Source organism: Pristis pectinata, chromosome 6 (assembly GCF_009764475.1).
Source record: "Pristis pectinata isolate sPriPec2 chromosome 6, sPriPec2.1.pri, whole genome shotgun sequence".
Classification (NCBI taxonomy): Eukaryota; Metazoa; Chordata; class Chondrichthyes; order Rhinopristiformes; family Pristidae; genus Pristis; species Pristis pectinata.
In genome coordinates this window covers 89,112,129-89,256,307 of record NC_067410.1, presented here as the reverse complement: position 1 = coordinate 89,256,307, position 144,179 = coordinate 89,112,129, and the positions used below count along the sequence as shown (strand labels likewise).

Sequence of the window (144,179 nt, the reverse complement as noted above, 5' to 3'; positions counted from 1 at the left end):
AGAACCACATTACATAGCTGAAACAGAGCACATGTGCATTGATGCAGCCTGAAGTCAACTACAAGGGAGAGAGAAAACAGTGAATTACAGACGTTAGCCTGACATCAGCAAGGAACATTAGTGTATATTATAAAAGATGTAATAACAGATCAGTTGGAAAACATTAACAGGTTTGGACAAAGTCAGAATAGGTTTAGGAAAGGGAAATCATGCTTAACAAATCTAATGGAGTCCTTTAAGAATGTAACTAGTAAAACCAGTGGATATGGTGTATGTGGACCTTCAGAAGGTTCACAAGAGATATGTAGAAAATTTTAAAACACATAGCTTAGGGGTAAAATTCTGGCATGGACTGAGAATTTTTGACAGACAAAGAATAGGAATAATTTTTTTTGCCAGGTGGCAGGCAGTGATTGGACCCAGTTATTCACAATATAAATTAATAATTTGGAAGACAGAAGTAAATGTAACATTTCCTAGTTTGCAGATGACACATAACTGGAAGGAATGTGAGCTGTGAAGTAGAAGCAATGTAATTTAGACAGGTTGGGTTCGTGGGTAAATATAGGGCAGATGCAGTTTCATGTGGATAAATGTGAGGTTATCTACTTTGGTTCTAAAAACAGAAAGTCAGATCATTATCTGTATGGTGATTGGTTAGCTAAGAGGAAAATGCAACAAGACCTGGGTGTCCTTGTACATTGTACAGTCATTGAAATCAGGCATTAAGGCACAGAAAGCAATTAGTTAGGAAGGCAAATATTATGTTGGCCTTTGCAAGAGAATTTGAATACAGGAGCAAGGATGTCTTGCTGCAGCTATACCTGCCTTAGTGAGAGTCCATCTGACACTTGGCATGCAGTGTAAGTCTCCTTATCTGAGGAAGGATGCGCTGGACATGGAAGGAATGCTACAAAAGTTTTACTAGACTGATTCCTGGAATGGCAGGATAGATGTACAAGGAGAGATTGGGTTGATAATGTCGATATTCACAGGAGTATAGAAGAATGAGAGAGGATCTCTTAGAAGAAACAGGACTAGGAAGACTAGAGGCAAGGTGAATGCTCCTGATGACTGGATAATTCAGAGACAAAGGTCAAAGCCTCAGGATACGGGGTATGCCATTTAGAACTGCGAACAGGAGAAGTTTCTTCTCTCTGAGGGTGGAGAAACTGTGGAATTCTCTACCACAGAAGGCAGTGGAGGCCAAGTCATTAAGTACATTCAAGAAAGTGGTAGATACATCTTGCAATGCCAAAGGATCAAAGGATATGGGGAGAAAGCGGAAACAGTGTACATAAGTTGATGACAGCCATGATCATATTGAAAGGTGGACAAGACCCAAATGGCTGAATGGCCAACTCTTTCTCCTATTTTCTATGTTTCTATCTATGTAGAGCACCACCCTGCACTCTACCAAAAGGCATTCCCCAGCTAGGTGATAACTCAGCTGATTTTGGTGTAGCCCAAATTTGAAGGACAGATGGATGAAAGGAAGAGGAGTTAGATGGAGTGATAGAAGACTGTGGGAGAAAGTTTCAGATGGGAGTCTCTGTGGGAATACTCTAACCACTAGGCCATGGAGGAATAACAAGATGGAGCCATTGGGAGAATGCAGAAGTCCTGAGAGTCAGGAACTATATGATGAAGATGAGTGAAATGTTCATGTTGATCTATTGGTACATGCATGTGATAACCAAGAAGTGAACATGATGTACTGTATGAGACCGGGAGTAACTTACAGGACAGGTTCTATGATGTAGCTATTTCTGGGCAAGACATGGATTAGGAGGTATTGGAAGTTGAGTGGGTGACGGACAACCCAGAGTAGAATTGAATTGAGACGATCTGCAGGATTGATAAAAACATTCTTGCAGTTGAGGTGCTGTTAGAGGTTATAAAGACTCATAGGTTGACTGAATTAATAGTTGAAAACCATATTTATACATGGATATAGATAACATATATACATTTAACCTGATGTGTATTTATTGAGGGTAAAATGTATGGGCCTTTTTACGTTTGTTTTAAATGGAAAGCAGTGTAGTGTGTGTCATGTATGTGTAATTTTAACAACTGTGTACACACTGTGGTATGACTTTTGATAAATGTTGTACGAGCAGTTGAGTGTTGACTGCCTTTAATAAAGGATGTTTTGTTGGTAGTTCTATCTTTGTTACTTTGTGAACAGCAACTTGAAAGAACCTACAGACACTGGAGTAATCAATTAAATTTGAGGTCCTTGCTAAACTTTAAGAAAGTGTTAGCTTTTTAATGAACGTTAAACAGATTCACTTCATTCCAGGATTGTGAAAAGCAAGCAATATCAGATGATTTGTCCACTTTATGAAGAAGGTCAAAAGTTTAACATTCCTTATAATGAAAGCTGGATATTTAACATTCCTTCATAAATTAAATCATATTAACATTCAAGGTAAAATTGCAATTGTATTGATGGACATTGTTCCAGAGAATTTTTATATTTGTTGCTTTGTGATAAAATTTTTAACAATTGCTTTAATAATTACACAATGATAATCATTAGACAATAATTAAAGAAGAGGTGGAGGAAGTGCTACATTTTATTTGTTGCACTGTTTGCTTTGCCCTTGAATCCCATTCCATATGGAAAACCCTCACTGCTGAGTCCATGGGTATTACAAACTATCACTGGTGAAGTCAATATTCTATGTTATAATTAGCAAGGCTGATAATGAGTTCATTTCTAAAGTGTACAAAAGCAAGGAAGTAATTTAAAAGTTACATTGAATCTTGGTAAGCCCTCATTAGGAACACTGCATGCAGTTTTGGTAACCAGAGTACAAAATATGTATTAAAGTTTTGCAGAAAAGATTTAGTGGGGTGTTATCAGAATTGAGAAAATCCAAAATCAGTGAAGATTGAACAAGATAGGCTCTTTTCTCTGGAATAAAGAGTACCTTTAGGGTATCTGGCCTTCTTTAATATTATGAAAGCATATGACAGAACAGAGAACCCATTTCCATTGGTGGGCGAGTCCAAAGCAAGGAGATGTCAACGCAATAGTTCAAATAAAGAATTTCAAAGTAATTTCTTTATATGGAGACCGGTAAGAATTTGGAACATGTTGGTATATAGAGTACTGAAGAAAGAACTTTACTGTCCTCTAGATAATAGGTGTTCCTTCTGCCTTCATCACTTGCTCTCTTTTATCTATGCACTGTGGCTCAGTTGGTGTAACATTTCCAAGCTTCTTATTTATATCCTCTGGGATTGTGTAATTATGTTTGTGCTTATGAGAGTTATTAGCAAGGATCTAGGGTTAGTTCAGACCCACTGCAGGATTGGTAGCCAATTTTCTCCAGCCTACAACAAAAGAGAAATAGATGTAACAATTTAACAAAAGTCACTTTGACAGTGCTGAAATCACTCTACACTATGTGTGCTGTTTCTGTAGCTGAGTACATACCTGTGTGCCTCTACTATCAGAAAATTAGACATGACGAGAGCAAAATGGTATTAGCCCTGAGGTTGTTTGGAATGGGGATGGGGGGTGGGTAGAGAGGGAGGCATAGTGCAGACCTGAAGGGCCGAGACCAGCCCATCTTTCCTTCTGTTTCTGATTTCCTCCAAGGGAATTGGGTTATTGCAATGTATAGTTCATACTTCGAGTTAGGTTTGTTTCTTTTTATGAAATGTCATGTTGTTCTGCAAGCAATGAGAAATTGCAGGTGTAAGGAGTATATCCTACAATCCATCCTGTGTGTCTAGTTATAAACATGCAAAATGTGACCTGAAGGATATTTACATTCAAACTGAATGTAGCACCATTCCACAGTAAGCACAGATAGAGTGGCCAAAGATGGACTCTGAATGTATGAATGTATAAGTTATTGGAAAGTAAGTGATGTGTTATCAAGGAATAGTTTGCAGCACACACACCTGGTCAAGGTACAAGGTAACTTTACCTTTGTCACTTTCTTTAAACCTCTCTCATTCTTTTATGTTTAAGTTCAGATTCTGAGGGTAGTTCTGGGTAGATTCAATCCCATCAAACTTATCTTTCTAACATACATCTTTCCATTCCACAATGCACAAAAGACCTGTGGAAAGTCATCCAGGCTTGGGAAAAGAAATATTATGCATCTTACTGCCATGATTTTCAGGCCATAACTGATTGCAGTCTCAGAAGTCACCCTGGAAGCAGAAGTATATCTCTGGGGTGTTCTGTCATGCTGGGGTATTTTAAAGAGGCAGTACTCAAAGGGAACTGGTACTAAAAGTAGGGGGATGTGGATTTAGGTCATCTAATGCTACGAGTGACAAGATAGACACAGAATAAGCCACAGTAATTCTTTGACCTGAGGCTGGACATTGTAATGGCAGAGTTGAACACCTGGAGGTTAACCCATCCCAACTAAAAGAAATAGAAGATCTCAGCTGTAGAGTGTTGAGAAATCTGGTCCATTGGTGCATTAGAAGAGAAGAATCCATTGTGGTTTTCCATGTCAGACTCCCCAACAGTACCTCACATAAGGACTGTTCCTTTCTGGAACATCGTAGCTAGCCTTCATCTTCCTATTAAAGCCTGTTTTCCTGGTTGAGGCCCATGCACTTTCTCAGCTGTAAGAGGAAAACCTATTACATCTGGATCACTTCTTCAGCTACAAGGCCAGCTTGGCCTTAATTCCTTCCTCCTTTGGAAAGAGGAAGACCTGGTATGATGTGAATGTTCTCGTGTTACACATGGAGAATGAAATTTGCGCTTTGCCTCAGATCAGCAATGTAAATTTTTGGAGCAATCATCCCATGACTCCTCCAAGTGAGATTTTCCAATTTCTGCCAAATTAGGGACAGTTCTGCCCTGGAGGCCATACTTACTGGGTACTTTATTAAGAAAAAGACCTTTTCTAATTAAATGGAAGAATATGTTAGTGATTATGATGAAACAGATAGAGGAAGGCAGTGGGGTGAGGGAAGGGGGCATATCATGCTGAACAAAGATCAGAAAACAGATCAGACAGCTGAGGAATATCAACACTAAATAATCTCACTGTCAAAGAAGCGGGAAAACAATTGAATACAGAAGGAAATGTCGGTTCTCTCTGATGTCTGCTGTCAATCATTGGGAAATGTTGGCACTTACAATTCTGGAAAGAATCAGTCACAGCTGGACAGAGGAAGATTCTGAAAAAAATTTGCATGTGTAAAATACTGACATCCTGACTGTTCATTCAAAACTCTTCATAGCTTCTCTTTGGAAACTTTACCATTTTCAAGGCTCCCTATTATTTTCAAACAGAACTGAAAAACCTAATTTCCTTTGGTGACCCAGTACAACACTCAACATAATACTAATGCAGGATTAGTAAGGCCCTTCCTAAATTGTGGGATGAAATTCAAAGAATTGCAGAGTTGCAGGCAAGGCAGACAAAACTACAGAAAAGTAATACTTATTTTCTATTAATTGCAGTAATTTGCAAATGTCAGTAGAGAAGGAGTATCAGGACCCCAGGAGCAGGAAAGTCGACGAACTTTCATTGGATTGGATAATCAGGCCCGTTGCAGCAGAGGCCTGATAGTGCAGGATTTGCATGGTAGTATAGCTGTTAGCGTAACACTATTACAGCGCCAGTGACCCGGGTTCAATTCCAACCACTGTCTGTAAGGAGTTTGTACGTTCTCCCCGTGTCTGTGTGGGTTTTCTCTGGGTGCTCCGGTGTCCTCCCACATTCCAAAGACGTACAAGTTAGGAAGTTGTGGGCATGCTATGTTGGCACTGGAAGCGTGGCGACACTTGCGGGCTGCCCCCAGGACACTCTACGCAAAAGGTGCATTTCACTGTGTTTCGATGTACATGTGACTAATAAAGATACTTATCTTATCAATATTACAATTTAAGTAGGGTACTAATGATTAGCGGATGGCAGGTTTGATTGCCAGTCAGTACCAAATTAGCTGATTTTTAGATTTTATGAATGATTATTTCTTTACACAATTTTCTAGGGAAGAAACTGGGGAAATTAGATACTGATCCTAATTTCCAGTAATAATGCACATATAGTGTCAGGCCTCTGTGGGAGCACCCAGACTAAGTTGACCACAATATAATTTCACTCAACTGATAAATCAAATTAACATTGCCAAAAATGTAACACTGTCTCCAGATTTGAAGGAGGCTAAATTGGTTAAAGATGTGAAACTGGCAGGTTTGGCAATCGAACTAGGTTAAGTTACAAAAGAAGGTTACCTGGCCACATGCTGCTAACAGTGAAGCTGGCTCTGACTGAAGAAAACCATCAACAGTGATTACTCTTTCAAATTTACCCTTGCATTGATCACCTCCCCACTCTGTATAATTAATTAGATGTATTCCTGTCCACTAATATAAGTCAAGGCAGCTTTCCTGAAGAAAATAATTATAAACACAGGTTGTAAAACAGCCATGTTCAAACATTAATCATAATACTCTGTCTATAAAACAAAAATAGGTTTTTCACCTCCTCCAACGTAGCACTCCTGATGTGGCCTCCACTACATTGACGAAACTAAGCATAGACTGTTTTGCAGAGTACCTGCACTCTGTCCACATGGCTATCTCTAGCTTCTGTCTCTCCTTGGCCTTTTGCACTGCCAGAGTGAGGCCAAACACAAACTAGAAGAACAGCACCTCACATTCCACTTGGGCAGCCAATAGCCCAATGGTACGAACATTGAATTTTACAATTTCAGGTAACCCATGGCCTCTTTGTTCTTTCCCACTCCCACGTCTACCCTGAGCCTTTCTCCCTTTGTTCACCTTTTCCATCCCTCCCGCAATCATTACCCACCCCCACCTTGTTCAATCTCCCCATCACTCAGTACCCATTTAACTGCGTTTCTTCTCCCTTGCTTCACATTTACTTTCCCCTGCCCCACCTGGTTCCATTTGTCCATCATCTCTCCCTTATCTATTTCCACCCAACACCTACCAACCTCTGTCTCAACATGACCCCTCTCCCACCTGGCTCCATCTGTCCATCATCTCCCTCCCTTCTCATGTGGTTCTACGGATCACCTACCAATCTCTTGTCTACCACCCCTCCCCCCTATCCATCCACCCTCTCACTTCTATATATTGGTTACTTTCTCTCTACACTATCAGTCCTGATGCAGGGTCATGACCCAAAATGTCAACCATCCCTTTGACTCCACAGAATGCTGCTTGAATTCTTCACCAGTTTATTTTTTGCAATAGGACATTTCCTCTGACATTTGTGGCCAAAACCTTTAAACTATTTCTTATCAGTTAGTTTACTTGGTTCTGATGAAGGATCTCTGACCTGAAACATTAACTCTATTTCTCTTCTCACAGATGTGACTTGACCTGCTGAAAATTTCCAACATCTTCTGTTTTTATTTTAGTTTTCCAGCATGTGAAGTTTTCTTGATTTTTCTACTCAGTGTCAACTTGTCAAAAGTACTTTGAAATTCAACATATATAACGTTGACTGGTCTGCCTCAAAAATAGCATCCTTAAAAGATTCCAAGTTGGTGAGGTGTGACTTTATTCTCAGAGACCATTTTGGGTATCTCAAGTAATCCTTGCTCTATCCAGATCATTGTACCTCTGATGGTACCTTCCAGCTACTTCCTGCAGTTGAAACCCCAATAATAAACCTTTAACTTGCTTGTTCCCGTTGTTGTCCATTTTGAGTATTGGTCCTACATGAGGCTTCCCCCGGTCCATTGGAACAAACCCTCAGGATCCCAGAAAAAAATGCTCATTTAACATATCTTCCATCAACTCTTATTCTTTCTGGGATCACACCTGCATTCACATTGACAGTTACAGATTTTATGCTCTGAATAATTCTTTCATTGTCCTGTATAGTATTTTATTGCCAATTCAATCTGTTTGTTTACCTTTGTTGCCCAAATTATCTCAACTTTCTATTCTACCCTAATAATAGATCTACTTTCTTTTAGCCTGCACCATTTCGTCTTATTTGGTCTGATTTCTGTCTACAAATGGCTAGTTAACCACTTTGATTTTGTTTTACATGTACCCTGTCTTTCCATTGCATCAGAATAGTTTATATTTTTCTTTGTAATTTGTCATTTTCATGCTCAACACAGGTTCCTGAAGCAGACACTCTATTCTGAGCTTTGTCATAGGATGACATTACCAGATGAATAGGATTCAATGATGTTCTCAAAGCCTCTTTGCAAAAATGCAATGTTCCCACAATAGGAATTCCTTGCCCATGACTACTTACAATGAAAAAGCAGCATTTGGAACAATATCAAGAACCTCAAGTCCCTATGTTGGTAATACACAGACGCACTACATAAACAAGAAAACAGTTCACTATCTCTCAAATAACCTTCCACCCACCCCATTGGGCACCTCCTGTTCAGATGTCTACCCATCCCTCACAGGCCTCTGGTGACCTCAGAACCTGAAGAAACAGAAAGGAAACAAGTCATCCTCGATCCCAAGGGGCTATCTAAGAAGTAAGAATTTGATGCTGTTCAAAATCCAATAATTCTTCACCTTGAAAGTACTGAATGACTGAACATTTTCTTTGAAGTGAAACAGCACTTTGTGAGAGCATTTGAAATGTTTGAACTGATGTTTGAGCAGTCAAGAACATTGTTTTGTTAAAATATTTCTATTCACTTTTTTTTCTCCTCAGGAATTATCTCCCTAAACTGATCTGAATTGAAAGCTCCCTCTGCCAAATGCCCATCATTTTGCAAGCTTAATTATTGCTTCAATTGGATAATGCATGATAATTATTATAATCCATGAGCGGACACTGTGTGCATTGAACTTATCGTGGAAATTAGGTCACAGGAATTATGAAATTGGATGAAAATCAAAAATATCATTGAATGAGCTTAGACAGTAATTAGAAAATGAACAGTGAACTGTTGATGTGAAGAGATGGTAAACACTGATAAAATTCATATGTTATGCTGGTTTGAAGGAAGTTGTGAGAAAGTTTGTCCATGTGTCATAATCAGCCTGGATAATCTAGCTTTTCATTCCCTCATCCAACACTACCAAAAACAGATGAATTGGTGGCCATCCATCACATTGTTGTTTGAAATAATTGTAACCCAATGATTACCACAGTTGTCCATAGAACTGCAACCAATGTATTCAAAGTAATTTCTTGATTCAAAGCAATTTGAAACATGTGGGGAATGTGATAGGTTACAGCGTAAATTAAAACCTTGTTTTTTCATTGTGGTGCTAAATTAAAATTACATTCCTAAGTAGTCTACTTATGCAATCTGAATTATACGGTCACAAAATCATAATGTGAGTAGAAACATGTCAAGAGATTGTATAATCTATTAACTCATATGTATAGGTCAAACTTCATCTTCTGTTGTATGAGCTAAACAAGTGACTTAGTAAGGTACCCAAACTCTGCTCTGTTGAAGTCAATTTTAGAACTGGAGTTCAATGCACAATTGTCACTACATCATGCATCCAGGACATATAGCAGAGGATAAACTTCAACCCCAGATGTTATAGTAACAACCCACTGAAGGCTCAATAACATGATTGGTAGTAATGTAGCATAATCCACTCACCTGTGGTAGTACTTATTGGCTGTGAAGAATGTGCCGCCTGACTGGTAAGCAGCTGGTTAAAACTGCATTGCCCAGAAGCAGCCACATGTTGGAAGATGTTATAGGAGGTATTTTTGGGGTCCTGTGGTGAGGAGGAATGTGATAGAGGTCCAGGGTAGCATTAGCCATGATTTTCCTTTTGTGTCTTCTTCAGTCTTCAGAGAAGCTTTTGCTGGGTGGAGCAGCCACTTGCATGTGCCTCGTCCACCACCAGCAGAATGGTGCTGGAATCCCTATGGAGCAAAAATGGGCAATTGTCCTCTCTTTTTTTATAACTTCCTTCCATCCCAGGTAGGTAAGAGTTTAAAATTGACCAAACCCACCACCTTACCAGCTTTACAAAAAAAAACTTGGCAAAGATTTTTCCTTATTTACAAGAATGTGATCTAATGACATAAATTGAGTTGAAATGCATCACTGCATGAAGTGTGGACACCATTACGATGATGGTTCTTCTGGCTCTTCTCCATCACAAAACAACAAACAAGACCCTGAACATCATTTTTAACATAGGGCCTGTGCCACTTAAAGCAGTTAAGATTTACTGAGAAATTTACTGAACTATTCCCCAAATCAACTATTTAGAAGTTATTCAATATGTTCATTATATCCTATGCATGGGAAGTTAGAAAATCTCTGAAATTATTGGAGGTATGAGATCTTTGTCCATTAAGCTTTGAAGACTCTTGTAAGTCCATGGTATATAAGATATCTTATATCTATACTTACTCAGAAGCTACAAAACCAGAGAGGAAGCAAGTCAGCCTCAATGCTGCTGAAAAATTCCATGAAAACATTTGAATAGGAATAGAGGAATAGGTATCTTTATCAGTCACATATACATTGAAACACACAGTGAAATGCATCTTTTGCATAGAGTGTTCTGGGGGCACTGATGTAGGATAATATAAGATTCTCAATCTTGCTTTAGCTACCTGTATACAGCAATTGAGGTTAGTTTCAGGTCCATGTTGCATGCTTAAATTAAACTATTTAATCAAAGAAAGGACTAGCAAAGATAAATGCAAGTCCCTTACAGTCAGAAACAAGGGAATTTTAAATGGGAAACAAAGAAGTGGCAGAGCAGTTCAACAAATACCTTGGTTCTGGCTTCCCACAAGATAGGGGAAAAATGAAACAAAATTAGTATAGGAAAAAAATAGTGCTGGGGAAATTAACAGGACTGAAAACTACTAAATCTACAGAATGAGAAAGCCATAAAAATAGTAAATACTCAGTTGTCATCTTCCAAAATGATTGGAGCGTGTCAAGTGCAACCCCACTATTTAAATAAAAGAGGGTAAGAGAGCTCAAGACCACTTAGCCTTTCCTGCAGTTGAGAAATGTTAGTCTTTTATAACGGAAACTTAGAAAATATCAATAGGATTAGACAAAGTCAACATGGATTTATGAATGGAAAATCATGTTTGACAAACTTACTGGCGTATTTTGAGGATGTAACTGGTTGAATACAAAAGGGAGAAGCAGTGGATGTGGTGTATTTAGATTTTCAGGTGGTCTTTTATAAGATTCTCACTTAAGAGGTTGGTGTGCAAAATTGAAGTATATAGGATTGGGAGGTAAAATACCAGTATTTTACCGGTGGGCAAATACACTTTCAGAAGCAGTGTAATGCGGATAAAAATGAAATTGGAACTTTGGTAGAAATTTGGTAGGAAAAACAGAAAAGCAGAGTATTACTTCAATGGCGATTGATTGGAAAATGATGATTTACAAATGGATCGAGTTGTCCTTATACACTAGTCACTGAAAACAAACGTATAGGTACCGCAAGCAGTTAGGAAAGCAAATAGTATCAGAATCAGAATTAGAGTTATTATCACTGACTTATAGATCATGAAATTTGTTGCATTGCAGCAGCAGTACAGTGAAAAGATATAAAGCTACTATAAATTACAAAAATAAATTAATAGTGCAAAAAAAAAACAAGGTGGTGTTCATGGGTTTCATGGATCGTTCAGAAATCTGATGGTGGAGGGGAAGAAGCTGTTCCTGAATCGTGTTGTCCTTATTGCAAAGGTATTGAATACAGGAACAAGGAGCTCTTACTACAGTTACACAAGGCCTTGGTGAGACCACAATTGGAGTATTATGTACAGTTTTCTTCTCCTTGCCTTAGAAAAGGTATACTTGTAATGGAGTGTAGCAAAGGTTCACCAAGCAGTCATACGTCGAGAAATTGAATCAACCAGGCCTGTATTTACCAGGGTTAGGAAGAATGAAAGGAGAACTCATTGAAAGTTCTGACAGGGCTGAGTAAGCTGGATGCAGAGAGTATTCCATCTGATGAGTCTAGAATCAGGAGTCACGGTCAGAAGGTAGTGAATCTGTAGAATGCTCTACCACAGAAGGCCGTAGGGGTCAAGTCACTGAATATATTTAAGAAGGAGCTGGACAAGTTTCCAGATACAAAAAGCATTAAGGAGTATAAGGAGAGAGCAGGAATATAACATTGATGCAGAATATCAGCCATAATTGCATTGAATGGCAGAACAAATTCAAAGGGCTAAATAGCCTTCTCCTGCTTCTATTTTTCTATCTTCTACGTTTCTACATTAACGTGCATTTGACTTGACTAACTCAATTAAAATTACATTTTTAATTAAATTTTAAAACTACAAAATGAATCATGTTTGTGTACTGTAACGATTGCTTTATTATTAAGTCTGAATAATTTTATAATATAATTACCTATAGTTCCCCAGAAATTATCAGACCTATCATGATACAGTGTTGATACTAATATTAATTTTAGCTATTCAATTTCAGGCTGATACTTACTTTCCTTATTCTAAAAACATGTGTTACTAAAGCTGCTATTTAATACCATATGGCGTAAACTAGCCCAGATAAAACTAAGCTCAAGAGTATCAGGACATTGGCCATTATAAGTGCCCTTGGAACTCAATAATGATGGCTGTGGCCTGCATGCACAGCTGTGGTGAATCACAACGGACAAATTCTTGAGGACATTAGTGTGTGTACAGCCGGAATTTGCAGAAAGTATGCAAAGCAGCCAACTCATGATGTTAATCAGCATGCACTTTTGAGGATGTCACGCAATCATTTTAGGGCTGAACACTCCATCTAATACCTTCACACCTACTTGAAGGGGGAACACCCATTCGGCAACAGGAAAGAATCCCCACCACAACTAATTAACAGAATTTGAACACATTATCAACTAATTACAGGTTAGTTACTTATTGATTTCTCCTGGCTGTTACTGCAATAATTGTGTGGTGCCAACTGAAATTAGTTCAGATTGCATAAGTGTGCTGAAGGACTTTGCATTGGCTTCGATATTTCTGATTAAATCAATTGCTTCTTGGTACTGGTGCATTAATAGGCATTTCTCTTTTGAAGCGGCATGACAGGGCGAATGAGCAAAGGACACACAGTGCAGTAAAAGATGCTGGAAGAAGCAGGAGTGGGGAAAGCTCTCTCAGATTGACATGCCTGCCTAGCCTGTTCAACGATTGTCTCTTCCACCTGAACCTCAGTGAGAAACAGTGTATGCGGTGTCAGTATTTCATTGAAGAGTCCCTTGCTAAAATATGTTGCCTTCCTTAGCTACAACTACTTCCTCAGTTCAAGACAAGGATCACAAGGGCTACCAGCTGCTAAGGTCAATAAATTTCTACTTGCCAGCTTCCTCTCAGGCTTCAGCTGAAGATATTTGTAAAATCTTATGGTTTATGTAAAGGAGGTCACTGAGGTACTCCATTCAAAGAGAACTATCTTTTGTTCTCTATTGCCAGAAACCAGCAGGAAGAAAGAGTGTGTGACTTTATCAGAATTGTTGACTTCCCATGGTGAAAGGTTCCATTGATGTTCTGAACATCACTTTGCAGACATCCCATGTTGATTCTGGCCTGTGTTGGAACCAAGGAAGATCCCACTCCCTTAGTATCCTTGTTAAGGGAATGGGATCTTCCCTTGTTCAGGGAATATGGGCAGCAAGTTCTACAGGTCAATGATTGTGATCCTGGCAGCTGTCAAGATGCTTTCTTTTATCACCTCTTGCTGTTCTGGCCATAGCTGAACCACTACAAACAAACAAAAGGTAACTACTGGGCAATGAGGGCTATCTGCAGATCTCCAGTGTTTAACCCATACTCACACATGCAGGAGATATACAACAAGAACCATGCTGCATTGGGACATCTGATCAAACAGAACAATAGATGTGCTGGAATTACACTAACATTGCCTGGACTGCTCTGGAGAAGGCCCTCAGCTCCCAGTAGAACATGAGACAAGGTTCATGTTGTGGTCTGCTGTATATTACACAACCTAGTCACTGTGAGGGACAGCCTACATGGCAGTTTAGGAGCAGAAGCGGGAGGAGAAGCAAAAGGCAGAGGAAGGAGGGAGACAATCTGTGCAGTTTGAAAATAAAAAAACATGCAAATCTGAAATAAAAACAGAAAATGCTGGAAACACTTAGCAGGTCAGGCAGCATCTGTGGAAAGAGGAATAGTTTCTGACAAAGGGCCTTTGACCTGAAATGTTTCCAGCATTTTTTTTTATTAACCGCAGTAGATTTTTCTGACTGGAGTTAATAAAAGAATTCATTGTCTGTGCAGAATTCATTCACATGTAAAGTCCACAACCACAACCATAATTCTGTACTCACCAACAGTCCCATGCTTGACCTTATTTCTGTCAATGACCATCATGGTATCTGTTTGACCACAATGCAAAAATAAAACCCACCACAAAATAGACACTACAAACCAAATTTATGACTGAAATGATGCCACTTTGCATTTAAAATGGACTGATTAACCATGTATATCCTAGCATCAATCAAGTTCTTCTGAGTCATCTGCAGAATTTGTGTGTGAACTCACCAGAGGAGAAGCTGACACCTGCCTGGCCCTTAAATTAGCTGCAGGACACTTATTTAGAACATAGGACACTACAGCACAGTACAGGCCCTTCGGCCCACAATGTTGTGCGAACGTTTTATCCTGCTCTAAGATCTATCTAACCATTCCCTCCCACATAGCCCCCTATTTCTCTATCTAAGAGTCTCTTAAATGTCCCTAATGTATCTGCCCCCACAACCTCTGCCGGCAGTGCATTCCATGCACCCACCACTCTCTGTGTAAAAAACTTACCCCTGATATCCCCCTTATACCTTCCTCCAATCACCTTAAAATTATGTCCCCTTGTGTTAGCCATTGTCACCCTGGGAAAAAGTCTCTGACTGTCCACTCAATCTATGCCTCTTATCATCTTGTACACGTCTATCAAGTCACCTCTCATACTCCTCCTCTCCAAAGAGAAAAGCCCTAGCTCGCTCAACCTATCCTCATAAGACATGTTCTCCAATCCAGGCAACCTCCTGGTAAATCTCCCAGTGTCTTTCCACATGTAGATCTTGTTTCAAATCTATCGTTGAAGTCATCTGAAGGGTATCTGAGCTGATATCTGTTGGTGTGAAATTGTCGGTGTATATTCATTGGCAATGCCTTCCTGCTGTTCCTCCATTGCCTGCAAAGAAAGCAAACATTGGCAACACCCCAAGCACAGTCTTTGGTCCCTGCTACAAACCATGTCCATTGTACTGACTCCATTGATTTATCTGAAAACTGTCTGAGATTGAACCAGACTGTTCACGACTCTGGTAACAGTTCATCCCAAGATGTATTCAGATCAAATCCACAACATCACCAAGACAGGTTACTTCCATTTCTGTAAAGTCACCCAACTCCCTCCCTATCTCAAATACAGTTGTAACTCTCTGTCATGCCTTAGTTACCTCAAGAGTAAATATATCAAATCTCCCCCTCTATAAATGTGAAACTAAATGCTGTCCATATGCCAACTTGCATCATTCATGATTTTGTCTAACCCACATGACCTCACTGTGAAGCAACAACTCAGTTTTAAAATTCTCATTTATACTTTCAAATCCCTTCATAGCTTTGTCCTCTTCCAAGATTTATAATTTCCTTTATCCCTTCCATCCCCTCAGGATAACAGCACTCCTCCAATTTTGGCGTCTTGAACATTCCTCAATTTAATGGCTCTGATCAATTTTTCATCTACTAAGTTCCTCACCTCTGAAATTGCTCCATTTCTTAAACTTCTCCATTTCTGTTTCCTCCTTTAAGGTTCTCCTCAAAATCTATTTTTTGACCAAGGTTTTTCTCATTATCACTAACATCGACTTAATTGGATTGGTATTAAATTGTGCTTGAAAGGTCTCTTGATGTCTCGTTATGGTTTTGATATTTAAGATGTAAAAGCTCTAAGCAAAAAGTTGTGGTGTGGAGAAATATGGGGTGCACCCTTACACCAACTGCTGCTTAGTAATCAGAAGGGTGGGTTGAGTGGGAGATGGGATTTGAGAAGGAGTATTAAGTATTAAGATACAGTATCTTTGATGGATTCAGCTCTGCAACTGCAGTCCCAATTATGCCCAACACCATCTCCTCTGAGGCAATTAGGACAGGTTCCCCTCAAGTAAGCTCCTATTGCCACTAATTATGTGCAACCTTGTCTTACAAGAAAGACAAAAGTGTGCTAGTGATTGTCATGAAATTTGTTTTTGGGGGTGCAGCTGTCATGGTTGAATTGCTGGTAGCTTGTACAAGCTGTGAGATGTGGGTCTGAGACTTTCTTCGATGCTGTGTGAGGGAGCAGTGAAGCATATGCACATTAGGTATGTGTCCTGATTGATAGAAACTGTTTTCTCAGTGTGTAATGAGGATGTTGTGCTTTGTGCTGTGTCTGAGACAAGTGGGACAGTTGACGTGATTTGGCCTTTGAAGAAACACTCGCTGACATTGACAACTCATGACAGATCTTTGAGTCTCTCGCAGCACTGCTCTTTGGAACTTGACTTTTGACTTTAACCACCAAAGCTACCTACTTCCTCTACCTTCTGAGCATATCTTCAACGGCTTCTGTCTTCCTGTGGATAAATTACTTTTCATCACCCCCACTGAGGTTTCTGTACAGTGTCTGAAAACCTTTCCTCCATTTCACACCATTTTTCCTCCCAGATCAGATTTACTTGTTGAGTGACTGATGCACTATGGCCACCATGGACCTTCCCTTTAATAGGCTGATTTTACATAGTGCAGGGAACTTTGCCTGCTGATAACCACACATGACTTTGGACTCTTATTCATGCATCCAGCCAATCAATTGCAGGTTAGATAGTGAAAAAGCAGAGTAAATTCAGAGTGCTGCCTGCTTGGAATCAATGGGTTAATTGGGAATCACAACCCATGTCCACAATTTTTTGCGGACAATCAAATTTACCACCAGTGTGTTGAAAAGGGTTTAATATCCTCATTCTGGAACAAAATATCTGAGTTGAGACAGAATAATCAGTGATATATCAGAACTGGAAGATTAAAGGAGTAGGAGAACAAATTCCTCATTCCCTTATGACTCTGGTGCTTGCTTTCAAATCTGAGCATTTGATTTCAAAACTACAACTCTGTAGGTTATGAACTATTATCCATTTCATATTTCTGGCCAATACACAAGGATTCTGCTTTGCCTTCACTTTAGGCAAAGTCAGGACACTACTAAGTTTCTCTTACCAGTCGGATAGGCGTGTCAGCTACTGCTGATTATTGGTGCCATACCAGGTGCGGCCTCTCTATATACCTTCATCATCTTACATCATTGCAACCTTGAAAATCTGTGCTTGTGACACTTGGTAACCAACCACCATCATTAATGTTATCTTGACTTGCCAACTGTCATGGGGCCCTTCGTGTCGAGGCCTTGTTTCTCCCTGGGCTCTTGTGAACATTTGCATTGTAAGAACTCTTGTTTTTCACGCCCCCTATTGTTTCACCTCTACCTGTTCTGCCAAATCTTTGTAAAAGCTACAATTACAACGGGCTTTCTGATGAACCAGCAAACAGTCCTGATGAAGGGTCTCAGCCCAAAACATCAACTACTTATTTCCCTCCATGGATGCTGCCTGACCTGCAGAGTTCCTCCAGCACTTTTTGTGTATTGTTCCAGATTCCAGCATTTGCAGAATTTTTTGTGTCTCCAGCAAACAGTTGAGTTATTTTTGGTTCCACATAAGCATAACTTTCACTGTTAGAGGGAAAAAAACCTAAAAACCAACAAGAACTAATGAAAATGTAGTTTGAAAACAGAAAATATTTAAAAAGGCTGAAAAGTTTCTTATCTTTTGTGAGTTGCCTTGGCATAAAACTCTGATTGAGGACTCACATGATCTATAGTTGCTAACATTCCTGATCGGGCTTCATCAAGCATTTTAAAAGCCCATCAGCAACCTCTAGTGTTAACAAGCTGTACTGTGGCTCTTAATTATTGTCTGCATTTTCTCAAGGGTTTCTTTTGAAAGATCCTCAGAGTTTTTCGTTGATGACTCGAAGCCTCCTGCTCTCCCACTACCTCCACATGTCCATGTTCTACCTGCTCTGGCATAGTTTGGTAATGTTGAAGCAACTGAATGAGTTGGAAAGTTAGAGTTCAATTGGCCCCAAAACAACCCTCTTTGGATTTTGTTTAATACGTTGATTGTTAAGTCAGCAGTCCGATGCTACTGCTACAAAGCAACAGCTTGTTCAGAATGACAGAGGGAAAGAAGGATGAACAGTTTCTTCCTGTTTTTTTTCCATGGTCTCCTCTCCTTTGTTGTCAATATCTCAGGCACGGCTCTATGGGCACAAAGTGTTTTCCATGTCCTCACCCATGTGTAAAGTTGGATCACTCATGCTGGTAGGGTGCTTGGCCAGTGTGCAGCAGTGGTTCGGTAGGAAGCTGAATGAGAAGATTCTGTGATCACTGTCAGACTCCAGGGACTTGAGCGGGAAGGTCAAGGCTGGCAGTCCGTTCAAACACTGCTGCACTGTTAGAGGTGCCATCTCTCGGAAAAGGTGGAACATTGAAGCCTTCTCTTCTCTTGCAGGTCATTAAAGATTCCTTGGCACCAGTGTGAAATAAAGGAGGAGTTACCCAGTTGTCCTGGCCAATATTTATCATTCAGTCACATGCAGTCCAACCTGCTGCTCACACTCCCCCCTTGGTTCGCTGGGTATCCTGTGATACAGAGTAGGCCAGAGAGTGACAGCCACTGCATCCTGAGGTCCCAGTCTCAGCACTGCTGTAAAGGCTTATTTTACTGTTTTTAAATATCCCTGAGAATCAATTAAAATTGATTGAAATTACTCTAAAAGTAATAATTTTACATAAAAACATAAAATACAATTAATTAACTAAAAGCATTAACGCAGTGAAATAAAGAAAACCAAAGAAAAAACAAGTTGCACTCACCCTTTTAATGAAGGTCACCAAACCCCATACAAATGAATGAGAGATGCTAGGTGTGGCTGGCCTAAACCTGAGCGGCCAGACCTGGTGTATTCAGCTCCTCACTTGGAATAATACGGAACTCCCCTGGAGTCAATGGTGAGTCCAGGGAAAGAGTGGGAGTCAAGCCTGCTGCCATCTGATCACCAGTGCATTCTGCACTTCTGCACTGCGGTGAGCATGTGCAGAAGTCTAGAGCATATGACATGTGCACCGCAGCTCGCCACAGTTCTCTATGCCAGTTGGTAGTCATCACTATTGAACCCAATGTTAGTAAAACTGATGACCTGATCATTATTACCGTGTTGTTTGTGGGACCTTGCTATATGCAAATATGTAGCCATGTTTTTTACATTACAAAAGAGATTGCACTTCAACTCCACTTCATTGGTTGTGAAGTCCTTTGGAAGTTTTGTAAGAGATGTGAAAGATGTTATATAAATACAAGGCTTTCTTTCAGTAAGACAGTGCCAGTTTTCTCGCTGTATGAATATTTTCTAGCCTAAGTACACTGAAAGGAATAAAAAAAGAAACAGAAATTACAAAAGCCTTTTATACCATTTATATACCTTTTATATAAGTTTTCCTTGTCACATTATCACTTCCCTTTTCCCTAATAGTACCATACCTTTTCTCATTTAATCTCTACTGCTTTCCCCCCAGCAAAGATCTTCCCTGTTGTTCTACCTTCTTCCCTGCTTATCACTGTCTCTGTTGTTGCTTTACAAACCGTGACATTTTTCCATTCTGGTCAAGATTACTGCCATGAAACATGAACTCTGTTGCTCCCTCTGCAGGTGCTGCCTGACTTGTTAAGTGTTTCAAGTCTTTTGTGGGTTTTATTTTATAAACTGCCATTTTAAATATCTCCAGTGTGCATTTGCTGTTAAGGTTGTCGTACTGCTACCTTTATTATTTCTTCCAGGTAATATCATTGTTTCCTTGTCTCCCATTGCTTATTAAATCATAGAATTACATAGCACAACAGAGGCCATTTGTTTGATCATAGCTATGCCAGATCTTTGAAAGAGCTACCAAATTAATTGTATTTACCTTGACTTTTTTTCCTGCAGCACTGCAATATTTTATAACTTGAAGTATTTACTCAATTTATTTTAGTAAGTTGAACATGTTTCCACCAGTCTTTCACTAGAACCTTCCAGATCAAAATAACCCCAATTTATAAAAATATTATCCTCAGTTCACCTTTAGTTCCTCTAAATCCATGTCCTTTGGTTACTAGCTCTTATGTTTCTGCAAATCAGTTTCTCTCTAAATACTGTTACTTCCCATCAAGATTTTCAACTCCTTCATTAGATCTCCCCTTAGATTTGCTATAAGATGCACAGCCTCAACTTCTCCAATATCTCCATGATTTGTGTAGTCACAAAAGGATGCAGTAATAAAAGCAAACACTGTACAAAAAATGACAATGGTGTTCATCCTTGGACTATTCTAGTGATTCTCCTCTGGGCTCTCTCTCTAAAACCTTAACACGCTTCCTAGGTATGGTATCCGGCATTGCGCAGAGTACTCCAGTGATCATTGAAAGGTCAGCAAAACCTTTTGGATTTTAATCTCCAAACCTCTGTTTGTTGAACCAAGCATCATTCTCATTTAGCCTCGCAGTTTCAAATGTGCAGTCACTTCTTTGTCCCTGAATCTCCTTTCAGAACTTTTGGTTTACGTTCCTCCCCTCACTCTTCATACCAAAATGATTCACTTTGTACTCCCCTGTGTTAACTTTCATCTGTCATGTATGGGGTCCATTTTACCAGTCAATGTCCTTCTGCAAATGCTTACAACCCTCCTCGGTGATTTTTTTTACATTTCTGTGTTTCATAGCTGGAAACTTTGAAATTAAGCCAAATACCCAAATGCAGAGATCATTCATTTCAAGTAATCCTAAAAAAACAGTCCCTGGGGATAACACTGTAGAATTGCCTACAGGATAAAATAAAACGCCATTCACCATTAACCTCTACTTTTTGTTAGCCACTCTGCCAAAACCTCTTTAATCTCATGTGTTTCAATTTTGCTAACATATTTTTTACATTATACTTTCTATCAAATGATTTTTGAAAGTTGAAAATAAAAAAAACTACACATGCTAGAAATTTAAAATAAAAGCAGAACATGCTGAAAATACTCAGCAGATCAGACAGCATCTGTGGAGAGAGAATCAGAGTTAATGGCAACAGCACCTTCATCAATCCTCTCCCTTACTTTAACAAAGAATGCGATCAAGTTACTCAAGGCCATAAGTGCTCAATGTGCAATGTGGAAGCAGCTTCATGATGTACCTTGCTTCCAAAATAGGCTTTCATTGGAGTCAACAAAATCAAATTTTGGAAGCAAGGCACAATACGTAATGACAACCATTTTGTTCAATTTGCACGCGTGACTGAGAACAAATTTCCACCCTGGGCTCCCTTTATAATCAGTGTTTGACTGTTATTATTTAACCTGTAACTTTTTAAGTTGACTGTGGGCAGACCACTTTTCAACACACTAAAATTAGTCCTCTTCCAGTTAAGAACGTTCATCTTTAATTGTTCCTAAATGTTCTAAACCCAATGTTCGTCTATTTAATTTTAGCCAATTTAACTTTTTAAAATATATTTTCTCTCATATTTGCCATCTGTCACAGAGGATAGCAACTAGTTTTGCTTTGTAATTGCCATTCAATAAAACAGTCATTCCCCCCAGCTGAGCAATAATCATGATGTCTAAAAAGACTGTAAGAGAATATTAAAATCTCTCTTTCCAAGTATATGACAAACCCATTCTTTCATTCTCTGTATGGTTGTTTTTAGAGGTGGTACATTGGGTTCTGTATTAATGGTTCCAAACCTTTCTAAATGAAAGCCTCACCTGTTTACATTTGGTAAAATTCATGAACCACCCGTCTCCCAGATGCTGTGGAAAGGGAAACAGTTTCAGCTGAATGACCTTTAGTCAGAACAACATTGTCAAATTATGTTGTGACATCAAAAACAATTCCCTCATAATCAAACTATATGATTATGAACAATAGCATTAGGACAAAGATTGCCCAGTATCTTTTTCTTTTTACTTTTTTTTGTAAAACTTCTGACTTAAATAATTCAATATTATCAAACCTTACAACCCAACACCTTGTCAACCCTACTAAGGGAGTCAGGCAACTGAGGGGCTTGGACAACTAAATTTGGAAATCACTGGTCTAGATCTTGGAAACTGATGAATGGTTCAGGTCTTGTGTTATCTAAAAGGAGCATCTAGTCAATAAAACAATGTAATATTTTCAGTTTCTTGTTGACTTTATTTTAAATAAATGGGAATCAAACACGTAACAAAAATTGGTTTTGGATTAGATCAGATCAAATAATAAGGGTTGCTTCTGATGACCTATATTAGAACAGTATTGTTGATTTATTGGACCATGCATTCCAGAGCAGACAGTAATGGATCCCCTCCATGAGATCTGAATGGAGGTAAATTGTGTTAATATGCAATGTTTAGGAGGTAAGCGAGGTGGTTATTAGCATTTTTCTGGAACCCGACTGACCACAATGATCAAGACCAACAAACGTTGTAACTACAGCCAACATGTAACAATGCATGGAATCCTGCTCTTACTTCTGCTCATCAGACGTTTTGACATGCAACTCAGAATTTAATAAATATGGATAAAAATAAGGAATTCAATTCTCTTTTGCCCCTAGTAATCCCCTACCAAATTCATATATTCCTGTTTTATATTTCTATGTTTCAATTCGTGACGCTGAAGTAACAAGGTGAATGCTACTTTTAAAATTTCTTTAGGTTGCTGAGGAATCATTCTGTGAGTGATGGAAAGGGGTCAACATTTTTTAACCACTCTTGCCTCTTCTTTCTAATTGAAGTAGGTGTGTTTGACGGGTACTGCAGTGGAATGTTACTATTTTAAATTTAGCAGGTCTGACAAAATGTGAAGAGAAGAATACAAGAATTCCAAAATGATGTTGGTTTCTCCAACATACTTTGATATTCAAAGGATGAAACAACAAGAACCACACCCTGCCCCCATCCCCCATACTGTGTAAAAGGGACCCATAGGTCCTTCAGAAGGGAGAGGCAGCAAAGAAAAAGGGAAGGACAAATACTGCTTTCACCACCCACTTCGCCCAACCTGATCCACAATGACATGCAATTACACTTCACTGAATACCATATACAGGCATAGCTTGAAGGCATTTGTTATGCAAGTCCAACTTGTTGTAACATAAAAACTAAGCAAAGGCTTATGGTGTCAAACTCATTATATCAAATATAATGCTGCAGATATTCTGTATGCAGGTATTAAAACATGTTAGTGTACAATTTTCATGTATTTCCTTTATAGAGGCAATATTATAAATGATATGAAATTATTCAAACCTATTTATTTAGAACACCATCTTATAGCTGCATCCCATATACACATAGCGGACAACAGCAAAGGAGTTTTAAAAGAGGAATGTGCTGAAGAGCATGCACAGCTGGTATATGGTTAAAAAAAAATTATTGGTGCCAGAGGTATCGTGAAAAGTTGAAGTTTGTCTGAGAGAAAGGCTCAATATTCATAGCTAAAGGAGAGTTGAAAATAGTTCCAGGTGCAGCTGAAGAGTAGGCCTCCTCCAGCAATCAGTTCAAATTAATTATTTCATTTACCTGTCAATAGATTTCCTTCAGCTGCTGTTTCATTACAATGATTCCCTTCCTAAATGAGGTGACAAATTTCTCTGAACAAATTTCTCTGTGACAATTACATTGAATTAAATATTTATTCTACCTGCCTATAATATTCCACACTCTACAATTCCTGACCCAAAGCAAGCATGTGCTATCAGTACTATTATCTCTAATTATGTAATAATGATTGAACTCTGCCACCATGGTAACACAGAACTACTCAGTTCTGCTCTGTATAATCAGTGGTGTCAACTGGCTAACATCAGCTGTCCATCTGATAAAATCAAATGCTTGCCTATCTGAGTAACACACAAAATGCTGGAGGAACTCAGCAGGTTAGCCAGCATTTATGGAGGGGAAATGAATAGTCCATGTTTTGGGTCAAGACCCTTCATCAGGACGGGGGGGGCATCACCCCCGTTCTGATGAAGGATCTTGACCTGAAACGTCAACTGTCCATTTCCCTCCATAGATGCTGCTTGACCTGCTGAGTTCCTCCAGCGTTTTGTGGGTTGCTCCAGATTTCCAGCATCTGTAGTCTTTCTTGTGTCTCCAGCTTGCCTATCTGAGATTCTGCGATATCTGAATACATGAAGGGGAACTTTGGGTACATTGAAACTTTACCACCATTTTTTCATCAATAAGCCTAGGTACTTTGGTTGCCTTTTATGGTTCTGCCAACCAAACTTGGTTTCACTGATACTTCCCTCTACTTATATCCATGAATCGCTCAAACAGGCATTTAGAAAATGAGGAACTTCTGTTTCCATAATAAAAACAGTTAATCTGAAGGAAGTACTCAGTAGATCAGGTAGGGCCTGTGGATAGAGAAAAATTTGACATTTCAAGTTGATGAATTTTCATCTCTCCACAGGTTCTACTTAATTTGCTGAGTATTTCCAGCACTTTCTATTTTTATTTCAGATTTTCAGCATATGTAGTTTTCTGCTTTTTGAAATTTTATTTCCAGTTTTTTTCCAATAGACCTGATGCATTTGAAATGCTTCACTTGATAGTTCCAGTTTATCAACTTTAGTAGAGATCCATGCAGGGCAGAAACTTTGCAGTTTGGGTTGTTAATTTTTCTTCTGGCAACAATGTAATTTCAATGGTTACTCAGGTGTACAGAGCCTGCAAGTTCTTTGTGCAATGCTGGTTTACCCCATTGAAATCTCTGACTCCGTGTAAGCAAAAGTAAAGTTATTGAAATAATGAACCAAGATTTTAGACATTCATTGTTGCATGTACTAACATTTTCTAGTTGAAACAGAATGTGATCATCCTGAAGTAAAGTTTAGTCTGACATTTGCATTTAACTCACCAAACAACCTGATTTCTACACATATTGCATTTCTAAAAATACTGCATTGCTTTTCAATGAGGCCACCTTCCAGCTTCATTATAACAGGTTTTGCCAAATCAAGTACAAGAACTGCTTTAATCAATTATATTGACCTGTCCAATTCAGTTCAATATAAATGTGAATAGCTGATTGCTCATACTCTGGTCTTTTTTTAACTCACAAGATCACTCACATATTGGCCACTAATCTCCACTGAATACTTCAGGGCAACACTTGACTGTTTAAACTGACTCACTTGTAGTTGAATATCTCATTCTTTTCCTTTTGTAAATCAGTACAAGGATCACCTTTCCATTTTCCTTCCTTCTTTTATATCAGTTTTTGTGCTATTGCCATGGAATTAGAAGATTGTAATGTCAATTCCACCACAGTGGCCTTGAGCTCATAATTTAGGTGGATATTTCAGTGTACAGCTGAATAATTTCCCATCTTTCAGATGTGGCATTATTTTGTGCTGATGTAAAAGAAGCCATGGCATTGTTTGGAAGAAATTTTCCCAATACTCTGGCTAATATTTAGGCTTTAATTAATATCACTTTAAAAAACTGGTTATTATTTCAGTTTTGGTAATGCAAATTGATGCACAGATTGACTGAAGCATTTCCTACTTCATATCGGTACTCCAGTGGTACTGAGTTCTGATAACCTAAAACATTAACTCTTCCCTCTCTTTCCACAGATGCAACGTGACCTGCTAAATGTTTCCAGCATCTTCTGTTTTAACTTCAAGAGTGCTTATTTAGCTGAAACTGCTTTGATATGTTTTAAAGTTGTGAAACATTCTCAATCATTGCAATTTCTTTCTTTCTACATAATTCAAATTTCTCCCAGTAGCTCGGATGTTGATAGCTTCCAATGCCCACAATAACATTTTGTAAATCACAAGTAGTGATAGATATCAGTTTTGATAAGCTCAACTCAATAAAATATTAGCTATTTATATATTAGGTATTTAGTATATTAGGTATTTAGGTACTATTAAGCTATATTAAAAGTGGTACTATTAAGCATGTACAATGGTGATGGAAAATAGTACCACAGGTACAAATTCATCTTTGATTTCTTGTGCTAGATGCCTGATATGGTAATGTGTTTAAGTTGAACTCCACTTCCCAAATTTGCATGTGGAAAACTATTTCATATGTACAACAAACAATATGCTGTAGGAACTCAGCCGATCGAGCAGCATATGTGGGGGAAAGGAATTGTCAACATTTTTGATTGAAACCCTGAATCAGCGTGGAGAGGGGAGATAGCCACAATAAAGAGGAGAGGGGGAGTGGTGAGACAGGAGGCTGAGGTGAGGGGTGAAGGATGATGGGCAGGTCAAGCTAGGTAGGGAAGAGGAGGAGTTGGGAGACAGAGGCAGGTGGAGGCAAAGAAAAAAAAGGAGAGACAGATGGAGTGAGATGGGGAGAGGGGAAGTGAAGGTGGAGACAACTGCTGGAGGGTGATAAGCAGGAACAAAGGCTACTATTACATGTGTGTATGTAACAGATGTAACCAGGGATGACTTTCTGCCTTGCTGCCGCAATGTGAAGATAAAACCTTAAATAAAAGTAAACTTCTGAATTTTAGTGATGGTGGAAATGGAACAACTAACATAGAAGCAGCTTTATTAATGTAATACTGGTGATAGTTTCTGTTTTGTATTGTGTGTGTTGGAAACATTTAGAAAAATACCCAGCTCAAAGAAAATAGAATCCCCAAAGGGTTAAAATCTCAAAGTGGAGCAGCATTTGAGATGAATAGTTTTCAACTGTTTCTGTGATCTAAAATTTTCCACAGCTGTCTAACAGATCAGCAGTAGAGCATTATAGTAATTGGTTTAACAATACTTTATTGGTAATTATATAGAATACTTCATGGCAATTAATCTTGGGAGTTTACAGATTCATGAAACAACAGTAATACCTTATGCTGGCTTGACATCTCTTTGTTAAAATCATTAGAAAGTTTATGCTTTGAGTCAATATTAATTTCTGTCCTTTTTATGTCAAGTGTCTGTATTTAGGAAAATTACTATAACATGTGCACATGTTGAACTGCCTAAAGTAGAAAAATGGGAAGACATTTGTTTTATTGTAATCCGAAGTGAATGACCAAATTTTATAGTCCCGGCCACTACAGCTTGAAAAGAAGGAATGAAAGGCTAAAATAAATTAAAATATATCAGTTAGGTTTTAAAAGTTTGAAAGCTGTAGAAGAAAGAAAAGAGCATTGTGGGAAGCCAAGCTTCTTGAAGACAGTTTCAACAATGGAAATTCTTTTGGATGCCAAAGAAGAGGCTAAGATGAACAATATCGATGGGTAAAAGAGAATCAAGAGGCGTTAGCAGGAAGAAATGCATTTTTAGTGACCTTCTAAAACAATTCCCCATTGAAGGTCATGGAGGAGATTAAGATGCAATAAAGGCCATATCGCTGTGGAGCTGGTTAGATATGAAGAAATTAATTAGAGATGAGTAATCAGAAACAAGGCGGATAGATTGGATGATGACTGGAGCAGATCATATATGTTAAAAAGGGACAGAGTTGGAGGGAGAAAGTCTCTTAGGAATTCTTGAATTAAGTGGAAAGAATAAGAAGACATTCCATCTGCAATAAGAGTGATAAAGCAATTTGAGAGGAAATTAGATTGCATAAGTGAGCTTTTGTGACACAATGTTACCTTATTTTAAAAAATGTAGTGTAGGATCCCACTGAGCACTTGAGAGGGGGGTCACAGTGATAAACCAAATTAAGTCTGATAGGTTTAAATTAAAAGCAATCAGTCTACTACAATTGCTTTAGTTATTCTATGGTTACCATAGTCTTTCAAAGCAATGGATAATTTAAAATTTAACCATAGTTCCAATAATATTATAGTACTGTAAGAGGAAGAGAGCAGTAATCCAACACACAAAAACAATCCTCATTCATACAAACTGGATAAACACAAATAAATTCCCAAAAAACAAAAGGTGGACCAGGAATGAAATATATGGGGGATCTGATTTTCTGGTGCCCACTGGAAAGAATTGGCATAGAGTTCAAGCGATCATTGACACAGATCTTGCCATTTCTTGTTTTTCTTGTTTCAGTGAAGGCCTTCATCAGGTAATTGTTGGATGCTGGAACCAGAACCTTGATGTTGTCTTCATGTCAAAATTCGTTGTCAAAGTCTCGGGTTAGAACTTACTCAAATGGGACAACTATGTGAAGGACACTGTTTACCTTCTATACAATGTAGTGAGAGTAAGCAACCTAGATTTCCAAACTGAATTAAAATCAATGAATGGCACGGCAATTAATTCTGTCCAACCTTTACTATCCATATAACTTTAAAAATTGCTTCTGACTCCATTTCCCTGTACTAATGAAAGGAACCTGTCATTTCAGGTTTAATATTCCCATGGTTTCCACTATGGTTTCAAGACCCCTCAGTAATTAACTGCTTGCTGAAGAAAAGCAAATTCATTTGAACAGCTGGGGCTTTTGTTTCAATACATGAATCTGGGCATTTTGACAACTATTATGGAAAATTCTAACAATTATGATTACACTTTATAGCAAATGCCAAGAAAATAATTACTTTTCAAATGGTCTTCTGTTCCCTGAGTTCCAAAACTGAAAATGTTCCCTTTCTCAGCTTTTGTTATGTTCATAAAAGAGAATACTGGAAGAACTCAGTGGGTAAAGCAGCATCTGTGGAGGCAAAGGATGAAAGTTGATGTTTTGGGTCAAGACCCTGCATCAGGACTGAGAGGAAGAGGAAAGATTGCCTACATATGGAAGGACAAAGGGGAGGGTGGCTTGGAGTTTGGTAGTTGACAGGTGGAACCAGATGGGGAGGGGATGATAGGCAGATAAAACCAAGTGGGAGAGGGGATAGGAGGGATAAACATAGGGAGAAGAAAACTGGGTGGACTGGTGAGTGTGTGTGGGAGGAGAGCACCAAGGGTGTGGGTAACCTGAAACTGGAAAATTCACTGTTCATCCCATTGGGTTGTAAGCTACCCATGCAGAATATGAGATGTTGTTCTCCCAGTTTGAGTTTGGCCTCCCCACAGTACACAGTTAACTCTCCTTCCGACTCCAACACCGACCTGCCTGTCCTGGGTCTTCTACATTGCTACATTCTTCTACTGCGTGGATTTATGCACCAAATCACCGGGAGACTATCGAGGGTCTTGTGTGGAGGGGTGGGGTGAGATGTAAGGATGTTGTTGGGAGGAGAAAGAGCAGGAGCCATCAGTGTGCTCTTTGGTGTTCAACTTAACACTCTTTCTTCACCTTCTTACTGATCACCTCTGTCTCAAAAGTTACAGGTAAATCTGATTTTTATTTATTTAAAGTAAACTCAGCAAGCAGAATGTAACTATTCAAGCATGTTCCAGCACTTTGATGTGGTTTGTTTACTATTTTACTAACAAGTGTATCATTGTATATTTCTATTAAATAGCAAAATATTGATGGGGAAAAAAGATAACCCAGGAACTTATATTATCTACATTTCACAACATCACCTGTAGCAGAGACCAAGTTCTTATTTACATTAGCACAGCTACACATAGTACAGTGAGGTTGCTCCGCTATTCATGTGTTCGTAATTTACAGCAAATGTTGGCTGGAGGTCCTCAGCCACAGTTCTCCATCCTTCTTTACTTTCACCTACCTCAATTTATTTCATTGTAAATTAAATCTCTCAACAAAAGCATCCTTCCAGAGGTTTACAAATTAGGACCCTATGAGGAATTTAGGAAGAATGCAGCTGGTGCTAGCTGAGGGCATGCATGTAAATCACCTCATACTTAACACTTCAATTATCTGACACTTTCATTCCCCTCCCCACAACCCCCCCCCACCCCCCACCACCCACCACCCACCACCTGGGATCTCACATATGCAAATGATAATCACAGAAGCAGAATCCCATTCACAGCAAGGATAAAAAAGGTCAATTGTAATGGAGATCAGGGCACATGAACCAAGCAGTTTCTCTCATTTGGAATTTCCAAAAGAAACTTAACAACAAATTGCTAAAAGAAAACGAAAGATATCATCTTCATTCATTCAGCTGCATTCTGGGCTTCCTTCTCAGGAAGTCCCTCACTGGATGGAACTCACACACTCATGTGATTTTCTCTGCTATAATCACATGATTGTGGATTTGCACTTCAAGGAGCAGTTAACATATGGACGAGAAGCACAACATCTTGTCAATTTTAAGACAAAGTTATCTAATAATATGAAATAAATCTGCTCCTCATATCAAAGTCCTCTGAATTGTAGCAAGCATTGGTAATAATTATCTGAGTCCCACTGGCAATGAATATTTCATTATTAGCTTATCCATCCAACTTCTGAAAGATCTTCCAACCTGGTTTCATGCAACTGGTAGGAGCCTTTCAGGATTTGATGATCGTTTTTCCACACCAGTCCTGCATACCTCAGGTACCTACTTCAGAATTCAGCATGAAGAACAAGTCACAGTGGCCGATGGTATTCGCAGCTTTGTTTCTCTTTCATTAACACACCGAGTACTGAATCAACTGAGTGTACTTAAATAGTTGAATTTTCATCTGTCTTTCAAATGAAGTTCTCAAAATCTCAACTTGATGAACTGAAGTAGGCATCCCAGCACACTGCACATTCTTACTCTGTTCACTGCACATGTGGAATGCATTAACACAAATTCAGTCAATTAGCTGTTCTTGTCCTTCTGTTGGCTTTTTAATTTCTCTCCATCTTCATCATAATATGAAGTCTCTGCTAAAGATGTGAAAGACAGTTAGTAGATTGAAACAACATTGTTGGAGACAGTGATAAGGTGCCTGGACAGAAAACACTAAGCATACAAGAAGCAGAGTTCATTGTTTGCATTTTTGAGAGGGTTGCTTTCTTGTCCCACATCTCCCCAAGAAAATTCACTCCTGAATTATTTTGATGACAATGCAATATAAGCTGTTCACTGAAGTGATGCAGCCATTTGAAATGTGTATATGACCTTGTCAGTCTGGGAGAGTTTGCTAAACAAAAGCCATGTATTGCACATATTATCAAACTGAGAAATATATTTCTGCAGATGTTCTGAGGCTAACCTCTACACTACAACTAACTTTAGTTCAATTTCTTCCTTTTCCTTTCTTCCTTCCATTTTAAGAGGGAAATTATAGTAAATTCAGCAATTAGTAACATTACAAACTGTACATATTTTTAAAAGTGTACTAATGTAGAAATTCATTTGAGCCATTCATTTATGATACACCATGTACAATGGGTACTCTGTGGTACATTTTTAACACAGCGCTGCTCCCCAGGTATCTCAAGCACATGCCAAAACTTCGTTGAACAATGATTAAAATATTTAAGTAAGAGCCTTAGGTTCACCATGTGTTCCTTTTATTTTATTGCTCTGCCCAGATTTAGCACATAATAAGCTTGCTCAATAACTCAAAAAAGACGCGTCAGTAAATTCAATTTTAAAAGTTAATTCACTACAAACAGGTTAGTCACCAGTTTGTTGTTTTAGACTGCTTGTTAACTCCTAGGGTTATTTGATTCGTATTTTAGTTTGTAATTTAAGTCTTCATGATAAGGGAGAAATTTTACTGCACTGTATTTGTCTCCCATGTGCAGTCGTGGGTGGCCTGATGTGGGTAGCTTTGGGGTAGAGGATCTGGGGGATGCAGCAAGGAAAAGGAGAAGCAGGTACAAGTTGGAGGAGTGGCAGAAACATAGGCTCTGGGTAGAAGGTAATGACCACAACAGAATTTCAGAAGCATTTCCTACATAAACTACACAGGAATAACATTTCAAATATCTTCACTTTACAAAGGAGATGGGGCAAATCAGCCAAGGACAGCACTGCTAAATGGCTGCCATGCATCCTCCAGCCTGCAGGAGGTGCTATCAGTTGCATTTCATAGTTTGCAGTCCACCTTTGCTTCAGAAAAGTCATCAAGGCTCTATCCATACTGAAAAACTCCAACATCATGTTCCCTATGAATTGGGTGATGTAGCAGGATAGCAGGCCATTAGCAATTTGCATGCTTTGCAAGGTTCTCCAGGGTGAACATCACCACATACAGCAATCACATAGCTTTGTATGATTCCTGTCATCAGTACAGCACCTTTCTGAATCATTGGGTATTCTCCACTCTCAATGTCCAGCTTCAGGAATGTTTAACAGAATGCAATTGTCTTTAAATAGATAAAATTTGTCAACAACATTTTAGCCAAGCTACCTTATAGAATCACAGAAAATTTAGGACACAGAGGGGAGCCATTTGGCTCATAATGTCCATACTGGTTAAAATAAAAGCCACCAAGTCAAAATCCACTTTCCAGCACTAGGTCCACAGCCCTGCAGGTCAGGGTTCTTCAAATACGTATCAAAGTCCTGCTTAAATTTTATGATTTCTGCCATTACCACCTTTTCAGGCTGTGAGTTCTGACCCCTGCAGCCTTCTGTGTGAATGTTTTCCCTCATCTCTCCTCTAATCCTTCTACCTGTTACTTTAACTCCATGTCCCCTGATCTTGACCCTCTGCTAAAGGAAACAGATCCTTGCAGAAATCAGGTTTTTAGACCCAGTAGAACCTCACTGGTTAAAGTTTCCAGTCACAACCATCAAGCATTACTGTGTACTTCTTGCCACAAAGTCAGTTTTAGATTTAGTTTGCCATACTCCTTTGAATCCTGTCAACTTTTACTTTTTTTTAAATAAGATATCTTTATTAGTCACATGTACATCGAAACACACAGTGAAATGCATCTTTTGCGTAGAGTGTCCTGGGGGCAGCCCACAAGTGTCGCCATGCCTCTGGCGCCAACATAGCATGCCCACGACTTCCTAACCTGTACATCTTTAGAATGTGGGAGGAAACCGGAGCACTCGGAGGAAACCCACACAGACATGGGGAGAACATATAAACTCCTTACAGATAGTGGCTGGAATTGAACCCAGGTCGCTGGCGCTGTAATAGCGTTATGCTAATTGCTACTCTACCATGCCTGCCACACAGGACTTTGTCAAACGCCTTGCTGAACACCATGTAGTTGTGTCAAATGCACTACCATCATTGGGCCTCCTTGTTAACCTCCCCTCAAAATACCATCAAATTGGTCAGACACAGCTTTCCCTTACTCGAACAATGCAAATAATTTTTAAAGTTTTACCTTCACACTCTGGACAGCACTTATGCTGTCGCTTTACAATTTTCTCACAGGTTAGAACTGGACACTTCTCTCGTTGACACTTTGTGGCTCCTTCCTGAAATTTCAAACACAATTAGTGGATTTTTGTCACAGCATTTCTGGCTCACAACTACATGCAGAATTCCCATTTTTGTTGCTCACTTATTTGGGCTTAGTCTTGGCTCAATGGTAGCACTCTTGCCTCTGATTCAGGAAGTTATGAGCTTAAATCCACTCCAGAGATTTAAACATATAATCCTTTGACACTTCAGAGCAGTAACAATGGAATACTGAGCTGTCAGCATCAAATTAAGATGATAATGCGAGGTCCCTTCTGCTCAGAGAGGATGTAAAAGATGATATAGCTCTACTCAGAGAAGTCCTGGTCAACGTTTATCCTTCAATCATCATCAGTAAAACAGGTTATCTAGTCCTTATCTCATTGTTGTTTGAAGGATTTTACAGTGCTTAAATTGGCTTCCTGAACTTCCCAATATTAGGACAGTGACTTCACTTCAAATGTATTTCATAGTCATAGAGACATACAGCACAGAAACAGGCCCTTTGCTCCACTGAGTCCACACTGTGCAGAGCATATGGGAGGAAAATGAGCACCCAGAATAAACCCTGCAGTCACAGGGAGAATCTGCAAACTCCACACAGACAGCACCTGAGGTCAGAATTGAATCCAGGTCTCTGGTTTTGAGAGGCAGTGGCTCTCATAGCTGTATCACTGTGCCAACCAGTTTATTGACCATTCATATAATTACTATCTTAAATCTATCTCAAATCTGAGGTACAAAGTATTATAATTTGACTATTCGATTAAGTCATACATTTAATAATTAATCTGTTTTGCTTTTTCAATTTGTTTTCTTTTCCTCTACTAACTGAAGGTGAAGCCTGCTAAAACCAAGAGGACTGCTAAAACTCCTTCACCATAGCTTCCACCAACACTGCTCTGAATCAGCCGGAGAGAATAACAGGATTGGTTCAGTTTCTGATGACCACTCTCTTTCAGTTTAGGGATTCAACTGTCTGGTTTAAGCCTCCTGGTGACTCAAAAAGGTGAAGACTGAAACAATATTCTGCCAATCCAGTCCAACACCGTGCTCTTGTGTTTTAATAAATTTATATTTTCTAATGCGAGCAAAACAATAAAATCCAACAGTAACTTACAATATTAAGCAACCATTTAGTAATTACTCATAAATCTCATTGAATATCTTTGAGTTAGAGTTCATTTTCTGACTTTGGCTGAACAAATTATACCTTTGATAGCAGCATCTTGGTAACTCTTTAAATAATAACTCAACATTTCAAGCAATATCAGCATTTTGATGTGGTCTGATTCTTAACGTTAAATAGAATACCTACATCACACCAGCAAGTAATGCATTTCATTTCCCCAAACGGAGGAACTTCAGGATGCCATTTATTATTGTTCATGTATATATGACGCCCAAATTTGCAGGGCCTGGGCCCATCAGCCTGCATCATGTCTGTGTGGTCAAAAGGGGTAATCTCTGTAACTGTGGTAAAAAAGCAAATTTCAGAAGCAAGTTCAGGGTATCTATCCACAACTATTCAAAGTCTATTTCTGATTGGTAATGTGCTTTGGGTACTCTGGGGTACATTTTGATATGTTGCTGATGTTGCCTGACACTAATATTTGAGCAATTGCCCATTTAGTAATTGCAAAACAATTACAACTAATTAATTGAGACCTTTTAATTTAGGTCCTTTAAATATCTCCTACAATACAACAAAGATTACTCTTCAAAAGTGAGGAGCTTTGGGAAACCCTGAGGTGATAAAAGTGCACTATAAGTACAAGATTTTTTCTTTTTCTTAAATGCACTGCAGTAAAAGATTAAGTAGTACAAACTACTAACCTGGGCATTCCTTGCAACAGTTTGATGCATTCCTTCTAATGGGCTGGCTACAAGGCAGAAGTGGGCATTGAACCTTCTCACAATGAACCTCCCCAGTTGCCCCCTTTGAAGCAAAAGAAGTATTTAATATTAATTTTTATATACCCAATATCATTATTGATATATGACAACTTATTGGGAACCTTCATGCAATTCATAAATCTCCCTCTCTATCTAGATTCGGAAGAAGAAATTCAACTTTAGTTGTTTCTTTTAAGTGTATGAGAGTATAAATGCAGCTGGTTGTACTCACTTTTGTACATTTGGTTCTAATGATTCCAATAGAATGAAACACGGAGTTGAGTAAAGCAGTGCCTGATATACCCAGACACTTAATGCTAGCAATGAAGATAATTTTTTTCCCTTTGAAGACTCCAAATTTTTCCCTACCTCAGGTTTAATTAAAAGGTATGGAACTGCCTAGAATTGCTCTGTCCATCTTTTTGAAAATTGTTAATGCCCATTTTCCACCACTCCAAACATCACACCTGAGAGAAATTCAACCATGTGAATACTGTAGTCCTCCTGTCTAATTTGGATCCACTCAAGTCAATGGAACTGAATTTTAGAAACAGAGTGTCAATTTTAGAACAAAATTGCATGTTTAGCGCTGGTAACTACAAATCAATTTCTCTGCAATTCCATCAACTCTTCCTGGATCCCAAGATGTATCCCATTGGCTCCTGGCTTCTTATCTTTCTTCTGTTTAACTAACATCAAATTTTCCTTTAATCAATAACAACATTGTAAAGCTCATTCTTACTCACTTCAGGATTCACCTCATTTCTGATATCCTTTGTTCTAATAACAATGCCTCTTTATACATGCAAACAGTATTTCTCACATTGTTCCCATAAATTTACAAGAGAAAGGCAGAAGCCACTTAAAAGTCATTATGTTCACTAAACAGGTGGTGCTGAAGTGAAAGTAATTGTTTTTTACTATTTCTTTCTTAAAACATTATAACAAGCAGCAGACAGTAAATTACTCAGAAAAATTTCATCTGATTCACAAAAGCAATGGTCTGAAGGAGATTACTACCTTGCAGGTGCACACTGCACACTTCACATAACCAAACGGTGGGACAAATGGATGCCAGGTTGTCCCAGCAGGATGCCATTTCCTGTCCCCATCAAAATAACAGCCTGGAATATAATAAGAGGGATGGTTTATTAGAATGACTTTGGCTTCATTTGTTTTATCCATGGTCACAGCAAAAATATACCAAGATATAAATGGTATTAATAGCCCATTAAGATAAGATATCTTTATTAGTCACATGTACATCGAAAAACACAGGAAAATGCATTTTTTACGTAGGGTGTTCTGGGGGCAGCCCGCAAGTGTCGCCACGCTTCCAACACCAACATAGCATGCCCACAATTTCCTAACCTGTATGTCTTTGGAATGTAGCAGAGAACATACAAACTCCTTACAGACAGCGGCGGGAATTGAACCCGGGTCGCTGGCACTGTAATAGCGTTACGCTAACTGCTACACTACCATGATGAAAACTTAGACAAATCTTCCTAGAAATGGTTGCTGAAATGTTCCAGTACTCATTTGAAATTTCTCTTTTTTTTACAAATTCTGTATAGTATTGCAGCAGGGATGTATCATCATCCCTGTAATATCAGCCCCTGTTTCAGCCCTCCGTCAGCAAGGGTGAAATGGGAAAATAAATGAAAGCAACCCTAATTTCCCCTTGGAGTCTTGCTTCTCAGAATGACATTGCTAGGGATTCAAAAGATATGAAACTACATTTAAGGCATCCGTTTTACTAATCCATGGCACTTGGGGCAAGGATATGTTGCATCTTTCTGTCACATATTAGTTTAAGATTTTTTTTCATTTTTCTTTGAATGTTTTTTGCTAAAGATGGTTTCTTCTGAGTAATCATCAGTATGTTTTCTTTTTGGAAATCAATAATGAACCTCTCAATATAGGAGAAAATGAAATTTTCAGGAAATGATATTGTTAAAAATTAGAAAATTTTAGCTAATACAAAAATATGATTGTACTACAATTGATCATTGTGTTGGACACAACTCATGACATATGGCAAGATAATTTGGTCCTAATCATTGCAACACACCAAGATTACCTCAGTAAGCACAGGGGAGAATGCTGCCAATTTCTAGCAATTGCCAATACACAGAAGCTAGTTGCATCTTCTATTCTCCTGGTACAAACTGCTATGTTGATCAATGATTGAATCAAAATGCTTGATCTCATATTATCAATGTCTTAAAACAGTGCCTTAAAACAGTGCATCAGTAATTATTAGCTACTTCAACAAAGTAAACAACGAAGGGGGAAATTTCTGGACCTAGAATTCTAATGTTTAATGGGCTTTGCAATAGTATTTTTTATCTGAAAACTAGTCACTGTATGTGATTGGTAACTCTGCAAGCATACCACACTATGGGAAACTAATCATGTAGATTTCTATGAGCTTAAACACATGGGCCATCGGGCAAACAGTCATCATGCTAACTGACATGCACTGCATGAATGATTTTGCTGTTAACAATATACTTGTGTAAGCAAGTGCTTGACAGGCACTGTGTGTCTTGAATGCAAGAGAAGGATTTAACTGGAGGATGCCCATCCTCAATACCAATCTGCCACTCAGCTTAAATTTGCACCAGAGTGATGTTGCAAGGTTTGCTTTTGAAGCATGTGCCTTTGGAACACTTGAGCTGTTAGTTAGCAATTAGGTGGAGAAAGCTTTGGATTTACAATTCCAACATTGATTAATGTTGCTCATGTCGGAACCTCACTATCCTGCAGCCTCATGAAAAACTGCTGCAGGATACATTGGTATTGCCACTTTAATAAGTGCTTAATGTGCATAAGGGAACTGTGGTACAGAGGGTAGTGCTGCTGCCTCACAGCTCCAGCGATCTAGATTCAACACCGACATCTAGTGCATGTTTTCACTGTGACCACATCATTATGCTCCAGGTGCTCTAGCTTCCTCCCACATCAGAAAGATGTGCTACTTGATAGATTAATTGGTTACTGTAAATTAACCGAAATACAAATTAGTGGTAGGTGTATGTAGGTATATCAGCGGGAGTTGGTGACCATGTGAGAAAGAATAGATAATAGTATGTGGAGATAAGGGACTGATTGCTCGAAGAGCTGGCATAGATGCAATGGCTGAATGGCCTCCTTCTATGTCATGAGAAAGTTAAAACAAAAACTCGCTGGTGTTTTCCATCCAGAATAAAATCGGAAACAAATGTCAAAGAGACAAAGGAAATTACCCAAGGAAAATAATCTATCATGTCTGTGCCAACATTTTTTATAAAACAATCCAAAAGCTTAATTTCACTGTTCTGTGCCTTTTCTAGTTTCAAGCATTCATCTCCATATATACAATTTCCTCTAAATTGCCTGTCAGATTTCTGAGCATTGTCTCGATAAATGTTGGGGGATAAAGTTTCCACTTTGAGTGCAGTTCAGCTTGCAACAAAAGTTGTACCCAAAATTGTGTCCAATTTGAAAAATTCACCTCAATCACATTTTGCATATTGCCAAGAATCTAATTTTTGCTTTAAAACAAAACACCCTTTTAAATGTAGTAACATGGTGAAGTTTCATTGAAGATGTGTTCATTACAAAAAATTAAAAATTAAATCATAGTGTCAATTCATCACCTGACAGCATGCTGCTTTTATATTATTGAAGGTATTTTTTTCACAATATACAGCTTATAGCTATTATTCCTACATTGGGATATAGATGTCAGTTTCATAGAAAGCTTTCCTAAAATATTCAAAATCATTCAAAATGCACCCCTATTAATGTCATTGTGCTCAAAATATCTAGATTAGTTGTTGCAGCTTTGTTAAAGGCCAATTAGTTCCAATTCCCAATGGTAACCAATTCACGTTGGAGTCACTTTTGTGGGTGGGAGCTGCTTCTGCCATAGTGTTTCTAACCTAGTTGCAAAGATTGTAAAGGTTTCAATTATGCTGGACTAAATTTGTACCTAAAGTTTCCACAATCTTTTCACTAGGTAAGCTCATACTGATGAAATTGTGCAGAAAAATTAAGAAGCTCCAGGCTTAAACATTTACATAACAATTCATGTATGATTGGATTATCAAAAGCAGTAGTTTGTCAAATGAAATAACATTACAAACTTACCTTCAACCTGGTCTATTCCCGTTTTCTTTTCATCTTTTGCTTCAATTTTATCTGTTCAAATTATAATTGAGCAAGGCATTAACTAAATGATTGTTTCAGATGTTTCTTGATGCAACTAATAAAAAAATTCCATCAAGTTCATTCATGTCTATTTGATAAGTTGATTTATTGATATTTATCTAAATATATAAATTACATGTATCCAGTTGCTTCATTTATGCAATGGCACAATGATTGGTTCTGACATTATGCTGTTAATTTTATGGCACATTGCTTTCCATTGATTAAAAACATACCTTGGCAAACAGGACAGCATTTATCTTCAACATGAACAATTTCTGTGCAGTTCAGAGGAAGACATATGATAGGGTCACATATTACTGTCCTTTTCTGAAACAGTAAAGAAATATGCCCAATGTGAGTAAAACTGGTCATGCTAAAAAAGAGAATTGACAAAGTAAACCCAACTAAACCTTCAGACAATCAAGCTGGCTTTCATTATGTCACCTGGCAACTACAGATGGAGCACTTCCGGTCATAATCTGGTGCCCATTGGGACCCATGGGCTCTCAGTTGCCCTTCAAAGTAACAAGAATTTGGATCTTTCTTCAACTCCTCTGGATCAGGTTTAATTTCCTGAAAAAGGTCATCTTCGTACTCATGTTCTGTAGGTATGACAAATCCTTTTGACTCGCACTGGTTTTGAATCAGCACCTGAAGAAGATTATCGTTTTAATACAATCAATTGTGATCTTGAATTCAGTGTCCGCTTAATAATAGATACAAAATTAGAGCATGCGAGGACAGTTTCAGCTCCTTCAACTAAAAACGTGGGCTTTATCCAACTGAATAGTTAACAGTGAGATACTGCAATAAGAATGTTATGGAACAGAGTATTTCTAACACAATTCTGTAATATCTTATTGCACACCATGAACAAACCAGTAGCATTTTACAACTAACCAAAATTAAAGTGGATTAGCTCTAGACAAAACAACAATTTATTGAAAGAAAATGCTGGAATCGCAGTATGCAGCAGTTGTTAAACATGGTGGATATTTCTTTAAACAGATGTTACTTTTACATTCCAGTTTGATGCCCTTAGTTTCATAATGTGATGGAGTCATACAGCATGAAAGAGGTGCTGTGGCCTACCACATCTGTGCTGGCCTTCAAGTACCCAGCTATGCTAATCCCATTTTCCAGCCCATGGCCTTTGTCATTGGATTTCAAGTGCTCATTTAAATACTTTTTAAATGTGAGTGTATGTCGCTCCACCACCCCTTCAGGCAGAAATTCAGATTTCAACCACCCCCTGTGTGAAAATTTTTTTTGTAAGTTCTCTCCTATCCCATAAACTTGTGTCCTCCAGTTATAGATACCTCTGCTCAGAGGAAAAGTTTCTCACCATCGACCCTATTCATGCCCCTCATGAGTTTGCTTACCCAAATCAAGTCCCCCCTCAGCCTTCCCCAGTCCAAGGAAAACCAAACTCAGCCCTTCCATTCTCTTCCCATCGCTGAAATGCTCCATCCAGGTAACATCTTGGTAATCTCCTCTGCACCCTCTCCAGTGCAATCGTATCCTTCCCATAGTATGGTAACCAGAAATGAACATAGCATTCCAGCTGTGGCCTAACTAATGTCTTATATAGATGTATCATAACCTTCTTGCTCTTATATTCTATGCCCCAATCAATAGAGGTGAGAATCTTGTATGTCTTCTCAACTACCTTTATACCTGTGCTGCTGCCTTCAGAGATCCTTGGACATATATGCCAAGGTCCCTCTGTTCTGCAGTATTTCCTAGAGTTCCATCATTCATTATATATTCTAGCCCTTGTTGGTCCTCCCAAAATGCTTCACCTCACATTTATCAAAATTACATCCTATTTGCTGTTGTTGTCCTGTCCTTCTAACCAATTCATTAATATCATTCTGCAGCCATTGTGAAAGATTGCTTCCAACTGTTAACACCTAGGTACATACCGGTCCTCGTATCTCTCCTCTGGGATTAAGTTTTGTGCTAACTTGAATAAATGCAGTTCCTCTATTAAGATGTCGCAGAAGTTCTGTACTGATATCCTTTAATATTCCTTGAGCCTAAAAGACCATCACAAAGTAAGTCCTTTAAGCCATATATAAAAATCAAAGTTTCCACACATTCCTTAAATGATTTATGATTTACTTGAAAGTATTGGTATTGGATTTAAAAAATACCAATAATTAACTTTGCAATTCATATGTTTCTTAATACAATATTATTCTGTCAGAAGCCAAGGTAATATCTTTAGTTATTCAATACCTCATTCAAATATAATCACTTGGAGGCAGGAGTTCTGATTTCTATTATGAGATATAAAATGGAATAAATTTCATGTTTGTGGGGAGTTAAATGGTGCATGGAAATAATCACAGCCAAATCCACTTCCACCCTAAATATTATGATTTGTCTTATGATGGGAATCGGGAGGGCAAAATCTATTTTTGACGCAGAACAGCTTCTTTTTTCAAAACAAAAATCACATTTTCTTCCAGGCTCTACTGAAGGTGTTGTCTTCCTCCAGAGGTTTGGTTCCACAAACATCTGCAGACCAGAGTTAGTTAGGATTCTTCATGTGGGAGCCTAGATGGAGAATGTGGAGATTTTCTTGCGCATATGCATTGAATTTGTTTTTATGAGTTAAAGTATTTAATTTTGTAAGAAGCCCACTTAGAGAGAAGTTGACAGGTTGTAATTTAGCATGGATGACCGTGAATTCCAGTCTATTCTCACTCAACATCTGCTCCTGAGAACTTTGAGGCTATTAGAATCCGGAGTTGGAATCCCAGCTGATTCCCCTCTACAGCCTGTGAATGTTCTGTCAGTATTAGCATTCTAACAGCTGCCCAACTGAGATCAGATAATTCAGAGCAGATCAAGAATCCAGGGAAGAGTTTGGCATGTTGGTTACACATTTAATGTGTATGTTGTCAATAAATAACATTCTGAAGTTGATGTCATGAAAATGTTGCCTTTGGTCAAATTCTCCCCATCCATATGGTTGAAGTGATTTTGATTTTTTTAAAAAATGATGTGCTATTTAAACAAAATATTACCTCCGATCCATAAAAACCTTTAAGGAGCCGCTTGTGTTCACCACTGTTATCATCCATTTCCCCAATCTCAGCAAATCCATGGAGGTGTGCGTTAATGGTAATATCTTCAGTTTTACTCAGCCCAGCCACGACTATCTCATAGTGTAGGTGGCAATGCTCATCCAAAGACACCCAAGCATGCCCTGCTGAGCCAGTCTTTACAGGGGGTACCACAAACTGTCCAGCTAATGGAATTGGCAGCTCTGTGGAGGAGAGGTTGTTTGCATTAGTATTGAATGTTGAGCTTAATCCCCAACAGGCTGTATTTTGCTGTTCACATGTAACCCGCTGTAACAGTTAAAAACAGCATTTGCAATAAGAACAGAATTACATAAAATAAGAGGCAAAACAAAACAAATGCAGAAAACACTCCAAAAGTACCACAGGTTAATCAGCAACTGAAAGGAAAAATGCAGCTAATGTTTCTGGCCTGAAATGACCTCAGTCAGAACTGGGGCCAAGAAAGAGACACATAGAATAATATCAATTCTGATTAAAAGTTTTGCCCAACACGCTAATCTGTCATTCTGTTTTAGGTGTTGATTGACACATTGTGTAATCCATTATTGCTTTGAGCAGGAAAGGATCATGTTGTCGGTGATCTGTCAGAAGCTGCCATCTGGTTCTTTCCTGCAAATCAATGATCTTGAAACCTATTTCCAAGTAAAACATCATCTAATCCTTCCTTAAACCTGTTGGATTTTGCTGTTGCGCCACTTTCAGCTGGTTGTCCATTTCACATTTCCAATACCTTTCAATTTAAAAATACTTTGCATAAATTCCTGATTTTCTATGATACTCTTAGCTTTGAAGTATGTTTTGAAGTGTGCTACTCAGCAGAAAAACTTTTCTGGATTTAGTTTCTATCAACTACTGAAAATTATACAGATCTGAAATCACGCTCTTGCTCTAAACCTCTCAGAAAGGTAAAATATCAGGACAGATCATCTTTTCTCAAAATATAATCCTATAAATTCTGAAAGCTGTCTTGCAGCTCCCTTCCTAGACTATTTTTAATAACTTTATAGTCTGTGATTCAGGAATTTGAAATGAACACATGCCTCCAAATGCACTCTCACCAATGTCAGATACAACTCCAAAATCATCTTCCCTGGTTTCAAAAGTCTCCAACTGTCAACTTAATGAATTATGTTTTGTGTTTTCTGACTGCTTGGGAAAATGGAGATGAATATTAAGTGTGTTGCTACACTTGTCTGTATTAAAAATTCCAGCCAATTATATTGGTAATTTTATTGTTACTCTAATGACCTATTCAATAAAGCCCCAGGTTCCCTTTCCTGGTCTGTTATTTGAAATATATTACCACTTAATATGCAGTTCAATTTTTCACTTTTTTCAGTCTCCTAGTTGTACACTTACTTATGTTGCACTCCTTCTACATTTTCTGAAGCTATTTAGGTACCCTGCCCAGATCTTTTGGATTATTACTCATTGTTTAATATTATTGGTCACAGCACTAGATTCCATGAAATAAACCGAAGCAATACACCATTCTTCAAACACTTACAAATATTGTAGCCAGCAAAAGGAAGGATAAGGATTCACAGGACTCTAGCAACTAGTTAATGTCCCTCAATCCCCCTGTGCACCATCACCATTTTGTGGTCTTCCTTCCAAGAACCGCTGAGTTCAGTGCAATATCTTGCCATGTACCCCCCTGGGTACAGGAGTGAATCAACATGAAAGGTGGTATAGTCTAAAATGCCTTTACAAAATCCAAATTGATAATGGTAACAAACAGGGCCTTCATTCAACCAGCTATGTAACCTTCATATAAGAAATCTAATAAATTTGTCAAAGGCAACCTGCCCACTGAATCCACCTTTGTTCTTCCATGTGATTTCCCAATAAACCTTGAGCATCTATGCCATAATCCAGGAAAGATTTACAGCTCTCTAATTTGAGGGCACACCTCTCTCTGCACATTTTAAATGACTCACATTTAGAAAATGCATTTTAAATGACTCACATTTAGAAAACCTGATTGCAGATTTTGCTTTTGATTGAAAGTCACTAATTAGAACCATTGGGCCAGAACAAGCTATAGCAGCAGAGCTATAGAGAACCACCAGCTAACTGGATTGCATGCAACAGTGCATTTCAGGCCTTCGTGCTGTGCACTGCAGCTCAGAAACCGAGAATATGCTGGAGGTCAGATGCAGGCATACTGGTCACGCAGCATTCTGCATCCATAGTTGGTACATCAAGTGCACTCACATTCAGTTGAATAGCATCACTGACCTTTTAAAAGGTAATTTCAGGTAAGCTTTCTTACAGTTTTCTTTATTTCAATGTACATTTGTGCTTTAATTAAGTAATATTTTAAGTTAATAATTTCCCCAATGTTCTATTCTTTTAAATAATTATTAATTTTTCTCCCTCTTGAAATGATCCTCAGTGACATTTCTAAGCAGTGAATCGGTCACCTGTTGTCCTAAGTGGTAGAAGCCCTTTACAGCAGTCCAAGGGCTGTTCTTACTCTCTGCTGTGTGTGTCTTTTTTGCTGCTTGTGTTTTTTTTTTGCTGCTAATAATCTGTACCAAGCCTCCCAGATGGACTCTGATGGACACTGGCAGGATCTAAGGAGCTGCACAGCCACATACATTTAGCTTGGATGCAAGGCTGCATGGCAGAGGCTGGGATCAGTGCAATCAGGCACATTAAACTCTATTTCTTCCTCCATAGACGTTGCCCAACCTGCTGAGTATTTACAACATTACCTGCTGTTATTTCGTATTTCCAGAATCCACGTTTGTTATTGTATTTTTGTTGTTTTTCTATTACAGAAGATAAAATTGAGCTGGTGAAAGCACTGAATTTGGGCAAAAAATATAAATTTCTATAATTTCTAATTGAATAGAAGTATTGTTTTGAATCAATGGTAACTGCTAAATGGGCATTGTTCTGCCCATTGTCAGGTGAACAGTTGTTGGCATAAGTATTTTCTTTACCGTAGTATCTTGCTTGGAGGCCACTATAAAGTAAAGAACTGATTTGTCCTCTCAGTTCTCCCTCTTCATACTCCTTTGTTGCAACATTGATGAAGAGCTCATTCTGTAATAGCATATGAATGTCCCTGGCATTTAGACTGTTGCTAACTCCAATTGCCTGAAATTACAAAACAAACCAGTTGGGAGTTTAAAACACAGACAGCTATTTATCAATGACTGTGCAGTTTACTTTTCCATCAAGGGATACGAGTACTTACAAAATTATTCCTGTAGTCAGAAGTTAAATCATGTAAAATATTGCGTCTGTTCCTGCGACGAGGCTTTGTTTCAATTGTGAGTCCTATGACTTCACTGGCAGTACCAGCTACTTGTACCTGTAACAAAATATTCATTTGCCAGTGCTGTATGCCAATAATGTGTGCAATTGATTATAATCAAATATTTGAAATCCCTTGCAATTATAATCAAAGCATAAATGAAATGCATGCAAATTCTGAAATAGAATATTAAACAATGCAGGAAATAGTCCATAGAAGGAAGTGTCTGTATTATTGGAAGAAGTGTTTTTGTGCACTTGGTTACACAATAACCTGGAATAAAATGCAACTTTTTTACCTGAAATTCAAGGGTCCCATTGTCATGTAAAGTAAACTTTGCTGAACCAACAGCACCAGTTTTGATCGGAGTGAGAGTATTTCCGCCTGAAAGTACACTCTGAATAGCTAAGAGGGGGGAAAAAAAACATTAAACCACATTAAATATATTCAATAAAATTGGATTACACCTATCAGTGCTTCCGTGAGTATTGTTTAAGAAAGACAGTGAGATATTGTGAATCATGAAAGAATATCAACATTAATATATCTCAATTATGAACCAATGAGAGGTGCATTTCTGTGAGCGAGAACTGATCTTTCCAATTGTTCCTCGTCTGCTAGTCATGACCCCCATTTCTAAAGGGTTCAGTTCAAGTGCAGAGGTCTATCCAGAAATCTGGCCAAACTCTCATCAAACTTTCCCACATGGAGAGTGCATAATTCTGAATTGCAATGAAATCTAGAATCAAACTCAACAAAGGTTTGTGTTGGCATTAGTTGTCACAAGTTTGTTTGCTCACAAAGCTACTATGATGATGTTTATATCGTAATTCATGAGAAATAAAATACGTTAAGATGTGAAAGGCTTTATTTAAGTTTAGGCATTTTCCCTTGCTGACATTTTCCCTTGTACATTTTCCTTTTTTTAAAAACACATCTTATTGGTGGATCATTATGTACATGGTGATATAGGAAGGAGTAACCAATTGGCCTGAGAGTAAGTTAATCTCACATTAAATAAATGAAAAAGCTTTAGTAAAATGTTTATTCCCAAATGCACGACAAGCACATAAAATTCAGTGTTCATTCAAAATGGGGAAGAGATAACTAAGAACGATATTGAACACTATGAAATTTGGAAACAAAGTGAGAGGCAACTGTATTTCCTTTTCCTTCAGCAAGGTCCCACATAGCAGGCTGGTCTGGAAGGCTAGGTCCCTTGGAATCCAGGGAGAGTTAGTTAGTGGATTTAAAATTGGCTCACAGATAGGAAGCAGAGGGTGATGGTTGAAGGTTGTTTCTCGGAATGAAGGCTGGTGACTAGTGGTGTGCTGCAGGGGTCAGTGTTGGAATTCTTGTTATTCATTATTTATATAAATGATTTGGATGCAAATACACAAGGCTTGATCAGTAAATTTGCAGATGACACGAAATTAGGAGGTGTTGCTGATAGTGAAGAAGGTTATCGTAGATCACAGAGGGATCTTGATCAGTTAAGGAAATAGGCCGAGGAGTGGAAAATGGATTTCAATACAGATAAGTGTGAGGTAATGTATTTTAGAAAGTTAAACCAGCGTAGGACTTATACTATGAATGGTAGGGCACTTAGGGAGTGTAATGGATCTAGGAATACAAGTTCATTGAAAGTGGCGTCACAGGTAGACAGGGTGGTGAAAAAGGCATTTAGCATGCTGGCCTTCATCAGTCAGGACACTGAGTACAGGAGTTGGGACATAATGTTGCAGTTGTATAAGTTGTCGGTGAGGCCACAGTTGGAGTACTGTATACAGTTTTGGTCACCCTGTTATAGGAAAGACATGGTTAAACTGGAAAGGGTGCAGAAAAGATTTATGAGGATGTTGCCACAACAAGAGGGCCTGAGGTATAGGGAGAGATTGGCCAGGCTAGGTCTTTATTCCTTGGAGAATGAAGGATGATATTATAGAAGTGTTTAAAATTATGATAGACCACAGATAAGGTGGACAGTAACAGTCTCTTCCCCAGAGTAGGGGAGTCCAAACTAGGGGCATAGGTTTAGGGTGAGAGGGGAAAAATTTAAAAGGGACCCGAGGGGCAACTTTTTCCATGGTGGTGAATAGATGGAACGAGCTGCCAGAGGAAGTGGTTGAGGCAGATACACTAGCATCATTTAAGAAGCACTTGGATAGGTACATGGAGGGGCGGGGCTTAGAGGGATATGGGCCAAATGTAGGATATTGGGACTAGCTGAGTGGGCACCGTGGTTGGTGTGGGCTTGTATCTGTGCTGTATTGCTCTATGACTCAATGACAGCACATAGTTTTGCTTATTTTCTTTAAGTATGTATTTATAAGAAAATAGTAGTGTAAAGTTTTATTTTTTGGAGGTCTTCTGACAGGAAAATTCAGCTCTGAAATTTATGCTCTCTTATGTGAGGTGAATGTATCCCGCTTTGCTGACTCTAGTTGGGATAGATGCCAGGAATTATTACCTTATTCAGTCCTTTGGAACAAATTCCTGCAGAAAATGATGGGTGTGCAATTATTACCATTCTTTAAAAAGGAACTTGAGAAGTTCCTGAAAGAAGAGGACATCGCAAAATTACATTATAATATGCCAAAGGCAATCAGGATCTCCTGAAATTTACCTGACTTCCTTCAGGGGCTGAAGCAGAATTTTCCTGAGTTTTGCCAAATTACTGTTTGCTCCCTCGCCCAGGAGAGGAGTAGGGACGGTAGTCGGTGCACAAGGTTACGCAATCTACTGGACTAAATGAGTTTGATGGCCTGATGGTCTTTTCTTGCTCATCTTTTCAGATCTGTGCACGCATGCTGACTCCAAATTATATCGCAACATTTAACATCAGTGCAAAGCTTCAAACCCTTTTACACTTGTCACCTAAATAGCTGACAAAGATAAAGGGGATTCTTTTGCTTGCTATAAAGTTCCAGAAACTTTAGCAAAACAGTGTCTATCACATCTGCACCGTGGTTTCCATAGTTCTTCAGCCTGAGTTGCAGTTTCAGGACTCTTGCAGTAACTCACACCCATCCTTTCAGGTTTGCAGTTACTTAGGTTTTCCACTTACTATCACATGTTTTCTTGGCTGTGATGATTCCCGAAATACGATCTGGATTTCTGCCTTCAGTTTCCAGAGAAATTTCCAGTTGGCCACGTGAAAGCAGGAACATCTCCTTGTTACTTAGGTCAGTCATCACTTCAGCAAAATTGGAGTCCTGGGCAAAAGGTAGAAGTACTTTTACCAACTTAATATAAAGGAATAGCATCATAGTTCTTTGGACTTTACTAATCAATGAAATCAACTAAGTGTTAATAAAGTACAGAGCATGATGGCATAGTAGTTAGATGAATTAATTAGATTCCACAGCTCTGGACTAATGATCTGGAGATGAGAGTTCAAATCCCATGAAGGCATTTGGGGAATTTAAAGTAATTAAATAAATATGAAATCTAAAGCCAGTGTCAGAAGTGGTGAGAGTGAAACTACTGGATCATTGTAAAAACTCATTCGGTTCACTAATGCCCTTTATGGAAAGAAATCTGCAATAGCTCCCACCAGACCTGCAACTGTGCAGTTGACTCTTAATTGATCTCTGAGCTAGTCTCAGTAGCCACTCAATTCAGGCAACTTGGAAGGGCAATAAATGTTGGCCTTGCCAGTGACATCCATATTTCATGAATGAATAGAAAAATCTTAGCAGTGTTGTCAAGTAAAATTTCATTCTAAAAAATTAATATTTGTGATTAAAGTGCAGTGGCGATCCAGACCACATTCAAACTCAGGTTAAGTTTTGAGTTACAGAATTTGGGTAATAATTACAACTTTGAGAACAGTAATTAACATTGAACTGGTGATGTGTTAAGATGTTCCCATTTGAATTCTGATACAATGGAAAGATTCTCAAGTATTTTAAGGCTTGGGCAGAGTATTTCTAATTCCTGTATTACCCCATCCTTGAGCCAAGCCTTGTATGTTTAGTGTTTAGAACCTGTGGCAGTGTAAAATTTGGGAAAACAAAGTCTCACATGGGAGGTGACATTGTCTCTGACTTCTCTCAGTGGTCGGTTTCTGTACAACAACTGCACCCGCACTGGGACTAGGCTGTGATCTGCAATAGAACAACAGAATTGTGAGTGAGCCACGTACCTCAAGGTTATGTGGAGATAAGCAGGATGTTTGCAATATGCTTTATCAAATGGCCAAAGCCACAACATGAAAAGTTAGTAACTGTAATATAACTGTCAAAATCAAAACAAGGTTGTGAAAATCATAAAAGGTAGAACATTACCTTCTTCAAAATCTCCTATAGTGTCATGTATATACCATATAAGGAAGCTCTAATGCAGGATTATGTCATGATAGAGGATTACAAAGTCTTTTTGAGCTGATGTCTGAATCCAATAAAAAAACAACAATGTATTAAATGGTTTTACCTTCTTCACTCTTCTTCAGCAAACCTTCGAACATGATGATAAAGTGTAGATTATTTTCAACGTCACTGAGCGTCAGCATGGCAATACCACCCAGTCCTGAGCGATCAAGGTCGGTTGAAGTCAGAACAGAACTGAATGTTTCTGGGGAATGAAACATATTTGTAAGATACAAAATATCGGTTTGGTACCACTGTAGGAATTATAGCATATGAACAACCGTTCTCTATGTTTTTGTTACCCTATTTCAATTTAGGAGCTTCTAGAAGCTATCTAGTTCTGCAGAGAAAGCCGCTGTTGAACATTGCTTTGCACCGTGTAAGTTATCTTATAAACAAGATACCTTTGTTTATTAATATGTAAATTGGCTATCTTCAGGTATATTGGAGAGTCAATGAGGGAAAATGTTGAGACCGTGTAAAGCACCCCAGACCCCTCAAACTTTGCTTAAGTGCTTAGAGGTGATTTTTTTTTTTTAAGGTGACAAACTTACCAGCAAAGAGTGCTCTGTGTTTGACGATTCTGCCTTGGATGCCAGCATCTGACCGTGGCTGTGTCATCAGCGCAACGTGGAGCTGATCAGACTTAAGCAGCTTGATGTAAGGTTTATGTACATTTCTCCACATGCCACAGATCTGCAAACAAGGCCAAATACAGAAGTCAGAAGGAAGACAACAGAAAGCAAAGAACCCAGCTGGTGATGGGTGAAAGATGAGCAGCACTTTACCAGGTTGCTTTGAGGTGAGGTTGTCTTGTGAACTGGATGTTCGAATAAGACTGTCCCATCCCGATCCCGAAAGCTTACCCTAATAGGGCGACTGAGTCTACACACAGAAGAAAGCAGCAAATACTCAGATTAAAGGGAATGCATTTCAGAATGATCATTTTATCTAATGCAATAACCTTAGTTAACAACAATATCATATTGGCTTGGTTCCCTTAATCCCTCGTTTTCATTGTAGCCTCAGAGAGACAAACCTCAAGAAATGCTATTACTCACACATTACTGCTACAAACTCAAAGCCCTCAATACACTAAATCTATAATGCCTGGTTTATGTTCTACTTACTTTGCCCAGTTTACACCATAGCTCAGATTTGGGTGTAGAATCAAGAGATGGCTTAGGGTGAAGCCACGCTTGAAAAGTTTTAATTTCAGGCCAAAGGAGGCAGGATGCCAATGAGGATGATTGCGATAGGAAAATGGTGTTATTGCCAAGAGAAGCTGAGTGTTGGAATAACCTGAAATTTGTGGAATATGAAAGTCTGGCAAGAGAGATGTTGGAAGAACTGAATGCAAACTGATGATATCATAGATCAAGTATTTCACTGACATTTGATTCGAGATAGGGAGTGTGGGGGTCACTGACATCCCATTAAGCCAATTCTTTCATTAATTTAAATCATGCTGATTTGTACCTCAATTCCATGAGGCCATTCTGTCCCATATCTTTGTTAGACTGAACAAAAACCTATCAAATTCAGTGTTTCAGTGTTTCACCATCCACAGCAAAATTGTTCCAGATCTCCCACCCTTATTGAAGTGCAAGAGTGTTCTCAGATTTCACCAAATAGTCTAGTTCTGTGCACCTCCATTTCAGGAAATGGTTTCCCTTTCTATTATATTCCTTATTATTATAAACACCTTCTGATCTAAAAGGTAACACAAGCCAGGTTTATGCTGCATATTCTCAGAATTTAGCCCTCAGGCTACGGCATCACATGGATGAATATATCCTGTACCTCCTTTAGGACCGATATGGTTTTCCTGATGCACAGTGCCCAAGAGAGAACTGATCAATGCTCTGTTTAACTGAAGCATCAGTCCCTCTGTTTGCATTTTAATGCTTGCAGGCCAGCATTCCATTGGTCTTTTTAGTTCTATTTTGTACACCAGCATTTAGTGAATTGTCCACATGGACACATGAATTCATGTGCTCCTTTCAACTTTGGGTTTCTTCACATTGAGCAAATATTTTGACTTTCCTTTCAGAGACCCGAGATGGAAGACTCACACTCCCTCCCCCCCTTTGAATTCTGCCTATCATAGTTTTGCTCTCTTACTCAATTTATGTTCTTTTGTACATTATAACTTACTTCTCTCAATCATACAACTTGTCCCTACTAGCTTAGTGGTACATCAAAAATTAAGAACCCTATTCTTTCATTCAAATTATTAATATATTTAGTGGAATTCTGAGACCCAATACAGATCGCTGACTGACACCACACAGCCTCCCACCCCAAATCAATGAACAAATCATTTCTCCTTAATTTCCTTATTTTACCTCCCAATGAATTGCCTTTTCATCACAATGTTACTTTTGATTGCCTGTTTTCATTCTTTTTATTAGCAGAATCTTATTAAATATCTTCTACTGCTGACTTAATACAAGCACTGTGATTAGTCAAATCGTACCTACTCTCTATATGTCTGCACTGACTCTCTTTGTTGAGGAAATGTGTAGCCAAAGGAATTTACCGACAAGTTCAAGATATATTCTGCCTTTTTTTAAACTTGTGTTGTTCTGCCTCACATCAGAATTAAAAACTCTTAATTTTACTATTGTGATTGTACATATAACTCTCAACTGTTTCAAGTTTCCTGTCCATTTTAAACATTATTGAGACTGAAATATTCATTTCCTAATCATGTCCCACATTTTTAGATCTCTTAAATTGCAACCACATTTTACCCTTTAAGCTTAATTTCTAGTATAAGGATTTAGTATTGGGATCCAAGGGACATGGCCGGTCGACTCCAATGGTGCAGTCGAAGGAAGCAGAAAGTGATGGTCTTCAGGTGTTCTGTTTGCAGTGGGGTTCTTCAGGGCTCAGTGCTTGGCCACTTTTTAAATTATATAATTACAGATGTAGCAGTGATGATTGAGAAATTTGTAAAGGTTACCAAATTTTGCATGTGCTTGTTAACGAGGAGGAAAACTGTGGACTGCGGGAAGGTATTTGTGTGTTGGCCAGGTGGATAGGGCTATGGCAAGTGGGATTCAATCTACGGAGGAGGAAAGAAGTGCATTTGGGAAGGCAAGGGAATACACAGGAACAAGTGTAGAGGGAGACCATAGGCTGCGATAAGTTACACATTGCTTTTTTTAAAATGGGAGACACTGTAGAAGAGCAAGGAGGACATACCTGGACTGTGGAAAACAAGTGAAGCCACAGATGGACCATTGGGTACAATGTTACAGTTTTGGAGAGAGTGCAGAGATTTATGAGCAGGTTGATGGGGCTAAATGGTTCGAGTTATGAGGACTGATTAGTTAGGCTGTGGTCACCTTCTTTGGAGCAGAGAAGATATAAAGGAGATATGTAAAAGTCGAAGAGGCCCAGAAAAATTGAATTAGATGGAGCCATTCCCCCAGTGGGCAGAGTTACATGGATTGAAGGAAATGGAGAGGAGGATTTCACCCAAAGAGTGAGGGGTCTGTAGTCCTGGAGGTTACAGCACGGGTTTGCTGATGTGCAGGATGACGGTGGTCACATTGAAAGATGATCTGGTTCAGGCCCGAGCTGGTCAGAGAGGCGGCGGAGCAGAATCTATCTGGGTGTTGGTGGTGGTTTCAGTTCACCCGATCCGCTTGAAGTGAAGCCCTGCTGGCTTCCCCAGCGGCTCGAACACATCCCCGGGGCCATCCTTCCCTACACCTGGTATCTGTGTCTCGCACGTCCAAGAGGAGCTGGGACTCTCCACAGTCCGGCCGGCAGCATTTCACCGCCTGTGTTATGGGACGGGGAGGTCACTCACCCTGGCATTCAAAAGATGTCCTGCTAAGGTTTGTTCACAGTACTTGGTTGCGTCTCACTGACTTTGCCTACTGATAGACAGTTGCAATCTTCTTCCTTCAAATATCCCCTCCTCCCACCGCTCACCAACCCATTTAAAATACCTTTCAGTGTGGATGGCGAATACGAGGTTGGACCTGACCAGAGTGAGTCGAGCTTTAGCCACTCCTGTGGATGCTGACAGTTGGACGGACGTCGCCGTGAGCAAGGCCACAAAATCTAGAGAGAAAGCGCAGAGCCCGGTGAATTCCCAACACAAGCACCAAACGCAAGTGCTGCCTCCTTGACCGTGCACGTGTAATGTGTACCTGTCCTGCTGTCATCCATCGAAATGTCCTCGGAGGTGATGTAAGACCGGTCGTTGTGACTTTTTTGCAGGTCATCCTCTTTCTCGAGAGGGAAATACTCAAATCCGTCGAAGGTGGAGTCAGCTTTCTTCTCTGAACTGCTGGCACTTTCTGCAAGATGGACAATATGGCGGGTTTGTCATCTCGGGAAAACCGGGCCAATGGATTCTTTTTAAAGGTTCGTTCGGTTGGAAATTGACGACAAAAGATCGAAACACCCTTACCTTTGGGGCAGGTTTTACAGCAGTGTCCGGGCAGCAAGATCGGGGCGTGACAGGGAGGCTCGCGGCAGTCGTGCTTGATGTTTCTGCAACTTACTTTGCCATTAACTTTATCTCTTCGATTTCGTTGCTTTTAAAAAAAAAGACGAAACATTGAAACAAGTCTTGTATTTCAGGTTTGAAAATGTGTTGGAAATGAACACAGAGTACCATCAATTGTCTTAATTAAATCTATCACTAAGAATGAACTTTACTACATAAATATCGTTCCATTTGCATGGATCCCACTCCCAATTTCAGTTGCCCGCCCCCCACAATCCCCATCTGCAGCACACTAGGCCAATAAATGAAATTATCTTTCCTTCCTTAACACACACTATTTTTGTTTATTTTATTCAGGAGTTATTTACTTGGCCTGTTTAATACTTCAGGGTGACCACGTTTGCCCAAGAGGTAACTATCAGCCTAATTGGCTGCTATACAGCAACGCGAATGTTCATCAAATACTCATTCATCTATGCAGAAAAATGCAATCAGACAGCACCTAATTAGCGATGTGAATGGAATCTGGAGAGATGGGTGTCTTTCTTAAAAAGGAAGTGTGTATTGTTCTCTAAGTATCTCATGATCTTTTGCTAATGGGGGAATAACATATTGTGTAATTGTGGATAATTTGCAGATTGACACGGAAGGTTGTTGAGTAAAATTGGGTTATGTTAAGAGTGGAGTGTTATGTTAAGAGGAAACTGGGGATTAGTTAATTTGTCGCTTCGCCGGGGACCGGGGATAATGTTTTAACTCTGACCGCTGAACTTCACCTACCACCTTCAACATGCCATCCTTTGTGTTACAACCTTTGTACAGAAATGACCTACAGTAAAACTCGGATGATTCACAGAAAACTCATCCAGGCTCTTGGCTTTCTCTCTAAACGAAGACTATACCGTGAATGCAGTATGTAGATCCACACCCTGACACACACACACACACACACACACACACACACACACACACACACACACACACACACACACACACACACACACACACACACAGAGGGCGAGAGAGAGAGAGAACCAATACAGTGGCTGGGAGATCTAAACATTGTGATGGACATGATCTAAAATAAACCTGAAGGAAGTCTCTTCAGATAAACACATCGAAGGATATTCTATACTCAAATGCTACAAGACATGGAAGCTGTGGAAGAGAACCCGCAGTAATAAAGTAGGCTCTATAAGGATGGCAACGGATGTGACGGTCTCGGAGAGTGTACGGGACAGATTTACGAGAATGCTTCCAGGGACATTTCGGCTATGAGATGGAGCAGCTGGAGTTGTTCTCTATGGAGAAAAGAAAGTTGAGAGGATGTTTGATAGAGCTTTACATATGTCGACGGGTTTAGAGTAGGTAAATTGGGAAAAACTGTGCCCATTGCCCTGGAGAACAGATTAAAAGTGAAGGGTAAAAGATGCAGAGTGGGGGCAATGCAGGAAATCCATTCAGGCAGCAAATGGAAACTGTGAGGACGGTGAAGCAGGGTCCATCAGCGCTTTTAAAAGAGTATTGGGTTGGTGTTAAAAGAAAATAATTTACAGGATCGCGGGGAAAGAGGGGAATGGGTAAAATAGATTGCTCCACAGGGTTTCAGCATGGACTCGATGGCCCGATCGGCTTCCTTCAGCGCCATGATTCTGTGAATTTAAATGTAATGAAGGTTTCATGGAACGGACACAGTAACGAAGAGATTATGATGCGTGCACTGCGAGGAAAGCCCGCACACAGAGAGAGTGAATTACATGACAGTAAAGGATCGCACTGATGATCTATACACATTAATTCAAGGGATTTTTTCTTCAAAGGAAACAACGGAAAGATACAAAATGCAGCTTATTTTTTAAAATCGAGATGTGACGATAATACATACCGGTTCACAGTGGCAAACGACGCAGTGCATCACTCCGAAAGGCTGTCCTAGATCTGGGTGCCATGTATCCTGGAGCGCGTACAGTTTCCCACCGAAAGAGCAGCCTACGGGGTAACAACAGAACATCTAAATTCCCCACCTTTCACCAACATAAATACCTCCCACTCATATCCAAAAACGAACAGCGTCCTCTTTTTTTTAAATACACATGCAATGTTATTAGTGCGAATTTAATGGATGTGTTATGAACAGGTACAATCTTCTTGCAAACACATCTAAGGTTGAAACTAATCTCAAATGGGAGGTATTCCCAGAAGAGCGAGAAAGAAAGCTGTACTGGAACAAGAAAATGCGGCGATTTGTTCTCTCCACTGCCCCAGAAGTGCATGAAAGATGATCAGAGAAGAAGCAGCTTCAGGAGAGAATTACCTGCAACTCCTTTAGAATGGACGAGGTCATCTTCTGCTTGAATGGGTAAAGGAGGAATCTTCGGTCGGAGACCAACTGCTTCAGATATCAACTTCAAAAAAACTAAATGCAACACAGAAACCAGATACAGTATTCTCATTGTGTCTACTGTATCCAACAAGTGACAATTCAATTTCTGACTGGGCAACGGTTCCTTCCAACTAACAACAGACAGTTGAGGGGCCTTGAGAACTTCTGGAAAGCCGCGTCAGTTTGTTGTGGCTACAGGAAATCCAAGCCTTCCAGTACTACCTTGTACGCGGACTCCCTGTTTTTATATACTCTTAACAAAGCCCTGAACATGCATCAAAGTCAACAAAGCCTTAATCACTGGAATATTCAAATCGACTCATAGAAAGATGATTAGCAGACACAGCGTGGGACCCTCTTCAAACTCACTGGGAAAGTGTTAAAACAATGAAAAACAGACGTGGAGCGGCTCGGAGCCGAGAACCAAGTGTGTATTTTAAAACTGAGAACTATCACTGTGAGATTGAATCAATTGAGCAGTGAAATACACTTTTACAAGCCCCCAGGCAGTGTTTGCATTTGTCTAAACCAGAGCAAGACTGAGTGAACACTAAATTGTCTGTGAAATCAAGGCAAGAAAGTTGCAAAATACATTTTGTTTGATTGTGTTACTGGACCAAGTGTCTGCTCTTATCATTCTAGTTTTTTTTAGATATATCTGTTGGCAAAGATGAAGAAATATATTCGTGCGAAGGCGTGTGGCGTAGCATTGAAATACAAATAACTATTCTGCATTTTATATTTTACATACATTTAAGATCCGAATTTTAGACTGCACCACAGAGGATCCATTGGGTGTATTCAAAGTGTAGGTTGGCTGAAAGATGACCAAGAATATTTTCTTGCCCCTTATTGTTTATTGGGATTTTAAATTAGGTCCCGTGGTGCCGATACTGATGAGGATTCATTCCCACAAAACTTAGAGGAACTCATCAGTTATTTCATTTTGGAAGCAGCTCCTGACATGCTCTGAATATTAGCCTAGTTCATCTTATCCACACACGTGTCAGGAGTAGCGGAAGATATTTAAATAAAAATATTTCTAATCCACGAAAAATATCTACATCGACTAATGATTCCAATCAAAATATCTTGTGAACTGGAGCTGAGTCCAAGTCAACATTGGGCTGCGGGAGGAATGGACTCAAGAGTCAGAATCATGAGGATTCTACATCAATCCAATGTTCCAGACATCGATAGCAAAATATCTTTGCCGGCTTCAGAAGTAGACTGATTACAAAGTTACAAATAATTACATTCTATGAATTAAAACGAATTGCTATTTCGCGGAAATGGTCCGCCTTATAAAGTGCGTTGATTGTCATCAGGGGGATGTCTGAAAAACAATATGCGATAAATTAGAACCAACAAAAAAAAATCAAACAACTAACTGGATATATAAAATGTTTAATGCGGGAAAACAGGTTTTACTTCAAGCATCATATAAACTTCATTTATATTCCTCTTTGTCCTCTTCCTCAGAATGTCATACTTAAAAAGAAACCTGGACAGTTATGTTGATGTACTTCAACTTAAACACGACTTAAATCATTTCCTAAACACCCAAGCAGAATTCCCATCTTTTTCTCACCCCGATTTTGTTCTCTGATGCCGAGGGTTCTGACAACGTGGAGTTGGAAAGGAACAGATAGTCCTGCCCAATATAAAGAACGGTTGTTGGATTATATAGTTTCTTAATATTATTAAGGGATGAGAACTGAGTAATAATCACAAGGGCTAGCATTTACCTATAACAAAATAAGTTCACCCAAATGATTGGAATCACACAGCCAGCTTTAAATTTGTGATTCCGATTAGTGCTGGACAACTTTATTCAACGTCTACGTTCTGAATGGAAAATTTCCTGCCGCTCAATGAACACATTACTTTTGCCAAAATTCCGATTGTGCACTTTACACCTACAACGGGCCGCTTGTGCGTCACATATCAGGTTTGACATCTAAGGCAATAGTGTAGTCCTTTCACCCCCGAACCCTGGTCGCCAGAGAATGCAATTCCCCTTATATTGTCGGCCTTAAAAGACAGTAAAATGTAAAGGGCGTTTCTCCACAGGGCCAGCGTTATAAATACGGGCAATCGCCCTTTTCAATCTGTCCCAAATTTTGAGAAATTACTTCTGCATTACCCAGGCGTCAAGTGCACGCCCAAGATGAGGAGCACCAGACGACCTCATGGTACATAACTGAATCTGTGCGGGGATGGCATAATAACAACCTGTAACTATATGACGCATTTAATACCATACCCAGCTCAACCATACCCAACCCACCCTTCTACCAGGTCTAATTTGTCAGTACTGGAATATGCAGACATTTCCTCCAACTAAGTACCCGGAAACGATTTTCTTCCATTGCCACATGTTTTCTCTCGCCACCGGCTTCCCTGATCATCCAGGCAACCATCTGAAATTGACCCACACTGGTCACATCCTTGCTGTTATATTTGACTCCAAGGTGAGCCCAGGCATCTGGAGGATTGGAAGAGTTTCCAGAGATAGGCAGGTGGTCATGTAAGGATTTAGGAACAAGAATGTTAAAATTGCGGGTTTCTGAGACGATACCGTTGGTGAGCAGCATATCAAAGAGAAATAGAAAAGTGCCCAAATAAAATCTCTGGGGCGCACCAGAGTTACTAATGCGGTGCATGTGACTTTATGACCAAGATCGGATGGTTTAGAATGGAATCGGGCCAATGCAGCCTCACCCAGTTGTGTGATGGTCCAGGGATGTGATGTGGTCAACAATGAGGAGGCTGCAGATAGGCTGAGAAGATCAAGGCGGAATAGTTACTTTTGGCTCAGTCACAAATGGTGTCTAATGTAGGCTGCGCGCAGTCTTCCCCCGACCCTTCTGGGAATAACTGTAATTTTGATCCTACATAGCTTTGTCAGTTTATTGATGTTGCTGTTAGATTGAATACTCTCAGCAGCTCCCCTTGTCGGCTTTCTGCAGCCGCTCAACCAACCGTTTGCCATTAACTATGTCTTGAACCAAGGATTTGGGAGAAAGAGACTAACTTCTTGTAAACCAATACATTCGTGCGAATATCGAAGGAAGTTTTCACCTAAACCAAAGGCAATCATGTCATAACAGACCCCTCTGTCAATGACCGTCTCCATCTGTGTCATTATAAATACCAAAGGCACAAATTATCGCTATAAAGGCATCACAAATGTTGCCGTAATTGTTTATTTGCAATATCCTGACCAAACGCGGGGTTGGAAAATCTACGTCGATAAGTGTGTTATTTATAACTGGTTTAGGACAATCATGTTCGGGACTACAATGACCACAGTAATATTTTAAACTTTTGTCAAATGTCATGAATTACAGGCCCTGCGGTAATGTTGGAACATCAATGCAACATCAGTGGATCAAGAAATATTTCGAGGAGAGCGCAGAGCGAACGCGCCTTCAATATATTGGTCCGATCCTGCATATTCCTGGGGAAAACGGTCCATAGAACTGGCACCGATAGACCATTCATTAGAATATAAAATCGGAGTTATGAGGATACCACCTCGCCCTGTGATTTGTAGGAATCAAATATGCATCAGGCCTAATGTGATCAGTTCAAATCTTATCTACGCCAAACCAGCTTCCCCTGAAAATCTGCGTTTTCCTATTATTGCGGCCATTGGGAATGGAGGTCAAATCTATTTCAAATTTGAAGAGGTTCGTTTTGGACAACGATGGTGAAGGATGAAGATGGCATTCTGCAAATGAATGCTGTTGCAATGGCCCAGCCTAACATTGTACGTGGCCTTGTGAAGTCTTCGGATGGTCCCTTGTAAATTGGTTATTCGAAGCCAAGGTGTCAGAACTTGGAGATTTCATTAAAAGTTTGAATGAATTTTAATTGGGTGTTATTTCTGACATTTTCAACCACCCACAGATACCCCGTTTATTTACACGCGCTCGGCTCCGTGCTGAAATGCAAGGAGAAATGAGTGGAGGTCGGCGGAGGTGTAAATGAGGGTGTTTCAAGGGGGCCAGCTGTGAGCCTCCTCACCCTCCCCCCCCCCCCCCCCCCGGCCCTGTGAAAGCCACACAAGTAGAGAGAGAGCGGGGTCAAATATTTGCTCCAGAAATTCACAGTACAGTGACAGGAATTCGTCCATTACTGCCAACAGCACACCCGCCTTCATCACTGCTGAATTAAAAAGAAGCACCTCCTTTGTGTGGGGTAAGACCAGCCCAAGAAGTCGAAAACAAATCCCACCACTACTCTTTGAAATTCAGTTCGAGCCCAGAGTTGTTAAGAGCCTGTTAATAAATAATCAGGCGAACTTCTGAGCGCGATTCAACCCTCACGTTGTTTTACCAAATGTACTCAAACATTTTCGACTTATAAGGTCACGAAGGGAAAACGCATGTTTTGAGGATTACATTTTCTTTGGACTGTTGACTGTTGCCACTTCGAGTTCTGGTTCCCGTTGTTGGTTTCAGATAAATACACAACGCAAAGCGGCTTTAAAAGTGAAGTGATAACGCGCCCATCACACACAATAAACGTTTTACTAAATGCCCACGGCACAACACAGAAGGGTGCTAGAAGCGTGCGCAGGTCAACTTGAGCTTAGAAAATTTAAAAAGACAGATTTATTCCGCAATACGTTATCACCGTCACCTCCCCACACGAGAGGAAGTAACATGGAGATAATGAACGGTGAAATCCTGCCAGACGCAAAAGATTAAACAGAAAATATTAAGAAACCTATTTCCCGATTATAAGCCTGATAAGTCATTATTGAACCTCAGGCAGGTAAAAAAAAATATGCTATCATCTAGATTCCAGCATCTGCAGTCCTTTATTTTTGTAAAAACAATACTTGTAACTATGAACTGAGGCAGTTCCAGGGATGGTCAATGTCAATTTGATCTGCGTTGGGAAGGGAGTGGTTCCAACCTCCAGTCCATCCCACACCACATCTTGTTCTGTTCATTGTGTCCCCACGCACTTCCCTAAGGCCTGTAGTCAAACAGGTGTTTTCAAAAAGTATGTTTTATTCATACATTAGATGTCTAAGGTCATTGAGGCACACAGTCAGCATCAACGCGAAACAACATCGGCATTATATCTATGGCCTGACAATAGCTTTGAAAGGATTTTTTTAAGGTCACAGGATAATTAAAGAAAAAGTAAAGGAGCAGACAAGAACAATTTACAAAACGAGGTTAGGCTCATTTAGAAAGCCAAGCAGCAGCTTTAGCTATAAAATCAGATCCCATTTCCCGGCTAAACGAGAACATGGTTAAATAAAAATCCGCTAAATGGACTGCAATTTTTTAAATAGCTGCGTGAAAACTTAACTATCCCACTTCAAACTACTGGAGCGCAGACTGCTCTAGCAGTTTTCCCGCATGATACTTGGGGTTGATTTTCTTGTCGCAGTCCAGTTTCAGTAATCTATTAAAATCAGTAAATGAGAGGAATCTGCTATTATTTAATGATTCGCTTGCAAAATACATTAATCAGCTGAAAGCTTTGAAAAAAGATTTTTTAGATTTAAATTTAGTTCCACAAATACACTAATAAACAATAAAATTTAATGTACCGCGATAAAGGTAGCTTCAACACGTATTTGGACAGTGCGGACGCTTAAATTTATTACAATAATTTTATGTAATAATTCTGCACAAATAGAACACCAAAAACGAACCTCAAATTATTCGTAAACCAAAACACATTTTGCATTTCACATTCATACAAGTGCCGAACAGCAACGTATTCCTGTTTTGTAAAGCTTATTGCTTGAAAAATGGAAAAGGAGTCAGTTTAAATTTGCAAATTGAATGTACAACTTATTCAAACGCAAATATATGTTTTACAAATAGCTGTGTATTATTAATTTGCGAATGCTAAAAGCAAATCCTATTGGTAAAAGGTGTAAATTGATGACATACAACTCCAGCCATCCAACTCCAAAATTAATTTCCTACAACTATCCCTCCTAGTGTGAAGGGACTGTGCCGACACTTCCAACACTTTCCTACAGGATAACGAGGTGTTTATTGATTCTAATTAGGAAATCATTTGCGATTACTGCATAGCCTTGTTCGGGATGGGGGTGGGGGAGAACTGACCATTGGATTTAGTCAATCCACATTTAACAAATGGCCAATGTAATCATGTTCTGATTAAGCACTTCGTGCCTTTTTAATTGTTGGTACTTCCTCCCTCCTGCTAGAAGATGATGATACAGTTCTGGTGTGTAAAAAAACTGGCAAATGGAAATAGAATGTGTTTAAAATGTGTATCCAAAACGTTGGTCAGACTGCTCACATCATTTGCATGCCTAACACTAGATTCCTCAAACAAGCACTGTACTTAAAGCCTCACCACTGCAAAAGATTACCAGGAGGATAGAGGAAATGGTTGAAGGAATTGCTGGCTCATTACTTCCCAAAATGAAGGAGCATCCAGGATATCTTCATTGAGCTCACACAGAAGCCCAGCAAAAATGGTGGAAGGAGCATGCCAGTCCCACACTATCAAATTGCCCACTGCATCTCTGGCAAAGTCCCTTATTGGCTTCATCAACCACCTCAGAGCCAAGAGAACTGAGAAGAATCATCTTGTCCTCAACCACAAGGAACCGCCCAAGAAGAAGAGGATCTGGTTCAATTTATTGGTTAGAACTTGTTGTTTTGTTCCCTGTGCATCTTAAAGAAAGCCCTTTACAAAACTTAGATCTACAACCCAAAAGTGAAGAGCATACTGATGTAACATTATTCATTGTTCAGATAGGAGGGTATCGTTCTGTAGAGGTTGGTGTCTAGGTGCTCAAGGGTGGGTGCGAAGAAACTTCTGCAGTGCCTGAGGAGTCTGGCTTTCCATATGCATCCTACTCTTCTTCTGAATGCCACAGATATTGGGAAGATGACTTAAGATATTTAAAGCAAGACCCAGAGCATAAGAAATGATTCTGATGGCATCAAGGTTTTGATTAACAAAAACAAATACTCCTTTATATTCATTATCAATGGACCATTTAAAAATGTAAGCTGATGTTCTGTAGACAAACAATCAACTTTTCTTGTACCCATCACTGAGTAAAAAGTTACTTTCTTTCTTTATGGTGTTAGTCAATGGAGGGATGTTGGCTAGAACATTAGCTTACACATAGAAGAATGGCTGTGATTGTGGGAGGATAGTCATCCTGGCCTGACCATCTTCAGTTTGCTTCCCCAATGACCTTCCTTCCATCATAACATCAGATGTGGAAATGTTTGCTAATAATTGCACAACGTTCATTTCCATCTGTGACTCCTCAAGAAATGAACTGGTCCATGCCTGCATGTAACACAATCTTGTCAAAATTCAAACGTGAGCTGATGAATGGGAAGTAATGTTAGCATCACAAGACATCCCAACAGGACAGTGTCTAACTATCTACCTTTGATACTCGGTGGTATTAACATCACCAAATCCCCCAACATCAAGGTTTTGATTAACAAAAACAGATACTCTTTATGTTCATTATCAATGGACCATGGTTAGTGTAATGAAGTTGTGGGCATGCTATGTTGCCATGCTTCCGGTGCCGACATAACATGTCCACAACTTCATTACACTAACTGTTACACGACCATGCAAAATCATGGAAGAAAACTTTGGAGCCACGATGTAACTGACATTGAACTCATTTCTCTAAGGCTTCTTTGCTTTTCTGATATTGTTACAATGGACAAACAAGAAAATTGGTATTTGGTTTATTATTGTCACATGTGCTGAAATACAGTGAAAAGCTTTGTTTGTATGCCATCCGTACAGACAATTCCATACATAAATACATCGAGGTAGCACAAGAGGAAAAATAATAAAAGAATGCAGAATATAGTGTTACAGTTACAGAGAAAGTGCAGTGCAGGTAGACAAATAAGGTACAAGGGGCACGACAAGGTAGATTGAGAGTCAGGAGTTCTTTATCGCTCAAGAGGTCCGTTCAAGAGTCTTATAACAGCCAATTAGAAGCTGTCCACGAGCCTGGCGGTACGTGTTCGCAATCTTTTTTACCTTCTGCCCAATGCAAGTGGGGGGAGAAGAGAGAATAACTGGGATGGGACAGGTCTTTGATTATGTTGGCTGCTTTCCCAAGGACTATGAGATGTCTTTTTAGAGCAGCTTGTGGTAGTGTCCACTAGAGAACAGGTAACTCTGGATTTATGAGGCAGACTTGATCAGGGAGCTTAAGTTGAAGGAACCCTTTGGAGGCAGTGACCATAATGTGATAGAATTCACCCTGCAGTTTGAGAGGAAGAAGCTGAAATCTGTTGTAATGGCATTACATCTGAGTAAAAGTACCTACAAAGGCACGAGGGAGGAGCTGGCTAGAGTTGATTGGAAGGGGACCTTAACAGGGAAGATGGTGGAGCAGTAATGGCAGAAGTTTCTGGAAGTAATTCAGGAGACACAGCAGAATTTCATCTCAAGAAAGAAGAAGTACATTAAGGGGAGGACAAGTCAACCACAGCTGACAAAGGAAGTCAGGGACAGCATAGAAGCAAAAGAGAAGGTATACAATATGGCAAAAATTAGTGGGAAGCCAAAGGATTGGGAAGCCTTCAAAAGTCAACAGAGAACAACTTAAAAAGCTATACAGGAGGAGAAGATAAAATATAAGGATAAACTAACCAATAATATAAAAGAAGATTCCAAAAGATTTTTAAGGTCCGGAAAGGGTAAGAGAGATGCAAGAGTGGACATTGGACTGCTTGAAAATAATGCTGGATGAGTAGTAATGGGGAACAGGGAAATGGCAGAGGAGCTAATAAGTACTTTGCATCAGTCTTCACAGTGGAAGACACCAGCAACATGCCAGAAATTCAAGAAAGTCAGGAGGCAGAGGTGAGTGTAGTGGCCATCACTAAGGAGAAGGTGCTGGGGAAGCTGAAAGGCCTGAAGGTGGATAAATCAAGTCAACTGGATGGACCACACCCCAGGGTTCTGAAAGAGGTAGCTGAAGAGATTGTGGGGGTATCAGTGGTGATCTTTCAAGAATCACTGGAGTCAGGAAGGGTCCCAGAGGACTGGAAAATCACAAATGTGACACCACTGTTTAAGAAGGGAGGGAGGCAAAAGACAGGGAATTATAAGCCGGTCAGTCTGACCTCAGTGGTTGGTAAGATTTTAGAATCTATTATTAAGGATGAAATTTTGGAGTACTTGGAAGTATATGATAAAATAGGATGAAGTCAGCATGGTTTCATTAAGGGGAGATTTTGCCTGACAAATCTGTTGGAATTCTTTGAGGAAGTAACAGGCAGATTAGACAAAGGAGAGTTGGTTGATGTTATTTACTTGGATTTTCAGAAGGCCTTTGACAAAGTGCCGCATGTGAGGCTGTTGAACAAAATAAGAGCCCATGGTGTTACAGGCAAGGTACAAGCATGGATATAAGATTGACTGGCCGAAGTCAAACAGTGGGTATAAAGGGGTCTTTTTTCAGGATGGTTGCCGGTGACTAGTGGAGTTCTGGAGCGGTCAGTGTTGGCACTGCAACTTTTCACTCTATACGTTAATCTGGGTGAAGGAACTGATGGCATTATGGCCAAGTTTGCAGATGATACAAAGAAAGGTGGAGGCGTAAGTAGTGTCACAGAAGTAGGGAGTCTGCAGAGGGACTGGACAGGTTGGAAGAGTGGGCAAAGAAGTGGCAGATGAAATCAGCGGTGCAAAGGGACTTGGAAGTCTTAGTTCAGGATTCCCTAAAGGTTAACTTGCAGGTTGAATCAGTAGTAAGGTAGGCAAATGCAATGTTAGCATTCATTTCAAGAGAACTAGAATATAATAGCAAGGATGTAATGTTGAGGCTCTATAAGGCATTAGTCAGATGGCACTTGGAAAATTGTGAGCAGTTTTGGACCCCATATCTAAGGAAAGCTATGCTGGCATTGGAGAGGGTCCAGACGAGGTTTGCACGAATGAGAACAGGAAATGAAAGGCTTAATATATGAGGAAAATTTGATGTCTCTGGGCCTGTACAGGATGTTTAGAAGGATGAGGGTGATCTCATTGAAACCTACCAGATACTGAAAGGCCTGGATAGAGCGGATGTGGAGAAGATGTTTCCGTTAGTAGGGTAGGGGAGTCTAGGATCTGAGGGCACAGCCTCAGAATAAAGGAACATCAGTTTCACACTGAGATGAGGAGGAATTTCTTCAGCCAGATGGTGGCAAATCTGTGGAATTCATTGCCACAGACGGCTGTGGAGGCCAAGTCATTGGGTGTATTTAAGGCAGAGGTTGATAGGTTCTTGATTGGTAAAGGGGTTAAGGGTTACATGGAGAAAGTGGGAAAATGGGGCTAAAAAAAATCAGCCGTGACTGAGTGGCGGAGCTGACTTGATGGGCTGAGTGGTCATACATCTTATGGTCTTATATCGACAGTCAGTGGAGGGGAGGCTGGGTTTTGTGATCGACTGGGTTGTGTTCATGACTTTCTGCAATTTCTTGCAGTCTTGGGCAGAGCAGTTGCATACCAAGCTGTGATGCCTCTGGATAGGATGCTGTCTATGTTGCATCTGTAAAAATTGGTGAGGCTCATTGTGGACATGCCGAATTTCCTTTGCCTTCTGAGGAAGTAGAGGCGCTGGTGAACTTTCTTGGCCACAGCGTCTACGTGGCAAATCATCATTGAAGTACAAGCTGAGTAGAATCAGGTTTGTTACACATTGCAAAATAAAAATATTAAAGTGAAAAGGTAGCACAGGCAGAAGGGGAAACAGAATAAGCAGAAATACATTGTATAAAGCCCAAGCTCAAGGCTTTCAGTTGTGTAGGCTGTAATATTAAAAACTTGTTTCTGACGCAAAAGAACCCCTGAACATATTACTATTGGTGTTTGGTTCGGCACCCCTGCAATCAAGTCAAAATGTAAGTGACAGCTGTTAGCCGAGAGTCTGGAAATCTCACATTCTTGCATTCAAGGGTTAACTACAAACCCAGGGCCATGAGGTACAATGGTATTGTTACCAGAATAGTAATGCTCTGGGCAAACCATCCAGGGATATGAGTTTGAATCACACCTCAGCAGCTGGGGAGTTTAAATTCAGTTCAATAACTTGTGCTTGAAAGCTAGGACTGTATACATAAAACTTTGAAACAAAACTCCATTGAGCTAATATCGTTTAATCAGCTATGTGTGATTCCAGATCCACAGCAGAGTCATTGACTCTTAGCTGACCTTTAAATTGGTGTTGGGCAACATCTGCTGGACTTGTCAACAGTACTGGCATCTGTGAATAAATAATATAAATTAAGGCAGTAATTAGCTGCACTGGAAACTGAAAACCACAATACTGATGATATTTGTAGCTGCACAAGGCTGACAGGAAATCTGATTAAAAATAACTTCCATCTATCAGAAATAAAACAGACAATTTACTGACATCTGGAAAAGAAAACTTTTCTGGTTTCTCCTTCTGTGGAACTGACTAAACATCTAGTCAATCAATGGTGGTTTTTCTTTACTATGAACATTCCTTCAAATTAACACAAGTATTTAATTCATAAATATGAAAAAAACATAACTGTCATTTATAATTTCAGACACAGGATCCCAAGAAGCCACAGAAATACCAAGAACTATACGTAAGCTTTTGTTTATAGTTTGGCGTCTGGGAACTAGACTAGTGTAGCGTATTGTCTGTGTAGATAATAGTCTAGAAATTGGATAATAGTCTAGAAATTGGCCACTGATTTTTGAGTGTAAGGAGTCCAAGTTCCACTTTATCCAGAGTAGATTGTGTTGAAGATCATTCCTGGATGAAATGGCGCCAGACGCAAAATTGGGCCTGGCACTACTGTGTGCTATTCACGTTAGCACGCCTAACATTTTTCCAGCATGAGGAAGCTCTTAAATTACAGCATTATTTGTGTGAAGCATATTTCTGTCCTTGTTGATATAAATTGCAGGAGAAGGCTGTGATCTACAATTGTCATGGAGCAGTCTCATCTTGGTAACATTGCTTTTTCTGCTATATAAAGAGGCATTTAGCTGACCAGGATACCTGACTAGACAACCTCAGACTGACTGGCAGTAGAGTCCAGAAAATGTGCAACAAGTAAGAGTTAATGCTTTTTCGAGTACTTACCTGCTGAGGTTTGCATTCAATGGGTGCCTCACTACTGACATTACTGAAGGCTTTCTTACGGCCAGGCCTAGCCACTCAGCATGGGTCACAGACCACAGGGCAGGAGGCAAAGATCTACCCATCTGCAACAAGCCTACTCCCAGAGTCTTCTGCCTGGACCTTGCTGATGAGCAATGTATTGAAAGGTTTACATTTTCAAAGACTGTCATCACAGAGACATAAACACAGACCTGTGGAGACAGAAACAGAGTTGAAATGTTAACTGTTTCTCTTCTGCAAGTGTTGCCTGACCTGCTGAATATATCCAGCATTTTGTTTTTTTATTTCAGATTTCCAGCATCTGCGTTTTTTTGCTTGTCATCACTGGGGTGTATGGCATTGTGTGAGAAGACCTTTGGTCACGCCCATCTGCCCGGACTGCCCTCTCCATGTAGGTCAAGGCCATGTGGTAGTGTAGCAGTTAGCATAACGCTTTGCAGCACCAGTGACCCAGGTTCAATTCCCTCTGCTGTCTGTCAGGAATTTGTACGTTCTCCCCGTGTCTGTGTGGGTTTCCTCTGGGTGTTCTGGTTTCCTCCCACATTCCAAAGACATATGGGTTAGGAAGTTGTGGGCATGCTCTGTTGGCGCCAGAAGCATGGCGTCACTTGCGGGCTGCCCCCAGAATACTCTACGCAAAAAAAGATGCACTTCACTGTGTGTTTCAATGTACATGTTACCAATAAAGAAATCTTGTCTTGTCTTGTCCTTGCAGCAGGATCTTTTCAAGCAGCTGAGGCAGAATACTACCATGCCTCCCAATATACAGACATGGAAGTACATGGGACAGTGGTGAAAAATTCCATTGGTTTCTACATGGTGAGATTTTGTTGCCTGCAGCAGTCAGAAGGGGGAATTGCAGCAACACTCCAGATGTCGAGACTCCAAGATTATGAATTCACGAAATACAACCAGCAGCCATTGCCAAAGGAAGATCAGCAAGAAGCCTAAAGCCGAAAGATCCATCAGGCAGAGCTTATAGAGCAGGAGGAACACAAGGAGGAGGAAATATTTCTGCTCAGTATTCAAAACTTTACCTCCCAGCTGTGTGGAAGAAGCAGGCATCATCTACATGAGAAATAAGGCGCTCCCTTACAGATGATTTTCATAAGAAGCTCTGAAATAAAAATCCCCAGTGCAAACCAAGTGATCTTCTCCACATTACAATACTTAACACTAACATGGTACGACAATAATCAGCCAGTGAGATCAGAAAACGTATAAAATTTCCTTACGTCCTCTTAGTCAGGTCCACAACACTGAATATAAACATGAATGAAAGAAACCTTGTTCCAACTACTTTTAGTTGCTTGCTGCATTATCTCTGTATTTCCTGATGAATGACTCCTCACTTAAAGAACTCAGACCTCTGCATAAAATACATTTCCTGTGAGGATCTCAACTCTGCGGGAGTAAACAGTGGGGTGTGCATTATCCTGTTATAGCTCATGAGGATATGAAATTTCTTCTAGCATTGCTCCATTGTACAAGGATTCTCACTCCTGGAGGAGACCACTGTTTCTCCCTCCTGCTAGCCTCCTCTTATGATGAGCCTGGCAGGTCTCATGATCTTCCCTAATGTACAGGATCTTCTCAGCATGTACGTCATTGGCCAGGACCTGCCAGGCCTGTGAATAATTACAGGAGCAGTTTCTCTCCCTTGCAATCTGTCTCTTTCTTGTGGCTGCCAGCTTATCCACCTGTGCTGCTGTCTTCAGAGATCCTTGAGCTTGTACACGAAGGTCCCTCTGTTCCTTAAAACTTCCCAGGCTCCTACCATTCATTGTACATGCCCCAGCCTTATTAATCCTTGCATATCACCTCACATTTTTCAAGATTAAATTCCACCTGATATTTCTCTGCCCATCTTACCAAATGAATATCATTCTGTAGCTGGACTACCTTCTTCATTATCAACTACACCACCAATCTGTAAACTTATTAATCAAACCTTCTACATTCACACCCAGATTGTTAAAGTATGTACCAAAGAGTAAGTGTACCAGCACCGATCCATTGCAGTACACCACTGGTCACAGACTTCCAATCACACAAACAACCCTCAACCATCACTATGACCTCTTATCATCAGTGCAATTTTGGAGCGAATTTGCCAAATTGTCCTGGCTCATGGGCTCTTACCTCTCAGATCTATCTCCTTTATAGGACCTTTTCAAAGGCCTCACTGAAGTCTAGGTAGACTATCAACTGCAGTGTCCTCATCCACACACCTGATTACCTCCTTGAAAAATTCTAATTAGGCAGACAGGCTCTCTCTTTAATAAAGCCATGGTAACTTTTCTTGTTTAATCCTTGCCTCTCCACTTAGATATCTCCAAGTCATTCATCAGGAAATACTGAAATATTGCATGATTAATCCTGTCCCTCATAATATTTTCCAAAAACTTCCCTATTACAGATCTGAGACTCACTGGCCTATAATTACCTGGCTTATCCCTGCTGCCCTCCTTGAATAAAGGAACTACATTTGCTGTCCTCCAGTCATCTGGCACCTGTTCCGTGGTGAAAAAAAATTGAAATTTCTGAATGAGCCCAACAATTTCCTCCCTTATCTCCCTTTGCAGCCTGGGATCCATCTCATCAGGCCCTGATGCTCATCAGGCCCACACTTAGCTACCTCAGGTACATAATACACAGAATATAGAACAGTACAGCACAGGAACAGGCCCTTCAGACCACGATGTTGTGCCAAACCAATTAAGCTAAAGACACCTAATCCCTTCTGTTGGCACATGGCCCATGTCCCTCCATTCTCTTCCCTTTTAATAGTAATTTGTTTTAGAGTTCCACTGCCCCTCCTGAATTCTACAACTACAATGTGCTCCTCCGCAGTGAAGGGAAGTATTCATAAGACCTCATCTATGTCGTTCGGCTCCAGGCACAGATTGTCATTTTGGTCCCAACTGTTCCCTCCTCTTTTCCTGTTTAATCTTTTGTGGTACTAATTGAGCATCCTGCCTTGAACTGTACTGGGTGTTATTTGAGAGGGCTGTGGAAGTTTGTTCATTGGTTTTCAATCTAGATTCAACTGAATATCTCAATATTTATTTCCACCAGAGGGCAGTCATACATACATTAACAAAAAAACTGTCATGCTGGTAAATCTGTCAGTAAATGTGGAAAACATTAAAATAATCAGAGGAGTAGCTTCTCACAATGATTGGATGAACAGAAAATAAAGGCCATTGAAATGATGTTAAGCTGATGACTAGAATATATTGAAAATAAAAAAGCTGCAGAAGTTGGAAGTCTGAAATAAAAGCAGAAAATGCCAGAAATACTTGGCAGATCAGGCAGCATCAGTGAATAGAGAACAGAGTTGATGTGTCAGGTCAAAGATCCTTAGTGTGGTGCAGTGCATTGCTGCAGTGAGATTGAGACTATAGATAAAGCAATCTGATCAGCATGCTTTTCTGGAAAAATAATTGAATCAAAGGACTCTAAGGAGGGATGAACTTAAAACAATCTCTGTCACTAGAGAAAAAGTACCGGGCAAACTAATAGAGCTAAAGGTTGATAAGTTCCCTGGACTCGCTGGCCTGCATTTTAGGCTCTTCAAGGAAGTGGCTGCAGTAATAGTGCATACATTGGTTGTAATCTACGTGAACTCCCGAGATTCTGCAGTGGGCCTAGAGTACTGGAAAACCACAAATGTATTCAAGAAAGGAGGGAGATAAAAGACAAGACATAGGCTAGCATCTGTGTTAGGAAAAAGTAGAAGCCATCATTAAGGAGATTTAAAAGTAGGACATTTTTAAAAAATCAATAGATAATCAAGTAGATTAAACACGGTTTTATGAAAAAAATGTTGTTTGTCATATATATTAATGATTCGGATGAGAATATCTGTGGTGTAAGTAAATCTGTGGATAACAGCAAATTTGGTAGTTTAGTTGACCGTAATGAACATTGTCCAAGGTTACAACAGGATCTCGATCAACCTGGAAAGTGGGCAAAGGAATGGCAGGTGGAATTTAACTCAGAAAAGTGCAAAGTGGTGCATTTTCAGAGATAAACCAGAGCAGGACAAACTCAAAGAATGGCAGGGCCCTGGGGAGTGTTGAAGAACAGAAAAACCTCGGAGTACAAGTATATCGTTCCCTGAACAGTTACAGGGTAATGAAGAAGGCATATGGCATGCTTGCCTTCATCAGTTGGGGCATTGAGTACAAGAATTGGGATGTCATGTCACAGCTGTACAAGACGTTGCTGAGACTGCACTTGGAGTATTGTGTGCAGTTCTGGTCACCATACTGTAGGAAGGATGTGATTAAGCCAGAGAGGATGCAGAAAAGATTCACAAGGATGCTGCCAGGACTGGAGGCCTTGAGTTATGAGGAGACACTGGATGGGTTGGGACTGTTTTCCCTGGATCGAAAGAGACTGAGGGGAGACCTTATTGAGATTTATAAAATCATGAGGGACCTGGATAAGGTGGATAGTCACAAGTCTTTTTCCCAGGGTAGGGGAGTTTAAAACTAGATGGCATGGGTTTAAGATGAAAGGGGAGAGATCTAAATAAGACCTGACGGGCAGGTTTTTCATACAGAGGGTGGTGGGTATATGGACTGAGTTGCCAGAGGAAGTGGTAAAGGCTGGTACAATTACAATGTTTAAAAGACATTTGGACAGGTACATGAATAGGAAAGGTTTAGAGAGATATGGGCCAAATGCAGGCAAATGGGACTAGCTGTGGTAGGCGCCTTGTTCAGCATGGATGAGTTGGGCTGAGGGGCCCATTTCTGTGCTGTATGAGCCTATGACTTTATGACAGGAAAATTATGTTTGACAATTTTGCTGGAAGTTTTGAGGATGTGACAAGGGGAGGATAAAAGGGGGAAACAGTAGGTGTTGTGCATTTGGATTTCAGTAAGATGCCACATAAAAGGTTACTGCACAAGGTGACAGTACACAAGGCTGGGGTAAATATATGGATGTATTAGATAGGGGATTGACTAACTAACAGAGTCGGGATAAATGGATCGTTTTCAGGTTGAGGTAACAAATGATTCTGTGACCCAAGGGCTGTTCCCAGGGACACATGCTGAGACAACATTAACTGCTGCAGAAGATCATCAAGTCTGTGAAAGATCCACTTTGGTTTGCCTGAATCTTGTTGGTCCTCCAGTGTAAAAAGATGTTCGTATGCAAATGCTGCCAGGTAGCACTCCAGGGTACTGGGGTATGTGCTGAGGTCCACTCTGAAGCTCTCTGCAAAGGTGTTGTGGGGAAGAACCACACTCTAGGCTCCTGCCCCCATGGACACTGTGGGGCTGGGTCCTGTGTGACAGCCCCTCAACATTTCATGGGTGTGTTTTTTTAAGAAGGAAACACAAGTGGTATAGACACAGGTAAGAGAATAAATTGATTTGATGGTATAGTGAATGTTGAGAAAGACTTGTGTCGATTGTATTTTCTATATTTATTATTTTAAATAAATTATACTTTTGGAACTAGAAAAAATGATGGAAGGATATTCTTTCGTGGAAGCAGCACAGAGAACGTTCACTATGTTAATTCCTGGGATGAAGGGGTTGACGTATGGTTGAGCAGTTTGGGATGTATTCACTGGAGATAAGAAGAAAGAAGTGATCTTATCGAAATGTACAAGATTCTAGGAGGATGTTCCCCTTAGTGGGAACTAGGGAAACGTCATAGAACTAGGGAGCATGGTTTCAGATTGAGGAGACTTTTAAGACAGAGATGAAGAGGAATATCTTCTCTCAGAGGACTGTAACCCTTTGGAATTCTCTACCTCAGAGAGCTATGGAAGTGGAGTCTTAGACTATATTCGAAGTAGAGATTGACAGATATTTGAACTGCAAGGGAACCAAGGGGCATGAGGAGAATATGGGAAACTGGTCTTGAGGCCAAAATCAAATCATACACAATCTTGTTGAATGATGGGACAGGCTCGAGGTGCTGATTGAACAACTCCTATTGACGTGTCTTATGTTCTGTCAGGCAGATAATGAATGAGTTTAGTTTATGCATGATTAGTGGCATCAATATAAAGGATACGGTACAATGGAAAGAAATTTTAGTAACATAAAACATATGCTCCAATAACTTTAAATAACTCTTCTGGCTTTCATTTTATATAATTAGGTGGGAGAAGTTGACATATTGGGTTAGGCAGATTATCTTTTCACCTTTGTCTAACTTTGAATCAAGCCCTAGCCAATGTAGAGAAAGGATTCCTTGTGGAGATCTAAAGTGTTTCATGAAGCTGAAAGTTACAATCCCATTACAAAAGAAGAAAACAATCTAATCATAAATTGACATGATCTCTCTAATGCCAATTCTGCGATTCATAGTTCAAGCCTCAGCTGCTTTCTGGTTTTGAATTGAGAAAAGCAGATTTGGAATATTGTCCACACATGTGGATTGTCACACACTGTGGATTTCTATTGAATCATTGAAAATTGACTACTTCACATTACTGGACAATGAATTAGGAGATAACTGATTCAAAGCTAGAAAACTAAATGGTGTTTTACCACCACCACCAACCCCCTCCCCAACTCTCCACCATCACCACCATCAGCATAGAGCTCATGCGGGAACATAAATTTTCCAAAGTTGGGATGTAGCACATTATTGGTAGAGAACAAAGGGCAATTTATCTCAGGTTGCATTGAACATTATCTCACAACAGGTGGCAAAGAGGTAAAAGATTTAATGAATACTAAATGACACCAATATTGCACAATAAATATTCACAAGGAATATGTTAAACAAGACAGCTGCATAACAATATTTTCTCTAATATTTTGAAGCTATGCCAATTATGTGGCTTCTTTTATCTTGCATTTAGAAAATGTTATCTTTAATATATTCTCGAACAATAACATACAGATCTGAAATTAAGTATTTATTTTACTCATCATAAACCTAAAGAAATACCAGACTCCTTTGGTACTGGATGATACATGATGGTTAGTAACTTGATACCAGACATTTACAGACACATTCATGTGATCATTGATGTGATGGCTCCTGTGCTTATAGGGTGCCTCTCCTCCAAGCCATGTGACATAAGCCATCACAGCCAATGAAGCAGAGGATGTCATGGCTGTAGAAGATAAGCAAGCATTGACAGGACCTTCAACGTGCCTCTTCCCCTAATAGAAATGAACATTCTATCTATGTGCATCTGAATGTCTGTTGGGCACCCCTCCTAACAGCATCATCACTCATTATCACCATGCTCTTCTTTGTAATGTTGATCATTGCATGATCAGCCACACAACCCCTCACGCTCCAGACCCCAGCACCCATTCTGTGCTACCATACAGGAGCTCCCCAGAGGGTGAGAAGGAGGAAGTACCAGTCTGGAAGTACTGAGCACAGTACCAGCTGGCATTCAACCGTGAGTTGAAATGTTGGGAATTGCCAGTCTTCTTCAATGGTTCCATCTTTAAACCTTTTAATATGAAATGAAATGGGCACAGGCATGTTTCAGAACTATCTGTACTGGAAGGTAGACTCCAAACATGCCCATAGGTGTAGAGAGCCTTGCAGTCTTCAGATGTCCATTCCTCACACTGGTGATGGTCAAGGTTTTGTCCACCTGTTCTATGCAGCTCTGAATTTGAATCACAACATTCAATGCTGAACAATTGATTAGCTGAGGTTAAGGATTAGCACAGATTCTCATACCATATTGGTCCTTCCAGTAAGGGTTTCCTTTGTTCTCAATTCCTTTGCACTGCCATAGCAGGGCAAATATTGTGAGTTACTTGTGTCCTAGATTTAACACCTACTTAACTACAACAGGACTTGGATAAGTATGAACAAGTGGTAATTTAATTGTAGGTGCTGAGTGTTGAATATCAGCACTTTTCTGTAAGTATCCTTCATGAAAACGATTGATTTCACTTAACGATTCCTCCAGATGTGCCAGAAAATCCAGCCTCTTCACCTGGATGGTTGTATTCTGTATTCTGTATTCAATAGTAAATTCTCCGACTTTGGGTAACTCGCTCTTTCTTTCTGTCCATATCAGAACTGGCTATTTTTGCCTGTCATCGTTTTGGATCAGTTTTTCTTTTCTCTATTAGTATAGTCTGGCCTGCTGGTCATGTCCCAGAGCCTTACCATAAGCAACACATCCAAAAGACAAAAAAAGCATAATCTGCTCCTTAATCGCCACATTAAGTCATTTGGTTTCATTCAATCAGAGATATTCCTTTTGTTCAATCCATTCCTCCCCCACCTTTCCTGCTACTGAAAACTAACGTTTTTTCTCTTTCCAAGGTCTAATGAAGGGTCCCAGACCTTAAATATTAACCGTATCCCTTTCCACAAATGCTGCCTGACCTATTGAGCGTTTCCAGAACATTCTGTTTTATTATCTTGGGAACATGGGCTTTTCCCATCTTCCTGACTTTTGATTCTTGTCTCTGCTCCAGTGAGTGCAGTAGAGTCCTCTTATAATGATTGCTGTGGGACCACCGGCAGCCCAGTGGAAAATGCCACTGGGGCCTCAAGATAAGATTCTGGTGTCCACGTGGCAATGCCCTGCAGTAGTCACCACAAATGTTTGAATACTTTGTTGCATATTCCATGACTTCATCATCTGGAAGGCTCAGCCTTTGCCTGAGGCCAGGCTCTTGTCTGTTCTCTTTTCCTTTACATCTCTGCTCCCACTGACCCTCCCCCTGCCAACTCCATCCCCCAATCCTCAAAATCTATTTCCACTACTACCAGGATGTTACAACCAATAGTAGATGCCTTCTCATCACTGGGTTTAGATGAGCTAAATTATCATTTAGAGGGCATCTAGCCTGCCAGTCTTCTGGTTTGAGCAGCTTTTGTTACTCATCAGATAGAACAACTGTATGATCCAGGAAGCTCATTAAGTTCTTTACATCAAACAAAAGTTCCTGCAGACTTTCACATTATAACAGCAGTTTGAAAAAAATAGCAGGCTCAAATATTTTTTCAAGACATCATTCACATACTGATTGATGTAAAAATTGGAGCTTTATCAATTAACTTCAAGATTTCTTCATCTTCAGCCAAAATTTGTCAAAACCTCAAATTGTACAGGGATGGGTGGTGCCAAAAAGTATCAAATTCTCAACTGAAATTCATTAAATATCTCTCTTACATTAAGCAAACATTTCAAGTAAAACAACAATTAAAGATATTTGTCTAATTCTGTTCTAAAAATAGTTAGAATTTTTAAAAGGCAGATGCCAACTTGGACAAGTATATTTATGGCTGCCTGCCTAGCCACGAAAGGCTAAAGGTCAGGAGTTTAATAGGTGTTTTAACATACCAACACCCATAGATGTGAGGAATATGTTATTGAAAACCAAAACATAACATCTAATGCAAAACACATGAAATCCATTCAACCTAGAATTACATAAGTATCCATATTGAACCCATCTTAAGTGAAAGTCCATTGCAACACATCTATAAATTGAATGTTTTAACTGCAAACAATCAGTTCATAACCGGCGTTCTACATATATCTGATTAATGCAGTCCAGTTTACCTCTGGCAAATACAGAAATACTCAGAAGTTACAACATGGAAACAGACCATTCAACTCCATCAGTCTGTCTTGACATTAAAGCTCCCTGTGAGCAACTAATTTTAAATACATCCTTACCACCCATCATGATTTTTCATGAGATCATTGGCTTAACATTGGTACAAACGGAATATTTTCCCATTCCCAAACTATTTATCTGATTTCCAGGCACACTGAAGTTGTTTTGTCTTATGGCAGGGGACATTTCCCATTTTAAACCAGAATGCAGTCACATCCAAGCACCGACAAGATGTTCAGGATGGGGGTTGGCTTGAACAGTACTAAAACCAATCTGCTTGATCTGGTGCAGAACATATAAAATATTTGTAGTCCAAGTTAATCAGCATGATTTTAGCAACCAGTTATTGGTAACTGCTTTGTTTATTGCTTTAAAATGCAACTATGGGACCCACATTTCCCATGGTAAGAGTCAGTTCAAGCAACCAGTGTTGATCAATGTCAGCCTGCATACCTTAAAACTGAGTTGGTTTGTGCCTGTAACTGGAGTTGGAAGTAATTCCAGAAGCATTGGCTGTAGGCTTTGAGAGGTGGTAAAGCATGGGTGAGAGTTGGCACACAGATTTTCTGTTATGGCTTTGGACACTTTGATGGATAAAGCGGTGAGAAGGAGAGAAGTCCTCTACATTTGGAGGCAGGAAACCTTTGTGGCACATAGTGAAGTAGCAATGGGAGGCATTCTTACTTGATGTGAAGATAAGGAGCCAGGCCCAAGGAATGAAGACAGTACCTCAAGAGGTTCAATAACCTCACAAATGGGTTTAAGGTCAGCAAAACAATCTATCCCATCTCCCACAAAAATACCAATAGCCTCATACACTGTTCAGCAATACAAGTAATCACTCACATAATAATAATCTTCATCAATCCAGATTGGGGTCTAATATTCAAATATCCCACCATTCTCTCAAAACTTACCACACACTCCATGCCCTACATCCACACTCAAAGATTGTACATGGCGCCAACAATTCCTCTTTGGCAGTAATATCACTCAAGTTCATCGGGTGACATCCACCAACACAACCCTTTTTATTGCAAGACAAGATGGCATAAAATTGTCAGCAGCAGCACTAAACCACCAAGATACATGCACAGTTCCAATGGATGCAGGCCTTGGAGGACAGAGTGCTATTGGTTATTGATTTGGCCATCACTCTGTTGATGGCCAATTGCAACACAGAGACCATGAAAAATACTCACACTGATCCTTAATGGCATAATTATCTCAGATCTACAATTTACAGATGGTGTAAGCATGCTCCCGTTATTTGCTTCTCCCTTCATCCTGCCACAACCCCCAGCTTGTCCTCTCCATAAACCCAACCTTATGCCGTTTTCTTTTCAGACAGCTGAGAATACCTTTGTGGCCAAACTGAACAGCATGAGGGTGATGAAGAAGGCACCTCTTGACACTTGCAGCCACCGGCTCAGATAATGGATCAGTTGTGAAATCTCTCGAGTCAGACTGTGGTGGAATTCACAAATTGAGAAGCAATGTGAGCCACCCAGTGCAGGCAAGTTTGCCATATGAATTTGCCATGGCATGAAAGAAAACCCCACGACATTGTCAATCTAGTTTAAGTGTGCTTAACAAGTCTTTTTAGATCCCTGAATAATTTTGAATCCAGCCTGTTATTAAAATTGCCATTAACCCATTATCTCCACCCCTCCCCGATGATGGAACACGTTTCCCCTCTTCCCAACCACTGAACATCATCTTCAGTGAGCTCATCCAGTTAACATCCCACCATTAGATTCCAATTAGTCCGACTCCTCCCTACCATGTCCTGCCATTATCTCTCCCACCCTTCCTCTGGACACCCCTGAGTGTAATCACCCTACACCTCCCAATCAGCTTTTGCTCACAGTGTTACAGTCCTGCCCACCCAAAAGGCAGTCAATTTATTAATTAGTCCATAAGGTTCCAGGGCTCATGGGCCAAGCTCCAAGTCATCATCAACTAATTCAGTGAAAAATATGAATTTGCCATACACTAAACAACTGCAAAATATTTCCCACTTTTCCCTCCAACTGAAAACTTACCTGTTTTTCTCTTTCCCATCACTGGTGAAGGGTCTTCAAGCTGAAACACTAACTCGATTTCTCTTTCCACAGATGCTGCCTGACCTGCTGAGTGTTTCAGGTTTCCAGCATCTGCAATTTTTTTTGATTTTCATTTTTTGATCTGAAAAACACAAAGGTCCTCCCCCCAACCTGCTCCTGCTGTACAACACCAACCCCTGACAGTACAGGCCTACAATGAGACTCAGGAAAACATGGACCATTTTTCCTTTCTTGGGAGCCACCTTTCACTGAGGCAGATGTTGATGATGAAATTCATCAATGTCTCCGATACATCCCGGCAGCCTTTAGACATCTGAGGACCATTCAAAGATCAAGACCTCAAACCCAGTTCAAAGCCCTGTCCTCCTGTGCACTTCAAAGATATGTATCACCTCCAGCAGGCATCTCAAAGCACTGGAAACATGGGACTCATGTGTTCTGTGCAAAATCCTCCAAATCCATTGACAGGATAAGCAAATCAATGTCAGTGTTCTCTCCAGGCTAATACCCCCCAATACTGCCCAAGGTATCCCTCATTCTCTCTGAACATTCATCAGAAACAAGCATTCCACTGCGAACTTCGAAGTGGCATTAGACTACCAGAGGGGCAGAGAGAGCCACCTTAAAACAATGTGGTATCCTCACTGACTCATGGAATTCCTGGCCAATGACAATTTAAAATGGAGAAGGAGCTCCCCAGGGTAGGACTGCCAACCTCCTGTGTCTTTGTCGGGAGTATGCGGGAGGCCCAGTGAACTGGTGAAAGAAGCACATCACCCACCTGCCCACCCTATCCAGCACCTCCTGCCCCATTCTAGACACAATCTGCTGGTCCCACATTATCCTCATCAACCACCTCAGATACATAGAACATAGAACAGTACAGGCCCTTCAACCCACGATGTTGTGTCGACATTTTATCTTGCTCTAAGATCTATCTAACCCTTCCCTCCCACATAGCTCCCCATTTCTCTAACATTTATGTGTCTATCTATGAGTCTCTTAAATGTCACTAATGTATCTGCCCCCACAACCTCTGCAGGCAGTGCGTTCCATGCACCCACCACTCTCTGTGTGAAAAACTTCCCCCTGACTTCCCCCTTATACCTTCCTCCAATCACCTTAAAATTATGTCCCCTCGTGTTAGCCATTGTCACCCTGGGAAAAAGTCTCTGACTGTCCACTCGATCTATGCCTCTTATCATCTTGTACACCTCTATCAAGTCACCTCTCATTCTCCTCCTCTCCAAAGAGAAAAGCCCTAGCTCACTCACAAGACATGCTCTCCAAGCTAGGCCACATCGTGGTAAATCTCCCCTGCACCCTCTCTAAAGCTTCCACATCCTTCCTATAATGAGGCGACCAGAACTGAACACAATACTCCAAGTGTGGTCTAACCAGAGTTCTATCGATCTACAACATTCCCTCGTGGTTCTTGAACTCAGTACCCCAACTAATGAAGGCCAACACTCCATATGGCTTCTTAACAACCCTATCGACCTGCGCGACAACCTTGAGGGATCTATGGGCGTGGACCCCAAGATACAAAGAACCAGAGCGGAAACAGATTTTACTCAACCCCAACAAATTGTGGGCAAGAAAACTGAAAAAAAAACTGCAGATGCTGGAAATCTGAAATAAAACAAAAGATGCTTGGAACACTCGGTACCCATGGAAAGAGAAATGGAGTTAATGTTTCAGGTTCAAGACCTTTTGTTAGAATCTGCTGAGTGTTTCCAGGATTTTCTGTTTTTATTAAAGAGAAAAGGCTTTCTGCTGTTGAAAACCGTTGAGCATTTGGGAAACCTGGAATAGTGGGCTTCCTGTCCACAATTCCTTCCCCAAATGCCCATAACAAAAGCTCCGAATATGTTTAATTCTTAACGTTCTTTTGAAGTGGCTTAGCCACTCATTGTGCAAACAATCAAACATCAAGAAAAAGACCCCTCACTGTCTTATCAGTAGCAACTCGTGATGAGCAATTAATGCAGCTTTGCCAGCATGTCTGCCAATCAAGGAAAGGAAACCCAAGGACATGCTAAAACCAGAAACAAACTGGAATTGTCACCTAAAACTCTTCATGGGAAAGGGGAAACAACAGATCATTACCAGCACAAAACAGAACTCCCAAGACAATATCCTTTTAAATTAAACTGATCAGAAAGCTCAAATTTTTGCACATTCATTTAAACTTCTGTATATCGATAAGATAAGATAAGATAAGATAAGATAAGATAAGATAAGATATTTATTTATTGGTCACATGTACATCAAAACACACAGTGAAATACGCCTTTTTGCTTTACTGAGAATGTTCTGGGGGCAGCCTGCAAGTGTTGCCACGCTTCCGGTGCCAACATAGCATGCCCACAGCTCCTAACCTGTATGTCTTTGGAATGTGGGAGGAAACCGGAGCACACAGAGGAGACCCACGCAAACACGGGGAGAACATACAAGCTCCTTAGAGACAGCAGTAGGAATTGAACCCAGGTCACTGGCGCTCTAATAGCATTACGCTAACTGCTACACTACCGTGCCGCCCTCACAATTTTCCTTTACCAGGCAAGTATGTGGTTTGTACCAAGGAACTAGAAAAATTAAAACTAGTGCCCAGGGATTCTTCCGCTGTCATAGTGCTGCTGGTGTTATATAGGTCCACTGAAGGTGGTAGCACAGAGGTATAAGGGCGAGATGGAGCAACTCTTGGAGACCTTTGCGTAATTCTAGCCTGCATGAAGTCTCGTGGCAGAGAAATACTGCTGGCACAAATTCAGCACCTCATCTCCCTGACCAAGGAAAGGGTAAGTGTGTCAGGGGATCACAGTGATGCTATAATTATAATCATTTTTCAAAAAAAGGAAACAAGCCTCATTGTCAATATTACCATGAGGTCTTTCTGCTGCCTGCCACAGGGAAAGTCACAATGAGAATCTCCATCAACAATCTGCTTCCAGTCGCAGAAGAGTTCCTCTAAGAATTGTGATGCAGTTCATCAAGAGATGCAATGGATGAGATCTTCACCATGTGACAAATCCAAGAAAAGATGTGGGAAAAAGTATCAACCCATATAAATGGCCTTCTTTGACCTCACAAAAGCCGGCACCTATTAATCAAGAGGAAGCAAAGTGGATCCTTCTCAAATTTAACTATTGCCAGAAATTTGTTACCATCCTCTGTCTGCTCCACGATGAATTACAAGCCACGATCCTCATCAAGGATCCACCACTGACACAATACCAGAGCAAACTGGGGGTTAAGCAAGTCTGTGCCAACCCTTTTCTCAATATTCCTCACAGCAGTACTTTACCTGACTTCCAGAAGGAGTGGAATTCAGCAGGAAATGGTGTAATCCTCATCTTCTTCACTTCAGAACCTAGATCAACCAACTTTGATTATCAGGTTCCAATATGCTGACAATACTTGTGTTTCTGCACAGTTGGAGGCGGAACTCCGAACCAATATTAATTCCTCCACCAATGTGTGAGAGTCTAAACATTAATAAGTAAAAGATCCTTCACCAACCTGCCCCCATGCACAACACCCAACAATCAAGGCTCATGACAAGGCCCTGGTCAACATGGATCACTTCCTACAACATGATAGCCACTCTCAGCAAGTGCAGACTTTAATGATAAAATTCACCACAGTCTCAGGTGCACTCACACAGTCACCTGAGAAGAAAAGTATTTGAACACCAAGACATCAAACCTGGCACCAAGTTCCTGGTCTACTGAGCAACAATGTATGCATCACATGCATGGGCAACTTACAGCAGGACCACAGGGTACTCAAAGCACACTTGTCTCCAGAACATCCTCCAAGTCCATTGGCGGGGTAGGCCAACATGCGTACACGCAAGCCATGTGCAACGGTGGGAGGGCCGTACAACAATCCAAAAATGCTGTCAAGCCCCTGCTTCAACTGTGGCAGAGTAAACAGACAATACAATGGATTTATTAATCACCTTAGACCCCACAGAACCATTGTGGAAGCAACCTCAACCTTTCTAGGAGTTCAACGCCATCCAGGACAAAGCAGCCCACTTGATTGCCACCCGAGTAACCATCCTAAACATTCATTCCTTCCACTATAAGTGCAAAGTGGCTGCAGTGTGTAACATCTACAAAATACTCCGCAGTTACTCACCCAGGCCACTCCAACAGCACCTTCCAAAGCTGCAACCTTTACCACAAAGGAGTAATGACAGCAGGTGCATGAGAACATGGCCATCTACAGATTTTCCTTTCTAGTCAAGCACCATCCTGTTTTGGAAATATATTGCATCCATTGTCCCTGGATCTACATCCTGCAATGGTCTGGGAGTACCTTCACCAAAAGAGCTGCAGCAGTTCACGGAAGTGGCTCACCACTATCTTCTCATGAGCAATTAGGGATGGACAATAAACGCTGGCCTTGTCAACCATGCCTAGATCCTGAAAATGAATGTAAAAACCTGAGGGACTGCCTAATAAGAAGACATAAGTAATATTTAATACTGCACTGTATTATCAGATTATGTTGTGATGAACAATTCAAAATGAAATTAAAGCAGGCACAACTGTGTTAAGAGTTTTTGAGAAACAAGGAATGTTTTAGAAGTCTGACATTTAGCATAGATCTAGAAGAGAAAACTTGTTAAACCACAATCTTATTACACGTCAGCTTGTCTTGGGTGCAAGATTTCTGCTGATTTAGCTAGCTATTCTTATCTGTATAATGTAAAAGTAAATCAAAGGCTATTTTCTATATGTCTTTCAGTTTTGCTTATCATATATGCCAATATAGTATGGTTTCATCAATATTACCATCTGGAAATTATTCTATGCTTAACTTTAAATATACATTGCTTGCATTTAATCAAAACTCAAAGCGCCCTTCTTCACCACAAATAAATAATGCTTTGCTTCATCCTTGATCTAATTAAAGTAGTTGTTGATTATTTAAAATCATTTTCAATAGAGGCAGTCCTTGAACTCCAGTTCTTCACAAAATTGAATGCTTGTTAAGATGAATTTTGTTTCAGACAGCTTTTTTGTTAACTCATTTGGATTACTTTTATTTAAGACTTTCCATTTGTTATGTTCGAACAATGGTTTTTCTAAAGTAAATTCCACAGGGAGCAGTATAGAAGAGGAACAAAATGACATTCAAAAAGAGACCAAGAGTTTTTTTAAATATATGAAGAGTAAAAGAGAGACACGGGTTGATATAGGACCAATTGAAAACAGTGCAGGAGAGATTATAATGGATAACAGAGAGATGGCAGAGGAACTAAATGAGTATTTTGCATCGGTCTTCACTGTGGAGGACGCCAGCAATATACCGGATAGTCAGGAATCTCAGGGGATAGAACTGAATTCAGTTAAGATTACTAGAGAGAAAGTGCTTGGGAAGCTAAATGGACTAAAGGCAGATAAGTCTCCCAGACCGGATGAAGTGCACCCCCGTGTTCTGAAAGAGGTGGCTTCAGAGATTGCGGAGGCATTGGTGATAATTTTCCAGGAATTAATAGACTCCGGCATGGTTCCTGAGGACTGGAAGGTCGCAAATGTAGTTCCACTGTATAAGAAGGGTGGGAGGCAGCATAAAGGAAATTACAGACCTATCCGTCTGATATCGGTGGTGGGAAAGTTATTGGAATCGATCCTCAAGGATGAGGTTACGGAATACCTAGAGGTGCAAGGCAAGATAGGCCCAATCCAGCATGGTTTTGTGAAGGTAAGATCCTGCCTGACCAACCTATTGGAGTTTTTTGAGGAAATCTCAGGTAGGGTGGATAAGGGAGAGGCTGTGGATGTTGTGTATTTAGACTTTCAAAAGGTCTTCGACAAGGTGCCGCACAAGAGACTGATTAATAAGGTGAGACCTCATGGGATTTCAGGTAGGATATTGGAATGGGTGGAGCATTGGCTGGTTGGCAGAAAGCAGAGGGTGGGAATAAAGGGATCCTGTTCTGGTTGGTTATAGGTTACTAGTGGTGTTCTGCAGGGGTCGGTGTTGGGGCCGCTTCTTTTTACTTTGTACATTAATGATTTGGATGATGGACTAAATGGTTTTGTGGCTAAGTTTGCAGACACCAAGATAGGTGGAGGAGTAGGGAGTATTGAAGGAATAGGAAGGTTGCAGAGACACTTAGATAGTTTAGAAGAATGGGCAAAGAAATGGCAGATGAGATTCAATGTTGAGAAATGTGCCATTGTGCACTTTGGAAAAAGAAATAAATGGGCAGATTATTATCTAGATGGGGAGAAAATTCAAAGTACAGAAGTACAAAGGGACTTGGGGGTACTCGTGCAGGATACCCTAAAGGTTGACCACCAGGTCAGATCGGCAGTAAAGAAAGCGAATGTTATGTTAGCATTCATTTCGAGAAGTATAAAGTATAAAAGTAAGGAAGTGTTGATGAGGCTCTATGGGGCACTGGTGAGACCTCATCTGGAGTACTGTGTGCAGTTTTGGGCCCCTTATCTTAGGAAGGATGTACTGATGTTGGAGAGGGTTCAGAAAAGATTAACGAGGATGATTCCCGGAATGAAAGGCCTTACTTATGATGAGCGTTTGTTGGCTCTTGGACTGTACTTACTGGAGTACAGAAGAATGAGAGGGGACCTCATAGAAACATTTAGAATATTGAAAGAACTGGACAGAGTAGATGTGGTTAAGCTGTTTCCCTTGGTGGGTGAGTCCAGGACTAGAGGGCACAACCTTAGAATTTGAGGGTACCAGTTTGAAACAGAAATGAGGAGAAATTTCTTTAGCCAGAGGGTAGTGAAATTATGGAATTCTTTGCCACATACAGCTGTGGAGGCCCAATCATTGGGGGTGTTTAAGGAGAGGAGATTGATAGGTATCTAATTAGTCAAAGTATCAAGGGATATGGGGATAAGGCTGGAACTGGGGCTAGAGAGAAATAGTATTAGTTTAGCTCATGGAGCAGACTCGATGGGCCAGATGGCCTACTTCTGCTCCTTTGTCTTGTGATCTTGTGACTCTGGGATGATTTAGCACAGCCATCTTCCTTACTGTGCATGCAAATTGCACACCTACATGCCGAGAATATAAACTTGAAGCAGATTATTTTCACTAAGTAATTTAAAACTATCTTTATTAAAACTGTCAACCAATAAATATTTGTGAACTTCAAACCTCACTTCACAGCAGGAATAACTTGATACCAGAACTCTTCCATTACCAAACTCTTGCAACATAGGAATTAATGCAATACTTCACGTTTGTGGGGCAGCAATTTTCAAATTATCATAAAGTAATTTGTTTTATTAATGAAGCGTAAGGTTTCAACAATAAATACTGCAGTTTGTCAATTGCATTGTAATTTTTCAGAAAATATTAAAAGCATAGATAAACAGGTTACAAGTCTAAAATCTGGAACACAGCATGTCAGTCAGGTTCAGAAAAAGAAAGGTAGATTTAGATTTCAAAATGTTCACTTTTTCATATTTTTAAGTATTTCTACAATTGGAATTCTCTGTGATATATTCTGAATTCCCTCCTTAGTCAGTTGATGTTACTCAGGCCTTGTGCCAAAGATTTTGGGATCAAGCTCTACTCTGGGATTCTCACACCTAAATACACACTGGTGTAAGTCAGTGCATTTTAAAAGGAGCACTGTATTTATAGGAATGTGGACTCTTCCAGATGAAATGTTATATTAAGATCTCTTTTTGCTAGTCAAGTCTTACAAAAGATCTCAAGAACAATATGAAGAAAAGCAAGAGATACTCTGTTCTGTTCAACATCCTTCCCTTAATCAGTTAAAGAGATTAAATAATTATTTATTGTATTTGCTATTTCTGGAATTAACAATGCAAATCAGATGCCAAATTTGCCAACGTTATAGAGGCTGCATTTTAATTGCAATTCATTGAACACAAAATGCTTTGGGATGTCCCGAGCATATGATATCATAAAAACGGACGTTCAAGTTTTTTTACCATACCATGTTTCTGCATAATAGCCATTCTACGTCTCCTTATAAGTAGATAAATTACAAGAATACCTGAACCATATGACTTTTATTCATTCATGAAGTAGGACCATTGCTGACAATTCCAGTATTATGGTCCATCACTATTTGCCCCCGAGAAGGTGGTTGGAAGTCTACTGCTGCTGTCTATGGTAACAATACTATTAGAAAGCAAGTTCCAGGATTTTGACCAAGTTTCACAGAAGCAGCAGTATATTTATAGGCCCAAATAGTATGAAATTTGGAGGCAAACTTGTAGATTGCAATGTTCGCAGGCATCTGTTGTCTTCGTTCTTCCAGGTGCTGTAGTTTGTGCCATTGGAAAGCTCTGTTCCACAAGCCTTGGTGAGCTGCAGCAGTGTTTCTTGAAGGTGATGCTCATTGCAACCACATTGCATTGATGGTATTGGGAGTGAACATTTAAAGCGGGTTGCTTTTTCTTGTATTGTGTGGGCTTCTAAAATGTTATAATACTTTATCCAAGCAGGCAAATAAGAGCATTCTATCTCACTCCTGGCTTGTGCCTTGTAAACTGTAAAAGTGTGTGATAGCCAGGGAGTGCAATGATGAATCACTCAGCAGATAATGCCCAGCCACATAAGTATTATGGTTATTCCAGTTGGTTTATGGTCACTAATGATTTCCAAAATATTGAAAATGAGTGAATCACTAGTAATAATGAGATTGAATGTCACATGGAAGTCAGTAATGTGGTATTTGTGCTTATAGTTATGTAAAAAAGTCATACAGGCAGAGGACATAGTGATATCATTGTGCATCCATACATATGACATAAGTACCACATATATAAGTTCCTTTCCATTGCTAGAATAAAGTAAGCACTCTTCTTTGAGAATCCTGTAACTGTTATTTAAGTACAACTTACCAGCCCTCCAGCAGGATCTTCTTTCATGCACAGTACAATCGGTGACACAATCGGAATAGTTAAAAGTAAAATCAGAAGAAAAGTGAGAGTCACATCTTTAAGAGAAGCATTCTTTCTTCATGTAGTTTGTGTAAATTCCACGCTGCCAGCTAAAACATCGGAATACAGACGCTCATTGCTCAATTTCCCGACTGCAGACCAAGTCCATTTTGCATGGGTCACAGGTCAGACCAAAGGAAGACATGGAGAGCTCCAAGCAGCTCTATTTGCAGCTGTCATTCTTAAAGCTGCACCAACTGATTTTTTAAGCAAAAATTAAAGCAAGTAAGACAGTGTAAGTGAGTGAAATAAGCTTATGATAAAAGTGCACAAACACCAGAAGCTGAGTACTGTGGTAGTACATTGGTTGAAAAGAAACAAAGCAAGCAAGCAGGCTCTAGAGGCAGCCTGGGGATATAACAAGGTATGTAAATCACTCAAAGCCCACGTGGAGAAGATGGTTATGTTTTTCAAGGCCATTGATATTCTTCAGTTGGAAAACAACACTGAACTCCACAAACATTGAATACAGCAATAAGGAAACAGAAGGAGGTAATATTACTCACGGAACTTGGTTCAAGGTGTATCATACACTCAGAAACTTAGTAATCCGCAGCAAGCTACAGATATCACATTTGCAAAGGCTGGAAGAATTGAGGTAGTAGAAGGGTATAAATTTCTCATTCACAGTCAAAAGCTGGCAGAATCCATGAGTGAAAGTATCAACACATTCAAAGATCTATTAAGGTATTGTCACGTTAAGGAGTTTCTGGATTGTGCACTCAGTGACAAGTTTTGTGCATTGTCTAATTATAATTAATTCTAGGAATGTAATATGGAAGAATAACGTCAAAATCATTAGGCATAAAAAGCCTTACATTTGATGTGGAATGTAGAATTATGACTTCCATGCAGGTGGTAGTGAAGACTGCCAAGGAATTCCATTCTAATCAGGACAACATTTCTCCCCATCTCAGTTCCAAACCTTCTGCTATGTAAACTGAGATAGTGACCCCTCATTCTAGACACCCTAGCAAGCGAAAACATCCTCCCTACATCCAGTCTGTCTGGCCCTGTCAGAAAGTTGTAAGTTTTAATTAGATTCCCTTTTGTTCTTCTAAACTCTCATAAATACAAATCAAGTCAAACCTAATCTTACCTCATATGGCTGTCCTGCCATCACAGGCAGCAGTCTGGTGAACCTTTGATGTGTCCCTCTATGACAAGCATATGCTTTCTTATGTAAGAAGATCAAAACTCCACACAATACACCAAGTGGGGTCCCAACAAGGCCCTGTATAATTGTAGCAATCCATCCTTGCTCCTGCGCTCAAAATCTCTGATAATGAAGGCCAGGGGAAGAATAAAAAAGAAGCATCTCTGCTGTGAGGGATTGCAGAACTAAATGCAGAGGGATCTGGCTGTCTGAGGGCATGATTTGCAAAAAGGCTGGTATGCAGGTAATTAGGAAAACTACTAGAATGTCATTGTTTATTGCTAGGCAAATTGAATGCAAAAGTAGGGAGATTATGCTTCACTTATGTTGGCCACTTATGACACCACATCTGGAGTACTGTGTGCCGTCTTGGTCTCCGTACTTAAGGTAAGATGTTAATGCATTGGAAGCAGAGATGGTTCACTATACAAATGCCTGGAATGTGTGGATGGCCAATTGCAGACCAGAATCTGCTGCACAGACCTAGCATACACTGTGTATGCATGCACGCACTCTGTACTTATACTCACCATGGCACATAATCTTGTACACACACTTTTCCTCAGCTCTTCCCTCTCACCTCCCCCAACCCTGAGCCCTGTCCTCAGTCTCCCTTTTTTAATGCCTTACCCCAACAGCTGCTCTCAGTCTCCCTTTCCCTTGGTCCCTCAGCTCCCTCCCCCACTGAGCACACAAAGTGAAGAAAGATCACTCAGGATTGCACTGAGAACCTTCGGTCGATGCACGCAGAAGCCTGAGTACATTGAAGTTCTTCTAGCAGGTGTTATACCTAGCTGATAGGAAGATGATTGCGATTGTTGAAGACCAATTGCTTTATCCAGGACATTGCTGCAGGAACTCCTCAGGGAATAAACAGGAGAAGAAGCACATAACCTCACAATCTATCCACACGTCCATCCCATCTGACAATCTGTTGGTACAGTATGCAGGTCCCACATTGACATCACTAACTTCAGAACACAGAAAACCAGAGTGGAACCACAGTAGAGTGTAAGTACATGTAGGGAGTTGCTTGCTGTTGCTGGAATAAAGTACCCTTAATATGAAGGTCCTGTTATTGTAAATAGAACTTACCAGCACTCTTTGGACAGTATCCAAGGCCCACCTTGGGAGGCAGTGGGTAGTGATGGAGGGTTGTTTTTCTGACTGGAAGCCTGTAACGAGTGGTATACCACAGGGGTCAGTGCTGGGATCTTTGTTGCTTGTTGTTAATATAAATGACTTGCTTGAGAACATCTGTGGTCTGATAAGTAAGTTTGCTGATTACATGAAGATTGGTGAAGTTGTATATAGCGAGGATGGTTGCCTAAGGATACATAGGGACATAGATCAACTGGAAAGTTGGGCTGAGCAGTGACAGATGGAATTTAATCCAGGCAAGTGTGCTTTAATGTATTTTGTGTTGTCTAATATTGGCAGGACATTTACAGTAAATGGCAGGGACCTTAGAAGCATTGACATACTTGAGGTGTAAGTTCATAGCTCCCTGAAAATGGTGACACGGGTGAATAGGGTAGTGGAGAAGGTGTTTATTTTGCTTTCCTTCATAGGCAGGTATATTGAGTATAAGAGTTGGGACATCATGTTGCAGTTATACAAGACATTGGCTTGGCCACACTTGGAATACTCTGTGCAGTACTGGACACCACACAACAGAAAGGATGTCACAGCACTTAGAAAGAGTGCAGTTGACATTCACCAGGATGTTGCTGGGATTTAGTTCAAGGAGAGTTTGGATTGGCTGGGATTGTTCTCATTGGAGCACAGGAGGCTGAGGGGTGATCTTATAGAGGTTTATATAATCATGGGAGGCATAGACAGGGTAAATAGTCATAACTTTTTTTCCAAGGGTAACGGAGTATAAAACTAGAGAAGATAAGGTAAGATATTTATTTATTAGTCACATGTACATCAAAACACACAGTGAAATGTATCTTCTTGCTTGACTCAGAATGTGCTGGGGGCAGACCACAAGTGTTGCCACTCTTCAGGCACCAACATAGCTTGCCCACAACTCCTGACCCATACGCCTTTGGAATGTGGGAGGAAACCGGAGCACCTGGAGGAAACCCACGTAGTCACACGGAGAACGTACAAACTCCTCACAGACAGCGGTGGGAATTGAACCCAGGTCACTGGCGCTGTAATAGTGTTACGCTAACTGCTACACTACTGTTCATAGGTTCAAGGTGAGAGGGAAAATAATTTAAGGAGATATGAGGAGATATGAGGGGCAGGTTTTCCCATGCAGAGGGTGGTAGGTATATGGAACAAGCTGCCAGAGGAGGTGGTAGAAGCAGGTACAATCACAGCATTTAAAAAGTGGTTGGAGAGGTACATGGATAGGAAAGGAATAGATGGATATGGGCCAAATGCAGGAAAATGGATCAGCATAGATAGGTATCTTGGTCAGCATGGATAACTTGGGCCAAAGGGCCTGTTTCCTGCTGTATGATTCTATGACTCTGTTACAATTAGGACATTCTGCTGTCAGAGATGGTCGTTGCCTGCCAATTGTGTGATGTAATTGTTCTTTGGCACATCAGTCCAAGCCTGGATGTTGCCTTGATCTTGCTATGTGCTGCTTCATTATGTGATGGGTTGCAAATGGAACTGAAGGCTATGCAATCATCTGGGAATGTTGCCATTTCCAACACTATGGAGAGATGAAGCAGCTGTTGATTGGGCCTATACTGCCCTGAGGCATTCCCGCAACAGTGTCCTGGGATGAGGTGACTGGTCTCCAACAGTCACAACCACATTCCTATCAGCTAAGTAGGACGACAGCCAGTGGAAGGTTTCCCCTTGATCCTCACTAACTTCAATTTACTCAGGCTCCTTGGTGCTTTACTCAGATGCTGCCTAGATATCAAAGACATCCACTTTCACCATAGCTCTCATATCATTTACTTAAGCACAGTGGATCAAATTTGTAATGAGATCTGGAGAAGTTGCACTGGCAGAATAAAATCTGGGCATTAGTGAGAAGGTCACTGCAAGTCAACTTTACAACAATGAGGAGTAAACTGACTGAAGTGGATTTGTGCTGCTATTTGAGGAGTAGATGATTGGGTCATTTCCCACTTCATCAGATGGATGCCAGTGTTATAATTTCACTTCAACAGTTTGACTTCATTAAATAATTTTATGAGCCCAGGACACTGCTGCACAGCAAGCCCTGTGACACATCTTTAGCATTGCAGATAAGATGTTGTCAGGCCCCTCCTCACCCAGTACAGGCACGGTAGCATAGCGGTTAGCATGACGCTACTACAGCACCAGCGACCTGGGTTCAATTCCACTGCCGTCTGTAAGGAGTTTGTACGTTCTCCCCGTATCTGCATGGGTTTCCTCCGGGTGCTCCGGTTTCCTCCCACATTCCAAAGATGTACAGATTAGGAAGTTGCAGGCATGTTATGTTGGCGCTGGAAGCGTGGTGACACTTGCGGGCTGCCTACCAGAACATTCTACGCAAAGATGCGTTTCACTGTGTGTTTCGATGTACATGTGACTAATAGATATCTTACCTTACATTCAGCTGTTTGTTGCCATCTTATGAAATGAAATGAATTTGTTAAAGGCTTGCTTCTGTGACAGCATGAAAACAGGACCTTCAGCCCACTGAGTCTGTGTTGATCATCAATCACCCATTTGCACTAATCCTATTCTTTTATTCTCTCTTGTTCCCATCAATATCCCCCAGATTCTACCACCCACCGACACACCAGGGGCAATTTACAGTGACCAATTTATCCACCAACCTACATGTCTTTAGAATGTGGGAGGAATCCAGAGCACCCAGAGGAAACTCAGCTGGTCACCAGAAAAACTTGCAAACTCCACATAGACAGTACCCTTGGTCAGGATTGAACCCAGGCCTCTGGCACTGTGAGGGAGTGGCTCTACTAGCTGTGCCAATAAGAGCTTGATGATAAGATCTTCAGGGGGAGTGTGAAATTGATCATCCACTCAGTGCTCTTGTCTGGCAATGATGTACGATAGAAAATCCTCTTTAAATATTATGTAATTGGAAGTTGTAATCTATTTTGGATGATTTTCAAACAGTATTATCATAAGGACTTCCTGCAATGTAAACAATTGTTTGTAATTTTAATTAGTTAACCCTAAAGACTAACTGAATAAGCTAAATCTAGACCTGAACGCCTATGTAATTTAGTTGCATTGGTATAATGTGTATTCCAGGGCAGCCGCTGTATAATGTTTCAGCTAGTAATTCAATAAGCTGGTTCTTTGCTTCTATCCATCATATTGGGCTCTTGCTAGCCACATAGCTGTTGAAAAAAATAGCCAAGCAATAATCTTTTTTGGCTACTTTACAAACAATTAAATCCAAGAGGGAGAACATTCTAACATGCACAAATTCTTCCTTGTGCGAAAAGATATTTTAGTGAAAACAGAAATAGGCAAGGTCAGCCCCATTCAACCTTTGCTGACAGTGGGAACCTCTGCAACAATGTGTATCTGGCTTCTAAAAGTGATTTGCTATAAAAAGCGATTAGCTGAATCCAAACTGGTGAGCATTCCAAAAGGGCCTCATGTCTAGAAACAGCAAAGAGAGGGGCATGTGAAACAGAATGACGGCTTCTGGCCTGTGGGAGAATATCATCCAGAATGTCTCTGTGTCAACGGGTCCTTGCAACAACAAAAATCAGTTACTTGGGCATCCTCTGTCCCTCAGAGGAGGTCTGGGTGTGAGGCTCAATGTGAACTTGTTCAGCCTCCAGCATCTGAGCACCTCTCAGGAAAGTGAAACAGGAGTGTTAGAAACAACTTCCTCCTCCTTTCCCCAGCAGCCTTTCAGCTGTTGCAGTCCAGTCCTGGTCATCAGGAGTAGCCAAGAGATCCCACAGCAATGTAGAAAGACAGCACAAACTTGATAAGCCTTGTTGGTGAAGGAATAAGCAGTCATTTTTGAATTTGGGATTTGAATACTGCAACTGAGACCACACCTGGAATATTGTGTACAAACATAGTCCCTCTATCTAAGGAAGGATATGCTTGTAAGAGAGGGTGTTCAATGAAGCCACTCCACAATGATTCCTGGGTTAAGCAGACTGAACCTATACTCTCTATAGTTTAGTAGATTGAGTGTTAATCTTATTAAAACATAGAAAATTTTTGACAGGGTAGATGCACAGCACGGAGTCTTTCAACGCCATCCCAAATGCTGCTTCTCCACTTTGGATAGTCAATGGCTGGAGATTCCCAGGAGCCTGTGGGGACGTTGGCTTTCTTTAGGGAAGCTTTGAGCATATCCTTGAATCTTTTTCTCTGTCCGCTTGGTAACTTCCTTCCACAACAGGGTTTGGAATAGAGTGTCTAATTTCTGGGTACTACAGTGGCACAGCTGGTAGAGCCACTGCTTCACAGCACCAGAGACCCAGGTTTAATCCTGACCTTGGGTGCAGTCCGTGTGGAGTTTGCATGTTCTCCCTTTGAATGCATGGGTTTCATTTGGATTCTCTGGGTTCCTCCTACATCCCAAAAATATGCATGTTGGTAGGTTAATTGGCCGCTGTAAATTATCTCTATATTGTAAACTGTAAACTGTAGGAGAGGTAGAATCTGGGGGCAGTTGATGAGAATATGGGGAGAATAAAAAATGGTTTTCATGTAGGATTATTGTAAATGGGTGGTTGATGGTTGGTGCAGACTCAGTGGGCTAAAGGGCTTGTTTTGTGCTGAATCTCTCTATGACTCTACATAGACTAAACCAGGTATGAGCATATGATTTTCTTCCCCGATGAATCAGGTAGGATTTGATAACAATCTTGCAGCTTCATTTTGATTCCAGTTTGTTAATTGAGTTGCTCCATTAACTGAATTTAATGATATAAACCAAATCTTTAATCTAGGATTACTTGCAGTAACATGACCACTCCATTACCAATCCCTTGCATTTTTAAAACTTACACACTGATAATTTTTAATTTTAAGTTAAGCCAATTAGGAAAATTCTCACACATGTATAAAAATAAGGCACATGTCAAAAACAATTGGGAGAGCAAAACATGCCCTTTATACTCTGATCTTCACTCTCACAAGGAAAATTTATTTCAGTTACTTTTGTTGACTCTATTCACAGTCACAAATCCATTGCTTGGTTTGCACTGCTGCTTTGTGCACCGATATCTGGTAAATTTCACACTCAGGATCATTGAAATGTGGTTGGGGGGGGGGGGGGAGGGAGGGAGGAGGGCTGTAAAGTGCAATTTCAAATCACAAAACTGACATAAGTTCAAGTACAATTTGAGCACAATTTCTCGATTTCGATCAAAGTGGAAATTTTCTCACTCCACCTCTCACTGATTTTCAATAGCAATCTATATTTGTGATGAACTCCTATAATTTTTGACCACTCATTGATTTTTGAGTGTATCCATCAGCTAAAAATGTTAGTAATACGCTTGTACAGAGTAACCTATTTCCAATTATTTTCTCAAGGAGACTGTATTTTTAATTTCTGTTATTGGGTGAAAAACAGATGAATGAAGATTGGCAGCATTCTTTGTCTGAAAGTTGTAGATGACCTGCAAATTCTTTTACTTATCTATTCACAAGATGTGGTTGTCACTGGCAAAGCCATGATCTATTGTCCATCCCTAATTGCTGAAATGAGGCGGCAATTAAGAGTCAACCACTAGTGTGTCTGGAGTCATAAATGGGCCACACTGAATAAAGATGACAGATTTCTTTCCCTGAATGACATTAGTGAACTAGGTGACTTTTACAATAACTGGGCGGTTTCATGTTTTTTAAATTCCAGAATTACTTAATTCCACAAATTTAAATTTCATAGTTGCTATGATGGGATTTAAACTCATGCCTCCAGATCAACAGTCCAGGCTGTTGAATGCTGGTGCAGTAAAATTTAAGCAGTGCATTATTGTACCCATTTAATGTTGTCACTCTTTTTGGAGGCACTCTCACTGGAAGTATTGCATGATCAGTTCAAGTTTTGATATTTTCTTACACAGTAAAAAAGATGAAACAATATTCCACAAGATTTTTCATGTGTCTTAAATCCAGGACTAAAGTAGGCTGGATCGTATTTCATGCATACCATTGCAGGGATGATGTTAACATCTTGGGGCAAGCTCATGTGTCTGATCTGGAGCTCGCCTGTTGGAGGAACAGAAAGTATCATGCTGAAGGATTTAAAGGCTTATAGCAACTTAAAGGGTCGCATAATTGAGTAAACACATGCAGCAGAGCAGAAAGTTCACTTTCTAAGTAATATCTGGCATATCTGCAGGAGGGCTGAGACACACTAGATTCAAAAATGCAGTTGACTATGGAAGAGAAGTTATGTTTACCACAGGATAAAAGAAGGAGGATTTGCAGCTCTATAATACTTTTCAGAATTTCCCAAGGCACTGTTCAACACTGATGTACTTTGTGAAGTGTAGACACTGTTCTAACATAGAAGCAGAGCAGCCAAATTCAGAATAGTAAGGCCCCTCAAACAACAATGTAGATGATCATAGAATTTTAGAATGGTTACAGCAATAAAGGAGGTCATTCAGCCCATCATATCCATGCCAGCCCTCTGCCATGACTCTGTAGTTTCACTCACTGGCGATGTCTCCAAAACTTTGTAAATTTTCTTCACCATATATCCATCCATTCAAATTGCTTTTTAAGGCCACTATGTAACATACCTCCATCACTTCTGCAGGCATTGCATTCCAACCCCAACCACGTGCTGCATAAAATGTTTTTTCCTCATGTCACTCTTAATCCTCTTCCCATTTTATACTTGTGATCTCCAGTCCTCAACCTTTTCATCAATAGGAACAGCTTCCCACTATCTACTTTATCCAGATCCCTCATCATTTTATATAATTCTATCAATTTCCCCCCCTCCCCCACCATCCTTCACTTCTCTATAGAAAACGGTCCTGCATTCTCTAATCTATTCCTGTAACTGTAATCCCTCATCCTAGGAATCTTCTTGGAGCTTTCTTCTGGATCCTTCCTAATGTCCTCACTTCCCTCCAGACTTGAACACTACATTCCAGTTAAGGCCATGCCAGTGATTTATAAAGGTTCAGCATAATTCCTCTGTTTTTATGCTCTTAAACTAAACTGGTAATGCTCAGAATTGTATGTACCTTATTAACTGCTCGTTTAACATAAGATTTAGGAGCAGAATTAGAACATTCGGCCCATCAAGTCTGCTCCATCATTCAATCATAGCTGACTATTTTTCTCTCAACCCCATATTCCCACTTTCTCCCCATAACCCTGAACCCCCTTACCAATCAGGAACCTATCAATATCTATCATGGCTTAAATACACCCAATGATTTGGCCTCCATCAAACGAAATCTGCAGATTCACACCCTCTGGCTGAAGAAATTCCTCCTCATCTCAGTTCTAAATGGACATCCCTTCATTTTGGGTCTGTGCCCTCGGATCCTAGACTCTCCATGTCCACTCGATCCAGGCCTTTCAATATTCAGTAGGCTTCAATGAGATCCCCCCTCATCCTTCTGAACTCCATCGAGTACAGGCTCTGAGCCACCAAATGCTCCTCAAGCATTAAGCCTTTCATTTTTGGGATCACTCTTGAGAACCTCTCCAGGATCAACACATCTTTCCTTAGATACGGGGCCGAAAATTGCTCACAGTATTCCAAATGTGGTCTGACCAATACTTTATAAAACTTCAGCAGTACATCCTTGCTTTTATATTGTAGTCCTCTCAAAATGAATGCTAACATTGCATTTGCCTTCCTTACTACAGACTCAACCTGGAAGTTAACCTTGAGGGAATCCTGAACTAGGACTCCCAAATCCTTTTGCACTTCCGATTTCTGAATCCTCTCCCCATTTGGAAAATAGTCCACACCTTTATTCCTGCTGATAAGGTGCATAACCTTACAACTCCCTATGCTGTATTCCATCTGCCACTTCTTTGCCAACTCTTCTAACCTGTCCAAGTCCTTCTGCAGACTCCCTGCTTCCTCAACACAACCTCCCCTCCACCTATCTTTGTATCATCTACAAACTTGGCCACAATGCCATGCCCTGCCACTTCCAATAATCCTACATCCTTACCCTTAGGTTCCTCAGCAAACTTCATATCATCAATGTCTCTTTTATGCCATGTTCTTCAACTTTGCTGATAAGCCTGTTATGTGGCACCATATCAGAAGCCTCCTGGAAATCTGCGTACCACATTAACTGCATTATTCTCGTCAACCCTATTTGTTACATCATCAAAAAATTTGATCAAGTTTGTTAAAAATGATTTGACCTTAACGAATCTTTGCTGGCTGGCCTTAATTTATCCATTTTCTTCAGATAAATGTCTCCAGAAGCTCGTCTATCACCAAGGTTAAACGACTGGCCTGTAGTTGTTGGCTTATCCTTACTCACTTTCTTGAACAAGGGAGTAAAGTAAGTATATAATCCATCTTTTTCTTGTTACCATTCATCTTGAGATTCAATTTATGTCCAAGCTTTGTTGTGGGACCAATAACTATCACAGGGAAATATTATAGCCCTGGAAGAAGAATTAGATGAATAACTGGCTATGGTTTTGTAATCTTATTCCACTAGTCTATTTATTCATGAGAACTAGCCAATTCAGATAATTGCGGCTTCAAGAGAGGGAGCCTAGCTTTTGAAAACTGTGCATGTATTCTGCAGCCTATGAAACAGGTGGAAAATTTCTTAATTACAAACAAGAAAAGCAGATCGACAACCATATTTTAAAATGTTTCTTTTTTCCTCCTTGTAATGCCCCTTTTTGATCCTTGCAGCAGTTGTAAGCTTCAAAAGGTTTGATCTTGGCCCCCAGCTGTCCCATCCTGCCAGGAACATTTCAGATACTCATTCTGGCTCTCACCACCACCTAAGTTATCATGCTCAATCACAAATCCAATGTGTCAACTCTGTTCAAGAGCACCCTCACTAATTATCATCTTTATGTTTGTTTAACAGGAAGTTGGAATGGTGTTATAAGCAAAAGCTTAGGCAAATTGCATTAATATTAATCAGATCAGTCTGAGACCAATTTCCGTGAGCTCCACGGGTAGCAAAGATTTACAGCACCTGCTAATGCACAAGACAGTCATCAGTTCCATCTTTTCTTTCACTTTCCAGTCACCACCAGCATTCAAGGTCAGCCTTTGGTGCCTCTTTGGCAGATGCTCAACTCCCATTTTGTCCTGGCTTAAGTCAATCCAAATGTTTAATTTATGTACGTACGCTGAATTTATACATTGAGATGCTGCTGCCTGCATGTTTTTCTTACCATTAGAAATGAGGTTTTATTGATATCCCGCTGCAATACAAAGTTTTTTTCTGTTCAGATAAATCTATTCATTATTCCTTAATATTTTTCAGGGCCAAGTTAATCAGGTGTGCTAGTTCATTGGAAAACCATCAGCTCTACATCTTCCTGGTAAACTAAGATATTATTTATGTTTCAATGAGATCATCTCTCACTCTTCTCAACTATAGTGTATGGACCCAGACTGCTTATGCTCTCCTCATCGGACAATCTGTCCATCATAGGAATTGATACTCATGGTAAGGCACTCACTGGGTAATGCTAATGAGATAATTGATGATATTATGGAACATTAATCACAATAATAATATATGACATCACTGCAATATATTCATCACAAGTCACTATCAAACTCAATGGAACTATTTTCAAGAAGTGATATGCTGGAATAGGAAGATCTTGAAGAAAAATTCCATAGGGTATGTCAGAAGGGTTGTACCACTTTTGAATTGTAAAATATTAAATTAAGAAACGGACTGAATATGTGGACAATTCTCCAAAGAGCTGTTTTACAAAAAAAAAAATGTTTTATCTAAAGATATCACTGAATCAGGGATTTATACTCCACAAGTCAGACAACATCTATGGGGAAAGGCTGTGCTGGCACACGCTGCCCATGGTGCCAGCCAACCTGCACGAGCCTGGCCCAGATTAGGAAACACCACTGAGTTGACCCTCCACAGTCAATGGCCTTTGAAATCATTTGTAAATACCTCTGATAGAAATATTTTTTTAAAAATTCAAATAGATTCAAATAAATAGAAATCAGTGAACAAATTAAAAAGAAATAAACTTAATTAACAATAAATTGCATTTCTTTCCTGAAACCATATTATAACATTGCACTTCCATATTTTTATTATCAGTTGGAATTTTTGAAAAATAGTTATTATTGATGCATTTTTTTGGCAAATCTTACTTGTGTCTCACTGATTGCTGAGTTATGTAGATATGCTAAAAAGTGATGAGAATTCTGTCCAGGAATACATATCACCAGCTCCCCCTGCAGTTGAAATCAGAATATTTCACAGCGCAGGGAGCAACCCCCGAGCCAGCAGTTCCACGAAGAACTACCTGGAACATTCACCTTGTGGGTTTGCTTGTCTCTGACTTCCACAATTGTACATTGAAAGGCAGGAGTTAGAAAGGAGCCGGAGGCATATGCTGCCAGTGAGTCCAGGGTGGAGTACTGACATGCTAAGCATAGGGGCTGGTTGTATTTGGTATCTAACTCCATAGCTTAGGACCCCAGTCATGGTAGATGTCAAGTATCACCATGTTAATTGAAAAGGTAAGCCACTGGTTTGTGTATTTTCTCTATTTCACTTTATGCTTTGAAATCATTTCTAGTACTTTAAGTTATTTAGTAAATTTTGTATTTTTAAATTATTTTAAAACATATTTCCACGATTATCCTCCACACTAGTGCCTCTCAAGGCCGCGTCCTCAGCCTCTTACTTTACTCCCCGTACACTCACGACTGCATAGCCAAATTCAGCGCTAACTCCATTTACAAGTTTGCAGATGACAACACCATATTGGGCCGAATCTCAAACAATGACGAGACAAAATACAGGAAGGAGGTAGAGAGCCTAGTGGCATGGTGTCAAGACAATAACTTCTCCCTCAATGTCAGAAAGACAAAAGAGCTGGTCATTGACTTCATGCAGCAGATGGAATAAAGCTCCTGTCTGTATCAATGGTGCTGAGGTGGAGATGGTTGAGAGCCTCAAGTTCCTAGGTGTAAATATCACCAACAATTTGTCCTGGTCCACCAACTCGATGGCCAAGAAAGCACACCAGCATCTCTGCTTCCTCAGAAGGCTAAAGAAATTCAGCATGTCATAGAACATAGAACATTACAGCACAGTACAGGCCCTTCAGCCCACAATGTTGTGCCAACATTTTATCCTGCTCTAATATCTATCTGACCCTTCCTTCTAATGAGGCCCTCCATTTCTCTATCATTCATGTGGATATCTAAGAGTCTCTTAAATGTCCCTAATATATCTGTCCCCACCACCTCCGCCGGCAGTGCGTTCCACGCACCCACCGCTCTCTGTGTAAAAAACTTACCTCTGACATCCCCCTTATACCTTCCTCCAATCACCTTAAAATTATGCCCCCTCGATGATTCTCACCTATTTTTACAAATGCACCACAGAAGGCATCCTATCCAGAGGCATCACAACTTTGTATAGCAACTGCTCTGCCCAAGAAGGTAAGAAATTGCAGAGGGTTGTGAACACAGCCTAGTCCATTGCACAAACCAGCTTCCCCTCCACTGACTCCGTCTACACTTCTTGCTGCCTCGGGAAAGCAGCCAACATAATCAAGGACACCTCCCACCCTGGTCATTCTCTTCTCCTCCATCCCATCAGGCAGAAGATACAAAAGCTTGAGAACATGCGCCACCAGACTCAAGGACAACATCTATCCCACTGTAATAAGACTCTTGAATGGACCTCTTATACACTAAAGATGAACTTGTGGCAACTCACCGTCCGAGCAGGTGAACCGGCTCGATGGTCGGGGCGTGTGTCGTCAGAGCGGTGAGGCCCAAGATGGCGCTGGGCCTTCGTCTTCCCCGAGCAATGGGGGAGAACCCGCGTGCGCGAAAAGACTCTAATGACGTATCGCATACGTCATTTCCTCTCTCAGAAGGCGGGAACCGTTTCACTTAAAAGGCCCGCGCACGGCGGGAAATAAATCAGTCAGTCTTGTTCTACGACTCACAGACTCGTGTCTTTATTTTCGAATCATGGTAGCAGCTGCTACATTGGTGACCCTGACGGTCCAAACTGATTTTGGACCCTCACAATGACCGACAACGCAGCAGCCAATGCAGTGGCACTCAAGCTGCCCACCTTTTGGACGCTTCGGCCCCGCGTGTGCTTCGACCAGGCCAAAGCCCAGTTCCAACTTCGCCAAATCACCTCCGACTCCACATGGTACTACCACGTGGTCAGCTCCCTGGACCAGGAGACAGCCGCCCAGGTTGGAGACTTCATCCAGTCTCCTACAGAGGAAGGCAAATACCCGGCCTTCAGGGACCTTCTCATTCGGACATTTGGCCTCTCCCGTTGTAAGCGCGCTGCCCGCCTGCTTCATCTCGACGGCCTGGGGGACAGACCTCCATCAGCCCTGCCTGATGTTCGAGCAGGCCTTCCTTGAACAGCTGCCCAACGACATTCACCTGCTGTTGGCTGACACCGATTTCAGCAACCCACGTGAGGTAGCCGCCTGGGCAGATGCCCTGTGGAAGGCCAAACGCGAGAGCAGTTCGTCCGTCGGCCAAATCGCCAGACCACGTGCCCAATGCTTACCTAAACCAGCAGCCGAGCGACCACACCCCAGAAACAGAGACAATGTTTTTTTTTTCCCCATTCCCCATTTCTTTTTCCCTTTTCCTTGGAGCAGACTCGATGGGCCAAATGGCCTGCTTCTGCTACCTTGTCTTGTGATCTTGTGATCTTGTGACCAGCTGTGTTTCTACCATCAGAGGTGGGGTGCGGAGGCCGGTCGATGCCGCCCACCCTGCAAGTTTCAGGGAAATGCCAGGGCCAGCTGACGCTGATGGCTACAGCGGCTGGCCACCAACACAGCCTCCTATTCGTTTGGGACAAGCAGCCTGGGCGTCGTTTCCTCATCGATACTGGAGCAGAGGTCAGTGTTCTACCCCCAACCGGCCACGACACTCGTTGCAGGCAACAGGGACCCGCCCTCAAAGCCGCAAACGGCACAACAGTACGGACTTTCGGTACCTGTACAGTCCAATTACAATACGATGACAGCCGTTTTACTTGGAACTTTACCCTTGCCGCTGTCGCCCAGCCACTCCTGGGAGCCGACTTCATCCGGGCCCACAGCCTGTTAGTTGACCTGCGAGGGAAACAGCTAGTGCACTCCAGAACCCTCCAAACTTACTCTCTGGGAGAAGCCAGCCGACCAGCCCCGCACCTGGACTCCATTTCCCTGTCTGGCAATGAGTTCACCAAGCTCCTAGTTGAGTTCCCATCAGTTCTGGCACCTCAGTTCAGGAATTCGATGCCCAAACACGGGGTGCAGCACCACATTACTATGACTGGGCCACCCCTTCACGCCAGAGCACGACGACTACCTCCAGACAAGCTCTGCCTGGCGAAGGAGGACTTCCACTGCATGGAGGAGCTGGGGATCATTTGCAGGTCAGACAGCCCCTGGGCCTCCCCCCTGCACATGGTCCCCAAAGCCACCAGCGGGTGGAGACCCTGTGGCGATTACCGCAGGCTAAACGACGCCACCACCCCAGACCACTACCCCATCCCTCATATCCAGGACTTCACAGCAAACCTACACGGGCCCATGTCTTCTCCAAGGTGGACCTCGTGTGGGGGTACCACCAAATCCCCGTCCACCCTGACGATGTCCCCAAAACTGCGCTCGTCACTCCATTCGGCCTCTTCGAATTCCTTCAAATGCCGTTCGGCTTTAAGAACACCGCGCAGACCTTCCAGCAGCTGACGGACGCGGTAGGCTGTGACCTGGACTTTGTGTTCATTTACTTAGATGACATTCTCATCGCCAGCCGTGACCGCCAAGAACACCTTTCCCACCTCCGCCAACTGTACTCCTGTCTCAGTGATTTCGGCCTCACTATCAACCTGGCCGAGTGCCAATTCGGGCTCGACTCTATTAATTTCCTCGACCACAGAATCACCAGCGAGGGAGCAACACTCCTACCCGTCAAGGTAGACGCAGTCCGCCATTTTGCCCATCCCAACACGATCAAAGGCCTGCGGGAGTTCGTTGGGATGGTCAACTTTTACCATCGTTTCATCCCTGCAGCAGCCCGGATCATGCACCCCTTGTTCTCGCTCATGTCTGGAAAGGGCAAGGACATCGCCTGGGATGACGAGGCCACGGCTGCCTTCATTAAGGCCAAAGAAGCCCTAGCAGATGCCACGACGCTGGTCCACCCCAGGACAGACGTCCCAACTGCCCTCATAGTGGACGCATCCAACACCATGGTCGGTGGGGTACTGGAACAACTAATCGAAGGCCGTTGGCAACCCTTGGCAATTTTCAGCAGGCGCCTTAGGCCACCTGAACTTAAATACAGCGCTTTTGATCGGGAGTTACTAGCGCTTTACCTGGCAATCCGGCACTTCCGGTACTCATTAGAAGGCAGCCCTTTCACTGCGTTCACTGACCATAAGCCATTGTCTTTCGCCTTCTCTAAAATCTCCGATCCCTGGTCAGCCCGCCAGCAATGACATTTGTCCTACATTTCCGAGTTCACAACGGATATCCAACATGTCTCCGGAAAGGACAATGTCGTTGCTGACACGCTCTCCAGACCGACCATCCACAGCCTATCCCTGGGTGTAGACTACACAGACCTGGCTGACGCCCAGCAAGTCGACGACGAGCTGCCCAGCTACAGAACCGCAGTCTCAGGCCTGCAGCTCCAAGATTTCATAGTTGGCCCAGGTCAGCAGACCTTCCTGTGCGACATCACAACCGGTCAGCCCTGCCCAATAGTTCCTGCAGGCTGGCGGAAATGCGTTTTCGACTCGGTACACAGGTTGGCGCACCCATCCATCAGATCGACTGTCCGACTAGTCGCCAGCAAGTTCGTCTCGCACAGCCTGCGCAGACAGGTCAGTGAGTGGGCCAAGACCTGTCCGCACTGCCAGACATCAAAAATCCAACAACACACCAGGGTCCCACCACAGCAGTTCGAGCCTACCCGTAGAAGGTTCGACCACATTCACGTCAACCTCTTTGGTCTCCTGCCAATTTTAAGAAGAGCGCGGTACCTTTTTACCATCGTGGACTGGTTCACGAGGTGGCCAGATGCAACCCCTCTCTCAGACATCACGACCAATTCCTGTGCCCGGGCGCTGCTCACAACTTGGGTCTCGCGCTTTGGTGTTCCGGCCCACATCACTTCAGACAGAGATGCCCAGTTTACCTCCAGCCTATGGTCTGCATTAGCGAACATGCTAGGAACGCAGCTGCACACCACGACGGCCTACCACCCTCAGTCAAACGGGTTGGTAGAACGTTTCCACCGCCATCTGAAATCAGCCCTGATGGCCCGCCTTAAAGGTCCTAACTGGGTCGACGAACTTCCTTGGGTTCTGCTCGGCATACGCACTGCCCCCAAGGAGGATCTCCACGCTATGTCAGCCAAACTCATGTACGGTGCACCCCTGGTCGTCCCAGGGGAGTTCATACCTGCCCTTAGGGGGCAAGAGGAGCAACCCGCAGCAGTCCTGGGAAGACTGCGCAAGAGGCTCGGCAGCTTGGCACCGATCCCCAATTCGCGACATGGTCCATCCCCTTCCTGTGAGCCCAAGGAACTACAAGACTGTAAGTTCGTTTTCGTTCTCAGGGGCACACCCCGGGCACCGTTGCAATGGCCATACGAGGGGCCATTCCGGGTCATCAGAAACAATGGGTCCACCTTTATTTTGGACACTGGGGGCAAGGAGGAAGTCTTCACGACGGACCACCTCAAACCAGCCCGTTTAGACCTACAACAACTGGTCGAGGTCCCAACACCATGACGCAGAGGCCGACCACCTAAGCAATGGCTAGCACAGCCCGCAAACTTTGGGAACCGTATCGCCGGTTCTGGGGGGGGGGGGGGGTTGTGTGGCGACTCACTGTCCGAGCAGGCGAACCGGCTCGACGGTCGGGGTGCACATCGTTGCAACGGTGAAGCCCAAGATGGCGCTGGGCCTTCATCTTCCCCGAGCAATGGGGAGAACCCGTGCGCGCAAGAAGACTCTAATGACGTAGCACATACGTCATTTCCTCTCTCGGAAGGCGGGAACCGTTTCACTTAAAAGGCCCGCACACGGCGGGAAATAAATCAGTCAGTCTTGTTCTACAACTCACAGACTCGTGTCTTTACTTTCGAATCACGGTAGCAGCTGCTACAAACTCTTGATTTCTCAATCTATGTCGTCATGGCCCTTGCACTTCACTTTCTCTGATATTGTAACACTATATTCTGCATTCCTTTGTACTACTTCGATGTACGTATGTATGGAATGATCTGTCTGGATGTCACGCAAACAAAAGATTTTCACTATATCTCAGTACGTGTGACAATAAGAAAACAATTACCAATCCAATTGAACTATTTTTCAATCAGAACACTTAAAACTTCCTTGATGTGTCCTGACTTTGGCAACCTGTCTGAAGGCTGTAAAAGCTACCTGGGGACAGGGACTCAGAAATCATCACCTGAGGTCCAGCTGTCACTCACAGTTCTCTCCACTTCACTAAACAGCGATGGAATCTGGAGCTCCAGCTTGATTGATCCCATGGAACTGCAAAAAGTGCAGCAGAGATACAAGTAAAATTAACAGAATTTTATATGTAAGAATATATGTATTAAATCATTGTCCTAATCATTTGTCCTGGTAAGACTGTTACATCATTGAATAAAAATAATGTGTAATTGATTTTATTTTTAAATATAATTGGAAAGACATCAACATTACATTTGGAAATGCTTCAAACCTTTTAAAAATTCTATGTGGCTCTAGAGGGACTAATTGGCTCAACAACGTCCCTTCTTGAATCTCCATTTGAATCAACCTCAATCTGGAATTCCCCATTTGCAACTTTGAATAAAATTTAATAAAGTCTGAAAAATTACTTCCCACCATGTATGGGCCAGCAGTTTGGCACAAATTGAAGCAACCTCAGTGACAGGGTAGTTACGACAATGACTTGTGTGTTGAAACAGAGACAGTGGTTTTAAAATGGAACCAATACATTTTGTAGAAACTGATTAAAAGGAGTGTTATTCTGGACCTTGGCAAGCTATTCATCACCTGGGAATTCTTGATGCTTACTCTTAGAGCCAAAAGTGGAAAAGTTTCCTACTCATAAGTGCTGTGACTGCAATTTAGGCAATGAATTACATTAATTATGTCATAATAGCCAACATTAAAATACTGGAAACATAAGGGCAATTTATCAGGTGTGTGTTACTGGTGAGATGCTTAATATTTGGAGTTGGTTTGGGATCTTACTGAGCTATAAAAAGTATCAAATACAAATCAAAATAATCTGCATTTCCAACTTTACTGCACTTCAAATGCATTTTATTGTCCACTAAATACTTGGAATGTTTTGTGATGCTATAGATATCCAATGGTCTTTTTTAAAATTCATCTTTTGCTGGCAAGGTCAGCATTTATTTCCCCATCCTTAATTACTTCTGAGAAGGTGGCAAGCCACGTTCTTGAACTGCTGTAATCCAGGGTAGAGTATAGGGTGCTAATCAAGTAGGCTACTTTGCCCTGGGAGAGAGTTGAGCTTCTTGAATGTTGTAGCTGTGCTCAATCAGGCAAGTGGGGACTCGCCCATCACATTCCTGATTTTTGCCTTGTAGAATGTGAAAAAACTTTGGGGTGTCAGGAGAATCTAGTATAGACCTATAAGTATTATAGTCACTCACTGTAGGATATCCAACCTCTGAAAGTACTTATAGTCACAGAATTTCTGTTGTGTTTTTGGAAAATGGTGACCCTCTAGGATGTTGATGGAGAGGACCTGGTAATGGTAATGCTTTTAAGTATAAAGGGTAGGCAGTTAGACTTCCCCTTGTTAGAGATAGTCATTACACAAAGTCCTAGGTACACTGGGTTTCTCAGTTTACTTCCCTGCTTTATAACCAAAAGCTTATCAAGTTGTCATTATGAAAAAGTGGGCCTGAATTTTCTCCACTTTGAAGGCCTTCGATTGCTCCTTAACTGTTACATCTGACAATCTTTGAGGTTTTTTTCTACACGTGCAAGTTCTGCTTTCAATGAACAAAAATTATTCCCATTTCAGTTGAGATAAGAATAGAAAATGCTAGAAATATTCTGCCAGTCAATCAACATCTGTGGAGGAAGGAACAATGTTAAGTCCCCTTCCAGTTGGTTATTCTTTTTTTGAATAACTTTCCTTAACGCAATGATATCATGATCCCTGACCCCCAGATGTTTCCACACTGAAGCTTATCATTTTCACTGCCCAAAACTTGGCCTAGCATTGTTTCATTTCTTAGTGGCTGGAAACATACAGAATCACAAAATCCTCCTCTTCTCTTACATGGTTATTTTCCCCACTCTGAATTAGATAATTGAAATCCCGATTATCATTAGTTGTAACTTTCTGCAATTTGCTGCCTAATGCTTTTTCTACTGTTAGGTGGAGTTTAGTATAGACCTAGCAGTATTATAGTTTCTTAATTCTAATCAAATAGGTTCTGGCCTAGAAATTCAAATACACTGTTTTCTCAACATTAAAGTGCCATTGCCAGGTCTTCCAAATGTTGTTTTAAACAGCTTTAAAAAGATCATGATATTCAACAGCACTGTTTGAAAAACAGTATTGTTGGACTTCCTTGCATCATGCCATGCTGATTCATAAACAACAAGTGTTACTGAAAAGCTTTTGTCAAATTTCTTGCAGCTGCCACTACTGAGAGCTCATCAGTCAGCCCTTAAAGGTACAAGCACACAACACCACCAGCATAATGCAGCTGCTGGAAAGGCTGTTTACTTGCAGTTGATTGCATCGGTTATTCTGGAGGGCAAGATGAGTTCTCAGAACCCAAGACTTCCTTATTATATCTGCAGCTCTTTCTTTTGCCACCATTCATAATTTGTTAAAAATATTTCCTTACAACACACATCCCTTTGTCCCAATCACATTCTGCCTTAAACACACACACATTCACTCTTGTCCCAATCACATTCTGTCATAATCACACACACACAACACACCCTTGTCCTTATCACACCCCTGTCCTCATCAGATACTGTCTTACACACACACACACACACACACACACACACACACACACACACACACACACACACACACACACCCTCTTCCTTATCACACCCTGTCTTAAACACACACATTCACCATGACTCTACCACTTCACCAGCTTATTTACTTACTCATTCAGCAGCACACTTCGTCTCTAAAAATAATAAACAAAGTTACAGCACAGAAGAAGGCTGTTTGGCCCATTGTGTCCAAATACACCACATTCATTGGTTCTCCCTTATCGATTCTATTGGATTCTTTTCACACACAAAAAAAATCAGGAGATTTGTTAAGCATGATTTCATAAACCCATGCTCATTTTATCCAATCCCGCTAATGTTTTGCATGTTGTGTAAATTTTCTTTTATAATACATCCGAGCATTTTTCGCTACTACTAGTGTTAGGTTTACTGGTCTGAAAAAACGGGTATGGGGTGTGGGGAGGGGGGTGGGGGAGATCTGGGTAGATCAGAAGGAGAGAGAAAGAGATAGCGAGGGAGCAGGTTACCTGGAATTGGGGAATTCAATGTTCATGCAGTTGGATTTAGACTAGCCAGGTGGAATATGAGATGCTGTTCTTCTAGTTGGCGTTTGGCTTCACCCTGGCAGTGTAAGAGGCCGAGGACAGCCAGGTTGGTGTGGGAATGGGAATGGAATTAAAATGACTTGCAACCAGGAACTCCAGATGGCCACTGACGTGCTTAGTGAAGCCTAGTCTGCACTTGGTCTCACCGATGTAGACCTCTGTCCCTTTGTCCAGAGCACAGAACAGACTTAAGGTTTCAAGTTGATGCCCGTTCATAGAACAGAAACTGCAAAAATATTACCTTTCAATTAGACATCTTACAATAATCATTGTGGATTTGAGAAAATAAAGCACTTTAATTTAACTTGGTCAATAGTGGAATCTTTCATTGTAGTCTGGTTGAGTTGGGAGTGCTCAGATGGTACTAGAAAGACTGAGCAACTGCTTAAATCCAGGATTGGATTGTGTTTGCACTTCACACCCAATCCCAGCAAGTATTTATTCAAGTTGCAAATACCAGTCATTGATCCACAAGCACAGATCTCAGTGAAGTATGGGTTCTGTTGAGAGAATTCATGCTTTCAACCTTGGCCTATGCTTTGTTTTGTGTGTTTTGAATCGTAAAGAATGTTTTGCACAAGAGCTGTGACTTTTGGGCTTCAGTTAAGATTGACTTGCACAAGAGCTGTGACTTTTGGGCTTCAGTTAAGATTGACTTGCACTGAGTTAATTTATGAACTGTAAGAACACATCATTACTTTTACTGTACAAATATCTATGAGAATGTTTACTTCCTTGCCACAAGAATCTTACTCCATCTAACAGAGGAAAACTTGGCATCCCAACCCTGACAGTCTCCCAATTTTCCCGAATTGTCAAGCACGAAAAATGCACATATGCTTACTGTTGCTATCGCAACACAAGATTCTGCCGTTTTTGTTTTTTCTGTTTTCAGAATTCCATCTAATCTCACTGAAAATACTTGTTTGTGACAACAACAAAAGCCCCCACCCCACTTTCTCTGCAACATAAAACTAACTTGCTTTCTCCTTTTCCCAGTTCTGATGAAAGGTCTTTGATCCAAAACATTAATTCTGTATCTCTTTCTACAGATGTTTCCAGCATTTTCTGTTTTTAAATTAATATGGGTACAGATATGTTGGTTATAATCAGAACAGAATTATTAACTAATTTATGTTAAGTAAAAGAAAGTAGCAGTTAACATCGACAGTGGTCATGGTCTGTTTCTTGAAAGGCAAAGCTTGTCCTCTGGGTGACTGTAGCAGGGTGCCCTTATCTCTTGTCTGTCCTGTTGACTGGATTCTGTTCCTCCTAATTGTACTTTATTTCTCTTTCTCCCTGAATGTACTTTTATACACTTTTTCTCATGCAGGCTGATCTTACATGGCAACTAACAGTTTCTTGACCTATCTCATCCCTTCAACTCAATAGTACATCTTTATGTTTTATTCATTATAAACCCTGTTTCTTCTTTCTCAGACTGAGCTACCCTTAATCTGAGACTTTCACGGAACCCTTCTTGTATTTTGCCACGAATGTCCTTGCTCCAGTAATAAGATCTTTTGGATGATGTAACTCCTAATTTATTCCATGTCTCCTAAGCGTTCTACCTTCAATTTACTTAGTGTTCTATTTCAAGAACCATACCTCATTAGTACATTCCTTTAAGAATTAATTGATGCTTTCTCCATTGTTATATATCTATTTCAAACTTAACAGTATCCCAGCTCATCCTGCACTTGGTACCTTGACCTTTTACAGATTTCAACCATAGCCTTCCTTCACCACATTCTTTGCAATTAGCATTGTTTTTGACCTAATTGATCATCATGCTTTGTTTCTTTACCTTTTGCAATGTTCAGATTGAGTTGATCCACCTTGTGAAAAAACAAACTGCTTGAGGAAATCAGCGAGTTAAGTAGCATTTGTGGAGGCAAAGGGCTGGTGGATGTTTCGGGTTGAGACCCTGCCTCAGGACTGGGAGTGTAAGGGGAATATAGCCAGGATAAAGAGGAGTGAGGAAGGGGTGAGACAGGGCTGGTAGGTGATAGGTGGAACTAGGTGAGGTGGGGAATGACGGGCAGATGGAACCAGGGGAAGGAGGGGGAAGGGGGAGTTGTGACGCAGGCTGGCGAGTGATAGGTGGAAACAGATAAGGAAAAAATAGGTAGGTGGAGCCAAGTGGGGGGAAGGGAGGAGTGTGGTAGAAGCTGGGTGCTGGAAGCTGATAAGTAACCAGATAAGGGAGGGATGATTGGCAGATGGAATCAGATGGGGGAGGGGATAGGAAGGGTGGGCCAAGGGAGAAGAAACTCAGGTGGATGGGTTTGTGGATCATGGGTAGAAGGAACCAGGTGGGGAGAGTAACAAAACTAGGTGATGGGTTGGGGGAGGGCAACAAAAAGTTGAACAAAGGGAGAGGAAACCCAGGTGAAAAGTAGGAGTGGGAAAGGGACACAGGGAGTGTGGGTTAACCGAAAATGGAAAATTCAATACTCATACCATTGGGTTGCAGGCTACCCAAGTGGAATATGAGGTGCTGTTGTTCTAGTTTGCATTTGGCCTCACTGTGGCAGTGGAGAAGGCCAAGGACAGACAGGTCAGTGTGGAAATCCACAGGAACAAAGAAGTAAAGAGAGATTTATCCCAAACATTGGTGAGGTCACAATTAATGTACTTACTTCATGATAATATGGAGCAGATTCAGTGTAGATTTGTCAAGAATGGGGAATTTGTTATGAGAGATTTGAGTTACTGGGACTATTCTCACTGCATCAAAGGTGGCAGAAGAAAATTAATAGTATCTTTAAAATTGATTAAAGATTTAGATAAGAGTGAATAGGGAAAGAATACTTCCTTTGGTTGGTGATCCAGGAGGCAGTCATTGCATCAAAATTGCCACTGAGAGAAAGAGAATATTGAAACATTTATTTTTACACAGAGCATTGTTTGGATGTGGAATACTTTGCCAGAGGAATGGCTAAGGCAAAGGCAGAGCATCCTTTAGGGAAAATAGATTAAATATTTGAAGTAGACCAATTAACCAAGCTTTAGGGAGAATACAAGTTAATTATTGATTGATCCAGCAAAGTACTGACACAGAATGATGCAATGAATAGCTTCCCCATCTGTTGTAAACTTGATGGAATTTGCTTCACTTTGGTGAAGTACCTTGTCTACATTTGCCACTTGAAACTAATAGCCCAGTTGGAGACCAGAATTTTCTGGTGCAGAGCCAGTAATGGAAAATCATGAAGCATACATTGGAATGTTGGAATAATGTGAATATTATCATAGCATTTTACAGATTAGCCTTGAAGATTTTACCATTTCCTGGACCAGATTATATGACTTAAGGAAGGTCCCTATTCTGTCATAATGTTTTGTATGAAGTAAGACACCAGGAAAACAGATGGATTTAACCTGACCACAACTTTGTGAGTGCTGCAGCATGTCTGTCATTGCATTTGAAGTGAAATAAACTGAATATGGAATACTCCAGTTGATTGACAAAATGCACTGTTATATCAAATGTAATGAAAAAAAAACTATCCATACAGAAGTACCTAGGTTACAACAGCAGTAACTTGTACTGACGTGGCAGCTTTAAGACAGAAAAAAAACCTAAGGCACTCCACAGAAGTACAATCAAACAATATTTTACAGTAGGAAGATAGGGCGTACATGTGGAAATTGGCACCCTGCTCTTGGGTGATGTTGCTGGGGAGAACATTGAGACAAGGAGGGCACAAAGGGTACATCCTTATTGGACACAAGATACAGAAAAAGACACAGCAGCTGATTCAGAGGGCAGTTGTGAATAAATAAAGATAGGAGTGTTTACTACTTTATGTTAACCCAGAAGGACTGCAGCGATTCAAGCAGGTGGCTCATAGGGATGGACAACAAATGCTAGCCTTGCCAGTGTGCCCAGACACTGAAAAATGAAAAGTGAAAAATATATAGACAGAGAGAGACAGAGAGACTCCTACATGAATCGTGCTTCCATACATGCATCAACTAATGTTGTTATACATGCAACACTCTTTGCTGGAGGAATTAGAGCACATTGGTCACCACCAGACCTGCCACGCTTTCTTTGCACCACACAGAACTGGAATAATAAGGCCCATTACATGTCTTCTATCTTTGGGAAACCTTCTATCCACAGTACCAGCCCATACCCACTTTCTCTTACTACTTTCCAAACTCACCCCATGCCCAGCCCTGACCAGGCCTCCAATGCAGCTCATCACCCAAACCTCCACACAACCTAGGTTCCTATTCATGACCCTCCCCTACAAACCTGCGCATCCCACACCTCCTAGTCTCAGTTGGACCTTTGACATCCAACCTTCCTCACCACCACCAGCTAGTCCCTCCCTTCCATTAGCCCTCCCAAACAGACCTCGGACCTGGGCACCACGTTTTCTTTTAGCTGCTTTTTTTAACAAAAAGTTTATTCACTAAAAGCACTACAAAAAAAAACCAACATCAAATTCAGTACATCCAATACAGAAAGAAACTAGGCAAGACTAATACCCGCACGACACTACACCCGCCACCGCAACACACAACACTTCATATCAAAATCGCATCGGAACCATCCACGACACACTCGATCCCCTGAGGGGCCCATCGAGCGTGGAACTCGGCCAGGGTGCCCACGGAGACAGCGTGCTCCCGTTCCAAAGACACCCACGCGCGCACGTAAGCACGGAAGACGGGCAGGCAGGCCAACCTGCCGGAACCCTAGGCCGCCCGCCGCTGTTTCTTTTACCTGCTCCACAGTATGACATGTAATGGCTTTTCAGTAACACCTGAGGCCTTCTGTCATGGGCACCTCTGAAGTTTGAAGCAGTCAGCTCCCAATCAAAACTGTCTTCAGCACTCCACACGTGAACCTACAGCACTTTTGTGGTGCACTATAACTTCAAGATGAAAGAGTCTGCATGGATGACAGTAAAAGAGCAAGTGATAAAAGAGCAAGATGAAATGGAATCAGCCTTTGGGCAAGAGGATACATTTGGTTGCTGTAATCTCTCTCTCTCTCTCTCTCTATTAACCTTCTGTTGCAAGGATTTCAATGTCACATTCACAAAGAGAAGGACAATAATTTTGAAGTGATCATCTCGTACTGATCTGCTGTCATGTGGCAGAGAGATGGTTTGAAATGTTGATAGTTTGAGGAGTACATAAACTAACACTTATTTGTTAGCTGATTGTTATCCTGCATTACACAATGTCTTAGAGTACTGAACATTGTGCCTCAAGATTTTGTTAGATGGAAGGTCCTTTTAAGAGATTTAAAAGGGTGCAACCAATTTCAAAATCTGTTTCCCAATTCAGAGGCACACATTCAAAGGTTGCATAAGGTGTTATCATTGCAATTACAGTGCATCCCATTTGGCCATGGAAACAACCCAATATCAGAATTTAGGGCTAGTTTTAAGCTTCGGGCATAAAGTGTTGGAAATTCCGTCAAATTTGGAGTCATAAAATCACTTGTGTAAAAAAAATAGCAATCTGTTTAGGAAGTCAGCCACAGATAATTAAATTTTATATCTCAGAATGCACTAATACACATTGGCACGGAAATGCTGGCATTTCACTGTCAGGAGGATTGCAATTCCTGCACATTCAAGTCCGAACATCGAATCCAGATCTATCTGTCCACTATTGACCAGTCTAGTTCCCAGTTGATGATGATATTGGACTCCTCTCAGAGTACAAGAGTGAGGCACAAATTTGTAGTACTTCTAAAGTGTTTATGCTTTTAAAAAAAAATTCAGTTTGTGCCAGGTTAGACCTCTATTTAGCTTAAAGGAAATGAATAGCTATGAAGGACAAAGGTAACATTTGGTCGATTTGAATTGTGTTCTTATTTGTTAAAGGTTGTAGTATTTGCTTATTAATTTTTAAAATGTTTACTTATTAATTTTTTTTATGTTTTTCATGCAACTCACAAACACACATACGTTTGACAGGAATGAAAGCCTGCAAGACAGGTAGCATAGCGGGCATGCTTGCTACCTCAATGCTCCTCCCACACGTGCAACATGACAGCTTTCAAGAATGCAAGCCCGCGTCAATACACAGGAATTCACCGATGAGGAAGTCAGTCAGGAAGCTGACACCAAATTATCTGCAACAGGTATGTTTACCATGTGGATCAGTGGCATGAAATTCTGAGCCAATATTAATGAGGTACTACTAGGATACAAGATAATGGATAACGTTGCTTTACATCTTCCTTGAAGAATGAATGTGGTCACTCATTTGTGCATATCTGAATCTTAGAACTGGAGTAAATGGATAAAAAAAAACAATACTTGACAGTGTAGTCCTATAGCTTTTAAATTCTCTGTGAAGGCTGAAATAAAAACAGAAACTGCTGGAAACACGCATCTGGTCAGGCAGCATCTATAGAAAATGAAGTGGTGTTTCAGGTTGAAGACTTTTTCCCTGAAGATTGTTGGGTACACCACTACAGAATCATTACAGAATTTAATTAGTGCAAGTGCAAGTTGTTTATTTACACATTTTTTCATAAAATTAAGTACCATACTGTCCCTATTTGATTACTTGAAATGCCTCCCGTAACAAACAAACAAAAATTACTTCACTATGCTGTAGCTGGGAGAGCTTTTGAAGATTGGTTGGGCATATCTCTCAAAACTGTAGCCTGGAGAATCAGAAATATCCATATCTCAAATAGAATTTCATCTTCAACCTCATTGAGGTAATTTAGTTGTTATTGTGTTGTTTATCACAGTCATTTTTCTTCTCGTCACCTACAGCAGATTTTTATGAATTAGTATGAACATCATCTATAACATTTGCCTTTGATTTGGCCAGGAGACACAGAATGGAAGACATGTCCTTCCATTGATTGTTTATTAACATCTACAGCATACTCCAACAGTCTATTAATCCTAATTGATACACACTAGATATCCTCCTTCCACGGTTTAAGAAAACAAATGGGTTTATTCATGAAAACTCATCAGAGATTGGTTTGAGCCAAGAGAAAACTCTTTGATCTTTATTGACTACAGACCTCAGCCAATGGAAATGAAGTTCCAGACCCTTTGCAGATGAAAATAATCCATTAATCCATTTAAGCCTCCTGGCTTCATAATTGGATATCATGACCTCCCTTTTGAGGAAGTCTCGATAGTTTCAAGTATTGATTAAAAGTCCCCATGCTTCTTCCACGCAGCTCTCGTTTCCTTCTTGTTGCTGTATGGACAAACGAATGACTACCAGAGTCTGGCTTTAATTTATTCTTAACTTCCGCTGCAGAGCCAAAATTTAAGTTCCACCCATTGGCATCCATATACACATGCCCTTCAAATACCTGGGTAACTTTCAAACTTCTAAGGAAAAAACACAAATCTCCGCCAAGAGAAAAAATAAATTCCAATCTTGTATGTATGGCCAAGAAGAGAGACAGCTGGCCTCTGCCTCTTGTTATAGTGTTCATTAATCATCTGCTTTAATAACATGTATGTTTTAGTTAACAATAAATACAAGTGTGATGAAGTCTTTTTTTCTTAAAATGGTATTATTCGGGGGATTCAGGGGAATAGATTTAGGATGGAGATGAGGAGAAACTGATTTTCTCTGAGGGTAGTGAATCTGTGGAATTCTCTGCCCAAGGAAGCAGTAGAGGCTACTTCATTAAATATATTTAAGACACAGTTAGATAGATATTTGCATAGTAGGGAAATTAAGGGTTATGGGGAAAAGGCTGGTAGGTGGATCTGAGTCCATGGCCAGGTCAGCCATGATCCTATTGAATGGTGGAGCAGGCTCAACCGGCCAGATGGCCTACTCCTGCTCCTATTTCTTATGTTCTTATGTTTCTAGTAAAGCTGCTTAAAGTCGTAAAATAAAGAACCATTTCACACCACCAAAATCACTTTTCATTCCATCATACTTCATTCAGTTGCATGAGAAATGATGTGAAGTAAAAGTAAAGCAATTTCAGAAGTCATTGACACACATCTCAATGGTTGGATGAGCTATACTCCTAATTGTTAGATATGTTTCTCCAGCAGATGGCACTCCAGAGCTTCTGTAAACTTAGACCCAACCATATTTAATCATTATCGCTGTCTTTAATACTCCAGTGACTGACAAGGTTTTTCTATGGGGTTGCAGAGTCACAGTATAATAAATATTAATAAAAACAGAAAATGCTGATAATACTTAGTAGATAAGATAGCATCTATGGAAAGAAAAACAGTTAACATTGCGGGTCAAAAATCCTTCATTAGAACTGGGAAAAAATACTCTGTTTCTCTTTGCACAGATGCTGCCTGACTTACTCTATGTTTCCAGCATTTTCTGTTTTATTTCAGATTTCCATCATATTTTTTGACCACCAAAACATTTATTTTCTTAATAATATACAGGCACGGTAGTGTAGCGGTTAGCGTAACGTTATTACAGCGCCAGCGACCTGGGTTCAATTCTGGCCGCTCTCTGTAAGGAGTTTGTACATTCTCCCCGTGACCGCATGGGTTTCCTATGGGTGCTCCGGTTTCCTCTCACATTCCAAAGACATACGAGTTAGGAAGTTGTGGGCATGCTATGTTGGTGCTGGAGGCGTGGCAACACTTGCGGGCTGCCCCCAGAACACTCTACGCAAAGATGCATTTCACTGTGTGTTTTGATGTACACGTGACTAATAAAGATATCATATACAATTTGAAATACAATTTTAAAGTGCCAGGACAATTTTGATGCAACAATAAACTGCTGGAGGAACTCAACGGGTCAGGCAGCATCTGTGGAGGCAAAGAGATAGTCAACATTTTGAGTTGAGACCCTGTTTCGGGACCGAGTGTAAAGAGGAGACAGAAAGTATAAAGAGGTGAAGGGGAGGGGTGAGGCAGGAGCTGGCAAGTGATAGGTGGATCATGAGGAGATGTTAATGAGCAGATGGAGCCAAGTAGGAGAGGTGGAGATAATGACAGAGACTGGGAAGTAATGAATGGAGATAACAAGGGGCTGAAGATAATGGAATCTGATAAGAATGGAAGGTGATGAGTGAACCCAGGCAAGGCTGTGTCTCCATTTTGTTGTTTTGATATTAATTTCAAAAGACTCCACTTGACATCAATGTTGTTCTGGTTTCTGGTCTCCTTAAAATTGCTCCTTTGCAGCTGTGTAGCATTCCATGGACTATCACCACGATCACATTCCGTGAATCCATTTGAATATATTTTCATGAAAGCCAACTGATTTCGAAGTCCAGAAACAATATTCTGCAGATGCTAAAACCTGTTATTAAAAGCAGAAAATTCTGGAAATACTCAGCCTGTTAGCATCTGAGAAGCGATAAACAGTTTTGGCATTTCGGGTTGATGGCATTTCATCATACTTTTCCCAGTTTTGATGATAGATCAATGATCTGAAACATTAACTCTGTTTCCCTCCAGCATTTTTTGTTTTAATGCCAAGTATTTAAACCATGAGCTCCATCCACACAGTAATAAATCACCACTCACCTGGTAACTATTACTTCCAGAGTTCCCAAGGATCCTATCTTGATCCCCTCCTCTTCCTTATTTACCTGCTGTCCTTTAGCTATATTGGGTCAGCTTCTAAATGTGTTCTGACCACACCCATCTACACTTTACTCTCATTCCACTCTCAACCCTCCCAGTAATTTTTTACTGTCCATCAGATGTGTTACAATTACCTCATAAACCCTGTAACACGTTACAGCCTTACAACCCCCATTGAATTCTTTGTACCTCTGATGTTGTGTTCATTCATTTGCCCAACCATTGGTGCCTGATCTTCAGCAGCCTAAGCTTCACTGTTTCAGCATTCATTTTTCTTAAATTCTGATGCATGTAGAACTTGTATTTACCTGTTAAAATAATATATAAAGACAAGATAGAATATTATTCAATGTTATTGAGACCATTTTCTAAATAGTACACAATAGTCTTTTTTTATCATGTAAAAAAAGTAGTCTGAGGGAAATAACAGTTCCCATATTAGTAAAAGAATATTAATACTGAAAATTAAATGCATAATATTAAAAATAATATTGGTATGGGTTTATTATTGTCATTTGTACCGAGATACAGTGAAAAACTTGTCTCACATACTGATCGTACAGGTCAATTCATTACACAGTGCAGTTACATTGGGTTAGTACGGAGCGCATTGATGTAGTACAGGTAAAAACAATAACAGTACAGAGTAAAGTGTCACAGCTACAGAGAAAGTGCAGTGCAGGTAGACAATAAGGTGCAAGGTCACAAGGTAAAACGTGAAGTCAGAGTCCATCTCATCATATAAGGGAACTGTTGAATAGTCTTATCACAGTGGGATAGAAGCTGTCCTTAAGCCTGGTGATACGTGCCCTCAGGCTACTGTCTTCTACCTGATGGAAGATGAGAGAAGAGAGAATGATCCGGGGGGTGGGGTCTTTGATTATGCTGGCTGCTTCGCCAATATACTCTTTAAAACAAAAATCAATGATCTTCTCTAACTAAAAACTACAACTCTTCCAGCACTGTTTCCACCTGTATAAAGCTAACTAAAGCAGAGCAGTCTAATGAATGTGAAACTTGCTCCTGGAATGAGAGGTTGAGGTAAACATCCAAGACACAATGCTAGGGAAACAGGATAAACAGATGAAGAAGAAAAGAATAGGAATTTGTTTTCATTGGTGGAAAAGCCCTCAATGAGGGAACATAATTTCAAGATAAGGGCCAAGTCATTTAAAATCCAGGTACATAGAAATTTCTCCGACAGAGAGGTGTGAATCTCTGGAATTCTCTACCGCAGAGAGATGTGGGGTATTTAAAGTGGAGGTGGATAAATTTTTGAAAGATTGGGGGATTGTCGGCTATGGGGATCTGACACTGAGGAGAAGCTGACGTCTGGGGTAGATCATCCACGATTACATTGATTAGCAGGACATTCTTGAGAGGTCAGGTAGCCTACTCCTGCTCCTATCTTCTTGTGTTCTTATTGTATGGATAGGATTAGATGAAGAAGGTTAGAAGGAGGTTTGTGGACAACATAAAGACCAACATGAACCATTTGGGGAGAATGGTCAGTTCAGTTGCTGTGCATTCTATGTAATAAGCAAAAAGGTTTCTTAAAAGGTAAAGAAATGTCTAGTTTGCAAAAATAAGGAAGTATTCATTTACATATTTTGCCCTCTTTTTGGGCCTCAACTGATGTTTAGTAAATGGAACGTGCATTAACACTCTGGTGCAGAGTATGGTATTGGTCAGAGAAGCTCTGGCTATTAAACATCACATGGAAAAGTGTCCAAGGTCAAATTGACCGCCTATTTTTAACCTCTTGCATTCCTTGTTCACTGATAAACTGGTACAGTTGATCAGGAAATGCACCAACCTGCAAAGATCACATGGTTAGCTTTCTGAAAATATGTTTATTCCAAAATGTTCAGAGGATTTGCAGTTGTTCAGTTGCATTTGATTGTCTTTTCTAGTTCTTTCCTTTGTTAATGAGAATTTTTGATTTGTGTATCAATATTTTTATTGAACCATACACTTCATGAAATTCATAACAAATGAAACAGTTTATGAGAAACCTACCATGATATGTTTTATGACATGTATTCCCCTAAATTCCTTCAGTAGCCTTTATGGGAATGCAGGTGTTGATTGAGAAGAACCCATAATTAAAAAGTCTTCCCAGCCAGAACTCTTTCTGTATCCTACAAACTGAAAAAAAATGAAATTTCAAAATGTGACCTTAAATGGTGCTTTCTTTTTATATTATATGCATTGATTTTGTTTAGAGACAATTAGAATCATGGAATCATCCAGCACAGAAACAGACCCTTCAGTTCACCAAGGCTGCACTGACCTTCAAGCATCCATTTACACTAATCATGCATTAATCCCATTTTATTCTCACCACATTCCCATCAACTCCACCCAGGCTCTATCACTGCCACCAAACTCACCTACAACTGTCGGATCAATTTTACATTGGCCAATTAACCGCGGCACAGTAGTGTAGCTGTTAGTGTGATGCTATTACAGCGCCTGCAAACTGGGTTCAATTTCCGCCACTGTCTGTAAGTAGTTTGTACGTTCTCCCCACATGTCTGCATGGGTTTCCTCCGGGTGCTCTGGTTTCCTCTCACATTCCAAAGACGTACATTCTATGTTGGTGTGGGCATTCTATGTTGGTGCCGGAAGTGTGGCGACACCTGCGGGCTGCGCCCAGTACATTCTCAGTAATGCAAGATGACGCATTTCACTGTATGTTTCAACATATTACTGTATTCACTGTATTAGTCGTGTGACTAATAATAGACATCTTATCTAACCTAGCAACCCACAAGTCTTGGCATGTGGGAGGAAATCAAGGTTCGCGGAGGAAACTCACACAGTCATGGGAAAAACATGCAAACTTCGCACATATAGTATTGTAGTTTGGGACTGAACCTGGGTTGCTGGAGCTGTGAGGTAGCAGCACTACTAACTGTGCCATTGTGCCACGCAGACTAATTAGACTTGTTGCTTTTACAATGAAGAGTGCATCTAACCTAAAAGCAATGTTAACTATAATTTGCTCCAGATTCTAGCATCTGCAGTCTCTTCTGTGTGCTAACTATAATTTGAGTTGTTTTAGTTATTTTGATATACTAGATGCAACATCATAAATTCATTTTCTATTTCAATAATCTCCACACACCTATTTCAATTGAAACCTAGTTCAATTGGCACGATCATATTATTTTATAATCCGGAGAAAGCAACGTGTGGCTGTGATCTGAGTTACAGCAGTTGCATAAGTTTTGCACACAGTAATGCCCAAGAATTTTGGGTCTACTTTTACTACTGGGAAACATTATAGCTGGGTAGCTTGAAACCTAAAATACAGGTGAAACCACAGCCGAAAACAACGTAGCAGAAAGACAGTCTTACTTAATCTCGTGGAAGTTGAGCAGCTACTTTTTGCATTAAAAATGATGTGAATGATTATGATCAAATATTATCTTACCACACAGAGGAAGGTCAGTTGCTATCCTTGCTTCATCACATAAATATTTATCACCGTCTCACAGTCTTTGCCATGTCCAAAACGTTCATCTCAGCACACATATTTACTTGGCAGTAAACGATCGACAATTGGATTTTTGTTGTGTGTATGTTCTGTTTACATAAGTATTCCTGTTTTTGGTGCCAAGAAATGTGCAAATAGCACTTTTGCATGAGGGCGTTTCCTCTCAAAACAAACTGCGGAAGTATGCAGAGTACACATATTCAATGGACAAAGCTAATGAGAAATTAAGAGGGATTTTTCAATTCATTCAATGCAAATAATTGCTTTAGAAAAGGTCAATGTTTTTGTTTCCTTTCAGTAACATTCAGCTTCATTACAGTAACAATTTTTCTGAAATGTTAAAATGAACAATAATTTAATTCTGAGATAAACAGCAAAGCATGGATATTGTAATTACTTTTCACCCACAGAGTCCTGAATCTTTTGAATTTACTATCCAAGAGGGCTGTAGAGGCTCAGTCACTAACTATATTCAAGACAGGATCAACAGATTTTTAGATATTCAGGGCAGGGAGATAGCATAGAAAACCAAAATTAAATGCTGTGTTGTGAATTTATAGGAAATGTTAAAATTGAAGAATCCTTCTCTAACACCTCATTCTAATTATAAAAACGAAAAGTGCTGGAGACACTCAGCAGGCCAGGCAGCATCTGAGAGAAAAACAGAGCCTCAGTTTCAGGCTGATGATCCTTCTCTGGAATCTGCTTTGGCAAGTTTTTGCAATGCATGTGTGGATCATGTGGACTGCAGCAATGATGTTCCATTGATGGAGGGAATTGATGGGTTGGATTGTACCTGGCAGTTCTGTAGAGAACATATAAGTCAGAGGTGAGGGTGAAGAAGGGTCCTGACCCAAAACGTTGACTGCCTGCTTTTCTCCACGGATGCTGCCTGGCCTGCTGAGTTCCTCCAGTAACATCATGTTTTTCATTTAAATTCCAGCATCTGCAGTCCTTTGTTTCTCTTGGCCAATAAGATGGTTGTGATCTCTTATTGGCCAATAAGATGGTAATGCTGCTGAATATCAAGGGAGGCGATGAGATTCTCTTATTGAAGATGGTTGTTATCTACTGTTTGTGCATCATGTTTCTTGCCAGTGAGAGACAATGTTGTCCATATTTCACCAAACGTGGGTATAAACTGTTTCATTCTCTAAACAATTGAAATGGAATTGAACACGTTAATCACTAAGGCATTCACTAAAGCAGTTGAAGGTTGTTGAGGCTAGGATAATACTCTGAGGAATTCCTGCAGTAATCCTGTGACAAGAGGATTACGCTCCAACAGCTTTAGCCATCTTTGTGTGCTAGGTATGACTCCAGCCAGTGCAGTGCTTTTTCCTCAATTTCATTACACATCAATTCAAAATGATTTTTTTTCAATTTTGATTTCAACGTAGCTCCTTGATCAAATGCCAACGTCACCTCTGGAATTCAGCTCTTTTGCTCATGTTTAGATCAAAGCTGTATTGAGATCAGGAGCTGAAAGATCCATTAGACAGCAGTTCACTGGAAAGTTGCCAAATCATAGCAATCAACCTTACATCACTTCACTGACAACCGAAAGTAGACGAGTGAGGTGGTTGTTAGCCGGACTGGATTGTCCTGGTTTGTCTATTACAGAACATAACTGGACATAACACAGTAGCGTAGCAGTTGGCGCAACGCTATTACAGCGCCAGCAATCGGGGTTCAATTCCCATCGCTGTCTGTAAGGAGTTTGTACGTTCTCCCATGTCTGTGTGGGTTTCCTCTGGGTGCTCCAGTTTCCTCCCACATTGCAAAGACATACGGGTAAGTTAATTTGTGTTTAAAATGGGCGGCACAGACTTATTGGGCCGGAAGGGCCTGTTACCACGCTGTAAGTAAAATTAAAAAAATTTTTTTTTTTAATTTTTTTCACATGGTCATGTGGGTGCCAATATTGTAACTGTACTGGACTGGTCTGGCTGCAGATGCAGATAGTTGTGGAACACACGTCTTCCAGAACCGCAGCTGGAATATTGTTGTAGCCAGCGCTCTCAACCATTTCTGGATATCATGTGAAGTGAATCAAGTTTGCTGAAACCTAGTTTCTATGATGGTAGGAACCTCAGATAGAGGTTTATTTCTAATTCTCGCACAGATTTTCATATCTGCAACTTTAATTGTACTATTTACATTTGATTTCTGACAGGTTTTTAAATAATACCAGCAACATAAAAGTTTTACTGAACATGAAATATGCTTGTAATAATAAAACAAAATGCTGAAATTTTAAGTTGGGTGAAAGAACATGGTACATCTTGCTTCACATCAGCAACAGCATTAACCCTCTGAAACTTGTGTGCAGGACCTCTGGAATGATACTTACTTAAACAGCATCCACAACCTTTGCTTAGAACTGGACCCCTTGGACTCTTCCTGACCACGTAAGGACTGATTCTAATGATTGCTTGCCAGTAACACCGTTTGGTGCAATCATTCAATATTCCCCAGTTAAAGCAATTTAGAACAATGGAATGGAATAGCAGCCTGCAGCAGACCGTAAACAAGAAGTAATTGAGCAAATGCATTAGATGCCAATCTACCTGCCTTTCCTTTCCTTTAAATGCATGGTGCTCTGCATCAAAACATTAAATGCGAACATATTAAGTCCATACAGAGCATGATTCAGACCTTAGAGATGTGCCACAGTAATTCACAACCACTTAATTACAGTAATCATTGTTATCATTTAGGCAATTTATGAATAAGGGCCCAGAAATGTTGTCAAAATAACCTCAAGGCCAATAACTTGCACCATAATTTGATGTAATGCTACAGCAACTTCAGAAGAGGAGACTTGGACAATTAATTGCAAAAATCTAACTGCTTCTACTTGAGATATGCTGCTCCACTGCCCTTTTGCTGTCCGGCTCCACAATCAAATGCAACCAACAACGTGAAGTTCCTGTTATTGTGCCATGGAGATAAAATGAATTGTTGCAGAAAATCAAGTTGTTTCATGTCAAGTATCAAATTATTAACATGTATCTAATTTGGCATTACATTCATCATTTTAGATAATACTTGTTTGGATTGTGCGCTGTTAATTTCACAGTCCTTCAATCCCATTAATGTAGGAGATTGATCATTGGCTGCTCTATTCGCTCAGGTCCCAGATGCTCTGTTTCCATCTCACATTTTCAGCACTGGTTACACAAATATCATGGAGCTTAAATGAGCATGGGCAACTCCACCAATGATGGGAGTTATTCATTCGACAGTGACAGCAGCTTCTCACCAGATTCTTCGATGAATGAACAGTTAATGTTTTGATGGCACTGTTAGAGGAATGAACCTTGGCCAGAATGGTGGGAAAATTCCCAACTCTAATTTGAAAAACTGCAGTTGGAACTTTTACGATGACCTGAAGAGGGAAATGAAGGCTTTGTTTAACATCCCAGCAAAAAAGATAGCAACAAGTGACAATGTAGCACTCAACTGGTATGCACTGAAGTGGTGGTCTGGATTAAGATGCTCAGATCCTGGGGGTGGGGTGGGCATTTGAAACTTCTGACTCAGAGGAAAGTTTGCTGTGAACTGAGCCAAGTAGCCACTTCTCTTGATGTGGTAATGCATGCAAACATTTTTACATCTGTATAATGTGGCTTGAAAACTACAAAATTGTGTTAAGTACTCTAAACATAACAGAGAAAAATACATGAAATCTTAAAGAAATGTTAACTCATCAATTGTCTTCTCTGTTCCAAAGCACATTTAAAAACTGCATTGCGGTTGTAATTAATGATATAGTGATAAAACATTTGCAGTTGACATCTGCTTCTTGTTAAAAAAAAGACCTTCAGCAACTTCATCTGTTTTTACTTACTTGATGGTATCATTGCCGGCAGTAACAGAGGGAAGTTATTAAAGCTTATGCTACACATGAAAAATGTTTTCTGTCTGTTTGGCACACAGTAATCTCTTGAATGCTCTGATACACACAATTGCAGCATATCACAATCTGTATGCTTGTGTCAGCTCTAGCAGGCATTATTGTGGTTAATATTTTTTTTACAGCTAATATTGTTTCTATTGGTCACATTTCACCTTTATGTCTCTGTTAATTGGGTTCAATTATCCTTAAATGAGTCCTTTAAATACTTCAAATTAAACTACAACTTAGTGAAACCACCCTGCAGATAACAGCATGATTTTAATTAAGGTTGAGCTACCAAAATAATCACTGATTTTTTTCATTGGAATTGAACTCCACAGAATCCAAATGCAAGTGGCATTTGTGGCACTTCCCCATGTAGTGCTGAATCGGCACATATGCCGTTTATGTGACTGATCTGCATTTTAGGCTCCATCGTTTGGCAACTGGAAACTGGATCACCTTTTCCTAGTTGATTGTACACTGCTGATTCTGATTTAAGTGTTTTATTTTATTTCATTGTCTGTATTAATATTTCCACGAAATTAATACATCTTTAATAATCCCTCATCTATCCTACTTTGCTTATTTTTCTTGTACATTATTGCACTCTTGCAATATTTCTGCACTTACACATGGGAAGCAGCTGTATTTCCAAGTCAACTTTGGGAAGTTCAATAAGTAATCATCTGCAGATGCTCACATAGATACAGTATGATGATACAGTAGATACACATTGATGATTTGGATGGCCTGCTTGGTTGAACAACTTGCTCATACCTAAAGCAAGTCCTTGTATGTGATATCAAAATGGTCATCATTGATTTCCAGTAACTGTGGGTTTTTTGAATATCTGTCACTGAAAGAATTTTAGGGGTGTTTATGCATGTAATTGCTCTGAAGTAAGAGAGGTAAACATCAGAAGCAATGTTCGACTTCACCAATATATATAGTAAAAGAGTAGTTATTCAGCTCATCCCACTGTTATCTCCAGACTCAATCCTTCCAACAACTACTTCCCTTGGTTTCTTATTTTCCATCCTCTAAAGTGAAGTTCATACAACACTCTATTGTTTGCAACCTCACATTATCTTTTCCATCCTCCCCCTACCCCCCCCCCCCCCCCCATGCCTTAATTGGCTTCCAGTTCCTTATCTTGGTAGCCAAGCTCTGCAAAATCTCCAGGCTCCTCCAGTTTTGGTATTTTGCACATTCCTTCTGCCAAAGGTGCCGGGTGACCTCAACTGCCTCAGACCTGTGCACCTCCCATGTGGATTTCCCTTTCTAAATCCCTTCACTGTTCTCTCCTTTTATATGTCCTCATTCTTGTCCAGGAACCACAGAAGTTATTGGACCAGTTGACCCAGCTTGTTGTCAGGTAACTTACTGAGTTGAGTATTGTTCCTTATTTTCTCACTGCTGCTATCTTTAGATACAACTAGCATGTTAAAAACATGCAAATCAACACATTACTACACTTTTACATCAAGTTGTACTCCAAATTTGGGCAGCATGGTGGTGCAGTAATTACTGCTGCTGCCTCACCACTCCAGTGACTCAGTGGTTCTGACTACAGTTGGTACATGGAGGTTGCACATTCTCTCAGTGACTGCATGAATTGGGCAGGTGAGAATGAATAACTTGCAGAACTACTGGAAGTAAGAAGATGGAAAGGGGACTGATGAGATTGTTCTGCTGGGAGCCAACATGGACCTGAATGGGCTGAATACCTCCCCCCTCCCACCGTGTCATAACAAGCAAGTAAAATGGATATGTAAAAAAGATGACCCAAGTTATTCTGGTAATAGAATACCTGCTCAGACCAATGGTGGAGGCAACAGTTCCCACTGGAGTAAAACCATTGCAGCCGGAACTTCAAGGTTCAGCAGAACATGATGATTAGTCAATTCCACATCCAATCAATAATGTTAATCTTCTTATTAACAGCTCCTCCTGACATACCTTTACCACCATTTTTCAGCCAGCACCACCTTGACATGTGTCATCTCACTTGGTCTCTGCAAAACATAGACCTTCCTTTTTGCTTTTTCCTTCCCTTGCTGGTTCCTCTGCAAATTAAAGCTCATTTCAATTCTAACTTAAACCAGATCAGATAAAAGGTTGCTGATGGAAACATTAAATCTGCTTCTCTCTCTCTCTCTACAAATTCTGCCTGACCTGCTGAGTATTTCCAGAGTTTTCTGTTTTTATTACATTAATTAGTTTAAGTTTTGGTTCATAAAAGACAGAGGGTGTTAGAAATACTATCACATGGAGCAAAGTTTTCATTTACTGTGTGATTATTGCCAAAACTATCACTAACAGCAATCAGCACCTCTGTTCCATGGAATATTCTATTTGTGGCCCTCTGTATGTGTGACGGAGAGTGCTGGGTGCACAGTAATGATATACATTGGCATGCAATGCATTTTTATTGTCATTTGCAGCAACAATGAATCTCATATTTGTATAAAAAATACATATGCACCTTGAATACAAAAGCAAGTCTTAATGTGAGGGAACTCCAGTGTGGCATTTCAAATATTAAGGCATTTTCTACATTAAGTTAAAAATCTAATTCTTCTCAGAATGGCTGTCAGAGAGTCAATCAGTAAGCCAAACCATAGAATTCTCACATATGGTCTCAGCAGCTTCTGAGACCATGCCACAAGTAAGATCTTCCTTCCTTGGCTGGTGTGGGGTTGATTGTGGTGATCACTGTGATCCTTGATCCACAAATCCCATCGTCCATCAGAGATATATGGATTCTCTTCCAAGTTTTGAGATACAAAACACTGCAGTAGATGTACAGCTTAAATAAAAAAGAATACTGCAAATATTCATGAGGTCAAGATCTGTGGAGAGAGTGAAAGGAAGTTAACGTTACAGGTTGATGCCCATTCATCAGAACTGGCCAGTTGTAACCCTAACTGAAAAGGCTATTTATATGAAGTTGTTGAATTCAATGTTAAGTCCCAAGGGATTAATATATCTGGTTGGGAGATGAGATACTATTCCTCGAGCTTACATTGGGCTTCATTGGAGCAGTGCAGGAGGCCAAAGAAGGAGCGGTCAGTATAAGAGTGAGATGGAAAATTAAAATGGTAGCAACTGGAAACTTAGTGTCACCCTTCTTGAGAGGATGCTCTGCAAAGCAACTATTCAATCTGTACCAAATGCTCATAAATTGGAAGACAAACAAGTGAATTGCTGCATCACCTGGAAAGAGTGTTTGGGTCGCTGGTTTTGTGGGAAGGGAACACTTAAAAGCACAGGTCTTGTATTTCCACCAATTGCAAGGAAAGATGCCGAGTAAAGGCCATTGGGTATTGGTGAACATGGAAGAGTGAACTTGGAAGTTGTGGAGAGAATTGTCCCTTTGCAGTTCTGAAAGAGAAGGATAGAAGCTGTGTCTGGTGGTGATATCATATTAAAGATGGCAGAATTACAGAGGATGATCCATTGGATATAGAAGATAGTGAGAAGTGGAACCCTGTCTTTGCCAAGGATGGGAGGAGAGGGGTAAGACCATAAGTGCTGGAAATAGGACAGTCATGGTTAAGAGCCCTGTGAACAATGGTGGAAGGGAACCCACAGTTAAGAAATAAGGCAAGTCTCAGCACTGGTGTGGAAGGTTTTGTTTTATTTGCTGAATTTGTTGTGGTACCCAGGAAGCTGTATGTACCTGTCCTAAAGTTGAGGAGCTGTTCCTCAAGCTTACGTTGAGCTTCACTGATACAGTGCACGAGGCCAAAGACAGACACATCAAATAGGGAGTGGGATGGAGAATTAAAATGAACAGCAACTGGAAGCTCATGATCTCCATAGCAGATTGAATAGAGGTGCTTTGCAAAGCAGTCATGCAATTGGCATTTGGTTTCCCCAATATAGAAGAGACTACGTTGTAAAAATGTTTATGACCCTGGATGGCTGGAAGGGAGGAATTAAAATGGGCAGAGCTATCACGGCATTTTCCCACGTAATCCCAGGAGGTGCCCCATCTGTCAATTTTACTTCCTCTCTTTGCATCATCCAGGACCGTGAACATTTCTTCCAGGTGAAGCAACCATTTATGTACAATTTAATAATATGGCTCCAGTGGTCATGATTTGATCTTCTCATGAGCTATGTGGTCATGAATAAGCAGGTATAAGGGATAACATTGGGTGACATCCACAATTAAAGAGTGGTACATGTTTCCAAGGACTCAAATAAAAAGAATAGGAAATTGTGGTGGAGCAAGGCCACGGAAAGAACTTAAAACAAGGACAAGAATTTTGAAACCTTATGAATTTAATAATGCTATGGGAGCTCAACCGTATGTAGGGGTGTCCATAAATCAGGCATTCTTAACCCAGCGACAGCCTGGATATAAAAGTAAATCATTGGGAAAGGTCACCATAATTTAGCTGAGTTCTTCAAATGATTATAATAATCTTTGAAGCAGGCTGTTGAATAAATATTGTGACTGAACTTCTTTATTTTGCATAAACACTTTGCAAACTGAATTGAAGACAATCGGATTGCAATTACACATAATAACTGAAGGAAATTTTTCAAAATCTAATTTAGAAAATATTCATTCCTTTCAGATGGGTTATGTTTGATTCCTTTCAAATATTAAAGTTAACTTACCTAATTTGTTTATAGGCAATATTGGATAACTGACTTTTTCTGCCCCAATTCTAAGCAAAGCTGTTTTTCAGCTAAGGGAATCACTGAAGCCAATAGTGCTTTTTAGGTTGTTAGAAGAAACTTCTTCAATAACTTCATAAATAATGAGGCATTTTAAAGTAATCTGTTTCCATTATTAAACATATTGTAATTTCCATGGACATCTAATTCCAAAATAGTGATATTGGCAACAATAGGGTCAAAGCAATTAAACATATTTTAAACATATAAGATGTTTAACTCAAGTTTTAGATATTTTAGTTGCAGTACAGCTGTTGCAAAGATGCTTTCTTTGATAGATAATCTGGAAATCTTCAACAGTTTGTGAGCATTAGTATGTTATGTGTTTAGAATGAACATAAAATCTGGGAAAGTTTATAACTTTACACTAACAGGACTGGAAAATTCTGGGAAATGTGTGCCTACATTATCAGTATGTATTCTGTACATCAGTATGTAGGTTGAGATTCTCCACAGGGAGTACAAAATCTTATATTAACTCTTCATATCCCTATGCATTTGTGCATTGCCTATGCTGCTGATCAGGGCTACATGTAGTAATGTTCCCCTAATAAGGCCTGCTGTACTGGCTCTGAATTTTTAGTGTGTTATTGCATAGAGGCAATAAAAGGTCACCAAGCAAATGTCAATTTTTTGATTTGCGACATCAAAACTTGCCCCACTTTGAAACAAGTGAAATTTTAAGAATTACTTCATACATATTTTGAATGTTTCTGTTTTCTGCTGCATATTCTTTCCAGACAAGGAGTTAGTTTTTTTTAATGGATATATTAAAAGTAATCTTAGCATTTTGTGTTCTGAAGGAGTAATGGTCTCAAACTACATTTTGCTCAATCATATTGTAAAATATAGAAAAAGTCTAAAAACATTATATACGTCTGTCCATCACTCATTTTACATACCTAATCTAAAGGAAAAGATGGGAATCATGAATGAAAAGTCATAAATATTTTATCTTAACTTTGGGTTTTCATCTAACCCAGAGACAGACATCTTTTATGTCCTGAGGACAGTTCAAAAACTCTCTGTGGCTAAATCAGTACTAATGCAGTGCAATCACATTTAACTTGACAGGTTGGATGATCGACAAATCATGATCCACACTGGGTACCACACTGGAATATTACATGCAAGAATTAAGTCAACTGGCCCTTGTAAGAAAAGCCTGTTGGACCTGTCATTAAGTAATAACAAGATGTTAGTTGCACAGATCAATCACAGAACACAATAACTGCCACCAATATGGTATAATCCAGGGTTTGTCTTTCATGGAAAGCATTTAAATTTAGAAAGGAGTTAAAACATGAGATAGAAGCAATATTCTTCTTCGCGAGGAAGACGAATAAAAAAAGTGAAAGCCAATTGGAAATAGCGCAGCGAATAAGGACAATGAAAACATCGGTTGTTAATAAATTATAAAGTTATGAAGATTGTGATGGATATGAAAATAGGACAAATAGAACAGTACAGCACAGGAACAGGCCCTTCAGCTCATGATATTGTACCGAATTAATTAAACCAGTAATTAAATGCCTAACTAAACTAATCCCTTCTACGTACACAATGTCCATATCCCTTCATTGTCTGCACATTCATGTGCCTAACAGCCATTTAAGTATCTCTATCGTATAAGCCTCCACTACTACCCCTGGCAGCGCATTCCAGGCACCCACCACTCTCTGTGTAAAAAAACTTGCCCCACACATCTCCTTCGAATTTATCCCCTCTCACCTTAAATGCATGCCCTTTGGTATTAGACATTTCAACCCTGGGAAGAAGATACTGGCTGCCTACTCTATTATGCCTCTCATAATCTTATAAACTTCCATCAGATCTCCCCTCAGCCTCCGCCACTCCAGAGAGAGCAACCCAAGTTTGTCCAGCTTCTACTTATAGCACATGCCCTCTAATCCAAGCAGCATCCTGGTAAACCTCCTCTGCACCCTCCCCAAAGCCTCCACATCCTTCCTATAATGTGGCAACCAGAATTGAATGCAATACTCCAGATGTGGCGTCATTAGAGTTTTATGAAACTGCAACGTAACTTCCTGACCCTTGAACACAATGCCTCAACTAATAAAGTCAAGCATACTATACAATTTTTTTACTACCCTATTAACCTGTGCAGCCATTTTCAGGGAGTTATGGATTTGGACCCCAATATCCCTCTGTACATCAACACTGTTCAGGGTCCTGCCACTAACTGTGCACTATCCCATTACATTTGATCTCCCAAAGTACAACACCACACACTTGGCCAGATTAAACTCCATCTGCCATTTCTCCACCCATATCTGCCACTGATCTATATCTTGCTGTATTCTTTGGCAAGCTTCTACACTATCCACAACACCACCAATCTTTGTACCATCTGTGAACTAAATAACCCACCCATCCACATTTTCATCCAAGTCATTTATATATATTACAAACAGCAGAGGTCCCAGTACGGATCCCTGCAGAACACCACTAGTCACGGACCTCCAGCCAGAATAAGTCCCATCGACCAGTACTATGGGCAAGCCAGTTCTGAATCCAAATGGCCAAGTCGCTGTGGTTCCCATGCATCTTAATCTTCTGGATGAGCCTACCATGAGGGATCTTGTCAAACGCCTTACTAAGATCCATATAGACACCATCTTCTGCTCTACCTTCATCAATCACCTTTGTCACCTCCTTGAAAAACTCAATCAAGTTTGTAAGACATGATTTGCCCCGCAGAAAGCCATGCTGACTGTCCCTAATTAGGCCATGGTTTTCTAAACGCTCATAAATCCTATCCCTAAGAATCTTCTCCAATAGCTTCGCTACCACTGATGTCAGACTCATCAGTCTATAGTTTCCAGGATTATCCCTATTTCCCTTCTTGAACAACAGAACAACATTACCTACTCACCAGTCCTCTGGGACCTTGCCTGTGGCTAGGGAGGACGCATAGGTCTTGGTTAAGGCCCCAGCAATCTCATCATTTGCTTCTCTCAATAACCTGCTGTATATCCCATCAAGCCCTGGGGACTTATCCACTTTAATGTTTTTCAAGAGACTCAACACCACTTCTTTCCTTATCTCAAAATTCCCTAGCACATTCGCATGCTCCACACTGATCTCCCTATCCTCCACGTCCTTCTCCTTGGTAAATACTGATGCAAAGTACTCATTTAGGACCTTGCCCACATCCTCCACCTCCAAGCACATGTTCCCTCCTTATCCTTGAGTGGTCCTACCCTCTCCCTAGTTATCCTCATGCTCTTGATGTATGTTTAGAATGCCTTGCGTTTCTCTTTAATCCTACATGCCAAGGACTTATCATGGCCCGTCCTGGCTCTCCTTATTCCCTTCTTGAATTCTTTTCTAGCCTCTTCATAATCCTTGAAGGGTCTGTTTGATTTTAGCTTCCTAAACCTTTTTGCTTTTCCTTCTCTTGTTATCCAAGGTTCCCTTACCTTGCCATCCTTGTCCTTCCTTCTTAAGTAACAAAAAATAACAAAAGAAATTAAAGAAATTAGTCACTAGAGCTCAAATGGAAAGTGAGATTAAGATAGAAAGGAATATCATGTCCATCTGCAAATATATTATAAAAAAAGTTAATGCACTAAGGAATCTATCTTCTATGTTTACACAGTAAGAATTAGGCCAGTTTTCTGTGTGGACTAAAAGTCAAAAAACAGTGCCTAGCAATGATAAGAAAAACAAATAAATCCTGAGGCACATTCTAAGTGTAATAAAGCACAGATCTAAAGAGGTGACACTGGGCCTAATAATAACTTGGCTAAGAAGGGAACAGGAGGGGAGATCTGAAATTGCAATTCAGGCTTAGTATGCTTAGGGAGCTATTTCTCCACATGGGCTTCAAGTAGTTCAATGAAAGGGACAAAACCAGCCGCCTTTCATCTGCCAGGATTCTGAAGACTTCATTTAAAATGGGGCAATGCAACATTCTTAAACGCCAGTCGTATATGTCCCACCTCCATCTGCACACACTTTGGTGAATCTTTATGTATTTATAAAGGTGTACAGTCCAGTCAGACCTGTGAATATCCTGCTTATTGTACTACAGCAAAGATACCCAGGCATTATAGACAATGAAAAGGATTTCTTTAATATGCCATAATTATGATAAGAGATTGAAAAATCTGTATTGTTTATTTTTGAAAGGAAAGACCTTCAGGGAGATATTATTCAAGCATTTGAGATAACTTAAGAGAACATTTAAATAAAATTTACATGACTGAGTTTGCCACTATAGAAAATAAAAAGTACAAGCTGAAACTCATACAAGGAATGGTGCAGAGACTATTTAGACTTAACTGTTTTCTCTAGGGAGTGGTTAACAAAGAATGGCAGTGGAGACAACGTAAAAAAGATAAAGGAGAATTGGACATTTATCCGAGAAATAGGCAATTGAGCATCACTTTTTTAACATCAGACTAATGTAATGGAGAGATTTTTTTCTTAAATTCAATCTGTTTAGCGTGTCTTCAGCAAAACTGAGCTCATGCACATTGATTAGTGATTATAGTACACAAGTAAAATTTCCTCCTTTCTCCTGATTAATCAATGTTTGTAAATAGGCCAGCAGATCCTGTGACAATGACATATGCTGTTACTTACTTTTCATAAACTTTGAAGAAAATTTAACTGGTTGCATATGGCAAACCACAAGAAAAACCACAATAAAATGTAATTGCTGCATTTTGCATTCCAAAAACAATTGGATATATAAAGTTTCAGTTGTCTGCCAGTGACGTGCTAAATTTATTAGAAACACAGTTTTGCATTGCAGATCAATCAATGGAAGTAATGCAAGACTATTTTCATTTCTGCCAGGTACATCTAAATAAACAATAAATAATTCATCATGGAAAATATTCTTGAAGGGAGAAGTAATGGCTTTCCAACTGTCTTAAAGTGAAGCAGAAAACAAACTGCTGGAGGAACTCAGCAGGTCAAGCAGCATCTGTGGAAGCAAAAGAATAGGTGACATTTCGGGCCAAGACCCTGCATCAGGACTGGTCAAAGAATGTTAAGAGGAGATAGCCAGTATAAAGAGATGAGTGGAAGGGGTGAGGCAGGAGCTGGAAAATGTTAGGTGAATCCAGGTGAGGTTGGCAGATGGATTCAAGTGCTGGATTGAAGGGTGGAGATAACAACAGAGGCTGGGAGGTGATAAGGTGTTGGCCAGATCACATTTGGAGTATCGTGAGCAGTTTTGGGACCCCATATCTGAGGAAGGATGTGCTGGCGTTGGAGAGGGTCCAGAGGATGTTTATGGGAATGATCCCGGGGAGAAAAGGGTTAACTTTTGAGGAGCGTTTGATGGCTCTGGGCCTGTACTTGCTGGAGTTTAGAAGGATGAGGGGGGAATCTCATTGAAACCTACAGAATATTGAGTGGATGTGGAGAGGATGTTTCCAGTAGTGAGAGAGTCTAGGACCAGAGGGCACAGCCTCAGAATAAAAAGACATCCCTTTCAAATAGAGATGAGGAGAATTTCTTTCATCAGAGGGTGGTGAATCTGTGGAATTCATTGCCACAGACAGCTGTGGATGCCCAGTCATTGGGTATATTTAAAGCGGAGGTTGATAGGTTCTTGATTAGTAAGGGTGTGAAAGGTTACGGGGAGAAGGCAGGAGAATGGGGTTTAGAGGGAATAATAAATCAGCCATGATCGAACGGCAGAGCAGACTCGATGGGCTGAACGGCCTTATTTTGCTCCTATGTCTTATGGTCTATAAGTGGAGATTATGGAATCTGATGGGAAAGGAAGGTGGTGAGTGGAATCACACAAGGGAAGGATGCTTGGCAAAAGGGGAACAGTGGGGGCAGGGGACGGGGTGGGAGACTGTACGGGTGAAGTGTGTGGATGATAGGCAGATGGAACCAGACGGGGAAGGGGAAAAAAAACTGCAAAAAAAGGGGGCTCGGAATGGGGGTGTTGGAAGGAAATGGGTGTGAGAGAGGACGAGGTGGATTAGGGAGAGAGAGAAAGGAACAGAGGGGGTGTGGGTTACCGGAAATTGGAGAGTTCAGTATTCATGCCATTGGGTTGTAGACTACCCGGGTGGAATATTGGTTGCTGTTCCTCTAGTTTGCATTTGGCCTCACCCTGGCAGTGGAGGAGTCTGAGGACTGACGGGTCAGTATGCAAATGGCAAGGAGATTTGACATGGTTTACAACTTGGACCTCAAGATGGCCATTGTGGACAGAGTGAAGGTGCACGGCAAAGCGGTCGCCCAGTCTGCGCTTGGTCTTGCCGACATAGAGGATGCCACATCGAGTGCTCCAAATGCAATAGACAAGGTTGTAGGAGGTGCATATGAATCTCTGCTCACGTGGAAGGGCTGTTCAGATCCCTGGATGGTGGTGAGGGGGGAGGTGTAGGGACAGGCGTTGCACCACTTAAAGTGAAGGAAGAATGCTGGTTAATTGATTAAATCTTTTGCCAGGGTGTCAGCTTTGGCTCAGTGCAAACACTCTTGCTTCAGGTTAGAGAGTCATGGTAAAACCCATTTTCTAGAGACATAATCTAGGTGACTCCTAAATACTGTAGGGAGTGCAACACCATCAGAGTTATGATCTTTCAAATGGCATGTTAAACGAGGCTCCTTCAGTTGAATGTAAAAAGTTCCATGGTGCTACTGTTGGAAAAACCCACCAGGTTCACTTACATTCATCTTAAGGGAAACCTTTTATCAGAGTTACATAAATACATTCCAACGTATTTTGAAAGATCAAGGAATTGAGGGCTATGGAGAACTGGCACAGAAGAAGAGCTCAGGTTTGGGGCAAATCAGCCTGATCACATTAATAGTGAGGCAGCCTTGAGACACCAGGTGACCTATTCCTGCTCCTATTTTCCAATGACCTTATGTTCATGTGGTATCACATTCATTTATATATGTCATGTCCTTAGTTGTCTATTTCTAAAGCAGTAAGTTTATATAACTAGCACTGTATTGGGAGCCTTGCTGAGTTAAAAAAGAAAAATGCAAACTTAAAAAATGAACAGAGAATGTGTACACATTCTGCAATAAAGTAGCATAAGGCATTTTTTTACTTAAGAGGGAAGTGAACCTTTTTTTATGTGATCATGAAGATCATTGTTATAATGATAGCTGATTGCACAATAGTTAGCACCAAGATCAGGTTCACCATCATATTACTAAACTGAACATCCAACAGGCTAAGTATTAGGCCCATGGACTCTGTAATTAAAAATACATTAGCCTCCACAATCCTTGCAAGCTGCTCTATATTATGTTATGACTCATAGAATAGGTTTGAAATCAGACAGTGAGTATTCAAAAAGAACAATAAATTATAGTACTCTTAAGTGAGCATATGGACATAAAAGAATGTGGACATACAGTGCTTCATTTTAGTTACTATGAATAGAGGAATTAAAAGGTAACATTTTGAAAAGGTTTATATGTATTAAGATATTGGTCCATCAAAGAACTAAACCTATAAGTCACTACCTTAAAAGGGAAATTGTGCTATTTGACATTAATGTACAAAGGACTTGACCGTTTTTGCCAAGATGACAGAAAGAATTTCAAATGATAATATCACACAACACAGACTCATGCCTATAAATGTTTAATTGAGAATTATTGCCATAATACTGCAAAAATTAGTCAATAAGGAATCAAAACAGAAGTGCTGGAAATACTCAGTAAATCAGGCAGTAACTGTGGAGAAAGAAACTGAATTAATGCTCTAGGTTGACAACTTTCCATGATGTAAGATCATTGACCTGAGACATGAATCCTGATTTTCTCTCCACAGATTAATCTGCTGAGTACTTACAGCAAATTCTGTGTTATTTCAGTTGCGCAAAATTTTGCTTTTGGTGAGACAAATATGGGATTTTGAATGAGAAATATTTCAGTCTGTTCGATTTAAAAACTGCTCAGTATTTTTAGTGCAACTGTCAGGGAATGCCAGAATGGCATTGATGTGAGGTCATGATGATTGTTTTGGTTGGTAGCCAACCACATAAAACTTCAGTTATGCCAGAGCCCTGGGGCATAATGGTTTGGACACTGCACATCTTCCTAAGCAAAGCATGCTGCCCACTCCTCATTTCTGGAGGTTTTTCTCGGGAGGTCATTAACCACAGGCTGACAATCTCCTAATCATTTGTGATGGAGCTGGAGGGGCAGGGGGCTGAGATTAGAACCAGATTTCTGGTTGTTGCAGAAAGTTGAGGTGGATTGAAAAACAAATTAGAGTCCGGGGGATTATTATGGTAGGGAGGTTGGAGGTGAGTGGGGTAATGTCAGGAACAGGAACAGCGGCAAATTGGGGAAGAAAAACAATTGGAGTGAAATTGGAGCAAAACAGCAAATTATTGTGTGTGTGTGTGTGTGTGTGTGTGTGTGTGTGTGTGTGTGTGTGTGTGTGTGTGTGTGTGTGTGTGTGTAAAATCATTGACTTTGTGGGTAAGTCCTGGGGTGGTGGTGTCTTGCAGATCTGGAGATCTGGGCTCTGGTGCAGTTGCCTGGATATAAGGGATATTGGGGAGATTTGTTAAAGTACGGGTTGTGATAGGGCCCAAGGATATCAGTAAATAATAATCTTATTTTGCAGGTCTCTCCAGTTCAATGAAAATCATTTATACCTAGAGTGCCCAACAACAGGATAAGCGATCCACATTCCCCTGAATGGCTCCAAGAGGAGAGTTGCGTGAATAATGATGTCAAGTGTGCCCCAATGCAGAAATTACATTGGGGTCACGTGAAAACACAAAAGCTGTCATTATCATGTTTCACTCTTGGAAAAATTGATTTACAGTTGCATTGCATTAAAGAATAATGTTACATAATTGAATTTCCAAGCAAACCTATTCTGATGCATGTCCAATTCAATGAGAATCTCATGTAACAAAGTGGCTTTGTAGGCTGTAATACTCATAAAATACACCAGGTATTTTAGTAATACTTATATCACTGTAGGTCACACAAAATCTTAACAGCTGTCATCTGCTATAGAAAATAATTTGTCTATCTGAGATACTCTTGTAGGTCTGTACAAGAATCAGCATCAATGTGAATATCTTCCTCTTGTCCGGGTGTCCAAAATGATTTAGTCAATCTGGTCATGGCTTTTGTGTATGTCTCACATCATGACTCATTTGCATTGTAACATTTCTGCTGCAGCTGGAACACTCTGAGTCATTATTAGCGCCTGTAATGTTGGTAAAAGAAAACATTACAGCGGCTAATGGTCACTCAGAGTGTTCATTTTATGCCAGTATTTTTTTTCAATTGAAAAAGATAACTTTCTCATATACAATATAACTTGAGTGTAAATCCAAATCTTATTAACTGACTGATTTTTTTTGTCCTAATCCAAGTCATGCTAGGTTATTATCAGACAGTTGATTTCTGGCAATTGATTCAATTATTTTGCATGGACTACAAAGAATCAGAATCAGGTTTATCAGAGTCAGAGTCAGGTTTATTATCACTGACATATGTCATGAAATTTGTTGGTTTGTGGCAGCAGTACAGTGCAAGACATTAAAATTGCTACAAGTTACAAAAAAAGTAGTGCAAAAGTGGAATAATGATGTAGTGTTCATGGGTTTATGGAGGGTTTTATGAAATCTGATGATGGAGGGGAAGAAGCTGTTTCTGAAACATTGAGTGTGGGTCTTCAGGCTCCTGTACCTCCTCCCCGATGGTAGTGATCATGAGGGTCCTTAATGATGGATGCCACCTTCTTGAGGCACCGCCTCTTGAAGATGTCCTTGATGGTGGGGACGGTTGTGCCCGTGATGGAGATGGCTGAGTATATAACCCTCTGTGGCCTCTTGTGATCCTGCACATTGGAGCCTCCATGCCAACGGTGATACAACCAGTCAGAATGCTCTCTGAACATCTGTAGAAATTTGCAAGAGTCTTTGGTGACATACCAAATCTCCTCAAACTCCAAACGAAGTAGAGCCGCTGGCATGCCTTCTTCGTGATTGGATATGTGATTGGTATGTAATATTAATGGATGTGTGATTGTGATGACTGACATAGCCACATTGGCTCACTTCCATTCTCCTTGTGCCTCTCTAATATCTAATGACTCTCTCATAATAATTGGCAATTCTTTAAAAATCTCCTCCCAAGTCTCCATTGACATTTTGGGATGATACCATCATATCTTTGTAACTGAAATATTGTCCAGTAAAAAAGGAGTCTATTATTCAAGCACTGGTCCTGGATATTTGTACACAGTGTAACCAAATTTGTTGCATAAAGTCAGTGCTAATTATGGAAGTGTTGAAAGCAATAAATATTGATGAATTATATTGAACCAATACATTATCCCGGAAAAACACATCATGCACATCAATAGCTTTCTCAACAAGACTAATTTGCTTAATAGCACTGATTGTGCTGGTAGTAGCTCTCATCAAATGACCAGGGAGCACATAATGGGCAATATCCAGATGTATCACCTGGGCAGTAATAAGGCAGAGCGCATTAAGTGGCTAGTCAGAACTTGTTTGATTTCCATCCCACTGCTTTCAGTAAAATGGGACTCCTGACCTCAAAATCTACCTCATTATGTCCTTGCAACTTATTTTCTACCTGCACCACACTTTCTCTGTAGATGTGACACCTTATTCTGCATTCTGTATTGTTGTACCTTGTACTACCTCAATGCACTGTGTAATGAATTGATCTATATGGACGTATGCAGGACAAGTTTTACACTGTACCTCAGTACAAGTGACAATAATAAACCAATTCCAATTTCCAATTCCAAATGAAAATTGCATGAGTTCTGCAATGGTTAAACAATCAGTCCCACTTTGTAACTATGCAGCAACAAAATAGATACTGACCCAAGAGTAAATGCTGTGCTCAATAGCGGAATTCCAGAGCTAAAGGCCAAGGAAGTTATAGGCACAGGTGTTAA

General features: G+C 40.5%; 1 protein-coding gene across 1 annotated transcript; it reads right to left on the bottom strand.

The window, feature by feature from the left end:
• Positions 1-28,821: 28,821 nt before the first annotated feature.
• On the bottom strand, positions 28,822-124,718 carry chrd (chordin). Its single transcript, XM_052017222.1, has 26 exons — positions 124,600-124,718; positions 123,180-123,308; positions 121,350-121,468; positions 56,860-56,961; positions 56,431-56,534; positions 54,507-54,633; positions 54,244-54,393; positions 54,040-54,154; positions 50,863-50,959; positions 50,629-50,770; positions 50,139-50,279; positions 49,731-49,813; positions 48,772-48,919; positions 46,003-46,109; positions 45,645-45,761; positions 45,388-45,544; positions 42,377-42,618; positions 41,267-41,380; positions 39,786-39,992; positions 39,575-39,668; positions 39,279-39,329; positions 36,162-36,265; positions 35,082-35,184; positions 34,564-34,718; positions 33,169-33,262; positions 28,822-30,759 (listed from the first exon to the last, which is right to left on the bottom strand). The coding sequence occupies exons 3-26, from the start codon at positions 121,381-121,383 to the stop codon at positions 30,692-30,694; spliced, it is 2,856 nt and encodes a 951-aa protein (XP_051873182.1). The 5' UTR covers positions 121,384-121,468; positions 123,180-123,308; positions 124,600-124,718; the 3' UTR covers positions 28,822-30,691.
• Between the last annotated feature and the right edge of the window lie 19,461 nt (positions 124,719-144,179).

Bases quoted from the DNA above. Each gene is read 5' to 3' on its own strand.
- chrd (XM_052017222.1), bottom strand. From the start codon at position 121,383: ATGGTTGGGCAAATGAATGAACACAACATCAGAG. The intron at 39,993-41,266 runs GTATGTACCTAG...AATCTTCTTCAG, and splicing joins GAGGAGAGATACGAGGACCG to GTGCTGATTCAAAACCAGTG. The intron at 39,330-39,574 runs GTATGTTTTTAA...TAATTTGAACAG, and splicing joins ATGCTGTCCTGTTTGCCAAG to ATAAAATTGAAGCAAAAGAT.